Raw genomic sequence first — 144179 nt, 5'->3', positions numbered from 1 at the left:
AGAGTCAATGTACAAAGCTACATTCAACCTGTTGTTTCTTTCGCGTTGTCTCATTTAAAACAAGAAAGATGGCGGGTGAGAGCATGAAGTCCACAGAAGAACATAAAGCCCGGCTCTTATCTATCCTCTTGAGAATAGTTTTCCTCTCTGCGCCCATGTAAATCAACTTTGGCACCAACTTTGTCTGAGCGACCGGTGCCTCTGTAACGCAGCAGACATTCGCCACCAGGGAGTCATCGAGCGACGGCGACGCCTGGGGTGTCATAACGACAATATTGCACCAGCAAAGCGCTAAATGACAGTGAGCTCACAGACACACAGTGGAAGGAAGAAGTGGCGGACAGGCTCTGATCAATGAGCAGTCAATACAATCCTGCCAGGTAATCACAAACCGTGGTGATTAACGGCGGCCGATCGAACGCCATTAACCCTGCGTGTTCCAGTTAAACAGGCAATCAGTGTCACAGAGCATGATGAACACCAGAAATGATCAGAGGCTCCTTAATATCCTTCTGTCTCGGTAAATGTCACCAAGCAGAGAGTTTGGAGCTGTGTGTCACTGCGTTTAGCCCTGATATGTCATGCCATGACTTACAGCGCAGAAGGACACACACACAGCGTCCCTACGTTGAGCATGAGGCTGAAGCATTAGTCGACTTATTGATCAGTTTAGCGACAGGAATATAATCACCAACTATTTTCTACTAATCATTTCAGTTAAATATCATGCAGAAATGGCATTTTTTAGCCCCTGAAATATGGCGATGTCCTACTTTTCTACCCTTTTTATAACATTAAAGTGAATGTATTTAGGGTTGTACTGAGAAAACAACATATTTGGACTTTTTGGACGATTTTCCAACATTTAACCAACCACACGATAAATTGATCAATGAAATTTTAGTTTTTACTTTATGTAAAGTTGAACCATTGTCGACTAATTATAGTTAATAAACTGAAATGTCATCTCCTATTAGTGTTAGTATTACTATTTACCATTTTCTAATACTCTTCATTTAAGTAATTCATACAAAAATGGCAGGAATTTCAGTTTTACAGCTCAAACATATGGGAATTTCCTGCTTTTATCTGTTTTATATCAAATAGACGTGAATGATTTAGACTGCCAAAACGACACACTCACTGTGGGCTTTGAGGATCTGGGGTGAACAAGTATTCACTAATTTCTTCATTTTGGAGATTTTATTTGCTAAAAGAATGATCCGCAGACATATTAATAATACAAATAAACATTACTTTGAGTCTTGATGTGTCAAAGTCTCCCCTTTTTTAACATGTTCCTGCACATGCAATCTGACATTTTACTGTCTGTTTCAAGTGGTGACAAAAGAGATGATTGGACGGAGCTCCAACAGAAGGAAATGAGTTCATTTGAAAGAAGACATAAAGAAAGAAAATTTGATATGCTGCAGCTTCCACAGTCTCTCCTTCACACCCTCACACAGGCACACACCCACACCCGGACACACTTGATCATTCTCACACTCGTGGCTGTGACACGGCTACATGCCACACACTAACCCCATGTTTTCTCATGTAGCTCGGCAGAAGGGTGGGAAAGAAGATAAAATATTCGGTACATTTATTCAAGGAGAAGATCTTTAAGAGTCATCTGTGAAGTGTTTCCTGCAGTCATCAACAGCTCGTCTGTTTCGCTGCTGAAAGCCCAAAATTCACTGAGACAGCTGTCAGCAAGCAAAGTGATGCATGAGCGTGTTCAGACGCAAGTCATTTGTAAAAAGCTGACTTTCATTGCAACTAATGAGGAATGAAAACACTTAATAGGGCCAGTTTTATGGGTGTACTATTTTGTACCAGAAGAGGGAGCTGTGAGTGGGGCCAAGCAGCTCTAAAATAGGTCAGAGGAGTTTCTCCCTCACACCTGGCTTCCTCTTCACTTCCTTTAATTCCAGTAACACAGTAACACTTTTCCTCTCTGCGCTTTACCAAGCACTTTGTACCTGCTGCACCCCCTTCCTCCCTCCCTCACTGCATTTTCCCCTTCCTCCACCTTCTTCTCCCGCCAGCCCCTCCCCGCCTTTATTGCACGGCTCAGCACAACTCTCAAACTTCAGCCATCACCCAACTCTGACAAATATTCCACACCACGAAGCACTCCGACTCCACTGCTTACTTTGCTACTCTACGCTAACCTTGAGCTTGTGAAGGCTGCACAAGGCGGGATGGATGTGTGTGCATCTCCCTGTGTGCAAAGTGTGTGTTGCATCAAATGCAGATCAATATCACCGCAAGGTCACTTTAAAATTCAATTAGACAAAAAGAAAAGTGAACATCCCGAGAGCGTTTGGCCACCCCTGGGGGGGCAAAACCCAACATGACCCAATGTCAGGGCACATAGGTGGAGAAACAGAGGAGATATGGATGCATTCATGTGTGTATTATTAAGCACAAATCCTTGTTTGGAGATGGGTTCCTCTGGATGAATGTCTCACCAACTCCATGTTTTATTAACGGTCCCGGAGCAAGCCAGCAAAAACATATTGTGTCTTGCGCCGCCATCTGTGTGTCTTTGCATTTGTGTGAGAGCCTATTCTGTCATGCACGATGTGTGTGTGTATGTCTCATTAAGGTCAGGTGATTGCGTGTCATCCGACTGGTGCAGATCATGATAATTAAAGTTGCAGAGTGAAGTTTTTCTGTGTTTTATAACCAGCAATGTGCCGCTTCATGCATCCACACAAGGGCTGCAGTAAAATATGCATGTTGGGCCACCACTCAGTCTTAATATTTAAACCAGCCTGGAGGTGAGGCCCACTATAACACAGCCTAACAGACCGTGTGTACAAAACACTGGCTGCCTCCCCATAAAAACTCCACACACACACACACACACACACACACACACACACACACACACACACACACACACACACACACACACACACACACACACACACACACACACACACACACAAATGCAGCAGAACGGTGCTGAAGTAGCAACAAACACAAGAAAACAAACACAAGCTGGTTCAGACACAGCCATAGATTAATCTATATAATGTTTGTCCCATATGGAAGGAATGCTTTCATTAGCCAAGGCTGAGCTACAGGGAGAGGACGCTAGGTCTGCAGAGGACCCAAACAATAAACAAAAATCCATGTTGAGTTTACAGTCCATTTCAATTGACCCTAATTTGCAAAAAAACACTCACTACTTGGAGATTGCAGCATGCAGTTTGTTTAAAAATATTATCTTTTGACCAGAATTCATGCCACTAATTTTGACTTGCAGTTTGTATGGCTCCACCGTGTTTCTAAGACCACATTCACAGAGATTTAGTGACAAGAATTGTATCCCATATATTCAGCAGCAACACACAGAACACAATACACACAAGCTGGTTTAGATGCAGCCGTAGATTAATCTATATATGTGTGTATGGAAGGAATGGCTTTATTAGCCAAGGCTTGTGGTGCGTTCCAGTTGTACTGCGAAGCGGGAGTATCAAGTTCCCAGTCGGAATTTTAATTGGAATGCTCCGATGTCAGAATTCTTACTTATAAACTCGGAGATATCTCGCCACACCAGAGATCATCTGAGATCATCATCATCGTCTTTGCACTTGAATATTAAGAGAACACTTTGATAATATAAAATTTGAAGCTGTATTATTTGTGTCACATTAAATAAACTGTACACATGGTACTGCTCTTCCTCTGTGGATTGTTGCTACAATGTTTGTGTTCACAAAATACAAAAAAAAAGTGTAGTTATCAGTCGGTATTGCTAATAAAGGCTAACCTGAGTTGACTGCTAAAGCTGTAAACAAGCCAACAACTTTCCTGCGGGCGGCCATCTTTTTCTGTCAATCAATTTTAGGAAATATCACTCAGATGTTGTTTTACTAAGTGTATTATGTAAGGCAGCAGAACAATATGTCATCTTAAATCAAGACAAGGCAGAGAAGTCTATACAAAGTAATGCATTACTGTAATTAGATTACATTAGTCTGTAACGCAGTAACGAAACAGGTCACTGTTGATAACAGCAGTAATTACGTTACAGTCACTTAGCATGGAATGATCTCCTTACTGTCGTTACTTTAGGGTCTACAATGGTGGAATCGCCATCTTTCCGAAACATATTCAAGCTACCTTCACAAGTATTGTGATGGAAACCAAGCAAAAGGAATCAGAGCTGATATTCAAACAGAGTCTGTGTTCAGTGTTGTCCTTAAATATTAAGGCCTGGTTCTGATCCGGGCATTAATGAGGTTTAACTTTATATCGTTTTTTTTTCATTTGATTTATTGAGCCTCTCGGGTGATGTAACAGAGTAATCTACACGTAAAGTAACTTATAACAAATAACTTTCAGCAGGGAGTGATTTAGTAAAGTAAGGCATTATTTATTTTTTTGTCACTCATGGTGGGTAATGCAATACTTTTTGGGTAACTACCCCAGCACTGGTTACTGCCCAAGCCTGGAGAGAGCGAATGTGACCCGCAGAGACCCAGGTGATCCGAGCGTTAATTACCGTCTGCTAATTACGAGAGAGACGCCTCATTAAGCAGTGAGCCACCGGAGGCCTGGAGGACTCTCTGTCTCTCCTCCATCTCATTCTTTCTCCCTGACCCCGATCTTCTGGCCCAATTAGCACTGCCCTGCCTCCCCCCGCCTCCCTCCCCTGTGTGTTTCCATCAACACTGCTGCAGCCGCTGTCTAAACACAGGCAGCTTTGGCGGGACGCACCGAGGGCTGTGGGCCTCTCAAACAAACACACACACACACACTCACACACTCACACACACACACACACACACACACACACACACACACACACACACACACACACACACACACACACACACACACACACACACACACACACACACACACACACACACACACACAGCTATTAGAGGAGACAGCACTAAAGAGGCAGCGTATAGATACCTCTCTCTTCTTGCACAATGACTAATGTGGCGTCACAAGCTGTCATCCATGCCTCGCTGAATCTCCCTCCCTCATTGTCTTTAATTTCTATCTGTAAAATGATCTGTCTGTTTTTCAGTTTTTTTTATCCTCCTTGTACTATTCAAGTTTTCTTTTTTTCACGCAGCACTTGAGTGATAGCAAAGTGTGTGCTGGTGCTTCAAACGACTCCGGAGTGCAGGCACTTTCAAAGAAACAGATTGTTTGAGGATGAGATGTAGTAATGACAGGTTCGCTGTTACGTAATCCTCCCCCCCCCCCCTCCCCCCTGGGTCCCTCGCTGTCCTCTGCCTTCCATCTCACTGGATGTTCCCTCCCAAACCCCCGTTGGGTTGTAGGTAGGAGAGGATCAGCTGCACAGGGTCCGTTTTTAACCCACTGCCAGTCTAAGCATCACTCTGAATATATTTTGCATATATCTGCATCTACCTCTCATATCTGCGCGACTTTCCACAATACTGTATTTATTTCTTCTTCAGATTTCTGCACAGCCCTCCACTTTAAAATAGAACACACTGCAGTTTGTCATATATTCATTGTTCCAAGTTTTTTTTGTATATAGACACTTCTGTCTTTTATACTTTTTTAATTCTAAATCGTTTTCTTCTTTTCTAAAATATATTTTCTTTTTATAATCATTATATGTTTTTTCTTATGTTGTTTACGTTTGCACCACCATGCACCACAGTAAATTCCTTGTGTAAACTTACCTGGTAATGAACTTGATTCTGATTCTGAAACATCACTTAATCAAAGCACTGGGAAAGCTAAGAAACATAGGTAGAAAGTTTTAAAAAAATGCAGATGAGAGAGGAAAGCAGGGAGGAAGGAGGGGGGATAATGAAGATTAGGCAGGGAGGAAAGCGAGAGAGAAAGATGGTAATAGATGAGAAATGATGGAGATGAAGGGAAATAAGGGAGGAACGACTTCCTGTAACGACCTCGAGATTGGACTTTGTTGTGACATGAAGGAGATGGTGTCTCACTAAGCACGCTTCACTGCAAATGATTCAGTGTGAATGTTTGCAGGTGTAATTTTATGTAGATCACCATTTATGTCTCCATAATTTAGTGCTAATCTTCACAAAAGAGCAATTTAGAGGAACGGCCATATAGCTTTCAATCTGAAGTGTTAAGAGTGTGAATATAAAACCTTTAAAATAAATCCTCAACACAGAAACAAAACCTTCTCTTGAATCATTTAAGAATATTTTAAGCCAGTCAGTTCAAAGTTTTTTCTTTGTTCTTGACAGAAGTTTTACTGAATGACTCGAAACCCATAAACTTTGTCAGCAAAAATAAAGAAACACAGAAAAATACTTTATTCTTACAGTCAAAACAGATAACCGATGTAGGTAAATTGTTCCTAATTATTACTAAAATGGAAGGAGTATCTATGAACTTTAGATTTAGACAGGCGTATTGCAGTGTTGAGTGCGAGCTCTTCAGATCTAAGATACTTATTTAATAGTAGTGTGTGTACAAACTGTGTGTATTGACAGGAGACTTGATTAGCTGTTATGCTGCCAAACTGCATTTTGAAAAGAGTGATTATATCTGCACCATGTATTATACAGGTGATAAAATAAGTGTCTTTTAGCATTTTCTGTTTGTTCTACAGCCCAAAACATCACTTTTTTCAGTTCACTATTATCACTTTTACCAGTGTTGTATTCTGACGCTCTAAAGAACCATGGTATGTCAGAATACAGAGACGAATAAGTGGCCAGTTGCTAATCAGTGTTGTTGGGTGTAACGCGTTACAAAAGTAACGGAGTTACAGTAACGTATTACCTTTAGCATTAACGCATTACTTCTGAAATTTGGGTAATATAATACCCGTTCAATTCTCAGCAACGCAGTTACAACACATTTTAACCCGAAATGATGTGGTGTTTAGTTTCTAAGAATTCACAAACACCGCGAGACATTCCGACACCAGAGAAATAATTGTTCTGGTAGAATAGTAACTCAGTAAGCCTGTTTACTATTGGTTAAGAGGGCTGCAGAAACAGATTTACGATTGATAGCTGCAGGCTTGCAATGCAGAGCTGCAGGCCGAAGCAACAGAAGGTAACTTTTGGGTCTGCTGCTTGAACCCCGAGAAGTTCAGAGACTCGTGGCAGAGTGTTGAAGATCTGCAGCCTCTGTCCTCTCTGGAATCGCCGGCTTTTAGAAAGCTTGTCAGCCAAATCCCCGTTAACAGACCAATGACCAGATGAGCTAACGTTGCCATAGAGACTCGTTCATACAGCAGGTCACAGGGCCGTGCAGAGGCTCCACTAACATGTTATTAATAACACACAGCAAATGTAACTTAACCCAGTTAAACAGCGCATTAGTTTAATATCCAACATGAGTTTAATTTCTATTTCTATTTCTATTAGCTCTTTTCCTAATGTTCAGCATGTACTGACAGATAGATAGATGGCTTTAATTAATGAGCTGCAATAAATACATTTGAGCTTTTAAAGCCATACTTTTGCAGTTATTTTGGTGAAAGCAACTCAAAGTAACGCAAAAGTAGTGTAACGCATTACAGTTCAGAGACAGTAATGAAATGGAACTTATTACTTTAAAAAGACAGTAATAAGTAATATGTACTGTATTACATTTTGGAAGTAACTTGCCCAACACTGTTGCTAATCATAGTGAAGCATTTAGCAACTAGGCAGATATTTCCCTCAGGAGCTGGAGGAGACCAAAAACAAGGAGGGTTGCCAGATTAACCCTCAAAATTAGGAAAAAACAGTCATTTTGAGTTTACAGATTGTATCAACTGACTGTAAGTTGCACACACAATCAGTACATTTATTTCATTATGCAGTTTTCTCTGAAAGGTTATCCACTGACCAGCATGAGAGATAAACATACTCAGTCACACAGAATGCACTAAGTAGTATATAAGGTCCCATATGATGTTTTTATGTTGCCGTTGCCCAGAAGAATTCATGTCATGTTAACAATGGCAACCTAAATATTCATGTGAAACCAATGTAGTCAAACAACACGTAACATGTCCATTCTCCTCTCCAAGCACAGCAACACACAACTCTACTGAAGCACTTTGTGATAAAATGTCCTATCTGCAGTTTCACACATTCAAAACAACTTCAAGTAGCTAAACTGTAATTTAATAAACATTACTCATAACATCTAAGATTGTAGTTTTGACAGGTTGTCATTTATTGGCACTCACTCAAATCTTTTGGTTTTCTTGTCTGTGTAATAAAAAAAATAAAATCACCATGAGAATTGAAATGCTTCCCAGAGAGACATTACAGCACTTTGTGTGTGTGTGCAAGCTGCCATAAATAAAGATGGCCAACAGTATGAAGCTAAAATGACTTACTGCCACACAAATATAACTTGAAAACATATACAGCATAAATGAATAGTTGAAAAGTCACTCATGGACTTGTTTGGTGTCCATTTGTCACACTGAGGAGAGAAACACTGAGCGGGGAACAGAGACAGAAATAGAAGTGACCGGTGTCTCCATTACAGCTGCGACTTGAAATGAAAATGAGCCAAGGATCTCTCTCGACAGAAACTCACTGAGACAGAATCCGTTGGACATGCTATTTCCAAGAGCTTAATTCATATACTCTAGCACTTTATTTTGATGCATTGTAAGATACTTTGGTGCTCAAAGTAGAAAAAAAATATATTAATGCTACTATAATTATAACTGTAACAGCCATTTACTTTGCTGAATGCTTCCTAAATCAAATGGATCACGTCTTTATGGACCATACTTTATCCACACTTAGATGGCAGTTTCACACCTATAAATGTTAAAAATGTTGTCTCGTGTGGATAAATGCCAGAACCTGCCTACACATTCGTACTGCGGTGTCAAAAATGAATTTAGATAAATGATGATTCACTTGTTAAATGTTAGCAGGATTGTGCCTTTTTGTGTTTGGAGATGGAGGAAGATATTTCAAAAATTGACATTAAACGTAACATAGTGTTGTTTTTACACATTGCCATCATTTTTAGATTAGGCCGCTTTTCAGTGGTTGTGTCCAACAAAGAGATAATAGTTTTGGGAAACAAACTTTTTTTATCAAGAGTTAGATAGAATGATTTATATCGCCTTCATGTCTGTAAGGTATAACTCGCACAAAGACTAGAAACAGTGAGAATCAACTAAACTGTGTTCAGGTCTTGTCTTTTCTAGGTGTTTGACGCTAATTAAAACGTGATTTGTATATGAAATGTGTGCTTTTGTTGCATGTTGGTGAATATTCCATACATTTCCAAAAATAGTTACCCTTGAAAATTTGACATTGTTTAGCTTTAGATCAAGGACTAATCATTGCAAGAGCATTATAATTACACTCCTTTGTTTATCCCTGTAACATAGTGACATCCCTATGTTACACTTCTATTGGCTAGAGCTCCAACACATTGTACGTGATAGGATAAGCATTAGCGCAATCACAAAAGACCCGGCCAGCTAACCAATCAGAGCAAACTAGGCTCTGGCTTAAAACAGAGGGTTAAAAGAGATGTCACAGTACAGACACAAAGCACAACCTGAAAATTAACATTGCATGTCTTTGATGTTAAATAAAGCATACAGTCGACGGCTCACACAGTAAGGAAGGCGGATCCACATTTATTGATTTGTCTGGACGATGCCAAACTTTCAATGACAGGCGACTTTTAGTATAGGACAAAACAAACTCAGAGTTGTTTTTTTATCAGGGGACGATTGAGGGGAATGGAGCGGCATTGTTTGTGTGTGTGTGGGGGTGGAGAAGTAGCTGACCTGTTTGCCTTTTACTGCCCATGTTTTTACTTTTAAATGCATAGGCATCGTATCACAATGCCATTTACAGAACAATTGTTTATCTCGGTTCTAAGTAACGGGCAGGATGATGCAGATTTATCCTCTTATGAAACCATTTTCCTCAAGATGTATTGGACTGTGTTGACAGATGCTATGCTAATGGTTCTTCTGTAAATCGCATGCTGATGCATAAATTAGACGAGAGCTCGTGTTGATCAGGCTGAATCTGGGCTACAGAGGAGTATCTGTACCTCGTGCTGCAGAGGCTCCGTCAGCACAGGTCAGTCAAGGATGGCTCGATAGCGGGCTTAATATTGCAACAGAGAACATGAATAAAACAAACCTGATACCGACAGAACCACTCCCTCCATCCATTACTTACAACAGCAGGATCTCAGAGCAGTCCTCTGGCTTTTGGAAACCAGACACCCTCACAGTCAAATCACTCGTTAGTCTCCGGGAAAGTTAGGATGCGTGTCGTGTAAACACAATGACTTAATGTGGAGCTAAGTTAACCGGAGCTGTCAATCAGTGGCAGTCCTTGACCCCGGATGGCTGATGAGGCTCCTCCTGAGGCCGGGGGTAGCGTTTCATTCCCAGGCTGGTTGGACAGTTGGCTGTCAGAGTTATGCTCATCAACAACGCAGCTCCATTACAATCGCAGAACAGCTGGAACATCAGGAGAATGACATTAACAGATTACTGTGTGGAGGAGTACATTTATAAGTAGCCGCAATTACATCCAGATCAACTGTCAAAACAGTCAGAAGAGACAAGGAGGCTTAAGCTCTAGCAAAGCTTGATCAGTGATTTTTTGCAGTTATCATATACTCTATCTGTGTGTGGGAAGATGGCTGGGAGCGCACGCACAAGGCCTCATGATATTTAAATGTTGACAGCATGCCTGGCACTCGGGTCCTCCGTCACTCTGTCCTCGTTTCATTTCACTCCTCCAAACACGCTGCATGAAATCAACGTGCATCAAGCCTACTCATGCTAAAGGACACAAATGTGCACCAGTATTAGAATTACAGGAGGTTATGTTGTCGACTTCTGTTTGTCAGATGGATTACAGAAAAACTACTTGCCTGATTTTCATGACAATTGGTGGAAGGTTGAAGCATGGGCAAAAGAAAAACATGTAAACATTTGGAGAAGATCAAAACACTGCATTTGAACTACATTCACATGGTTTTAGAATTAGTGGAAATATTTTTTCCAAGGGTTAGGGTCAGAAAATTCAAGTTTTTAAACACTTTTCAAAATAAAAGTTATTTGTCCATCCATGTTGTTTCTACATAAAGACTCTAAGCCATTGATGTATAAAGAGAACTGGGTTGCGGTCGAATTGTCCAAAAATCACCTCCTATCGTCTTCTCCTCTATTCCTTGACCTTTGCATGAAATGTCACGGGGTTAAGGAATAGTGGCTAGGAGAATTCAAAAGGACTTAGGAAAAGAGACTGTGGTGCTTTGAGAATCCGACTGCACTTACAATATCCCACATATTTATGATGCGCCAGTTTGACAATTTGACCGTACCCATGGATACAGTTTTGGAAGTGGGTCCCAGTTAGCTCCTATTACAGTTGCTGAATGCCGCATGGAGCAAAAGGGGCCTGACTGTCCCGAACAAAAATAACCTAATCATCCTGGCATCTTTCTTCTGCATCCAAAGATGATTTGGCTTTTAACACATTTTACAACTTTTAGGAACCAATGATTTAAATAAGGGCTTTTTTACTGTGAAAATTCACCAGCCAAACATATTATCAGCTGATTCAGAGATGTCTATTTTCCAGTGTTATCTAATGGGAAAAAGTATATGATGCACAAGCTGTAGTACCACCTTTTGGCCACTTCAAAAATTACTTTCAAAGCCTGGTGCACCTCCTTGTTCTAATCTCCTGAACCAACTCAAGTAGGAAAAACAACTAGAGAAATCTCTAGAAATGTAACCATCCATTGAGCACTTGAATGCACCATTGGGGGAGTTCTGCACTCTCTAAATGCCTTTCTAGTTTGTGTAATCTAATTCTATGGCAGACGCTCTCATTTGTGTAATTACAGTGTTCATCTGAACTCTATAATCATAATTTACTGGAAAATAAAGAAGTGTAAATTAACTTATCTGTAATTTGTGGATTGGGAGCCCTATACAAAATGGACATGCTCCATTACAACCAGAATACCAGAAAGCTTTTATTCAAGACTTATGTCACAGCCTATCCCCCCGCCTGTCTGCTCACCTGACTCACTTCCTTTCAATATGCAACTCCCCTTGCCACCAATGTCCTTGTTCCTGTGTGTGTGTGTGTGTGTGTGTGTGTGTGTGTGTGTGTGTGTGTGTGTGTGAGTGAGGTGTCAGCATTTTATCAGGAATCGTTCGGCTGATGGCCTGTCACCCAACCTTAAGGACGTAGCGAGGAGAGGCGAGGCTCACCTTTGCCACGGCTGACATTTTAATTTGTCACCGTTGGCCATCCTGTTTCCGTCAATACTACATCAATGCATCAGAACAAACGCCGCAGGACACAAGGGGATTTCTGGATTCAATATTATTGATACACACTTTCTGATTAAGGCTTCAGTGCTGCAGCTGCAGAGGTATTGGTGTGTCAGGAGAAGAGAGCAGGGAGAAGAATGGCAAGAGTGAGATGACAACAGAGAGGAGATAATAGAAAGGTCAAATCCTAAAACACATATATCTCCATTAAGGTACAGGGAAGTGAGGTCATTAAGAGGCCAGCAGGAGAATTACAACTGTGTCACAAAGCAATGCTTCATTCTAGTGGAGCATTTTTACATTTCAACGTGCTCCACTCATTTCATAGATAGCCAGCACTGCATATCTTCACTGCAGTGACTCACCTGTTCAACACACCGTTTAAAAAGGTACAGTTCAGATCATTTACTCGGATGTCAGATTAAGTTCATAGATCATTTCTACCATAAAAAAAGAAACCTTAAACAGTTAAACAAGTCAAAGTTTTAATTATTTGGGCATGTGGGTCTATTTTAATATTAAGTATCTGTGTCTGCAGCTAGGTGAGCTAAATAATAACACACACAGTGCTCACAATGAGAACATGTTAATGTTAGCAGGTATACGAGTCAACAGTCTTGGTTTGGTGAAGACAATACTCAAATTCAGAAGTTACATTTTCGTGCCTGAGAAGGAAAAAAGTGTACAATAGTTGTTTTCTGGACATTCTGTTAGTGTTTTTTATACTAAAAAAGGTAAGAAGGGCCCCCCCAGTCCCACTTACAGAAAGAAAATCGTCAATCACTGTTTGTGGGGAAACATTCGACAAATCATGTAAACCCTAACTAACTGTAAACTTAAACTTAATCTTTATATCACTATAAACTGAACATATTTGCATTTGGTACCGTTTGAAATTTATAGACTTTTAAAAAAAAGAAACATAATTCGCAAAAAAGTAAGGGTTATTTGCAGCCTGAGAACCACATTTAGTGTGGCTTTAAAGGCCCAACTCTTCTCCGCACACTAATATAAACACACACACACACACACACACAGACACACACACACACACACACACACAAACACACACACACACACACACACACACACACACACACACACCTTTCTCTAGCTGGGACCGTCATTAAGCCCTCATAGTGGCGTCCGTCATGAGGCCGAGACGCCTCTCCCAGACGTCAATACAGGTTTGGCACACCTTGGCCCACAATGCCCTCTGAGACCCCAGCAGTGTCCTGCACGTGTCAGCAGAAACAGAAGCCACTGTGTCAGGCTGCTCCTGTCCCCCTCCCTTTCCCATCCTCCCTACCTCTAAAGCCCTCCATCCATCCCTCGCTCCGTCCGGTCCCAGGGGCGGCAGGTCAATCCTAATTGTATGCTAATCAGGGCATGGCGCGCCTCTCTCTAACTGCTGACAATCGATGGGTGACATCAAGGTATTGTAGCCAATGCAAAAGAGATTCTCGGGAGTAAACAAGCAGGACAGGATGTGGATGCAGAAGAAGTGCCTGTCAGTCTGCGTTCACTCAATGGCCTTCAGTGTGTGTGCTTTACTTTCATTTTTATGGCTATATGCAGGAAGATGTATGATGTTTTACCTCACTCAGAGGAAATGCTTTTGTTATGGCGTGACCGATATAATCAATCGGCAACAAAAGACACTTTTATAAATAGACTCTCATCGTGAAGACAATAGTGAAGTGCAGTGATGAAATATTTTTGTAGGCTGACCCAGCAGTTATCATCGCTAGGGTTCCCTCGACAAAAAGCAATGGGATGTTTGCATTGTATTTCAGAATATTGCGTAAAATAAACTCTGTGACAAACACAAGTTTATGATACTTCACATGTTGTGTTCAGCAGGATCATCTCCACATATTAGCACCCCTGTGTGTTTGTTGTAAAGTGAATTGTATTGGCAGAAGTAAAAAGCTAACGTTGGGCTATAAAGGAACTGAATGATGGTCACATGACTTCATGTCACCACCGCTAAGCTAAAGGCGGCTAATGTTTGGGAGGATGACGTTTAATCCTCTCATTTAGTCACTTAACAATCGCTGTTTTTATGACACAAAGATGCTTTGGACAATAACCAGTGGGGTATTTACTAATGTACTTTATGTACATTTAAATCACTTCAGCTTGTGTAATCCACAGACTTTATCACCAAAAACACGTTCGAAAACCATTGTCTGTGATACTGAAGAACCAGAAGTGCTAAATGCTAACCCCAGGTTTCAGGACTACAGTGGTTTGCTTTGTAAATGAATGATACTGCAGTTATGTCAAGCTGACACATTACTGGAACAAATACACAAATAAAGTAAGGCAAAATTGCAAAAGCACAAAGTAACTTTGTTTAGTTTACAAATTGACAACCTAAACATCATATTCATTGAGCCTTCAAGCCCTTTCTTTAACTTTTTTGTCTCGGTAAAACCAGCACATGTTCCATTTTATGGTTGTATTCAGGAAGATGTTTATGTCTTTAACTCGCTCCGAGGAAAGGTTTTTGTAACAGCATGACTGATAAAATGAGTCCACAACATTCAACCCCAGTTATTAAGAGCCACTTTTATGAAAAGACTATCTAGTACTATCCACTCATCGTGAAAAAAACATTGACTGCGGCACAAGGTTGGAATTGTGAATGAATGATGCTGCAACTGATTAAAAAAAAGACAATTCCCTAACTACTGAAAAAAATAAAAGCCAGATAAGATTAGGCAAAATGCCAAATGAAAAAAGGTTAGCACTGTAACCTTGTTGACAATAGATATGTGCCAACTGCAACCCAAAAATAGATTCATTGTGCCTTTGAGCACTTTTCTCAACATTTGTTTTTCTCAGTACACCAAATAAAACATTTTTACTTTATGACTATATTCAGCAAGATGTTTTTGATTGAACTCAGGCTACCGAAATAATGGACATCCAATACCAATTCTTTAAGAGTCACTTTTATGAATAGACTCTATCTCATGGTGAAGACAATGATGCAGGCTTGATAATGAACGATGCTGCAGACTTGAGGTCTCCATTCACTGCCATTGTAGCGTCTCTCCGTCTTCATCTCACTTTCTCCCTCTCTGTCCACACACATTAGAATAACTCACCTCCCCATCTCTGATAAATCTGTTCCGACTCCCAGTTATACCAAAACTGGCAGATCTAAATGAATGAAACATGGATAGCCAGCGATGACACAGAATATGATGAATAAATCCCTCAATATGGGATGTGGGTTTGTAATCAGCCACTCTGTATGGGCGTATGTGTTTGTGTCTGTGCATGTAAGTGTCTGTGCATGTGGCATTGCTTACTTGAGAACATGAAAGTGTGAATGTGTTTTTCCATGAGCCGGTGACGAGCACACGCACATGTTCACCGGCTCCAAAGCAACTTTTAATTTAAATTGCATTAATGTCTTATACCGTGTATAAATCCTGCAACTGTATTGCAAAACTACAACCTGTAATTTGGGGAGAAACAAACAGGGTTTGGATAAAATATTCAGTGAAAGTTGGGAACTCTCTAAACATGTTTCAAGACAATGTTGGTTTTGAAGTTTTTTGCCAAATATATAACTAGAATAGCACTGTACTCTAAAAAGGAATTGGCCTTTCGCTCCTGTGGTTGCTTCTAATTATTTCTAATCAAATACACCAGATATGCTGTTTACAGGGAGAAGGGTGGCAGATTTGCCCTGATAATTATTTGAAGAGGACATATTATGCTAATTTTTGGTTTAATATTTGTAAATGGTTTCTCTGCTGTGGCATGTTCCCATTCTTTAATGTTCAAAAAGCTAATTTTTTCCCCCTCAAACTGCCTGTCTTTTCACCCTCTGTCTGAAACCAGAGCCCAGTCTAGTCTGATTAGTTAGCTGGTTGGCTCTGTTGTGATTGGTCAACCACTAACAAATGTCCCGTCACGTACAATGTGTTGGAGCGCTAGCCAATAGAAGCGCACATGTTACATAGTGATGTCACTATGTAATTGAAGTAAACACAGTGTTTCAGGCAGGGGGGGGGAGTGTGTGGGAGAGAAACGCCCTCTAGAGGGAACACAGGTGTTTTAGCCTCTGTAGATTATTTACATGCACTAAAACCCATATATAACACGCTACAGGAAAGGGAAAAACCCCCAAAAGCATAACAGTGCCTCTTTAAAATGGGTTATTGATTTCACACAGACAGAGACAGATACAGTTTTCTGAAATGACTCATCTGTAGCTAGCTAGCTATTGAAGCCAATGTTATATGCTGTGTTGTTGAAAACTCTCCAGCTGATTATGTAACAGTAAAGGACTGAGGCAACATGTTCTCGGCAAACAGTCAACATGCTCACCAGTTGTTGCACCATGTGGAAGACATGTAATAAAGAGGTAATGAGTTTTTCTGAAGCTTCTGGAGTTTAGACTACCTGAACATCCAATAAAGAGCAGGAAAGAGAAATATTTTCCTGCAGAACATAACATGTTTTTTGTAAAATCACCTGTAACCCAACGAAACATTATATTTAGTTAATGAAAATCTAGGTAACTATAATGTTTGCAATTTACATCACAATAAGTAGGATTTCCCTAAAAGAAACAATGTATAAACATATAAAACAACCCCCGTCAATCATCACTTATGACCCACTAGAAGCCATTCGCCTGGATTTTCTTATTTCGCTGTGTTTGTGAGGTTTCTTGGTGCCAATTTGATGGAAAACAAAGCGACTAAGTGCCAGATCATAAGCATATATCCAAGAGACACATACCAAAATGACACTCACAGAGCCAGACATGCAAACATATGCCAACCTCAAAGTTTGGCATATGTTAAACAAAGTTACAAAAAAATGTAATCTGGAATTTTTTTTCTCCTGTTACCTTTGAGTTTTGTAAAAACAATTCCTACTCATTGTGCCTTTGATTAATACTTTAGCATTTTTGGTTTTGGTAAAACTGAAAGCAAAGGCACTGCATGGGAAAAGGTTTGGGTTTTTCTAAATAGGTTTGGCCAACCTGGAGATTTATTCAAAACCTGTTTGATCCCCTGACTGCACATGGTTTTCTCCCTTTCAAACTTCTTTAAGAGCTGTTAACTTGGTATGCATAATCATACAAAATGGAAGGATGGCCAAGACTATCAAAATAAAACATTTTTCTTTAACTTTGATGGTGCTACACTTTTTCTGTCCTTTCATCTACCTCCCTTTCCCTTCTCATGCCTCCAACATCTTTTCTATTCCTTGCACATCTCATGATCCCACACATTTATCTCCCAAATCCCTTTTCCATCTCCCTCTCTTCCCCTTCCAGCTCTAGTTCTCGTCATTTTATTCACCCTCGTGTACCTCGACAGGTCCCATGGTTCTCACCCTCCTCCACCTCCCTTGGCTGCACCTCTTTCCCCCTCATCCTGTCCCAGAGGCCTCGTGATATCGGGGTCAGTGTAATCCCGCCATACGTAATCTCCAATTTAATCCTCTCAATCTCCCACGATTAAACACAAAAAAGATGTCCGAACAAGAGCTGGAAAAAATTACGGCCCATTGCGCAACAGGCAGGCTCCACAGAGAAGGGTGAGGAGGAGGGGAGAGAGGGGGGGTCAATGCTCAAACCTGAACAACAGTTCATTACAACTGTATTTCATATTTTTACTTGTTTCTTCTACCATAGCATATGTCTTTATTTCTGTTGCCGCTGGTCTTTTATAAAACATTCAAACTGTTTATATTGTGTATTCTTCTTTTGAATTATGATATGTTTTTCTTTTTTAACTGTTTAAATGATTTTAATCACAAGCTATGTGTTACTCTGAGTATTACCTTTTACAAATAAAAACAAATAGTTTTGTTTTTATTTGTAAATTGTCTATGTGTTTGGTTTGTGAAGCACTTTGAGTTACCTTAGTGTATGAGAGGTGCTGTATGAATGAAGTTTGATTTGGTTTAACATCTCATCCCTGCTTGTTTCCCAATAATTGGATCTATTTGAGAGGGAGTATTTTTATCAGGGTAACAGGAGGTCAGCTGAGATAACGTGATTGAGTGGGAAGCAGCCTGTCTGTATTCCAGCGAGGAAAACAACGTGCCTTGAGGTTAACAATGCAGAGATCTTCACCATCACTCACTACTCTTTCATCTCTCTATCCTCTAACCCTCCTCCCTGCTTAAGGAGGCAGCAGGAATCAGTTCATCCCGACACCCTGTTCAACATCTTTATCATTCTTTGTTTAAAAGACCTCTGTGTTGTAAAAATAAATACCCTTGGTGCACAGACAGAATGGAAATATATCGTCCTTGAAGAATCAAAAGGGGGGGTAAACTTTTTGATGCAGACAGAGAAAGCGCCCCAATGTGAGGGCCTTCTGTCATCCCGCAGGTAAAAACAAGGTCATAAAACTGCATGAAAACACACATACTGTCACACACAGTTAGACTCAGCTGCTGTGTGTGTCATGTGTGCAGGCTTGTCTACTTGCCAGCACTGTGAACCCGGACATGTGCAATACCACAAAGTTGTATGTATAGTCGGGGTCCCCAGTACAGACACTGCCGGATGTTAACTCACATATGGACAATTTGCACAATTAACATAGTTTGCGTAAATGGCAGTTTAAACCAGAAAGTATCAATAGTTATATTCTCCGTGGGATGATTTTGACTACCATTTTGCGACAATTGGATACAGAAAGGAAACGATGAAAATGATTGACTCTACTGTGGACAATTTATTTTCATACAGATAAGAAGTCTGATCCAGAGACCCCTAAAACTTCAAAACTTTCTGGTTAAAACGGCCATTTTGAATCCTGAAAATATCAGAAATGGACTCTGCATCCTCAATAAACAGGACGGGTTCAAGCAGCTTCTCGGAAATGTCTCCAACACCAAAACAAAGTCAATGAGAAGAATTCAGTCTGCTAATCAGAACCATCTGGGAAGTTTACTGCACACCATAGGCACTAACAAAAATACACACCACCTTCTTCACGAACAAACAAACATTGCACAATGCGATGGTCCCGAATCACTGGCCGTGTTTCCAGACTCTTTAATCTGGAAAATTTGAGCCCCATCACAAAACTGTGATACTTCCGCTTCTCTTCTTTCACACACTTTCACACACTGTTTTATCTGCACAGGGCGGTGCAGATAAACAACACATTCATTGAGTAGACTAACCAAATAAATAAAGAGGGACGCATGAAGCTATTAAAATCAAATTCAAATAAGTACACATCTAAAGCCAGAAATCTGAAAAGCAGCCTCATGAAAGTTAGTGAATAAATAGAAGCATATAATAGTGCTGCTTCAGGCTGAGGTAGTGAAGTAGCCAATGCAAAAGTCCCTTATACTTTCCTCTCGTAGCAGGGGGATACTCGACTGGATTGTATAGAAGTCTAGAAGAAGCAAATGCTAGTTATACGTCTTTTATTATATGTGTGTTTAAATAATTGAGTTTGTTCAACAATAACTATTGCGCATGTTACCTTGTGACTTTTTATAGCCTAAACCGTAGGAAATTCAGCAGCCAAGTCCATTATCAGCAGTTGTATGAACATAGAATCTTCATAGTCATATATCAGTTCATACATAATCATTATCTAACTGTGGTGGTGTGGATTTAGATGACCAAATCTGCTGAAAACCACATATCAATCATGTTAAAGCAAAACTAGCTAAGACTATAGCAATATTGGGGAAATCAAGACAATCAAAAAAAGAGCAATAAGAACAATCATTAATGTTGGACATCTTAAGGACATCAATTCATTATTCTTGAAGTCTAATACTCTGAAGTTCACGTATCTGGTTAAATTGAAAACTGCACAAATCATGTACAAAGCAAGACCTAATCTACTCCCGGAATACACAGAAAATGTTCATGGAAAGATAGGATGGGTATAATTTGAGAGGAGAACTACAATTTAAACAACTTCAACGTCAGAACGACTCGGAGAAGTACGTGCATAGCAATCTGAGGGTGATTTTGTAGAATGGTTTGGAGCTGGAGTGAAAACAAAGCATAAACATAAATCAGTTTGAAAAGGATCTACAGAAACACTTTCTTGAAAAGACATAGGAATGACAATAGATCTAGGATGATACAGTGGTATGCAAAAGTTTGGGCACCCCTTAGGAAAACCACTGCATCAGTTTGTCACTTGCTGAGCTTTTGAAGCAGCAACTTCATTTTAACATATGTTATACCTTATGGTAACAGAAACATCTCAGTAGTGAAATAACTTTTATTGGTCAAACAGAAACATGTTTATGTGCATTCAAACAAAAATAGGCATGTGCATAAATTTGGGCACCCCTAAGAAATAATTCCATTAATATTTAGTATTGCCTCCTTTTGCTGCAATAACGGCCTGTAGACGCCTCCTGTAGCCACAGACAAGTCCCTTAAGCCTGGCAGGTGGTATTTTGGCCCATTCTTCCACACAAAACGTCTCCAGTTCAGTCAGGTTTCTTGGCCTCCGTGCATGGACAGCCTTCTTCAAATAAATCCATACATTTTCAATGATGTTAAGGTCTGGGGACTGGGATGGCCATTCCAGAACATTGTACCTGTGCTTCTGCATGAATTCCTTGGTGGATTTTGATCGGTGCTTAGGATCATTGTCCTGCTGAAAAATCCAACCCCGGCGTAGCTTCAACTTTGTGACTGACTCTAGAACATTCTTGTCAAGAATCTCCTGGTACTGTAAGGAATTCATGTGGCCCTCAACTTTAACAAGTTTTCCAGTACCTGTGCTAGCCACACAGCCCCATAACATGATAGATCCTCCACCAAATTTTACAGTGGGCAACAAGTTCTTTTCATTGAATGCAGTGTGTTTTTTTCGCCATGCATACCTGTTCATGTTATGACCAAATAACTCAATCTTGGTCTCATCTGACCACAGTATTTTGTTCCAAAATGCTTCTGGCTTGTCCAGATGTGCTTTTGCATACCTCATGCGACTCTTCTTGTGATTAACACTCAGGAAAGGCTTTTTGCACATCACCCTTCCAATGAGCTCTTCCTGGTGCAAAGTACGCTGGATTGTGGAACGGTGAACAACTACACCATCAGAAGCCAGATGTTGTTGTAGTTCTCTGGAGGTGGTCTGTGGCTTCTCTGTGACCATTTTCACCATCCTTCGCCTGTGCCTTTCCCCTATTTTTGTCGGCCTACCACATCTTTCCTTCACACGGACTGTTCCTGTGGCCTTCCATTTCACAACTACGTTTCTGACTGTGGAGACAGACAGTTTAAACCTGTCAGATAATTTTTTGTACCCTTCTCCTAATTTATAATGTTGGATTATCTTAGCTTTCAGGTCAGTGGAGAGTTGTTTTGAGGTCCCCATCTTGCCACTCCCTAAGAAAGAACCTAGGCCAGGCACAGCCAGCTATTACCTATGTTAAATAGCCTTTTTCATGATTGGTTCCACCTGTCTTTGTAATTGAAGGTCTAATGAGCTAATCAAAGCAATTTTGTGCAGCAACCTGTCAGCTATAAATCCGTACAGGTGTTGAAATGAATGCTATTTATAAGGGTGCCCAAACTTTTGCACATCCCATTTTTTGCATTTTATTTTATTATAATAAAACTATGTAATGCTACCCTAAGAATTTTGGTCTGGAAAACACTAAAACGTCTACATCTTTGTAGGAAAACAAATGTTGTTGCTGTGATCTTCTATTATAAAGGAAAAGCAAATTGTCATGAAATCTCAGAGGGGTGCCCAAACTTTTGCATACCACTGTATATAATTGTAAATGTATGTATGTAATATATTTCTTTTTTAATATATAGAAACATAAAAGCATTTATTTATAACCAAGAAATTATTTAAAGGACTATTAGCAGTTGAGTAAGGGGAGGGAATTAATAAACTTTAGCTTCCTCCTGCTCCTTTTCCAACACTTTTTTATAAAAAGTTCTACAAATACCGTTTTCTGCTTAACAAAGAGGGGGTTTATGGCATGCTACAACAATAATAATAATAATAATAAGAAGAAGAATTTGAATTTATATAGCGCCTTTCTAGGTACCCAAGACCACTTTCCATTTTGTGAGGACAGACAGAAAACAAATAAACAAACAAAAAACTAGGGCAGATAAAAGATTAGAAAAATAAAGTAAAATAAAATAGAAAACTAAAATGAGTTAGTGGTCAAAGGCTATGGTGAAGAGGTGAGTTTTTAATGCGGATTTGAAAATGTCCAGGGAGGCAGCATTGAGGATCTCTGCAGGGAAAGCGTTCCAGAGGGTGGGGGCCGCAACACTGAAAGCCCTTTCACCAACGGTTCGGAGGCGAGTGCAGGGAATAGAGAGAAGGCCCGTGTCCTAGGACCGCAGACTCCATGTAGGTGTGTAGGAATGGAGGAGGTCTGATAGGTACTGTGGAGCGAGGCCATGGAGAGACTTGTAGGCGAGGAAGAGGGTTTTGAAATTGATCCGGGACTTGATTGGGAGCCAGTGAAGGTGGATGAGGGTGGGGGTGATGTGCTGCCATGGCTTGGTGCGGGTGAGAACTCTGGCGGCAGAGTTTTGGACATGCTGGAGCCTCTCCAGGGTTTTGCTGGGAACCCCGGAGAGGACTCCATTGCAGTAGTATCGGGATGTGATGAAGGCATGTATGAGCGTTTCTGCCACAGAGTCGGAGAGAGAAGGCCGGAGTCGGGAGATGTTTTTAAGATTTGAGAAAGCAGATTTAGTGACCGATTTGATGTGAGCCTGGAAGGAGAAGGTTGTGTCCAGGATGACCCCCAGGTTGCAGACTTCAGGGGATGGAGAAATGGAGCAGCCGTCCACGGAGAGGAGCAGATTTCCAACCTTCCAGAGTTGTGATTTGGGAGCCACAACCATGAGCTCTGTTTTTGTGCTGTTAAGTTTGAGTAGGTTTGACAACATCCAGTTTTTGATGTCCTATAGGAAGTTGACAAGGCATTGAATGGGGGGGTTGAGTGGATGATTTTGTGCAGAGATAGAGCTGTGTGTCATCAGCATATGAATGGAAGTTCAGACCATGTTGGCGGATGATTTGACCAAGTGGGAGAATATAGATGGTGAAGAGGAGGGGTCCTAAGGGACACCTTGGTTGACAGGGGCTGATGGGGAACTGCAGTCACTGATGGTGACAAAGTGTTGTCGGTTCGAGAGTTAGTACTCGAACCAGGCAAGAGTTGTGTCACTGGTGGTCAGACAGGCGGCTGAGCAGGATAGTGTGGGATATGGTATCAAAGGCTGCGGAGAGATCCAGGAGAATGAGAATACTGATGAGGCCGGAATCAGATCCGATGAGGAGATCATTTTTGATTTTGATGAGGGAAGTCTCTGTGCTGTGGTGGGCTCTGGAGCTAGACTGAAGGGGTTCATAGAGCTCGTGGTTGGACATGTGTTGTTGGAGTTGGGCAGCAACTGCTCTTTCCAGGACTTAGATAGGCGTGCAGCGCCTTGTGGCTTTTGTGTGGTTGGAATGCGGGGTAGAGGCACCAGAAGCTGCTGGTGGATGGAATCCACTTCGGCCTGGAAGAAGTCCAGGAACTTGGAGCAGAGGTCAAGAGCACCTGGAGGATCAGGGGGATCGAGGGGGCGAAGAAGCCTGTTAATGTTGTGTTGGTTGCCAATGAGGGTGGAGTAGTATAAAGACCTAGTCTGGGAGAGAGCTTCTTTATAGGACTTCATGGTCCTGATAAGCCTCACGATGGACGGTGAGGCCAGTTCTTTTGTAGAGTCTCTTTACCCGACAACCAGAAGACCACAATGATCTGTGGATTGATTTTGACGACCATGTTGCGACAATTGGATATAGAGAGCACACGATGAAAATGATTGACTCTACTGTGGACAATTTGGTTTCAAATAGATAAGAAGTCTGTCCGATCCAAATTATCCAGAGTCCCCTAAAACTTCAAAATTGACCCCAAATTCATCAAAATCAGTCCACAGAGAGTACAAAACCACTTTCTTGTTAAAACGGCCATTTTGGATCCTGTAAATATCAGAAATGGACTCTGCATCCTCAATAAACCCCAAAACCAGTCCAATATTGTATCAAATCTGCCAAGACATTTTTTTTTTACTATAGTGAACATATAATGGTAATTATTGCAAATTACCCACCTTATTCTAAATATGCAAATCGCCCAACATATGCAGGTTAGCATCTGGCAGTTTCTATGTGCTGGGGACCCGTACTATATATCCTACGTATCCAAACATAAAACTTTGGGTTACTCACCATTTCTAGTTTCACTATATAAGTAAGAAACACCTGGATTCCCGGATGACAAGCAAGGAGGAAGCAGCTGTGAGAATGAAATGGACCCTGTGATTGGCCCATATGTGACCCCTCTGGCTCTGAATTCAAGCAGCTTCTCGGAAATGTGTCAAACACCAAAACATTTTAGTGATGAAAGCTTTACAGTATGACAAACGTCTTTATGCTTCTGAATGAATTGCTTCTGAACACGGGGTTTGTTGCGAATAAGAACATTAACACCATAGATAATGCAAGCCTTATACCTAAAAAAAAAAATTCAACAGCAACATGTGTTTCCAGAGACTGTATCCAGGTTCTTCAGGATAATCCACGCCACTGAGAGGGATCTCAGGGTCCAGTTCAAGTGACAATTGTTCACAGTGTGGCTGTCCTTGTTACTCTGGTAACAGGGACATTGTTTCTGCTGGGTTTTCTTTAAAGATGTGAGGGATTAATAAAGCCTTCAACACATGCATATTAAAACATGTAAACTGTAGCTGTTAGATAAGGTGTAAAAATCTAATTTGCCTCAGCCACACTATCAACACTAACACAAATACACACCACCTTCTTCACAAACAAACAAACATTGCACAATGCGATGGTCCTGAATCACTGGCCGTCTTTCCGGACTCTTTAATCTGGAAAATTTAAGCCGTGGGGGCTCGATGACAAAACTGTGATACTTCCGCTTCTCTTCTTTCACACACTTATGAGAATCCGATACGACTGGAGATGCACACTGGCCCCCTTCCCTTCGTCTGCTCAGCACTCCATCCATGAGGATAAGTGAGAAGAAATTGTGTGTGTGTGTGTGTGTGTGTGTATGTGTGTGTGTGTGTGTGTGTGTGTGTGTGTGTGTGTGTGTGTGTGTGTGTGTGTGTGTGTGTGTGTGTGTGTGTGTGTGTGTGTGTGTGCGCATTGCAACATCAAGATGAAGAGATGGAAAAAGGGTTGGTGGGTGCAGCAGAGAGCAGAGAAGGAGAAGCCTGAGGAGTTCGGGGGGGGGGGGACTTACATTTTTTGGAGACATGATTTACAAAAAAATATATAGGAGTGTTTGAGATGAGAAGATGAGTTTAAAAGAGTGAAAGAGAGAGTAGAGGAAAGTCAGGAGAGAAAAAAAACAGCAGGCTTAGAGGAATGCGGCGATGAAGAGGAGAAAAACCCCCTCATGTGAAGACGAAGCTGCATAATTCATGTTCTGCTCCTTTTAGAAACAGCAGCTTCATCAGGACAGGCCCGCTTCACTGTAGCAATGCAGTGTGTGAGTGTAAGAAAGTGTGTGTTGCACTGAATTCTGCTTGTAGTTGCATGTTTGTTAGTTGTGTGCGCTTTCTCCACGGTGAAACTATGCCGGTGAACAATGTGTCCAAGCACATGGATGTGGAAGTGCATGTGTGTGTGAGAGTGTGTGTTTAGAAGTGGAGCTGTGAGCCTTCACCTTGCTCTGCTCTTCACCCTCACTCTCCCTGACTGCACTCTACAAGGCCATTAGAGCTCCCTGAGGCCCGCGGAGGCTGCCCGTCTGTGTGTCTGCTTTCATGTGTCAGTGAGTGGGCTCAAATGTGTGTGTGTGTGTGTGTGTGTGTGTGTGTGTGTGTGTGTGTGTGTGTGTGTGTGTGTGTGTGTGTGTGTGTGTGTGTGTGTGTGTGTCAACCCCACAGAGTGCATGGTAAAGTTGAATGGTAGTAGGTTTTTTTCTTCTTTAAAGCCACTGTGAATGGATTCATGTGGGTGTGCGGTACCTTCATGCTCATGCTTTCAATATCAGAATTTGGACAAAGACATCTTTCTGTGGCTGTGTGAGGATTGCAATGCACAGGTGTTCAAGATCAAAGTTCAAAGGCTTTACTGTCACATGCACAGCATAGTTATATAGTACATCGAAAATCTGGGACTCCACTAACAATGCAACATAAATACATATAAGATACTTTATTTGATTAGATGTATTTTGTTTTAATATGTATATACAGTATATAGGAGTTGGTATTGAGTGTTACTGGGAAAAGGAGATAGTATTGTTTTTATGTGTAAATTGTTTATGTGTTTGGTTTGTGAAGCACTTTGAGTTACCTTTCGTAGGAAAAGTGCCATATAAACAATATTTGGTTTGATTTGATTTAATAAAATAATAAAATAAATATATAAAAAAGTGCAAGAACAAACAGAGTAGAAATAAAAGAGCTGCTAGAGAACGTTGACTGTTGTAACTGTACACGTAGAATACAATAAGATTAGATGAGCTATGTAAAATGAAATGCTGTTCAGTGAAATAAAGTACTGCTTAGTGTGTGTGTCAGCATGTGAAAGCATACAGTACAGCCTGTGCATACAGTGTGTGCAGCTGCAAACAAGCCTCGCTAGGGTTTATGAAGGGAGTGCAGCGGGAAGCGCTGGTCTGATCAAAAGATCCCCAGGCCTCTGGAACACACAAGTTGGGCTTTACCACTGTTGACTGCTAGATTAGCATGCTGAAAACAAACATCTCCGTACAAATAGACGGATAAAAAAACATTCTTAAGAAGAGTCGGCGCTCCCACCCACTCTCCTCACAACCAATATGTTAAAATGTGACAATGTTGTTGCACAGAGAGACAGAGAGGAGTGAACAGAGGGAGACACAGAGACATCTTTTCTGCTGGAGGGAACAATGTATTAGTCACAGTATTATCTCAAACACACAAAAACATGTCACCAGAGGGAATATTGGGCAATGGCTTCCAGTTTTATAAACTGATTACAGCAGCATAACCTCCAATAATCAGCATGAGAACCCATAATACACACACAGTGAAGTGTGTTTGCACTCCATAAACTGCACTGTAAATGGAAACAGATGGAAAAGAAGTGAAAAGTTGTTCAGAGGTTCTTCCTCAAAGGAAACAAATAAGAGGCTCATTACAGAGGCCCTATTCTGCATTTTAGGTTTTTCCCTTTCCCTGTAGTGTGTTCTATAGGTTTTATTGCATGTAAATGGTCCGCAAAGGCCAAAATCTCTGTGTTCCCTCCAGAGGATGTTTCCAACCCTAGCCCTAACCCTTAATCTGTAATATAAAAAATCCCAACACAGTGAATAATGACAATATGTGATCTTAGTTTGGGTATGGAGATGGAAAAATACTATACGCTTCAAATGCTTTACAGGAATTGTTAAATAATGGCTTTGTCTCTGCCTAATATAGAATTTTTCTTTTTATACAGGTACATATGAGAATACAGTATGCACTGATTTAAGAAAAAGCTGTTCTGTGACAACTGCCTGCAACCATAACCGCTCCAATCAAATATTAGTGCGGCTAAATTGTCTTTCAAAATGCTGCCTGTGGGCAGAGCCATGTGCTAAAGCTTACCCTGGGGTTATAAATATGTATTTTGAAGGTTGTTTGGGTTTTAATGTTATTCAACAGAGTGGATTGATGAGCAGAGTGTTTGTCGGATCCCTTCCTATCACTTTGGATTATGGCTGGTCGTACTGCTTTCATTAGAGTGGACCCTTCGAGTTTTGATCTGAACATGGATTATGGGATATTTACCTCTGTTGGCCTCTAACCTGTGTACCATCCACGGCTGCTTTCAAGCTGGAACGAGTGCAGCGAAGGTCATGGGAGAACACAGGGAGGCCCTCTTCTCAGCGAGTATGCAACGCCCAGAAAAACCAACATGAGCACGCCACTAAACAAGCAGCTTTTTGATTCTCACTAATTATGAAACGGTTAAACATTCTGAGCGCGTTTCCCCTCCTGCGCTCCAGTTGAGACGCCCTACAGCCGTGGTTTTGCACTGGCCCTCAGATGAGGCTCGTCAATTAGAGCTCTGGCCGAAGCGCGGCATGTTAATTTCGCGGTAAAATATTCCTCCTCCAGCGCTAATTAGGTGCTAGCCGTGGTCGAGGAGCTTCGTTCGCCGAGCGAGAGCAGTCTGTGCTGCATAGCAGTCCCCCAGTATCGTTTGGCTGACCAAAGCAGTCGCGATAACAGGGAATTATTTTAATTAACTGGTGCCGCCTTCTACAGCTAATGAGCCTAGTTAAAACGAACCCGACATCTTGCTGCAGCGTGCACGCTCCTCGCTTCAGAATCATATACTCAAAAAAATCAAATGTGCAGATAAATAAATTACAAGGGGAATAGATAAGAAGAGTACATGCATGGATAAATAAGTGCTTTGAGTTGGGCGTGCACGCCGGTCACACTGGCACTGATGCGTAAAAGACATCAGAGTCTCTTGGGAATGTCAAACAGGAGAACTGAATGTGTGAGTAGTGAGGAGGGTTCAGGGACAATGACCGTGACATGCACACTGTGCTGAACGGTGACAGTTGTGTCTCGCTCCTGCACTCTTTTAGTCCACATTCAGAAAACAGAGTGATCAGTTTCCTGTGTAAACGTGGGAGAAGGACACTTTTTTCTCTTTCCGCCTGAGTCAGAGTGAGAAAAGAGGAGGCTTTGAAACTCTGCCCAGTCTCCTGCACAGAGCAGCAGAGGAGGGAAAAAAAACACGAGTTGGCCCTCATGGCTGGTTATTACTCTTCAGTTGTGTAACAGCAATATTTGCCCCACTCTGAAGCACATTCATCTCTACCTCCAAACCACCTGCATTCTACTGCTGCTATGGATATCACATCTTCACCTACCAAAAGCTCTCCGTCACACACAGGTGACAAATGTTGTATTAGCTGTTCTGCATATGGATAGAGGAGGATGTGTATAGTACAGTAAGCAAATATGTTAACAAAGCTGACAGGAGGGTAACAAAACACATAACTCCACCGAGGGGACAACTGTTTGGGTGCAGTTAGAAACCAAATACATAACCAATATTTATTTTAATAACGGAACTTCCATACCTAACTTAACTTGCATAACAAACATCCATATTCTAGCATCCGTGTGTGACACGTTGGGTATGATAATGAGTGTTTAGTTATACACAAATATCCTGAAATACATAGAGTTGGAGAGTATTAAGCAGCCAAAGAAGATGAAGACGAAGAGGAGGCGAGAAGAAGACAGAAAGAAGAAGAAGTATGTGAGAAAGAAAGAAAAAGTAGGGGAAGGTCAGTGTAACGAACTAAAAACACTAAAAATAGGAATAACATGAGGAGGGTATTTGGTATTTCCTCGGTCGCACCCCCGATAAATCAGAAGAAGAAAAAAAATGACAGAAAACGAACTATAACAAGGTGTTAAAATAACAAAGAAAGAGTGGAAAAAAGGGAAATGTAATGTGGAGCACCTTCAGACGCAGCTGACACTTGTTTTATTAGCGGGTTGAATGTGTGTCTAGAGGACGGGGGGTAGTACAGTGAGCAGAGATGTTAGAGCTGCGGCGCTGCAGCATGGCACTGTGACAGTGTGCTTCTGTCGCTGCCTGTATTCAGGGAGGTGACAGCACAAGTGCAAGGCTGTGTCTCTTTGTGTCTCCATGCCGGTGGGACGAGGCCTGTGCATTGTGGGAGCTGACACAGGAGAGCAGGCGGTGTCACGCTGACGAGGTAATCACCATCACCATGGAGCAGGGTGAACTACAGTTACCTGCACCACCCTCCTGGCCTCTCACTGCAGACCTCAGATGTGCTAACCCTAACCCTAACCCTAGCATACTGTGCAGCTGCTCATTACCTTTACAAACCGAACCAAGCTGCTTAGATGCCTAAACATAACCAATTTGATTTGTTTCAATTCATGATACCCATGTGTTTAGATCCGCAAATGTGCTAAGTTGGGAATGATAACGTGTTTTGAGCCTAAAATACATAGGCGTGCAAACTGTCCATAAAAGTCGCATGCTACCAAAATGAATTCCAATGTGTTCACATGAAAGGGAAAATTAAGAAAAATATGAAAAGGAAAAGAAGAAAAAGAAGGAGTAGGAGAAGAAAAGGAATGCCAGAAAGAAAAGTGTGAGGAAGAAAGAAAAAGTAGAGAAAAGTTGGTTCAGTGGGATAAAAAAACAACGGTGATGACTAACTTAAAAACAGAATAGAGGTCTGTAGTATTTCCTAGATCGCACAGCCCATGAATCAGAAGAACAAATATGAAATGAAACCAAGTAATATCCAGCAATTTTTTAAAATTACATAGAAATAGTGGAGTACAGATAGAAAGAAGCGAAGAGGAAGGTCAGCGTGATCTCCGTCACATGTACCCATTTTTAAGAATGGTGTAGCCTACTGTATGTAAAGAGGAGTTGCAGTAGTACCGTAGGCAGCAAGTTAATCACCTTCACCATGGAGCCTAGTGAACTACCTGCACCACCCTCCTGTCCTCACACTGCAGACCTGGGATCAGAGTCGCCGGTCTGCTCTCGTTATACCCCTATACGTGGGAGCTGAACTTTAAATTAGTCAGCGTGGCACCTTCATTAGCCTGCTGAATTCTCCTCCTCCAAACGCGCTAATGTGCAATACCGTACTTCATCTGCACATCACACATCTTACCATCATACTTAGCCTCTCATCTAGAAACCAAGCGGTGCCGAAGGCGGCGGCAAGTCAAGGTCATTTGACGAGAGCTGGAGGTGTATGTGATGTGAATTCACTCACCGGATTGATTCCTCCTGCACGTCCTAATGATCAAACCCTGGTGGATTTAGAGGATAGTCAGGCCCCTTCACCAGAGGGTGGAGGATACTGATGCGCAGGGAAATGAGATACTGTAGGTACACACTGTTACAGTACAGAGGGCCAAATGAGAGGCGGCTCCATGGTTTGAACTGCAGATCATGTTCGCAGCGAGAGGAAAAACCCGGCTCGTCTTATTACTACGAATCTGACAAGCTTTGCAGTCCAATGCTTACAGTATATTTATTTTCTTTTTATTCTACACGTGATATAAGCACTCTCAGTATTATTATAAGATTATAAGGAATTCCTGGATATTAAAAATGACATGATAAGAAGAAAATGTCAACTGTTCAAAATCTTATGATAATAAAATAAAAGCAAAGGATAAATGTTCACCAGATTTATTAAAAAAACATACTTCATTTCACAGGTTGATGACTGTCTTTAAAGAGGCCCTATTATCGATTTAGGGTTTCCCCTTTCCTATAGTGTGTTCCATGGGTTTGTGTGCATGTAAATGGACTGCAAAGGCTAAAATCCCTGTGTTCCATCCAGAGGGATGGAAACATGTCACATGTGAATCTGAAATTAATATAATAGGGCCACTTTAATATTTCTATAGCCTCCCAGTTTTATTGGGGTTGTTTAGGACTTCAAGCAGCATCATCTCTTTTACGAAGTGTCCTGGTTACGTGTCTACTTACAGTTCGCAACTTGAAAAAAACTGATATTTTCCTAAACCTAACCAAAACGTTTTTTGGCCTTAATGTAACTTATTAGATACGTTTCCATTCCCATTTACTACCTGTTAATATCTGCCACCGTGTGTCTAAACGAGGAATGATAACTAGTGTTAACTGAAACAAAAAAGGCCTAAAACGCATAGTCATAGCATGCATCAGAAGAAGGTGAAATGAAAGAAAGTAATCCGGGAAAAAGTTGTTTAAATAACAAAGAAAAGTAGAGAATGTAAAGGCAGAGAAAGTAGAAGAAAGTCAGTGTAATGGATTAAAAAAGCCAACAACAATCGGCAAACATAAAAAATGGGGGCGTCAAGATGGAGGTCTGTGGTATTTCTCGGGTCGCACCTCCCATAAATCAGACTTTGTAGCCAGAAACTCATTTTGGATTTAAACACGTCTTTGCAGGCTATGATTGAGCAAGTGGACGCGTGTGTGTGACAGTACAACACGGCACTAATGAGATCCCAAACCAGCAGCAAGCGACGCTGGAATTAGTGCCTTTCACACCAACATCCCCCACTCCCCCCCCCCCCTTCGTCCAACAGCTCCCTAATTCTCCCTATACTTCCACTGGCTTTATTAAAACCTGGACACGAGGCAGGGTTGAAAAATGAGCTGAACTCAGCTTTGGCTCTCGACAGTGGACACGCAGAGTGTACTGTGCTCTGGAGGAGAGGAGGTAAATGACCTATGAAATACAGCCTCGCCTTTAAATACATTACAGCCCTTGCTACACACATGTAGAGTGTGAGAGTGCGCACACACACATTTGCGCTCATGCATTCCTACGCACACACATGCCAAGCATCAGAGCAATTACGTGAACACTATTTCATAAAAGAGATGGAAGCTTAATAACCAGGTCTTCACACAACGCCTGGGTTTACTGCTCCCATTCTCCAACTGGGCAAATGGTTAGCCACGCACAAAATACTAATAGAAGCATGTAAATGATACATTTTAAACAAGGCAAATCAACAAAATCCCTCTGTGTGCAGCCAACTCACACAGTGGGGCTAGCAGATGCCAGCGTTTAGAGAAGTAAAGCAAACACTGTGCTGCCTCCTATCAAAGGCCTCCTGCCACCTCCGACTGATTTTAATGAGGAATTAGCAGCAAAAGACACACTTTATTTTTGTACGATTCCCCCCCCCCTGCAGGCCATCAAACACCCAAGCAGATCTGAGTGATTTCTTCGCTCAACGCCGGGGCTGTGAAATCTTATTGGCTCCTTTCAGTATTTCTTTTTTGTTCTTTTTTCAAAAAGGGGTAACAATACTTTCCGTGTTTGATGGACCAAACTTTTTAGATGTGGCTCAAAGAACAGCAGGGAGTGTGTGTTCCTTGTCATTAAGGTGCTTTGCCGGGTCATTAGCAGTTGTAGCCGAACTATAGCACAAGGGAGAACATTGCATAAAGACACAAACACACACACACACACAAACTGAATATGCGTGGGTGGGTCACCACTGACTTCTTACCCGTGGCCTCGCTCCACAGATGATTAAAGCCAATGGTGACAGAGAGGAACATGTGTGTGTTCAAACAAACATACCAGCAAGAACACAAAAACACACACACACACAAAGAGAAAGATGAAATCTGCACTATGGCACTGCAACACACACAGGCTTTTGATCAGCTTTCAGGAGAAGACTGTTGCACAAAAAAATAAAGCAGGGACATTGCAGAACATGCAGTGTTGCTCAGTAACACAGACACATCTGGGACTGTACAACACTTTAGACAACACATTACCAGTGGAGAAACTAAGTACTAAAGTTTTGCTACTTTTACTCCACTAGATATTTGTTGTACCTTCAGTTAGTTTACAGATCTAGATTAATGATGGTAAATATAATCACCCCTTAAATCAGACTTTAGTTCACCTGCAGTAAATCCAGCAGCTACCCTGCAGTATACAAAGCCATTCAAACTAGCTGCACCTTGACCAGCTCTGAGAACACTTTAATGATCAATCATTATAAAACATATCAGAGATATTATTCTGAAATGGACCAATCAAACAATGACTACTTTTACTGTCGCTACTTTAAGTACAATTAGATGAGAGTACTTTCTACTTTTACTGGAGGAACATTTTGAATGCAGGACTTTTACTGTGACAGAGTATTCCTACACTTTGGTACTTCTACTTTTAGTCAAGAACAAGATCTGAGTACTTCTATTTTTACTCAAGTACAAGATCTGAGTACTCCTACTTGTACTGAAGCTAATCTGCTGGTTGCTTTTTCCCGCGCCCTCTCCCTGTTTTCTCCCTCTCTCATTAGTCAGGCACATTAGCTTTCCTGCAACTCTTACAGCCAAAGAAAGGAAAAGAGAGCCTGCGGCAAAGTGACCTTCTGGGGATGGAGCGAGGCCGGGGGAATTCTTTGACACCACTGATCTCCGGCAGGTTCAGTCTCGGCTCGTACAAAACTCTGATCTGATGCAGCCATCAGTGATTGACACGCGGGATGGAGTGAATTTTAAGCACGGTTTCTGTGCAACGGCAGATCATTTGACTGCAGACTGACAAGACCGGTGATGGCTGCTGGCAAATTAACCCTTGAAGAGATGTCACGAGGAGAGATCTGAGGTGAAGAAAGATCTTACGTTCGATTAAAGCGAGAGGACGCACACGGGAGAGGGTGGATCAAAAAACCCAGCTTTGAGTTCCTGCGCAGAGTTAACCTGATAAATGAACCGCTGAAAGTCTTGTTCACCAAATGATGAGATTTACTGACCTCCAGAGGGAAGTAGCCGGGGCAGCATAATTAAAGGTTGCTGTTGGTGTTTTTCCTCGTTCTCACCACTGCAGCTATATCAAATTATGTGGCCATAGCTGGAGGCGACACTTGAGAGACCTCCAGTGCCCGGGTAACAGCGCCAGACCCCGTCACTGTCAGCACACAGCTCAGCGCCACGTTACCTGCAGACGACAACTTTCACACTTCTGCAGCACAGAAACAGATAGAGAGGGGTAGAATTATTAATAGACAGAAGCTTAAAAAAAAGTCAAACAAACTGTACTTTGTACCCCCATATTACTCTTTAGTCATTGTTCTTTTTACTCCACAATTATTTAACACTTATATATAGCTACTATCAATATCAAACACATTATATGTTCATATGATAGTTTGCAGAACTGTATACCAATATTCCAAACAGGATATTGGCTGATTGGCAGTCATTGTGTGCACTCTTAAACCTTTAACAACATTAAGTTAATTGACACTATCCAGAGAATAGACACTGAGTATGAATATTGAAATGAAGGCATTGAAAGTCATATCCATCTTCTAATCCCTGCCAAAAAAGAGAATCAATATATTTTCTAAACCATCACTACCATTTTAGTCATTTTTATATATTTGACTCCTATAAAATGGAACGAAGTTCCTTGTATGTGAGAGATTATTGACACTATCACCACATCACCGATAATGAAGTTTTGTGTTTTATGTTGTGTCTGTAGTTGTAAAGTTTAAATGGCATGCAGCTAAAGCCACACGCCTCTGCAATACATCACTTTAGTGAAATGGAAAACTCTGGAGCGAGAAGTCTTAACATGATGAGAACATGGGAGAGCTCATTGGTTTATTCAAGGTTACGGCCGGAGAATTGACCTGTTCTGCAGCCACTATAACTCTTGTCCAAGGCTTAAGAATGTATGTTGAAATACGCACCCGATAAGATGGGCAACCAAATGTCCCTAGCCTGCAACCTATCTTATGTCAACCCGCGCTCGACCCTTAACAAGGAGACAGAGCTGCTTCCTCACAGAAAGTGTAGCACCCCAAGGTCGCAGGCCTGTGCCAAGGGAGGGGAGTAGAAAGTGATAAACTGGGTCAAAGTTATGGCCTATGAAAATATTTCCCTCAACACAGCCCAGTCACCAGATGCTACCAAAACTTGCCGGCCTTGCTGCACAAAGAGGCCAAAATGTGAGGGTCGGAGGTTTTTCGCAGGCAGCGCTGCAGAGGAGAAGCTGACTGAATGGGATGAGGACTTCAGGATAAGAGGACTTAAAACATCACAGCAGTGTTCCTATTCAAATACAAACAAATGAATGACATTCAAAAGAAACTGCAGTGCAAGTGTGTGTCCCCAGATCAAATACATTTTGTCATGAAAGTTCGTAACAGGAGTGATTATCAAAAGAATGGAAATCACATAACAGCCTACATATTTTGAAGATGCTTTACATGCATTTCATAAAAGACAGCAAGGTTTTATAACTTTTTCGAAGTTCTTGTAATGCATTAACCTAATGTTTTATAGGCTAAACAACACGTTTTTTAGGTTTCTGTGTTTAACAAAAGCAAAGCAAAATTGGATAATGATGCACAGGAATTTTCCCAACTTGTTTTATATTTCCTGTCTTTTTGTATCAAGATCTATGGGCATGGTCATTCCTTCACTTGTCAGGCACTCCAAAGATACAGAGGTGAATACAAGTGAACATTTTTGTGCGTAAACGTTTCCTTTGAGAAGTTTGATGTCTGCATTATATCTTCAACACAGATGGGTGCAATTGGATGGACTCCTGATCTAGAGTCTCTCTTCACTTTGACTTTTTCTAATTCCCCTTTTCAGAAAAGTCTCCTGGTCAACTCAAAAGAAAAATAAACCAAAAGATAAAAACAAGCTGCCAGTCAGCACCATGAATAACATGCTTCTAGCCCCCCCTTGCTTCCCGACTTCCCCTTCTTCTCCATCCACCTCTTTCTTTCTTTTGACATCGGTACGAAGCGCCCCTACAGGACTTCTGTGTTTTCGCTCAGCCTGTTTGGTTTGATTCAGACTTCCATTCCTTAAAACACACTGCCAGACTCTACGAGAGCAGCCACAGACTCAGACCCTGTGATCTGAAGTCTGTTCCTCCGCTCCAAGAAACATAAATCTGAATAATGGTGCATTTAAGGTCCTACAACATTTCCGCTCCAGTACAACTCAGCCAGCAGTGGGGGTCAATTTTAGTAAAGCTTCTGCAGACACAGGTCCAATAACGAGCTTGGCAGGAATTCAGCTAGAATACAGAGTTTATACATAGAGCTCAGTGTGTGTGTGTGTGTGTGTGTGTGTGTGTGTGTGTGTGTGTGTGTGTGTGTGTGTGTGTGTGTGTGTGTGTGTGTGTGTGTGTGTGTGTGTGTGTGCATTAAGGAGAAGGGGGATGGGGGGTGGGTGCACTTGATGTCTTTATTCTGTCGTCTCACTGGGGGGGAATAAAGCAGGTGCTTACACGGCTCAGCACTTCCCTACAGTACGATTGTGCCAGCGCCGGGAGCTACCACACATCCAGAGTTAATCACCATGTTCCCTGCCATTCCACACACAAGCATGCCTGCGCACACACACACACACACACACACACACACACACACACACACACACACACACACACACACACACACACACACACACACACACACACACACACACACACACACACACAATGAAATATACAGACACACTAGGGGCACCCCAAATGCCTGCAGGGATGGAGAGGGATAATCCGACAGTGATCTAGTGACTCTGGAGAGAAACCCCGCGCACAGAGCAATGATACTGGCTAACTAAGAGGGGTGAGAGTGTGTGTGTGTGTGTGTGTGTGTGTGTGTGTGTTTGTGTGTGTATGTACGTGTGTGTGTGTGTTTCTATCTCAGGCCAAAACTGGGGACACGTTTTGAGCTTGCAAGAAGCTTTCAAGATTTAAAACAAAACTGCTATCCCAAATTTAGATTCACTGCAGTTAAAACGGATCTTCATTGAGATTATTTTATGGTTCAATTACGGCTGTTTGATAGATAAATTAACAAGAAAACAACGTAAAGAGGAAATACTGTGCTCATTTTTAGGTATACATTTATGCCTCTAACTGGACAAGTTTACATGCTTTAATTTGCAAAAAGTGCTTTATGGATGAGATTTGAGGCTGTGATGGAGAGGAGGACTCTGAACAAACTGTTGTCCATCATGGATGCCCACCCTCTCCACCTGCAGCTGGACAGACAGCGGAGCTCCTTCTCCAACAGCGTTGCTCCATCTCCGCTGTCACAAGGACAGATACAATAATAATAATAGCTTAAACTTGTATAGCGCCTTTCATGGTACCCAAGGTCGCTTTACAAATAGGGAGGGGAAAAGGGGAGTGGGGGTTAGGGATCAAAAGACTTAGTGCAGAGAAATGTTTTGAGGTGCTTTTTGAACATGGGCAGGGATTGGGCAGAGCGGACGTGGAGTGGTAGACTGTTCCAGAGTGTGGAAACATTGGCAGAGAAGGCCCTGTTCCCAAAAGTTCGCAATCTGGTGCGGGGAGTGGCCAGCAGGTCCTTGTCAGAGGACCGCAGGGAATGTGACTGAGTGTAAGGGTGTAGGAGATATGTGAGGTATTGTGGTGAGAGTCCATGGAGAGATTTGTAGGTGAGCAGGAGGATCTTGTAGGTGATGCGTGACTTGACTGGCAACCAGTGGAGCTGTTGGAGGATGGGAGTGATATGCTGCCAGGGCTTTGTGTGGGTTAGAACCCAGGCAGCTGAGTTCTGGACGTACTGAAGTCTGATAAGGGCCTTGGTGGGCAGTCCAGACAGGACACCGTTGCAGTAGTCCAGACGGGAGGTGATGAAGGCATGGATGAGTGTCTCTGTGACTGAATGCGTGAGTGAAGGCCGGAGTCGTGAGACTTTTCTGAGGTGGTAGAAGGCAGACTTGGTGATGTTGTTGATGTGGGACCGGAAGGAGAGAGTTGAGTCCAGGATGACGCCCAGGTTGCGCACCTCAGGAGATGGGAAATGGAGCAGCCATCCACAACCAGGGCCAGGTCACCAACTTTCCTGAGCAGTGGTGCAGGGGCCACCACCATGAACTCTGTCTTATTGCTGTTTAGTTTGAGTAGGTTTGTGGTCATCCATGATTTGAGTTCCTGCAGGCAGTTGACAAGTTGTGTGGGTGGGAGCTGGGAGGAGGGGTTTGTGCTGATATAGAGTTGGGTATCATCGGCATAGCAGTGGAAGTTGAGTCCATGTTTACGGATGATATGACCTAGAGGTAGCATGTAAATAGTGAACAGCAGAGGACATAGCACAGAGCCGTGGGGCACGCCATGGTTGACGGGCGCTGTATGAGAGTTGGAGCCATTTAGGGTGATGAATTGTTTCCGGTCTGTGAGGTAGGACCGGAACCAGGACAGTACTGAACCACTGAGCCCGATGAGCTCAGACAGGCGTTGGAGAAGGGTGGTATCAAAGACTGTATCAAAAGCTGCAGAAAGGTCAAGCATGATGAGGATGGAGATGAGGCCATTGTCGGCAGCAAGCAGATGGTCATTAGTGATTTTGATGAGGGCTGTCTCAGTGCTATGGTGGGTTCTAAAACCAGATTGGAAGGGTTCAAAGAGCTCATGGTAGGACAGGTGATGTTGAAGCTGGGCAGTCACTGCTCTTTCCAAGATTTTGCTGAGGAAAGGGAGGTTGGAGATTGGACGGTAGTTGTTGGGGTCGGCTGGGTCAGATCCTGGCTTTTTGAGAGTGGGGATGACTGCTGCCATTTTAAAGCTTGATGGTACCACACCAGAGGCAAGAGAAGCATTTATGATGTTTTCTACTGGATGACAGAGGATGGGAAGACAGGCCTTTACCAGGGTGGTGGGCATTGGGTCAAGACTGCTGGTTGAAGACTTGGCTGAAGTGACCAGTTTTTTGACTTGGTCGGCATCCAGTGGAGAGAAGGCGGATAGGCAGCACTGAGGTGAGCGGGGCGCAGAGTGTTGAGAATCCTGTTGGGGCAGTGAGGGGCACAGGGAGAGCCCAGGAGACTGAAGCTGCCGGTGGATGTTGTCCATTTTCTGCTGGAAGAAATCCAGGAACCTGGAGCAGATATCAGCTGCATTTGAGGGTTTAGCGGCATCAGGAGGGTGAAGAAGGCGGTTGATGGTGGAGAAGAGCAATTTGGGGTGTTTTTGTTGGCTATTGATGAGTGTGGAGTAGTACCTTGTTTTTGCCTGAGCAAGGGCTTCTTTGTAGCTTGTGACGTGTTCTTTAAATGCTTCACGATGGACAGCGAGGACTGATCTTCTGTATCGTCTCTCGAGCCTACGTCCTGTGGTCTTCATCCTGTGGAGCTCAGGGGTGAACCAGGGGGCGGGAGAAAGACACGTAATGCATGCTGAGAGTGCTTCAAAGTCCAGGCTGAGAGAGAGGGCACGGTTGTAGTGTACCACCATGCCATCAATTGTTTCGTAGGGGTGGTAGGTGGCGAGGTGGGTCGCTAGGGTACCAGAAAGTGTTGACGTACACACCCGTTTGATGTTCCTGAACGTGATGGGCCGTTTGGTGCACTGCTTAGGTATAGGCACAGGGACCAAGAATAGAATGGCAAGGTGGTCAGAGACAGCCAGGTCAGTGCACTGCAGGTGGGAGGGGGTTATGCCAGTACAGCACACCAGGTCCAGAGTGTGCCCTTTGTCATGTGTGGGGCCCTGTACATGTTGTGTAAAATTAAAGCAGTCCAGCAGTGAAAGGAAATCAGTAGCAAGGGAGCAGCTACTGGAATCCACATGAATGTTAAAATCATCCAGCAGGATGGTAGACGGGGATTTCGGGCAAACAGTGGCAAGCAGATCAGTGAGCTCTGATATGAAGCAGGCAGAGGCTTTGGGGGGGCTGTAGATTAGGACAACCTGTAGCTGTGTGGACCCAGTCAACATGAAGTGAACACACTCAAAGGAGGTAGTATTCACTGGGATGTCTTTTACCAGGATCTCAGCCCGATGAATAACAGCCACTACGGCCAAGGCTGCGAGGCTTCTGGATATAGCCATACCCTGGGGGAGTGGCTTGGTTGAGAATTATAAATTCTTGTTGGTTCTACCATGTCTCAGTAAGACATAAATCTCAGTGATTTTTCAAAGATGAGGTCATGGATGAGAAGGGCTTTGTTTTTTAATGAGCGGATGTTAAGCAGCATGAATGATGTTGTCCTGGTTAGTTCAGTGTCAGGGGTGATAGTATTGTCTACACAGACCGATGATAGCATATTTGCATGTGATGGGTGTGGTTTGCATCGATGACGTCGCCAACGTGAGGCATGGTACCAAACAGCTGAGACAGACAAAGTTTCGTGAAAATAAACAAATTTATGACGGGCAGCCCTATGGACATATGGGGGTAGACGCAGGAGATGGAGAAATTTGATCACCTCAAGGCAACCCGGAGATGTGTTAGAGCTAAGACTCATGAGTTCCACTGTGGTACATTTGAAGTAAGTCGTGGCCGTTGCTAGCATCCTAGCTTGGTTTGCTAATTCCATAACGGTGACAGTAGGCCAGGAAGACCACAGCACAGCGGGGGGAAAACTTTTTTGGATAGCAGTTACAGGAACCCGCAGAGATGGACCTATCGTAGGACCCACGGTAGGTCACCCACTGCTCTTCAGTAGCAGGTGTCGTCTGATGAGTTGATGGTGTAGAAAGTTTACAGCGGCAAGCAGCGTTAGACAGCCAATAGTTGTATATTACTTACATTACTTTGTTGTGAGTTAGTTAAGTAATGTTAGTGAGTGTAGCGGAATAACCTAATCTTAGCAAACACTGCTCAACTTTACGGCTTGTTCGTCGTTGAGGCTGAGTGGGCTTTTTGCTAGTGGCTGCTGTTAGCCTAACTTAGTTAACGTTAGCTGCGCTCCACTGGCACCTATCCGTTCCCATTCCCATTGAGCTTGAAGACGACGGAGGAGTTGTTCTGCCAGGTGCTAGGCCCACCGGAGAACTGCCACTGGAGTCTTGTGGACTGAGTGCAATCGTGGTGAGTGAAGCCACTCCAAAATGAATCAAATCGATAATTTACTCAGCGTTAAATTTAGTACCTTGCCATTAGAGCAGAAATTGGAGATTAAGCGTTTGGGACCACACCAGCCAGTTCATTTTAATATTTTTTTTAGTGTGGAAAGGACAGAAACGCTCCTTTTAATTCAGAGTGGTTAAAAAAAAAGGCATGGCTAACTGCGAGTGTGGCTGGTGTCTTGTATTCAGGGGTGCGTTTCCCGAAAGAGTCGTTGAACAACTACCATCGTTATATGATAGAGAGACTATCATTTTGAACGCTCTCTCTCCACAGTTACGATGGTAGTTGATCAACGATGCTTTCGGGAAATGCAGTCCTGGCCCGCTGTGGCATTGTGGCATGGAGTTCAACACGTGTGATGTGATCTCTCTTAGTTAGTAGGTTAGCAGGTAGGTGCACTTTACACGACTTGCTTACAGCGAATATATGTGTATTACTTCAACAGTTCCCCGCGTGCGCGCGCGACCGGGCCCCGCCAGTCTTTTCGTGCCAGAGACGCCACTGAACTCACTGCTCCATAGCCTATCCGTTAACTGGACACAACATGCAAACCTTGACATTTGTATATTTCTCATTTTTATTTTTAGTCTAATTATTTGTTATGCTTCTTCTTTTTATATTTATTTTTGTATTTCGCTGCTTGCAATGAAAAACATTTCCCAGTTTGGAATTAATAAAGTATACTGATTCCGATTGTGATTCTGATTCAGGCAGAGTTTGTGGATGGAACACAGGGATATTAGCCTTTACAGACCGTTTAAATGCACTGAAAACTATATAACACACTACAGGAGACATTTTCACCAAAAGTTGATGTTTGCAAGAAGCTAGCAATCCAAGTTTTTTGTTCACTATTTTCAGTGAAAAACCAAGGAAGAAAGAAAGTGGAAATGGAGGAATTAATGGTTCAGGAGACCCAGTCAGAAAGGATTATCTATCCTTCAGAGAGAGTTGAAAGTAAGTAAGTAATTACTGTTCTCCCTGATATTTCCGTCACTCTATATCCTGCACTTTTATTGGTTTCAAATCTTAGCTGCTGTCATCTCTGGTAAAACAAATGTGCACACAAATGGATTTCCAATTCGCCTTTTGCTAAGCCACACCCTAGAATGCAGACTGGCCAATCACATCGGAGCCAACAACAGACTCCGACAAAGCTCCGACACTTTCATGTCAGCGATCTATTGACTGTCTCAGACTTTCGTACTTTTAACACTGTCGTTTGTGGACTATAAGAAAGACATGGTTGAACGTTGTGCCTGGGGCACTTGTAAGACTGATAGTCGTTACCTGACTGATACGTTTATTAGGGGTGTGTGCGATTTTTCCCCTTCCCCAAACCAAAATACTTTGGTGTTTTCTAATGTAAAACTTTTGTCTTTAACCCTACAGTTAAGTTAAACTATTTGGTATTCTGTGATTTCAATCTATACATTTGGTTGTTGTATTGGCAGAAGATGGGTCGCCTTTTTCGGTCTGTCTTGGCCCTGGCCACAACCATTGCTGTCACGGGCTGTGGGGTTACTTTGACACCTCTGGGTTTATGCCACTGTTGTGGTAAGCTTGTGGAGGACTGTAGTTCTAGGCCTACAGACATGTTGGCGTTTTGTGTCTTACAGAGGTCCAGGGTATGGATAAGCCCAATGATGTGGGCGCAGAACCCTGAGGAGCTAACGAAAGATCACCTCGTTAATTACAGCTCGCCTGCTAACGTTGCCTATTATGGTTATGATACGCTAGCATATAAGGCTATACAATGTTATACGTGCTTATGCTTTATAATAACGACGATAATAGTGAATATAGACTAGGGCTGAACGATTTAGGAAAATAATCGAATTGCGATTTTTTTCCTCAATATTGCAATTGCGATTTAATATGCGATTATTTTTTCAAGGTCCTCTTCTTATGTATTTTTCAACAAACACAAGCAATAAATCAATCGTGATTGCAATCGTGAACCTTGTGAGGTAGCAACAGTAGCGAGGCACGTTCTGCACAATACCTGACGTTGCGCAGCATCTTCCTTTTTAAAGCCAAAATAATTCCACACAACTGACGTGCCGCCCCTCTTTGGTACCAAACTTCCAGCCGTGCACTCTTCTGACGAGCCTGAGGCCATTGTGCAACAGGTTCAAGCGCAGCGTTGACTTCTTTCCCTGCCTGCTTGGCTTCGCTCGGCTCGGCTCGGCTCGCTCGCAAGTCACGTGACCAGATCACATGACCAGTCAAATCGCAGCCTTTGCGGTTGGAAAATCTCGTTTTGTCATATCGCGATATTATCGCAAATGCAATTAATCGTTCAGCCCTAATATAGACCTACCCAGCTTTACAGGAACAGTGTTGCTCGTTGACATCATTTGTGCCAGCCTCCGTCTGGACCATCAGCTGATGTGGCAACTCACTTTTTGATTGTGATCTATAGCTTTTACCTCTATTTTGATTGCATTATGCTCATGTTTTGTTACCTTGATGTATGTAACCCTCAAAGGCATACTGTAAACCTCTCTGTCTACTTCGGTCAGAAACAGCATTTGCTACTTTGTAAAAGCCAGACAGAAGTTCAGCTGGAAGAGCCGTCAAAAATGCCATGTTGAAAGTATGTTTGTCGGACTTAAGGCGGGGGGCTAAGCGAAAGGTCAATTGCAGACAGGTCCAGATATTTAACCTGCAATGTATTTCTTGACATCTGCTATGCATCTCTCAGATCATATCTTAAAAAATGCTCTAATTGATCGTTGCTGACAGGAAAAACTAACAATTTGCCTTTTATCGTGAGGTTTTGTCTGCCATCATCAAAGTTTGTCAGCAATTGGAAAGTTGTAAGTTAAACACCGGAGTATACAGTTACACTAGGAGTTCTGTGTTGTACTGTGTTGTGCTTTTGCGCTTAATGCTAACATCTTCATGCTAACATGTTACAACAGTAATATGCTGAAGGTCGTGCTTATCCAATGGATGTCAAACTTTTTCACTGAATAAATAAAAATGTTAACCTGCTGGTGGCGCTATAAGAAGCAAGAGGATCATCAGTCATAAGGATGCATTATATGAGGACCAAATTGAATGGCAATCCATACGATTTTGACAGTTTTTAATATATTTCAGTCTGTAACATAGCAGTTAATGGACCAACCAACAAACCTATCCTTAGACACTGCAAACCTGGTTTAATATGATTCAAGTCTCAGATTTTCCAGCTTCATGCAAGTTAAAGGCAGGCATGTAATAACACATATTTCCACACTTCTTCATAGAAGCATCTCTTTGTGATGCTCCAGTATGTCCGTGCTCATTATTTTGCTGGTGTGGGTGTTCCTGTACGTGCTCCACTCACATGATCACACGCAAACAAAACTGTAATAACAGGAGGTAGAAGGAGAGAGCGAAAAAAAAACAACCAAAATCAAACAGAATACAAATAGACAAAGATTATAGTTGTTCTTACCAGAAACAGAAAAATAAGAAGGTTGGCAAGAAAGAGACAATGATGGCAGGAAAGATGAAGATAGAGGGAGAGAGTTGAAGCAGTCTGGACTCTCCTGGGAAGGATCTGATCATCCCACACATATCGAGGGATGAAGGAGAACAAATGTTCCCAGGCCCACAAGTCACATAACAAAGATCGGACTGTGCCGCAGATCGTCAGATTCCTCTGAGCTGCTATTGTTAGAGCACAATCCCCACCAGACGCCATGAGAGCCAGCGTGGATAAACAGACCAACCTTTGCAAAATATGTCATCTTTTTCTCAGACTAACACTAGAGGTTGTGGTGGGAAGTGTGGTGCACACTGAGGGGGAGATCTGACTGCAGTCCAGAGCTAGGGTTAAGTGATAGGACATATTATATATCAATACAAATCAGAATCAGGTTTATTGCCAAAACACACACAGGGGCCCTATTCTGCTAATTCTCAGGTTCATATCAGTATGTTGAGCCTCTACTCTCTGATTGGCTAGCTGGCCAGCTCTGTTGTGATTGGTCAACCACTTAAAGATTTACAGCCGCTTAGCCAATCACGTACAATTTGTTGATCGCTAGCTAATAGAGGCCCGATAATTACATAGTGATTTCATTATGTAAACATAATAAGTAAACATACTTCCCTCTCTGGAGGGAACACAGGGATTTTAGCCTTTTACATGCACAGAAAATTGTATATCACACGACAGGAAAGGAAAGACCCCCCCAAAAAACATATACATTTTTTTACAAGAAGGTCAAATGACACACACTGTTGATAGCACACCCAAGGAGGGGGTTGTTTCTAGAAAATGTTGTGCACACAGGCACATTTTTCCAGATGTTCCTTTTTCACTATAGTCTCTAATATGCAGCAGCAGGAGACAACAGGTAGCACATGTCAGGGAACAGATCAGGCAGCGTGGAAGTAACAAGAGCACTGGTATTAGATGATGAGCAGATGTGCAGAAGGGGGTGAAGATCACAGATGATTAGAGACTACACACAGGTGAGAGGGACAGGGGAGGACAGGGAGGGCATTTGGTGGACAGGTAAGGAACGATCGGAACAGAAATGTGCAGGAAGTGAACCCACGAGAGAAGAAAGACAGCTGTGAGCGTAACAATCATACAGAAGCCTCAGACTCACAGTACTGACTCCACTCTGTTAATATGTAAACAACAACTGTCATTGAAAACAGAAAAGATGATGAATTGTCAGAAAATGTGTCAGCTTTTTTCAGTTTTTGATAAAAGAGGGAATATTAAAAACGGCACACTGGATGAATAATAACCAGCCTAACCTTGCTGAGATTTTATAGGTAAAAAAAAAACACCTAACCTTCAAAAGCACATTTGTCTCTCTGTGTAAAAAACCCTGTGAACTTGAGCGCAGAGCCACAGAAGTGACACAACAATGAAACCGTATCAAATATGGATCGTGGTATCCCTTAGCGACCAAAAAAGAAATCTGTGTGAGAGGACAGTGGTGATTTTGTACTGTATACAGCTGCGGAAAGAATTTAGAGACCACTTCAGCATTATCCTTTTCTTATTTATAAACAAGTCTTTGAGTTAAATTATATTTACATTTTTTGTATTGTATTCTATAAACTAAAACAACTGACAACATTTCTCTGTGTTGGAATTTAACAGACACTGGAATGGTTGCCATACATGTACAGATATAGATTTAAGAACAATTTGGAGTGGTCTTTAATTTTTTCCAGAGTTGTATGTCTGATGTTGGACCGAGATGTTAAGACAGTAGGGATTACAGCTAAGAAGTAGTAAAATACTTATGGCAAAAACTGGATTAGAGTGGAACCAAATTGAGATTACAAACATACTATGGTGCTCTAAAGTAGTGATTTAAAATGTGAATTTTCATCAAAATAGCCTTTAGGGGAACTGGACTTTGTGCACACTTTAAATAGCTTTACAATGAAACTGTATTAGTTACACCTTGGGAGACTTCAAGGTGTTTAAATTGAATAGTGTATACTTCCAAATGACACAATATAGTGGTATTTTTAAGAGGACATTGAAAAGTGATGGATTAAATAGAAACTCAGAAAGAATAGCGTAAGATTTGACTTTCATTCACTCCTTTAAGCTGTGCAGGTCTGACAACAAAAAAATTGATCGTGTTTACATGAATTTGAACGTATAGAGCTGCATTAAAATTCAACATGTGTTTAGTATTTGCTCAACAAATGTACACTATGTGTTCTGGTGATGTACTGATTAACTTAAAGAGGACATATAATGCACATCTTCAGGTTGATTTTTATATGTAGTGTCTCTACTGGGACATGTCTCCATGATTTAATGTTCAGAAAGCTCTTTATTTTTCTCATACTGTCTGTGCTGCAGCACCTCTTTTCACCCTCTGTCTGAAACCAGAGCCCAGTCTGCTCTGATTGGTTAGCTGGCCGACTCTGTTGTGATTGGTCAACCACTCCAGATGTCCAGCCCCTTAGACTACCAAGTACAATGTGTTGGAGCACTAGCAAATAGAAGCGTGAGTCTAACGTAGTGATGTCACTATGTTACAGATGTAAACAAAGGAGTCCATAGATGATAGCAGCGCGATGTCACTTCCCAAAAAGCTGTGTGGGAGAGAAACTCCCTCTGGGGGGAATACAGGGATTTAGACTCTGCAGACCATTTACATGCACACAAACCAGAACAGACGACTACAAAGGGCTTCTTTTACATTGCATGACTGAGCTTTGTTTCCCTCAACAAACTCTCTCAAACTGCTTAAGAGTTTTTCTTCTTTAACTAAAGTCTCCAGACTTTCATCAGACAAGCATCTAGTAGCCGTTAATGATGAGCTGACTTTGCATGTCTTTATCATCCAGCTGTATATGGTTGGTGCTTGGGAGCTAGGCAAACACTCTAAAGAGTTTACATTAAACAATTTAGACACTCAAAGTAAACAATACAGCAATATGTTGAATAGGAAAAGGACATGTAGAGGTGATGGATTATATGGAAACTCAGAGGGAATGGGCTGAGATTTCAGCTAATGGTTCTGTGCTTTCATTCTCTCCTCTTAGTTGTGTAGGTCTCACAACAAACATATTGATCGTGTTTACATTAATGTGTGTGTAAGGAGCCTCTGCTGCAGTCCTGGGATCACTCACAGGGGGGGGGGGGGGGGGCTAATCTCAGGGTCAGACCTCCACCCACTAACTGTTCCATTCCCACCCTGAGAGGGCAGAAAGTCTTCATATCTCCCACCACCTCTGCCCCCTTGCCGCTCGCCTTCATGCTGTGTTTTGTTTATTGCACTATGTATGTTAAGTTTATTGTATGCTGCATTGTTGGAGGAACATGGGACTTCAGATCTTCATCTGCAACAATTATGCTGTAGTATTGTTTTTTTTGCATATGCCTTTAAATCTTTAGACTATTTGATATGGGCTTTTCAAAGACATATGCAGATAACAAGATAGCAGGAAAAAATATATAGTATATTGTTGCTGATTTTATTGCATCTAGTAAAAAAATGCAACAATGTTATAATAACAAATGAGACACTCAAATAAATATGTATTTACTGTTAATAGCTGCATTGTCGGCACTGCAGTGCACAACATCTTTTATAGCTCATAGAAATGTCCATAGGTAATGAAAAAAACGAAACTTTGAAAAAGAAAAAACTATGAATGGAAAATAAATAAAGCGTTAGCGCAGTTAACTGTATTTACAGCAGATAGCAAAAAGGATCAAAACTAATTTGGATAAATAATATAAGATAGTGAAGAGGTTTGGGAGGAGGAGGAGGAGGAGGAGGAGGAGGAGGAGGAGGAGGAGAAGGAGAACACACAGTCTGACGGGCCGTGACCCCGTCAGACGGACCTAAAAGCCATGAAGGGAATCATCCAATTGTGGTGGAGCAGAAAAAATAATTGCATGAGAATCAATGCTCTTTGTCTGGCTCTAATAAGGGAGATATCAGAGAGTGGCAGCAGCAGAAGAGCTTTTTAATCCTGCAGCCTCCGTCTGTACTGAAGCCACACTGAACACAGCAGCGTCTGTGCTGGTCCCATGGTGATTGGCAGAGACCGGTCCTGCATGGTGAGCCGCTGCTGATGTTCACTGGGATGACAAACACTGCCCTGATGTTTAGAGGCGTCCAATTTAACAATCTGTGTTTAAAAACAAAGGGGAAGTCGAACCGGGCATTACTTTTTGTTGTGTCAGTATTTTTTACTCAGTATTTTATTTATTACTAAAAAGTACGACATTTTAAAAATACATGAATTATTACCAATTAGGACCTACTTGGCTTGCATTAATCTAAATCAGAAAGGCAGTGCAATAGAGTATTTTTAAATAAATGTAACAAAGTAGTAACATAAAGGTCAAAATGTAAGTAAAAATATGCAATAAAAGTAATGTATTAAAGTATTTATATAATCGAGAGAGCTTAAGTAAAAATCTGAATGTGAATATTTAAATAAACTTAAGGATTAGAGTAAAAATGTGCACACACTACTTCAACATATCACAAATAGCAATATATCAAATGTGTATATGCTGTAGCGTATAAGTGTAAAGAAAGATATTAATGATGAATTGCAGTGAAGAGGGTTTTAGCTGCTGATGGTGACCTGTTATCTCTGGCATTAAACTCATTTAATTTAAATATGTTCAAAAAGAAAGTTCTTACTTCATTTCATGTATATTGTTTGGAGTTTGTGTAAAATATTAAAACTTATGAACAAAACTTGTACATTCCTTAGGGATACATATACTGTATGTCATATTTTGAGTTGTGTTAACATTTGTTCTGTTTCTAGTATGAAGTGTTGTTTTGTGCACTCATGATGATAACAATGTGCTTGGAAACTATGACATAATGTGCAAACACACACACACACACACACACACACACACACACACACACACACACACACACACACACAGAAAGATAACAATATAAATAGATTTCTCCAATTTCATATCCATTTCCCTCGTATTGCCGGACTTGACCCCTGACCTGTTGGATGTAGAGCTTCCAAAGACACAAGCGTCATTAGCCAGAAACCTCTCTGTCAGAGCGGGGTCTCATTTACCCCCGAGGAAGGACAGAAATAAACAAAGACCACCGCTGATGGAGCGATGGAAACAAAACACCGCTGTAGTGAAAGGTCAGCGCGGCCGTCTTCCTGTTCAGAGCTTACTGGCTTTCAATCAGAAAAACTCATCGTCTGAACTGACAAAAATATTAGCATTTACTCATGTCAAGAATATCCCAACTACACTACAGTATACTGCAACTATATTCCAGGTCTTTAAAAATACTTGTAATGGACCAGATAAAGCTTGTCATGTACTGCATCACCCTGCAACGTCTGAAATTGGGTGTATGAAACCGGTTTCTGACCATCCTCCAAAGAAAAAACCACAGTGGTCAGCAAAATAAACACATGAAGACACAAAGTCTAAAGAGGGAGGTAAGGTCACCAAAATGTTTGACATTTTAACAATGGATAACCCCTGTTTGTTGACTATTTTCTTACAAACACTTAAAGGGGCCCTATCATGCTCATTTTCAGGTTAATATCAGCATTTGTGCCACTACTGGGACATGTCTCCCTGTTTTATTGTTCAGAAAGCTCTTTATGTTTCTCATACTGCCTGTGCTGCAGCACCTCTATTCACCCTCTGTCTGAAACCAGAGCCCAGCCTGCTCTGATTGGTTAGCTAGCCCGCTCTGTTATGATATGACAACCGCTTATATATGTATTGCACCATAGCCTATCACATTCAATGTGTTAGAGCGCTAGCCAATAGAAGTGCAGATGTTATGTCACTATGTTCCATAACATGCATTAAAGATATACCAGGTAAATAAACTTCAACAGTCCCTTTTGACTAAGTCATATTAAAGCACAACATCATAAGACCTCTGCTCTTATTGAACCACACCCCCGCCCCCAGCCTGTCAAATGGATTGGCTGTATATGTAGATGGATGAAGGAACGGCATCCACAGGTGCCGGGGAGGGGTCAGCGTGAAGGAATAACCTCAGGGTGGGACGAAGGCGAATCAATGAGACGAAAAGCTGCTATTGATCCTGTTGGATTTATTCCCCCCAATGTCAACAGTCTAAAGAAGAGACTGTGCCCTGTTTGCCCCGAGAGCGGCAGGATGAATCTTATTCTGTCCTCCATGGCTCGTTTATTGAAGGATATAATGGCGTGAGTAGGCTGAGCGACTGTTAGCAGACCATTCTGGAGAATAGACGGTAAATCTTTCCTCCTCTACACTTTAATTAGCTGCTAAGCCCGAGTTATAAATCTGAAATGGCATATAAGTGGCACATAATGTCTTTGGTTACATGCACTTTTGAGATTTAATATTACAAATGTTGAATAGAAACTAATGTTGGAGCAAAAGCACTTTATTTAATGTTGATGTAATGACTGTTAAGATAAATCAATGGACTCCATGGTAAAAAAGGAAGGAGTCAATAAAAGTTGAAAGTGTTAAATCAGGATTTCTTTAACCCTTTCTTGTGTGAAATCCCATTTTAGGTCATTGACAGAGGTAATTATAAAATGCATTAAATACTAAATACAACAAATAATAATAATACAAAATAAATAATACCAATAATTAATGAATAAACTTTACATAATCAAGTAAATGAATCATCATAAAAAATAGTAAATAAATAAACAAAATCATTAATTAATGACTTTATCAAAAATAAAATATAACAATTTTAACATAATAAATGAATGAACAAATGTCAATAGTTAATGCAATTTAAAAGTTGGTGACCCGATGAATGAGTGAGTGAGGAGAAATAGGGAAGTGAACGACTTATTGATCACTCCATTGAGTAAGAGTGCGAGCGAGAGGCCAGGTTTGTTACCGTAACCTTCAGTGGCGACAGACACTGTTCAGGGTGAGTGTGTGTGTGTGTGTGTGTGTGTATGTGTGTGTGTGTGTGTGTGTGTGTGTGTGTGTGTGTGTGTGTGTGTGTGTGTGTGTGTGTGTGTGTGTGTGTGTGTGTGTGTGTGTGTGTGTGTGTGTGTGCAGGTGAAAGGCACCTCCAGAGGTTTGCATCGATCACTGGATCACACGGGGACACTGAGCAGGTTCAGTCATGCCGCTGCCGACAAGCAGAAATAAAAAGGACACACATAAAAACACACATACTGTACACCACCTGCACACACGCACACACACACACACACACACACACACACACACACACACACACACACACACACACACACACACACACACACACACACACACACACACACACACACACACACACACACACACCTGGTAGATTAGTGTTTCTGCAGCTGGCTCAGTGTGGGACAGGACACCAACTGGGCCCTCCTCAGATGCTGCTAAATCTCAGAGTCGACGGCTTGTCATCCCTCCTTATAGAGCGACTGCTATGTGATGTAGAGGGATGAGCCCTCAGGTGTTACTCCTGCTCGTTAAAGAGCTCTTCTTCTGAGTCTCTAACCACTGCATAGTGTTTTGGAAATCAAATATCCTAATATTATTGACAAAATGTATTGAATGTAACGAAAATGTAGGGTTGACTGTTGGTGCAATGAGACTTTGGATAATCATCAGTAATGTGGATATAAAGACGAAGTTGGTAAGAACTGTTGGATAAAGTCGGGTAAACTCATAAAATGATAAACCTTTACTGTAATGCAGCAAACACAAACAAGGTGCTTTACATAGTAGCAGTTAAAATACTTGTTGTAAATCTCAACTTAAACATTAACATTAATCAAATGTAAAATCAAAGCTATTTGCCACTGCCAGGGCATTGACATTTTATCTAGTGTGTTTTAGAAAAAGAAATTCCCCTCAGAGTCAAGTGATAAGAAAATTCAACTTTGCCGTGGCTACAACTAACTAGTTCTATCTACTCCGCCGTCTGGTAGAAATTGAAAATGTCACCATACTAAAATGTCACTTCAAGTGAACTCTTTCTCCTCAAAGTTGATGTGTTGGAAGCAGGAAAAATGGGAAAGCGTAAGGATGTGAGCGACTTTGACTTGGGCCAAATTGTGATGGCTAGACGACTGGGTCAGAGCATCTCCAAAACTGCGGCTGTTGTGGGGGGAGGGGGGGGGGGGGTGAAGAACTGGTGAACTGGCAAAAGGGTCATGGGAGGCCAAGGATCATTGACACATGTGGGGAGCAAAGGCTGGTCCGTGTGAAGAGCTGCTGTAGCTCAAACTGCTGATAATGCAGTTAATGCTGGTTCTGTCAGAAGCTGTCAGAACACACAGAGCATCGCAGCTTGTTGCGTATGGGGCTGTGTAGCCGCAGAGCGGTCAGGGTGCTCATGCTGACCCCTGTCCACCCCCAAAAGTGCCTACAATGAGCGCGTGAGCATCAGAACTGGACCACGGGGCCATGTGAGAAGGTGGCCTTGGTCTGATGGATCAGGTTTTCTTTTACATCATGTGGATGGCCGGGTGCGTATGCCGCTTACCTGGGGAAGACATGGCACCAGGAAGAATTATTGGAGAGGGTGAGAGGGCAGAGGGTGGTGAAAACTGCCCAGCACATCACCAGGACGGAGCTGCCATCCATGGAGGACCTCTACTCCCAGCGGCTCAGGAAGAAAGCCCACAGGATTATAAAAGACCCCCATCACCCCAGCAACAAACTGTTCTGTCTGCTGCCGTCTGGCAGGCGGTACCACAGCATCAGGACCAAAACCACCAGACTCAGGGACAGTTTCATTCCACAGGAAAGTGCCTCCATAGGCATTCATCTGTTGTTATCTTGCAAAGTATCTACTTATATATCATATTCTATTTACATGTATATAGACTCCTTTTGCACTGTTTTTATTTCAATTCTGTTATTTCTTTCACTATTTTCATTGGTTTTATGTTTTAAATATATTGTTGTATGTTGCATTCTTGAAGGAGCTCGGTACTTCAGCTTTTCATTGCCATACCTGCAATGTAGCGGCTGAGCACAGGACAATAAAGCCTTGAACCTTGGGAAGAAGCTGGTGGAGGCAGTGTGAGGCTCTGGGCAATATTCTGCTGGGAAACCATGGGTCCTGCCATTCATGAGGAGGTTACTACATACCACCTACCTAAACATTGCAGACCAAACAGTAGGGGCTGTTTTGGCCGCAAAAGGGGGACCTACACAATATTAAGCAGGTGGTCATAATGTTATGACTGATCGATGTATGTGTGTATTGAGAGCTTGCCAAGCTCCTATATATATATATATATATACACTGCCTGGCCAAAAAAAAGGTCACATCAATCGATTTTTTCTTCCTTAATGCCAGGATCCATCGGGCTCAAATTGTGAAGGAGTTGTTCAGGGAGCATGAGACATCATTTTTACACATGGATTGGCCACCACAGAGTCCAGACCTGAACCCGATTGACAATCTTTGGGATGTGCTGGAGAAGACTTTGCGAAAATGGTCATTATACAAGATTGTGGCGAAAAATGTATGCAAGACAGAAATAAATGTTGTGACATTGCAGAAACTTGTGGAAACGATGCCACAGCGAATGCGTGCAATAATCAAAGCTAAAGGCAGTCCAACGAATATTACAGTGTGTGACCTTTTTTTGGCCAGGCAGTGTATATACTTTATACTTCATATATATATATATATATACAGTATATATATACAGAAGAAAAACTGCTGACGGGCTTGACTGGATAGAAATGGTTGGATATTCGTCGATGAAGTGAAGTGTGTGTGTGTGGGGGGTGTGTGTGTGTGTGTGTGTGTGTGTGTGTGTGTGTGTGTGTGTGTGTGTGTGTGTGTGTGTGTGTGTGTGCTTGTTTCAGGTTCACTCCAAGGTTATTTCTGGTTTCCCTGGTGGGCAAACACCTAATGTTGGTGAAAAGAGCATCACTCCCAAGGTAGGACCACTAACTAGGAGTTGCTATGGAGACCGTGATTAGTGTATGTGTGTGTGTGTGTGTGTGTGTGTGTGTGTGTGTGTGTGTGTGTGTGTGTGTGTGTGTGTGTGTGTGTGTGTGTGTGTGTGTGTGTGTGTGTGTGTGTGTGTGTGTGTGTGTGTGTGTGTGTGTCTATTCATTCTGGAGGACCCATCTGGTTGTATAAAGAACATCATATGTTTACAGTGACAGGTGTTCTGAAGTCTGGGAGGCACACAGAAGGGCTTCTGGGGAGGAAAATGAATTGTTGGAAATTAAAACACACTGAACTTTTATAGAAATACATGTAAAGACCTGCAAATATAGGAACACACACACACACACACACACACACACACACACACACACACACACACACACACACACACACACACACACACACACACACACACACACACACACAGACACAGTTTGATTGTTCCTTCAACAAATGAACTCAAGCTAAAAAGAGATCCTAATTTACTCAACTGAATCTCCAAGGAAATGAAGGCGTGGTTGAGGAAACCAAACTAGAGATTGATTTATCTTAAAAGTGTGCTACGCTAATTGCAATACTATAACATTATCGGACTCCAGATGGACAGTTGTTTATAGAAAAAAGGATAAAAATTAATGCAGCAGAATACTTTATTAATATAAATAATATGTCATTATCTGGTGCCTATATTACCCACAATACAACTTAACACAAACAGTGCTTTCAAAGCCATTGCTTACTTCCGTAACATAATGACATCACTATGGAACAGTCAAGTTCCTATTGTCTAGAGCTCCTACACATTATACTTGATAGGCTAATGGGGCGGGACATCTTTAAGCGGTTGACAAATCACAAGAGCCAGCTAACCAATCAGAGCAGACTGGGCTCTGGTTTCAGACAGAGGGGGAAAAGAGGTGCTGCAGCTCAGGCAGTATGAGAAAAATAAGAGCTTTTTGAACATTAAAGCATGGAGACATGTCCCAGGAGAGGCAAGATAATAATATGAACCTGAAATGAGCAGAATATGTCCTCTGTAACTCATAATATAAATATTGGTGTCTTGTCAAGGAAATAGTAGACGCGTGCATTTGTTTGCAACATTTTTATATTTAGAGGAATGTTGAATAAACCAAGCAGCTCATACACCTAGAAACGAAAATAGGTTTGACTTTTTACATTTTATTATGATCATTATTTACCAATTTAAAAAAGCTAAAGATGCTCAAGGTGGAGTTCTAAAGACATCAGCCTGTGTGTGCAAACAGAATGCTTATACTGTACAGTGTGTGTATGTGTGTGTGAGCCTGGCCATCTGGTCAAAGCATTTCATGATGGATAGATAAATTATTTCTGGGGAATCTTCCCAAAGTTCCAAACTGATTTATGTGGTAGCGTGACTCCCGCACAAGTTGACTTCTGCGTCATCCTTTCGTCAAAAAGAGAGAAAGAGAGAGATTTTGCTTGTCCTGAACCGTGTCCAAACTCTGCAGGCTGCCACGATGAAGGGTATATTTTTCATCAAGGTCTGCCAAACAGGCTACTCTGACAGTTCTATCTTCTGCCAAAACACAAAAACTGGGAGAGTGTAGGAGATGGAGAGTATAGAAAAAGATGGAGAGTGACAAAAAAAGAAAAAACGTGAGTCTTGTCATCTGATTTTTGCCACTTACTGACACAGCGTTTGACACAACTTTTCAGATTTATCGAGCGCACCACAGGGAGTCGGATGATTCACAGAACAGATTTCTATATAAACTGTCAATAAATCCCAGAAATTACATAACACTCTCATGCAGCCGGTGAACAATTTGGTCCGCCTTCAAACGAATGATGCCTGATTTTGCTTTGAACACAGCATGGTCAGTTACATTTCCGCAGGAAATGAATACAGACAAGTCCTGTTGTGCTACACGGTGTAGTGTGTACAGGCCTATTAGCCAGGACAGCCTGTTCTATTGTTATTGATGCTCTTATTTAGTTAGACATAATTGAATTCCAAAATACAATATCACTCATTCATCATGTTGAGGGTTGACATTTCTATCAGGTTATTGATGCACATTCAAGTGAATTCAGTAAAGTGTAAAATGTATATATAGATGTAGAAAGGGCGTAAATGCAAGCATGATTTTAGTTCAGAGCACAGGGGAGGCTGCACTCTGCAATCAGCTTCATGTAATCCATTTGTGAAATAAAGGTTTTGAGCTTATTCATGCTAAGTCATGTTTTAAGCAAGACCCCCACTCTGAGCATCAGAGGAGCATTAACGATTAACCTGCTTTAAAAGGTCCCTATTGTGTTTTAGGGGGGTCTTTCCTTTCCTGTAGTGTGATATACAGTTTTCTGTGCATGTAAATGGTCTTCAAAGGCTAAAATCTCTGTGTGCCCTCCAGAGGGAGTATATGTCACACACATTCCCCCCTGCCTGAAAAACCTCCATTGGACTCCTTTGTTTACTTCCGTAATTTTGACATCACTATATAACTATCGCGCTTCTATTAGCTAGCGCTCTAACACATTGTATGTGATATGCTAATGAGCGGAAATCAAACGGTTGAACAATGACAACAGAGCCGGCCAGCTAACCAATCAGAGCAGAGCGGGCTCTGGTTTCAGAGGGTGAAAAGAGCTGCTGCAGCACAGGAAAGTATGAGAAAAATAAAGAGCTTTTTGAACATTAAAGCATGGAGACATGTCCCAATAGGTTTCAAGGTTTCAAGGTTTCAAGGTTTTATTTGTTATATGCACAGCAGATACAGCGTATATGTTGGCAATGAAAATCTTATGTCGCGTGCTCCTCCAACAACTCAACATACATGGTGCAAAAGATAAATAAAGTAGTGCAAAAAGAGAGAAGAATATTTACAATATTAACAATAAAGATTTGAGGATGTGAAATATATACATATGTGGAATACATTGAAAGTATTTAAATACTTTACACTGTTGAATGAGGAGGTATGGACAGATGCATATATTATGTATAGCAGATGTATATGGCAGATGATGGTGATGGGGGTCCTTTAATATCCTACCGGCCTTCTTCCTACACCGCTGGGTGTAGAGGTCCTCCATGGATGGCAGCTCCGTCCTGGTGATGTGCTGAGCAGTTTTCACCTCCCTCTGTAGAGTCTTACAGTTGAGAGCGGTGCAACTGCCATACCAGGCGGTGATGCAGCCAGTCAGGATACTCTCGATGGTGCACCTGTAGAAGTTGCAGAGTATCCTGGAGTCCATGTTGAACTTCCGCAGCCTGCGGAGGAAGAAGAGCCGCTGTCGAGCCGTCTTGGATATGACCCTGGTGTGATGTGTCCATGTCAGGTCCTCACTGATGTTAACCCCGAGGAACCTGAAGCTGCTGACTCTCTCCACAGGAGTCCCGTCGATGGTGATGGGTGTGTGTGCCTCTCTCTGCCTCTTCCTGTAGTCCACAATCAGCTCCTTTGTTTTGCTGACGTTGAGATGGAGGTTGTTGTCCTGGCACCAAGATGTCAGGGCTCTGACCTCCTCTCTGTACGCCGTCTCGTCACCGTCTGTGATCAGGCCGATGACGGTCGTGTCGTCAGCAAACTTGATGATGGTGTTGGAGCTGTGTGTGGCCACGCAGTCGTGCGTGAACAGGGAGTAGAGGAGAGGGCTGAGCACACAACCCTGAGGGGCTCCGGTGTTGAGGGTCAAGGTGGAGGATGTGATGTTCCCCATCCGCACTGCCTGGGATCTGCCCGTCAGGAAGCTCATGATCCAGTCACAGAGGGCGCTGTTGAGCCCAAGGTCCCTGAGCTTAATGATGAGCTTGGAGGGCACAATGGTGTTGAATGCTGAACTGTAGTCAATGAACAGCATTCTCACATAAGTGTTCCTCTGGTCCAGGTGGGAGAGGGCAGTGTGGAGGGTGAGGGAGATGGCATCATCCGTGGACCTGTTTGCTCTGTAGGCAAACTGCAGGGGGTCCAGTGAGTCAGGGAGGGAGGAGTACAATAGAGACACTACATACTGATATACACCTGAAAATGACTACAAGGGATAATCACTCACACCCAGTAAGTTAGATAAAGAAAAAAAAGTTTGAAGTTTTTCTCTACCTTTAACAAATGCCATATAGTTGGTGACTCAGGTTGTTTGACAAATCCAGCAGACCTCTCTTTTCGTTTTGCGTTGGTGCAATGTCGATTAAAGGCTGGTGTTATTCAGAATCAAGAGCCTGTTATAGCAGCAAGGGCCATATTTGTGCTGCTCTACTGATCCCGCAGGGGGGAATTTGTCTTTGAGTCTTGCCCTGTTCACAGAGCAGTGGAGAGGGGGTCCCCTAAAAACATCCAGCGGTACAAACTGGCTCCTCTCAAAAGATGTGAAAAAGAGAGTGAAGGCCCCGCAAGGACAAACTATTGATCCTCTCCTGGGTGTGCTGCCAGCATTCAGAGGTTCATAATTTCCATTCAATCATACATCTCTTTTCTCTCTGCTGCACTCGTCTTTTGGTTTCTGTTGCCCTCAAATGTGAGGAAAAGTGTAGATTATGTAAACCCAAATGTCCTTCACCAGCATCTTGGTTTTGCGGTGGAAGAAGTCCTGCATTCACAATGTTAGTTAAGTAAGTACAACAATATTTCAAACTGAATGTACTTATGTACCAAATCTGAAACCGAAGTTGCCATTTCTGGAAAATATATTGTATATTATATCACTGGATGGTAATTAGTGATGCATTCATGAGTTTAGCATTTTTATTTTGCAGCTTTTAAATTATAAGATAAATTTAATTAGTTGTTCTACAGCCAGGTATCTCCATCCATAATAGTACATCTTATTTAATCAGTTTCATCAAGTACAGTACTTGAGTAAATGTATTTAGTTACTTTCCATCACTGCCTAGGTCACTATGATCCGATAAAGCACATCCTGCATTGGCAGTACTACAGTGGTCCTTCAATAGTTTCCAAAGTGAGCGGGAACTTTGGGGTCCTCAAGGAGGTTGCAGCAGGTCCTGGGAAGAATATGAGGTTGTTCATATGAACTTTTTGTCATTATATTTGAGTTGCCATTACATTGCATTATATGGTTTTTGGTGATGACACTTTTATATAAACCGACTTACATACACTTCAATACTGTAGACATATCTATGGGAGCATTGCTGGGGGTGAGGATTTTGCCCAAGGACATTTTGACATGTCATTGGCAGAGGGTGGGATTGAACAGGTAACTCCCTGATTTGCAGAACAGCCGCTATATAAAAGGGGGTCTGATAACTGTTGAAGTATTCACTAACTACCACAGCGGTTCCCCCCCACCCTGTGAACATAGAAAGGTCTACTTATGACCTTACTGCAACCTCCAATGAAGAGGAATGAAGCCATATGAGTGCCAAAACTGCAATGGCTTGAATGGCCACTTAAGTCTGCTTTAATATCCCCATACGCCCCCATGTTTACTTTTGAGTAAAGAATATGGGTTGTGATTTTTATATATTACTCACTATTGAATTATAATGACGCATACAGACGGTGCTGCTAGCTGTCTGCGCTAACCATCCACCTCTTAGACAGCTTTTAAATTAAGGTGGTGTCCTCATTGCCATGATGGCAACTGCCTGAGCCACCCAATTTTGTCATGATCCTTGTTTTGTGTTAGTTGTTTCCTGTTTTATTTTGAAATGTTTTCCCCTCTTGTGTCATGTTTAGTTCACTTCCTGTCTGAATCCTTATCATGGCGGCCAATGAAGTACTTCCGGTCATTTCGCTCCGTTAGGAACCTTTTTAAGCTAAACAGACTATTCAACAGTACTTTTGGTTCCCCTTTTGTCTCTTGTCCGGTTGTCGTCATTGTTCCCTACCCAGTCTCATTGAGGTTTAGTGGTGTTCCTGTCCCTGTCCGTCTTTTGCTCCGTACCTCGTGTCCCCTGGTTAGTAGTTTGTTGTTTTTCCTATTTGTTATCAGCTTTAGTTTAAATAAAGCCCGCTTTTAGTTTAAACACCATACCTGCCTTTTCAATTCGTTCTGCGCTTGGGTCCCTTTCCCCCACACCATAATCAATTTAAGCTTCACAACAAATGTTGAGGAACCTATGGGTGACATTATGATGACTAGCATGTCCAATTTTCCTCATAGAAACTGCTGTTAAGGCCAAGGTTAGACCTATTCTAACTTACGCAGTGTACCTAACTTGCATACGTCACTTAATTTACCTACATATTCAAACCCAAACTATGATATTTTTCTAAACATAACAAAGTAGTTTTGTTGCCAAAGGTATAACTCAGTCAGCTGAGTAATATCTCAGCTGACTTTATGTACATAATGTTATCATGTCTATCACACTACTTTTTATATTTGTATTATATATTTATATAATGCTTAAGGGACATGTTTAAAAAAGTGACACAAACGGGTCACTCCCAGAATCTTTATGTCATTATCTGTCAGTTTGTATGAATGGATTTCCAGTAGGCAACACCAGGGTCATATTTCAAACTTTTTGAAGAGTCTACTGAACTACACATGTAAAATCAGCGAAGTGTCCCTTTAAAGGAACATAAAGACACACATAACCCTGTAGCTGCACTGCTGGGTTAGACATCACTGAATAAGAATGGAGAACAACAACCAACTACAACAACAAAGAGCTGGATCTGATCTGGTCATTGTCAGCTATGTGTGTGTGTGGGAGAGGGGAGATTAATGTGTGTTACTGTACGAGGCATCCTCTGTTTGAGCGCTAAAGGCCCTTCTTCAGCACTGCACCTTAACCTAGGTACTACTGTAAGTATATTTACCCTATAGATCATTAATATTACATGTCCTGCAGGGTGAAGGAACCACAGCACATGTTCATATCTGGAAGATGTTATGGATGATGTTATGTTGCAGTTTTAGTGGCAGCATTACAGGAGATAAATAATACAAAAGATAAGGTCACTGAGGATAGGTCCCGTAAGGAGTGCCAGAGATATGCCATTTTTAGGGCAGGGACATCTGTGAGTTCACCCTCCAAGAAAACACTGTGTACAGTACTTTCTTTTTTTATGTTTTTCTTACACAGCTGGAGTACAATAACCGCTGGTGCTTAAAGCCAATGGATGTGCACTGGTCCTGGGTAACAGTTTAGAGCGGAGAGTGGAAGTAGCACTGCCCTGGTTCAGGCAGCAGGACTGGAGCAGATATAAGCTCAGATAGTGATTGAGAGTGATGGTAAAAGGATTTAGCCTGGGCATTAACAGAGGGTGAGAGAGTGAGAGAGATAGAGAGATAGAAAGATAGAGAGGAAGAGGGAGGGGAGAGAGAGGAGGAGGAGGAGAAGGGAGGGTGATATTTTCCATAAAGCCTTTTTTTTCTCCTCTCTTTCTGCCCTTGAGCATCCCGGGTAAACCCGAGCTTGTAAAGTGGGAAGAGGAGGAGGAGAGGGGGGGAAGAAGGGCGGGCACAAGCCTTTCCTCAAAGTCAATATTTTATACTTTTGATACTCCTTCACGCTGGATTTCAGTCCTCTTTTTCCCAGCCGTTCCCAGATCTAGGACACCAATTTGCCGGGCGCATCCTTTCACGGTGCGATAAAAAGTATCCAGCAAACAAACAGCGAGCCGGGGCAGCAGGAAACCCGGAGTACAGTGAGCACCGCGGCGGGGACAGAACACTGGATCATCGGGGCATCTCTTTTTTTTACCCAAAGAAGGGAGGACGTGCAAGTGCAAAGTGCTGACCTGTTTCGCGGATGCATTTTATAAGTAAGTGCTTTATCTGATATAATAAAAAACATCGATGCATTTTGATTAAGCTCTCTGAAGTGTGCACCGAGGAGCTGCTCTGAGGTATATCCATCCGGGCCACTCCAGGATAACCGGAGTGGTGAGGGGACTTTAATCTCAATGTAGCCTACACTCTTTTACTCACACGGATAACACGCTTTAATGTGGGGTAGCCTATACAATAGGTGCGTAGTCTGAGGGGATGCTGCACTACTGGAGGGTCTGACACACCCCTACACCACTGACAGTGCCGGAAAATAGCTTTGGCGACTTCAGTTGACAACTGAACTAAGTGAGAGTGCACTGGGTTGTTGGGATAGCTTGTGATTATTTATTATCAACGAGGGCTCGCTGTAAAACATGTCAACCATGTGTATGTAGTCATGTATTGAATTAGATAAAGTGGCCACATTCGGCAACAATTAGATACTTCTGGTGCAGTTTATTTATCTTGCAGTTAATTATTTAATCATAAACTGTAGATTTAAGTGACACAGAATACTGACTAGGATCTCAAATCAATATTTTCCCCCCAAAATAGCAGCTGAACCAAGAAAATAAAGTTGTACGTATAATTGTCCTACCTTTTTGCAAATCTTCACACATTTTAAGTACATTGGTGGCTTTGAGGTATCTCTTTCAGGTTGATATTTCTTTATAAATAAACACATCTGACAGTTCATCTCCAGCATTGTGGAGGTGTGAGTAATTACAACTGTGGCACGCGCAGGCGGCACCCGGCAGCAGCACGTGTTTTTACGCACAAGGTTATCCTCAAAATACGGAGGTTTTTAGTGTATTTTTACTGTCCAAATCTTTATTTTTAATATGCCAAATGCACCGCAGTAAATAGGTGGGTTTAACCAAACTTTAGCCACACATTCACTTAAAAGTTCCCCTCTTGTAATCTGTTTTTTCTTTCACTGTCCAAGCTAAATACCACACATAGCAGGAATTATACTAGCCTACTAAATGACATTGCATCCCACCCATCCGCATGTATATTTCAAAGACATGTCATTAAACTTTTATTCATGCAAAAGAGAAAAGCCATGCATGATACATTTCATCTCCAGCTGAGCTATGAACAATATATCCTTGCATTTACAGTAGGACTCCGGAAGTGCTGAATTGATGAAACTACACCCCTCATACTAACTTTTTCTCACATTTTCACCCCAGGACAATCAAAGGAGCACGGCAGGTGCAAAACCTCGAATGGATATACCTGAAGACGCAGCAACACCCACCCGGAGCAGCGTCACTGTTTCCCCGCAGGACTCCGCTCCCTGAGGGCATGGACCCGCGTTAACAACTCCCACCCAACGTCCCTGCAACACTATGGTTAAAGTGTATGCCAAGATTAAGCTCTGTAACATTATCCGTCTCTCCACCCATCAGAAACAAGGAAGCGTCCCTCCCTCGGCAGTTTGGGGACCGTCAATATCTGAGAAGAGACACTGAGTTTCAGTCACAGAATCAGTGTCCTCCTGACATTTAGGGGAATTTAAAAATCGTGGAGGCGAGGTGTGTGCATTTACATCCAGCTTCTCACTCAGCAGCATGGCGATGGGGATGTCCATTATTTCCTTATGATCTCCGCTCCATGCGCGTCACCTCTCCTCTGAGCTCCGTGGCCCCCTCACCCTGCGCCGGACCCGGCTCCAATCACCACCCCTCCCCCCCTGACCTGCCATGCTCCTCCAGGCCGTGTTTCTGCTGCTTCTGCACTGCTTGGCCTCCACGCTGGGCCAGTACGAACTGTGCAAGTCCCTGGTGAGCACGGATGAGGGCTCGGTGTGGGAGCAGTACGCGTGCCAGCCGAAAACCGCGTCCATGAAAGACCACATGCGGATCAAAGTGGATCCGCCCGGAATAACTTGTGGAAACCCGCCCGAGAGGTTCTGCACTCTGGTGAGTTTAAAATCTGGACTTTTACTGCATTTAACAACTTTTTGATTACGGTGAAGTGTAGAGAAATAGAGATTGTAAATAGTAGAAATGTTTCTTTAGATTTCCAGAGATACATTGGTTGCTGTTCACCAACAATCTTACTGTAAAAAGTTAAAAATATCAACTTTATTAATGACGAAAGCACATCTTTGAAAGTGTATAAAGGGGCTCCATAATTCCAGACAAACATTGCTTGGTCTTCATTAGAAATATAAGAGTTTAAAATTAAAAGCACTTTTAAAGTGTAAAAGGTTTCAGAGTTAAAATATCAGAGCAAAAAGTCAAAAACTATCACCTGAATTAAGGTTGTGCACTCTTGTGAGTTCTAAATTAGGCCTGCATCTTTAAAGAGAGAAATACATATCTGAAAGTCTAAAGATGTGCTCCACAATGTCAGACAGACATTGGTCTTTATTACAAATCTAATAGTAAAAAGTCAACAAGTATCAACTTTATTAATGAATACAATCGATATAGATACATATTTGAAAGTGTATAAAGGGGCTTAACACTTTCAGATAACCACTGGTTGGTTTTCATTTACAATCTTACAGTAAAAAACATATTTATAAACAACTAAAATTTCAAGAAATACAGATTTGAGGTTTACTTTCAGAAAACAATGGCTGGTCTTCCTTAGAAATATAAGAGTTTTAGAGTAAAAAATAACTATCATTTTGCAAGGTCACACAGGCTTATGCAATAAAGCTGTTAAAAGTAACGACAGAAAAAGGGTCTAATAAAAGTCAGAGCAGGATTCACACTATAAAAGCTATAGGGAGCTAAAAGGGATGACATAAGTGCAATGACTTGGCAGGAGGTGCGGAGGTGTTGTTTACATTAGTATGGACCTGGCAGCCTGGGATCCGGTTTGATTTGGGCTTCTGGAGGACCGAGCATTAACTCTGGTAAAATGCATATATAGCAGGACCTTTTTAGTTCCAAGGACAGTGAAGGGTGAGCTGCAGGAAAAGTCGTTAAAATGTCTGCTACAGCAATATAACACACTTTAGCCTGCGGGCTTGTTCCCATCCCGGATAATGTAAGTGTAATAATTTGAAACAAGGGTTATAAAATCATTGTAATCCTAAAAAGACTGCAGTTAAATGTCCCCCTGCCTCTCCAGAGGAACAGTTTTATATCTGAGGTTTGTGTGTGTGTGTGTGTGTGTGTGTGTGTGTGTGTGTGTGTGTGTGTGTGTGTGTGTGTGTGTGTGTGTGTGTGTGTGTGTGTGTGTATGTGTATGTTTGTGTGTGAGACAGCAAGTTTCTCCTCTTGATAATCGCTGACTATCCACTCACCCAGTTGGACCGTGTTTGAGGTGTCAGACCAACAGCCATGACTCAAGATCTCACAACAAGTGTTTGTGCAGAGTGTTTAAAGCCTCACATTATACACACAGTGTCATGCTGTTAATTAGCAGTTTGTATTCTGTGTGACTGGAGTTTTGTTACCTTAAATCAGCTTTACAAACCCTCCCTTCCTCTCCCTGACTGGTGTTTGCCGTTTGACAGCGGCAGGAAGGGATATTGTGCTCTTGGATACCTAATGGTTAATGATTTGTTTAATGTAGAGGTAGCGGAAACCACTGACGTTTTGAGAGAGCCTCTCCGGTGACTTTCTCTTGAGAAGGGAGACGGACAAGGGGGTTGAAGAGAGATGCTCGCTGCCATAACGTATTGACGTCTGCCCCCTAATGGCCCTGGCCTGGAAACTTCTATAACTATGTTTCTGAGTGAGCAATGATGAAATATTGATGGGTTTCTTAATGGGCTTCCTTACAAGGGTCGGCCAGCTCCATACCAAGGATCCAGAGTGGGCTGATGGGAGGGAGGGAGATGGGACAGGAAGGAGGCTGATCTTAGTCAGCACTTTTAATTCAGACGGGGTCCATACAGCGGAAAGTTCTGGTTCTTCTCAGGTCATTCGTGGCTCTGGGGATTGCGGCAGGCCCCCTAGTGCGCCAGCAGGGGATTAAGAGAGTAAAGAAGCTGCGAGATGGAAGTTTACTCAAGAAGGGAGGGGTGTCAAACTCAAATTCCTACATAATGAGAGAGATGTGCAGGTTTAATACTGTCACTAGATCATTATTTGACTATGATTCTGCTATTTAATGTCCTATTGAGCAAAAATCAGCTTTTTAGACAGGTAATAATACAGATTTTAGCATATATCTACAAAATATTTTATTTTAGGTTAGTAATTACCATAGGTGGAAGAAGTACTCAGATATTTTATTCAAGTAAAAGTCGAAACCAGTTTATAAATACTCTGCTACAAGTATAAATACTGCATTGATGTTTTTACTAAAGTACAAAAGTATAAGCGTGCTTATATATACTGAAATGACTGAAATCTAAAAGTACTGGTCATGTTGAATGGCCATATTTCAAAAGAAAATATATATTTTATGTCACCGGATATGATTAATCATCCAGCAATGTTTTCATCATTTGGATTTTGCTGCTATTTAATATGTCGCTAACTTTAATGACTTTTTATAATATCTTTATCCATTACAGTAAATCAGATTTCATTATCCTGATTTTATTTTGGATAAAAATATGAAAGTCTCAAGTAACTAATGATGTCAAATAAATGTAAAGGGGTTAAAAGTAAAACATTTGCATCCAAATTGTAGCGGAGTAGAAGTTTAAGGTAGCAGAAAAAAATTGGAAACACTCAGGTAAAACAAAGGTACTTGAGTTAGTACTTGAATGAACTTACTGTCTTTCCACCATTTGAAATCACTATATCTTATCCCCTGCTAACAGAGGACACTTAAGCAGTGAATGAAGGCCGCTACATCTCCACTGCCTTCCTTTGGACCCGCACGGATTATTAGTGGAGAGTTATTGGTATACAGATCATTTATTTTCAGGAAAGCAGCATTTTATCTCCTCTTCTTCTTGCCCCCGGATTTGGCAGCTTTACAGGAAAGCCTGTTTCTTTTCTAATTGGTGTACATTTACATTCACTCATTCAGCAATCCCACAAGTCAAGGGAAAGTCGGGGCACTGGAATAAAAAATAAAAAGACAGAGAAACACTGCATCACCCAATGCGCAGAGCTGCTCATCCTTAATAAGACTTGAGACATACTGCGGAAGATGCAAAATATTTCCCCCCCGTTCTTCCAGTGTGTTTCCAAAAAACTATTCACTTTTTGTGGGTTTTGAAGTCGAGGCATACTGTAGCGTTCCCTGCTTGCAGGTGTACAGTAGTTTTTGGTCCCTCCATCTCCACGGGGATGCGTTTTTTCCCACTATTTTCTCTCTTGTTCCCTGGGAATGCAGCATCCTTCCTCCTCAGCCAAAAGGGCCAGCATGTTGGCTCCTTTCAACATGACGGGCTCCCGGCTCTATGACAAAGATGCTACTGTAACTAGCGTGGAGTTAGGAGCTTCAGTGGCGTCTTTGTAGTTTCTCTGTATGATACTAGTCCCGGCTTGCAGTTGAGGATGATGGAGTAAGGAGGTGTGAAGGGGGTGAGGCGGTGCGTTGCAGAGGGGGATAGCTAATGATGAGGGAGAGGTGAGGAAGATCCAAGCTTAGCTAAGCAGAAAGATGAAAATCACACCACAGTTCCCACAAAAGTACACACAGTGTGTCGATATAGGAAATGCTGAATTCAAAAAGGTCTCGAAGTGCTGTTTGTTATTTTCGCTTTTTGGTTTTGAAATGAAACCTTCAATCAACCGTCTCCCCTGAGTCCCAAGAACAGAGAGCAGCCGAATGCAAATGTGATGCGTTGCATGTGTACGGGAATGTACAGTACTTTGACGTGATAGCGCGGACCAGCAGGGTTGTGTGTGTGGGAAACATTTTGAACAAATTGGCCCACTGCGCCAATTGTATATCGAAGAAAGACACAAAAAAAAACACACACACCTTCCTGTTCCACAACACATATGCTCGTTTTAGAAGGTAGAAATCAGCCAGCTCTAAAAATAGACATGAAGAGAGAGGAGCCGCGCAGCAGCGGAAGAGGAGCGCGCAGGAAGGGGAGGAAGATGGCAGCTGGTAGCCTGGATCAGTGCTTCCCAGACTGGGCCTATGGCCACTCTTCATCCTCCCTGCCCAGTGTCAGCCTGCCTGCCCTCCCCAGCAGTGGGTCATCAAGGCCGTCAAAATGTGTGCCACACACATCCAGCAATCCCTTCCCTGATGCACTTCCCTGGGGTTACAGCCAGCCGAGGAGGCCAGTTTCCTAATAAAAGACCCTCGGAGGGGAATTTGGGGCTCAGCAGGAGCAGGGTTGACAGTGCAGGGCATAATTAAAGCAGGGAACTGAGAGAGTGACTGTACGAACAGAGGGAGGTAGGGGAGGGTGTAGTGATGTAATGGCATGGCTTGCTTCCCCATTAGGACACAGTTGAAAGTGATCAGAGAGTGTTTAGATGTGTTGGCAGAACGGGAGGATGGGTATAAGTGAGATTTATCCCTGGCTGAGGTGATACTAAGAGGGATTGGCCGCACAGACTTAAGACAGCCTGAGGTGAACTTAACAAACCGCCTGAGAGGAGAGAGCTAAGTTACAGGAGCTACACACAGTTGTACATGTGTCAAAATGGATATTTGCTTGTTTTCCATTTTGTGTCCTTTATTCATTCTTGGTGAAACTTCCTCCACTGTAGAGGTTTTTGGGAAAGTGTAAAGAAGCCTCTTAGATTTCTAACAAATTTCTATTTAACAGCATCCATCTCAAATATACAGACAGATAGACGTCCCCTAGAAATGCCTGAAGACATTCATGTGATTTCTGTTGATTTAATACCTACTGGAAATCTTTGAGAGACAATTACACTCTGTTTGACACTGTTTTTTCTTTTGTCCCCGAAACTCTGCACAGTAGAAGTAAAATGTTATAATAACAAAGAGATATGATAAAATCCAGGTTAACAAATAGCAGAATATCCTTTTTAAATCTAGAAAACAGCTCGTCATATAAAGATGAGATATTTTGCACTTAAAGGTCTTAGAAGTACAAATGCATTTGTGAAGAAGTTGCATTAAAACCCTTTGTTCCTGCAAGAGGAGGTGTGGGAAGTTGCCTTTCCGTAATGTCCCAGAAGTTTGTGATGATTCGGACTGAAGACTTCAAGGTGTACAAATTTGGCGTATGGAGGAAAAAAGTGAGCATTATTCGTGTTCTATGGCCTGCTTCTCAACCTCTGAGGCAATTAGCTTATGGCTACATTAGCATAACTCACCTGCAGCTCAACATTGAACTGTTGGTGGTTGAGCTGCTTTGTGGGTAATGTAGGAGTTGTGACAAGGATAGTGAAGCTTAAAATAATAAACTGGTTCTGCTACATGATTTTGATCCTTTACGAAGAGATAATGAGTTCACAAATGTAATAGAAGTTCCATGCTAAATCAATCGAGTACTCTTTAAGAAACACAACAATTATATAATAAGATTTTTGTTGCACAACCCACGTCATTTTCTCTCAAAGCTTCAGTAAAATCCTTTTTCTAGCCAGTCTGCCTGTCTTTATCTACATCTCCTCCTCTCTGATTGGATTAGATTAAATAGCAGACATCAATAAAGGATAATAGCCTTTACCTGAATTCACCTCATCAGGCCACTCAAAAAAGAAAAAGGCAGCTCTAGATATTTTATTATTTCCCTGCACTCTCTCTGCTGTAAGGGTTACCTGAATTATAAGATAAGATATTAATATAACTGGTCCTGGTCCGACAAACTCTGCTGCTGCTTCTGCACAGCATGCTCTGTCCTTTTTACAACCTCCTGCAGCACACACACACACACACACACACACACACACACACACACACACACACACACACACACACACACACACACACACACACACACACACACACACACACACACACACACACACACAAACACACACATTTAATTCCACGTGCACACTTCTAAAACAAACGTACACATGTAGACCAGCTTTTTAAAAGCCATATGATAATCCCTGTTTAAGGTAAACCTTAAACCTGTAGTGTGTTATATAGGTTTGTGTGCATGTAAATGGTCTGCAAAGGCAAAAATCCCTTTGTTTCCTCCAGAGGGAGTTTCTCTCCCAACCACTCCCCCCCACTCCTCCATTAAACTCCTTTGTTAACTTCTGGAACAGTGACATCACTATGTTATACTCGTGCTTCTATTGGCTATCGCTCCAACACATTGTACGAGATTGGCTAAGGGTTTTCCTAGCCAATTGTCACCAGGACATGTTTACTCACCAATTAAAAAATCTCCCATAAAGGTTTATTTGCACATAAATAAAACTTCATGTAAAAACAGCAAAAAAATATGTGCATTATAGTCAACAAAAAAAAGAAAATCCCCTCTGACCTCAAACTGATCCCCTCTGTAAGGTTGTTTAAAGTCTATGTTAAAGAGCATGTACAAATATTCTGACCCCATATGTCCCCATCACTTTTCAACACAATGTTACTCCCTAAAATACACACACACACACACACACACACACACACACACACTCATGTGTGTACACTTTTTCCAGACCACACAAACAGACATCCCACCTTCACTCAGGGTAACAAGAATCTCCTGTATGATGGAAAAACCTCCAACAAAATAAAAGATTAACGTTATAAGTGAAAAAGCAATATCCCTCTCCCGTCCCCTCTGTGGCCCTTTTAATGGGGAGGGTCATTTCATTCGATGTTTCACCAAAACAAAATAAATTGTATTCTCTGAGTGTGTCCCTTCCCTTATTCCCCTTGCTGGCAATATAACTTAGAAACTTCTATAAGCGGAGGAGGAAAAAAAGAGGAGGGCAAGAAGCTGACAGAAAATATTTTTTTGGAGGGGGGTCATAAAAGCGATTAAACGAGACAAGGAAAGGGAAACGGAGCATTTTGTTATGCAATATTTCTATGATCCTGAAAATGAGCATAATAGGGCCCCTTTAATATGTTTTCAATGAAAATGAGAATTACGATTAAAAAATGATTATTCCATCCAATATCATCCATCAAATCACAATTGCATTATCAGTCTAAAACAAACACAATAAGGTATTTTATTCCAAATCGTGCACAGATCAATACAATATTGGTATTGACATATTACCGAGCCTTAATGAGCAGTATAGGCAAACTTCCTCTATTGAAGAGTTTCGAATGTCTGTTCAAAGCACAGTGTTATCCCACGAGGGAAAACAAAGAAGTCACTTTAATCGCAGACGCATCATGGCGGCTGTTGTCGTCGTGGAGACAGGATCCCAGCGAGTATATTGCTAGCGGGGCTTAGCGGTGCAGGCCACCTGCCGCAGCAGTTGGCCAGGATCTGTGTGTGTGTATTTAAGCGTGTGTGTTTGTGTGAGAGTGTGTTTGAGGATGCATCATGGCATATATTATATATATATATATATATATATATATATATATAAATATATATAAATATATATAGTGGACGGGTAGAGTGATATAAGGAACACAGGGCACACAAAGGGCTTAAACATAACCCTGAGCGTAAGTCTCACACGGGGGATTAAAAAGTCTCCAGCCTATCGTATATTACTGTATATACGTATCACCTCTGCTGTAGATAATCCTACGGGCTCCGGGAGGTCAGAGGAGACTGATGAACAAGCAGCTTTTGACCTCAAGAGAAAAAAAGATGCAAAAAATATATATTGCATTGATCTTTGTTTTTATAATATGATATGCTACATGGCTGGATTCCAACTATTGATGCATGAATGTGTTTATCACAGCTGGTAAAGGTGGAGCTAATTAATAAATACATCCTATTTTATATAATAATTGATTTATATTCATATTATTTTATAATTCAAGTATGCAAAGTAACTGGTAAGTAACTCTTTATGTTAAATAAATGTAGAAGTAAAATATTGACTACCAAAATGTAGTGGAGGAGTACAGAGTACCCCGAAATGGTACTTAAGTACAGTCCTTGAGTAACTGTACTTCAGAACAGCACTTATTAATTCATATTAAACAAAGAACATGCATAAAAACACATTCATCTCAAAAAGAAATGAGATTATTTACGGTAGATTTGGTGTTTGGCTCATTTCCATTTGCATTACAGCATATTTATCTGTACAACTATAATATTAAGGCAGTTTAACTTAAAAATAAAATAAGTTCAAGTTATTGTTGACAAGACTGGTTATACAATAAAGCATGTCTGTGCACGTTTTAAACTCCGCTAAAAGCATATTCCAATGCTAGATAACATAAAGATAAAGAAGCAGATTGGGCAAAGATCCACATGCACACAAACATACACTTCCTCTGTCACAAACACACTAACCTGTACAGAGTGTGTGTTGTATCTGGGACAGTGACAGCGCGATCATTTTCAATAGGATTTGTAGGTCAAGGGTCATCCCCGGAACAACAGCCTACTAATCCAGTCCCGTGTGTGTGAACGTGTGTCTCGACTAAGGTCGGGGGGATGCACTAATGGAGGGAACCAATGCTACATTACTGTCAGCTCTCCACTAAGCATAGTAAAAGTACCCTTCATCTAATCTTTATTAGCTTTTCCGGCTGCAGTTGTTTATGAGCGTTGTAGATTATCATCCTAAGTGAGTTTGCGCAGACAGTGATCTCTATCGGAGGGAGATAATTGGGTTATCAGATAGAGGACAATGCCATGTTGTTCCAGCGAGGAGGGACACAGATTATCCGTAGTTTTCAGTGCAGGGATACTGCAGTTTAAGCGTTTTCTTCACAAAGAGATGGCAAACTACACATATCCTTTCGCTTAAGTACAGATACTCTTATTAAAAAATACTCCTGTCCAATCACTGACCGAACATGGTTTCTGTAGGAAATGAGGTTGAAATAGGCAAGCAATGACCATAAATAATAATGATCACACTACCAAACGTAGATTAAAACGAAAGTGACTAGCCTGTTTTGAAAATGTAAGAAGTACAAATCTGAGATATTTGTGTTAAAAATGTAAGGAGTAAGAGTAAAAAGTTGTCAGAAAACTAAATAGTGGAATAAAGTACTGATAAAAAATTCAGTTGAGTACAGTAATGAAGTATTTTTACTTCACTACTTCTACTTCTTCTCCCCATGCATTACAGCATCCTCTGCACAGCCTCCCTCAGCACCGGCTCAGCGTTTGCTTATGTTTGGACTTTTCCCACTCCGCGTTGTCACCATAAATCAGATGATTTATATTCTCGGCCTCGCAGGATTGTAACTTTTGCTTTTGTTAGCAGACCGCTAGAGTGCGTTTGACTGACTGCTCGTCTCCCTCCACCGTGGTACTGTCTGATGGCTTTATACAAAAGGCAGCGCTTGTCTGCCGCTTCCTGGCAATAAGTCGTGATAAAAGTGAGCATCTGAAAAGAGGCTGTGACATATGATCTGTGCTTGCACTGCATATCGATATTATGCAGTATTGCTTTCACGTTAGCTCTTACATCATACTGGAGAAACTGCTGTTTAGAGTGATACTCCATCCAGCATCTTTGAGAATTGGACAATCAGCCTTTGTAGGTTACTGTAGGAGCCTGAATTCATGTTAGCAACAATAGAAAAGTATTAAAACATCTATAGAAACTTCTCAAAACATCCAGTCTCTCTCAGACTTCATACTCCTCTCATATTTCCTCCTAAACATGGCTGAATACACACAACTATCCTGACAATGACTGTCAAACTTTTCCAAATACCTCACTTACTTAAAGTAACTTAAGGGGCAATTTTGAGGTACCAGAAGGATATCTTTTTGAGAGAATATCACTTAAACAGTCATTATGCAATGTCATTCTGCTGTGCCGATCTTAAATCAGCATTATATTAAATCATACATTACATCAATTTGTGTAAATCATATTCTCAGTGCAATGTCAGTATCCCTAGTCATAGCAATTATTTGATAAATGGCTATGTAGGCGAATTAGTATTATGTATCAGTCTTATCAGAATGAGGATGAATCATAAAACATTAAAAAAAGATATTGCCAGTTTTTTCGCCCACTAAGACTTTCTTTGGTGAATCTTGTGGAGTTTAATGTTAGATATTGTTAAGAAGTCTCTAGACATTATCAGGGAAAAAGCACATTAATCAAGTGTAATATCATCAGGGCCTGCATTTATCTTCAACTGCTTAATATCAAACTTGATCATTAAGAGGAATATAAAGTACATTTTATTAACCTTTAAACTAAAAGCCTTTAATTTAACTTCTTAGGGATTCAAAATGCTTGTATATCGCAAAGGTGCTCAAGACAGAAGTTACTGCAACAGCTAAATGTATTACGTAAAACCATTTTAAGTGTGTGCTCTATTTTCAATATTTTAAGCACCTTGTCCTCAGACAGCCTTTTGCAATTGGAAGCTAGAACTTACTTATGGTCTCTTCAACACCACCAGACTCCATTCACAAAACCAGCAATTTAACATGCAGAGCACAGGGGTTGCATGTCCACCTCTGCACTGATTGGTTCGTTTTTTGGTGTTATTGTGTGGCTTTGCTGTTTTAAATGGTTATTTAAGATTCACCAAAGTCACTAACAAAAACAGATGAACAAATCTTGACAGCGCCGCACTATGTCCTGCTTTAGTTAAAATGAGCATCTTTGTCAATGGAGTCTGGGGACTTAAACAGATCCTAACTGATATAGTATTGGCAGTATTTCAAGTGATGATGTTGACTTCATGTGTCATCTAAGTTTCCCTTTTTCATGCATCTCAACTGTATGTACCTGACAATGTGATAAAGCTAATTGTTTCTACTATTAGTTTCCAATTCAGCAAAAGAGCCATTATTTAATCATATTAATTTCTCACCATTTTCCATTTCGGAAAAACATTATATTGTTAATTGTTACCTCAGATATTAAGGATTTCACAGAATTTCATAGATTATAATTCTGTAGTTAAATGCAAAGGATAAAAAGCATATAAAGTGTATCCTTGTTTTGGATTGGCTGTTAATGCTATACTATTATCGATCAATGCCTCAGAGCTGCTCGTAAATTAGGAGTTTCTTTAAAAACATAATTTTTCACAGTTTTAATATTTTCTAAGTTTAATGTTTTAACGTTTGATAAATATAGGCTAGTACTCAAAGTCAGCAACACACCAAACTGGATTTCTTTTAAACAGAATAATGTATAATATTTATTCAGGTGAATGCTTTTTTGTGTAGTTATTTTTAATGTTGTTTCCATTACTTTACCAAATAGCATTTCCGGATGAGCTAGTCGCAGTCTTAAACATTACAAACAGAAGCAGTAATATCACCAACATCAAAACAATAAAAGGAACAAAACAGAGAAGAAAGGGGAGGAAGAAGGAGGTGGAGGTGCAAGAAGAAATGAGGATATTTTAAGACACACTCTGCACTACATCAGGAGCTTGTTAAGAATGCAGTAACATTTAGAAAGACTATTGGATTCCTAATAAATAAAAGAAGAAGGATAACAGCTATGAAATGTAATCAGTTAGGTGTAAAAAACAAACAAAAAAGCGTTACAGGCATCAGCAGCTAATAAGCAACCTTAACTGAATTGATCAATTGTATTTAGAGTAGAAAACTGCCTGGAAAATTAAATATATCGATCTATAACTGAACCTTTTAAGGCCAAAATAGCAGTTTGGTCTGCCGCAAATGAAATAAGCCGGTGGCTTTACTTGACAAAGTACACAAATAATAACCCCTTTGATACAATGAATGAGTCACTGATTATCAGACAAAATAATGACTCCTTATCAGTTAATTAGTACATCCTGAGGGCACCACGAGCCTTCTGAATGTGATACAATCCAAACAGCGTCTGGGCTGGTTTTTGCCAATGAAGCACCAGGAGAGATGGCTGTGAGGATCTCGGGGATTTCTTTCTGTAAATATTGAACTTCTGTGGTGTGATCAAGATGTCAGACAACCGGATTACAACAGTAAGCTCCATCAAACTGACTGAAATGTCTGCAAATGTCTCAATATGATGGGCCAGAATTAGGGATGCTGGGAAAGTTATCCGAGGGGAAGTATTTTATTTTAAAGTTCAAAAACTCTCAATTAAAAGTCATGGGAGGTGCGAGCTGATAATGAATTAGTCTCCTTGTTAGGAAAGGGAGATGCTAAGAGGCATTCCTTAGTGCAGGTGGAAAGATTGTGTGTGTGTGTGTGTGTGTGTGTGTGTGTGTGTGTGTGTGTGTGTGTGTGTGTGTGTGTGTGTGTGTGTGTGTGTGTGTGTGTGTGTGTGTGTGTGTGTGTGTGTGTGTGTGTGTGTGTGTGTGTGTGTGTGTGTGTGAATAATCCTGTTGACTTCAGAGATCTGTAGAGGGGGTTGAAAGTCTTGGCATCACTTTTAGAGGCGGATCAATTCTCTGGAGTTAAAAGTGCAGCAGCACTCTGCTGTCTATGCAAAGACAGTGATGATGCACAATCCTCTTGACCTTCACACTTCCTGTTGTGCTGTTTGGCAAGTTTACTTTTAAGCTCTCTGTCCCTCGGTGCATTGGTGGCCAGAGGAAAGCACTCATTAGATCCACGACTTCCTTTGTGGGTTTATTGAATGACATGATGAAATGAAGATGTACATCCACACTACACAAAAGATTAGCAGGAAGGAATTGTGATTCCTCTGCTTAAGATAGCTTATACTTCCCTTATCAGAGGCTGCATCTACAAATCCACTCTAGAGCTAAACGTTTTGCTGCAAGACATTTAGTTCTCCCAGGAATTGAGACATTTTAATTACATTTAGACAAAGTGACTGCGTGAGGCTGGATTATCAAATGTGTAAAGCAGGTAAGTGCCGCAGGGACACATGTTCACTGTCTGGCAATTACTTTGTACTAATTTGATTAATTGCCATTTTTTACAGGGAAATATGAACGATCAAAAGATTTTATACACTCCAATATTAACCCTGACCATCATTATATCAGTTTATATGATGATTATATAATGTTTGCCAAAAACACCAATAACTCACAACAAGAAAGTGCAGCAGCTTTTGGTTTGCAGTGCAAAATATAGTGTGTGGTCTGCTGTGGGCTCTGAACCTGATGGGTACTCACAAAAAATGTGACGGACACAACGCACAAAGAGTGTTGGAAGCTGGGTATAGATTTATTTTGTCCCCTTGTCTGTCTTTGAGTTTGCAGCTTGTTTAGTTATTGAACTAGTTAGCAACACTTGCTAGCATTTACTAAATATGTGTTTTTTCTGCTTCAAAAGCTTGGTTGTCAGACTGCTGAGAGGACTTCATATGTTTTGTTCATTGAGAAAGATACTATGTTCATGGCTTCACAAAGGGTGTCAATGTGAAGGGCAGAAAGAGACAAAGCTGCCTTTTAGCACCAGTTTAACGAGAAGAAATCGCATAGATTTGGCAAGAGAAAGTTATACAGATTTAAATAGAAGCAGCTTCCTGTCCCAGTGTCAAGTGCACAATGATGCCTTTTATTCAAATTCCCAAATAAAAACTGTTCATTTTAGGGTCAGCAGTATTGGATAGAGAGCATTAGCTTGAAATGCTACGGACTAACAAATCACAGTTTATATCTCTTCACTCTAACCAGTGAGTAGATGGCAGAGGGTCCAAAGAAAAACATAAATATAAAACTATGCTATATTTTGTGTCTGAATTATACTTTTATCTGTTGTAAATATAGCAGGTGATTCCAAACTTTTGAACAGTATAAATGTATACGTTTACATTATTTAAGTTCAGTGAACACACTGAGAAATAGACTCACTTATCTCAAAATAGGTATTATCATTAAGAAGCCTTACTGATGCAATATTGCTCTGCTTTCACCTCTCTCCTGTAGGAGAACCCATATCTGTGCAGTGATGAGTGCGATGCCTCTAACCCGGACTTGGCCCACCCCCCTCAGCTGATGCAGGACAAAGAGCGCACCGGCCTGCTCACATACTGGCAGACGGTCACATGGAGACGCCACCCCGAGCCCCTGCTGGCAAACATCAGCATGTCCTGGAACAAGAGCCTGGAGCTCTCCGATGACGTCCAGATCACCTTCGAGTACGGCCGCCCCACCATCATGGTTCTGGATAAGTCCATGGACCATGGCCGCTCCTGGCAGCCCTACCAGTACTACGCCGACGATTGCATGGACGCCTTCAACATGCCGCCCAAACGCGTGCACGACCTCTCTCCCGCCAACATCACGCGGGTCATCTGCACTGAGCAGTACTCACGCTGGGTCGGCTCCAAGAACGACAAGAACGTGAAGTTCGAGGTGCGGGCTCGTTTCGCCGTGTTCGCAGGGTCGCGGCTGCAGAACATGGACAGCCTGTACACCCGCATGGAAAGTATGAAGGGTTTGAGAGACTTCTTCACCTTCACCAACCTGAGGATGAGGCTGCTCAGGCCCGCCCTCGGAGGCACCTACGTCCAGAGAGACAACCTGCTTAAGTACTTCTATGCCATCTCCAACATCGAAGTACCTGCAAGGTGAGGGTCAAAGTCAACTTGCTTGCTGTATGTTCACTAGTTCTACCTCAGGTGTATTTCACTTGGAACTTGAACCACGCAATGTTATCTATAACTGTGAAAGAATGTACAGGAAGAAGAAATCAGCACAAAATGATTCAGTTAAATTATAATGTGTGAATAATGTTGTGTGATATTCCGGTTGTAGCTTTAAAATGCTTGGCAACCAAAGTCGCTTGTCACAAATTTCAGATCCAAGAACTTAAGTAACACATTTTCACAATGGGAATGCCAGTATTTCCAAAGTCTACAAACAAATAAATCAAAATACGTCTTTAGATTATGCAAAATACACTAGCTGGCAAATGCAGGCACCCTTTTTTAATTACAGTCTAGGAAAAGCACACACAGACAAAAGTGAAACAATCTGTGGGAATGTGGAAGCTGCATTGGATTATATGGGACGATATGAGCCTCTACTCGTTTACTTTTATTCCAATTACATCGTAGAGCTAGGATTCACCACGCATTCATCACACCTTTATTCTCTAACATGCCTAGAATTGATTTCCTACAATCTGACACAGATTGCAACCAATATCTTTTTACACCTATCGCACATATTGTGACATACAATACACAAAGGTGTCAGGAAAGAAAACCATCCGGGACAATTTCTTCAGTAGGAAGTACACAGCTAAAAGTATTTACAGAGTTATGTTGTTTTAAAGTTTTCAGAAACATGAACAAAGAAAGCAGCAAAAATGTTACAGATTAAAAATGAATAGATGAAACTGTCTTCATGGCTACAGCAGGTACCACTACTGCAGGTGTTAGTGGAATACTTGTCTTTTTACAGATTAAGTAGACTAATTTTTTTTAAATATCCCCTAAAATAATGGATATTGTCACATAAAAGACAAAAAACTGTTCAAATTACCAAAATCAGTCATGGAATTAATTGACACCATCCAAAACTAATCTCTATTAAACGATACATTTAGCAGAATTTACTTTAAACAAAAGCAGCCATATGTTGTAGAATGTATTCTCAAACATAACATGCAAAGTAAACCCACCTGACGTTGAACACACACACACACACACACACACACACACACACACACACACACACACACACACACACACACACACACACACACACACACACACACACACACACACACACACACACTCAGAAACACTCCCTGTCTCTGATCTAGGGGCGTTAAAGTGACCCTCCCTCTCTCTCTGAACATGAATCCTGCCCGTCCTGTCTCTCGGCCCGTGAGGACAATGATTAATGACAGAAACACACAGCCTCGGTGGTCTAACGTAAACCACGATCCGCTCTCTGCCAGCGGGGCCGGGAACCCTTACATGGCAACTTTGTGACAGTGAAGGATGTTCAGGGCCGTCACGCGCCCTGCTTAGCATCAACAAGCCATCTCTCCTACCTTTCAGAATTATCATTCCAATCAATACGGGAGGCTGACATTTGAATGGTATTTAACATCCGTGTTGGGATGGCCTGGAATGCGCGTGTGTGTGTGTGTAAGGGATGGTGTGTGTGAGAAGGATGGAAAGTGAAAATGAGCGACTGTGGGTGTGTATGTGTGTGTGTGGATTCGAAGTATGGGGGGTTGTTTGATGAAGTCCTGAGTGAATGCTGACACAGCACACACACACACACACACACACACACACACACACACACACACACACACACACACACACACACACACACACACACACACACACACACACACACAAATGGCCCTCTGGCACTGTGGAAAGGGCCTGCAGGTATTGATCATAGACACTTTTCAGGCTCAGCACAGAATCAGAGAGAGAGGCAGCGTACTCCGGGGGTGAAACAGTCCATCGCCACGCCACAACCTCCACAGAACCAGCTAATTTAATCATCAACCAAACCTGTTTTGAAATATTTGTGCTTATTTTATTTATTTAGCAGTCTGCGAGTGCACCACATCTAAGACTTGATCAATCGTCTCAGATTCCCTGCTGTGCCGCTTTGCTTGAAACCCTCCCAAAAAATGTCTCCTCACTTTCCTAATTTCCTCTCCTCACCCAAAGAGAGGGCTGGTGGTTAGTGGCACCTGCAGAGAGTGTCAGTGTGTGCTGGATCGAGCTGCGGCATTAAAGGTCGGGCAACCCAAGTCAGTGGTGGCAAAATCAGATACAATGATTTAAAGATCCAATCTCACAATGGGAATTTCGGTATAACCAACAAACATGACGATAAGCATACAACATGGAATGATGCAAAATACACTAGCTGGCCAATCATCATGCCAGCAGCATTTTTTTTTGATAAAAAGTCTAGGAAAAACAAAATTTAAACTATGGAGACAAAAATGTGTGGGAATGTCGAAATAAAAAAAGAATAATTTCTATTTACATCTTAGCACTACAATTCATCACGCATTAATCAGAGTGAGAGGCAGCGATACCTTGGGGGTCAACCTCCACCTCCACCTGAAGCAGCTAATTTAATCATCAACCATACCAATGTTTTGAAATATTTGTGCTTATTTCATGTATTTAGCAGTCCACAAGTGCACCACATCTAAGATTTGATCATGTGTCTCAGATTCCCTGCTGTGCTGCTTTGCTTGAAACACTCCATGAAAAAAAGCATCTCGGCTGGTGGTTAGTGGCAGCTGCAGATAGTGTCAGTGTGTGCTGGATCTGGTAACAGAGGAACCCAAATTTAGCTCCTGTGGAGATGACCGAGGCCAGTCCGTCTTCCGCCCCCGGCCACCCACACCTCCCGTAACATAATCACTAATCAATAAGTTATTCTGGGCGGCCTGCAGGAGTATTAGGTGATAGTGGGTGGGGGGTCTTCAACAGTACAGTACAATCAAGAGTGTCTGATGCTTACGGCTGGGAAATTGATTTTGGGGGAGCGAGACGATTAGTCAATGTTCCCTGGACAAAAGGCTAAGCTATTTCATCTCATCTCATCTGGCCTTAGTAACATATTGGGATTTCCAATGCTTAAAATTTGAATAATGAATATTCTTCTCAGCTGCTGCTCCAACGGGGATACAGCACTGAAATGGGTTTTATATGATCAAGACCGAATGGCAGTGTACCTAAGGTCGCGGCAGTAATGAGATATGCTGGTGTTATCGATGGAGAGAGGGTTGTAGTCACTTCCTGGCCGTATTGTGTGTCCTCGGGCCTCAAGCTGTGGCTCTCTGGCTGAACCTAGAGAAAGTAATTATTATTAGTTAAGTCTCCTTAATGACCTGAGTTGAGCCTGGACGGACATGCCAAAAAAAGGCCCTTTTTTATCATCATGTTACTGCTATGGGCAGTGTCTCTTCTTTTATATGCATTGTCAGAGTCTCTAAAGAGCTGGCGCAGGTACGCAGTAATGCAGGTACTCAGGGATAAATAGTGCTGCTTTATCAATAAATACGTAACCTGATAGCCCATTAAGTGCAAACACAGGGTTTGATAGGAGGGAGGTTGTACATTTAGATTTGTGGACGCGATGAAAACACTTGTGAGAGGGCGTTTAAGGTAGAGGGTAGCCAGAGGGGCAGCAAGGATTTTGAAGAGGAGAAGGTCAAACAGAGGCAAAGTAAAACTGTATTCGATTTATTAGATTATTGTATGATTCAGCATTGCTCACTCTGTGTTGCAAAGTTCTGCCAAGGTGAACTGTAATGAGCTACATTACTGACTACAATGCAAACTCCGAGCCAAGGTGTTCTGGGTTTTGAAAAGCCTCTGGCTTCATGCTCATTTTACAGGCTCTATTCAAACCCTTTAGATGTGGACATTTCCATATCACTGATGGGCCTTGTGAAAGCCATCTCCAGCCATCAAAGATAGAGTGGCAAAGCCTCAACTCTATCATCATTTACATCAGGGAAATCATATTCACCGGGAAGCTTAACTCATAAGCGCAGCTCTCAAATTCCCCTTCATTCATTGGACCTCCATTTCTGTCCCCTCTGTCCCATCTGTCAGCCGGACTGTGGCGTTGACTGCAGGCCAGCCTGTAGTCTGCATTATGGATTAGACGTGGGGTCATGGATTGGGCCCTTTTTAATGGAATAAGCAGCAGGTCGTACGGTGGGTCTTTATAATGGAATAAAGGAAAGGCTGTAAGCTCAGGAAGAACCAACTAAGTGGATTAGGGCCAAGACGGGGAGCAGGAGACGGAGCAGCATGAGGGGGAAGTTTTCCTCTCCCGGCTGGTAATCGCTGCAGCATCAGGTCTCTTTCTCCCCGACCTCTCTGTTTGATTTGATTGGCTGACGGGGGAAGAATGACATTTAAGAGAAGCCAAGTATGAGTGAGTCTTACTCCCCCGACATCAGTCTGCTGAGTGAAGAAGCGCTCGGCACATGGGCAACATTACAGCACTGGTGTGGGTGATGTCAGCATCACTGAATCTTTTTGCTAAATTAGTCATTGAAATTCACATTTGAACGTATTGTGAACAAGAAATGTACATTTTTATTAAATCATGTTAATAGTTTATAAAAAATGAGCCCTCGTTTGAGGCCGTAAATCGTCATTATTAGTGCTGTATTTCTTATTTATTTTCTTTGTGGACTGTAAAACTACCGAGCAAACCGTAAAAAATGTAACATTGTATTCCAGTCAAACCACAATTAGAATAAAAGAAACACACCAGCAAAGCACCAACGGAAAGTTGCGTAGCCAATGTTAATTCTGAGCAAACTGGAGTGAATTTATTTCACTTCTTTACTGATAATAGCTCTATTTCTTTAGAGTTTACGAAAACACATGGAATATTCACCTTTTACAACTTCTACTGTAAATTGTACATTCTACACCAGTAAATGAACGCTCTGAATAGGCTGTAGGTTGTTTGTACAGTGGTGTTTTAACCTAAAGGCTAACATTCATATCCTTTGCAGGCAGAACCTTTACCATGTTCACCTTCTTAGTATAGAAAGTTATTATTTGCCTAGAAAATGTGCTTCCTGTATGCTAAACTTAATGCTAATGCTAATATCTAGCAGGTAGAACGTTAACCATGTTCCCCATCTTTGTCTGGTTTAAAAGCTAATAGTTGCTAATTCAAAAAGCTAATAACAAATTGTTAATACTTCCTGCAGGATACGAGTATAAATGCTAGAATCTGAAATTGCGAAACATCTTTAAAACTGCCAATGCATCACAGTGCACTGCTAGAAAACATTCAGAAATGAATTGTTAAACTCTCCATACTGGCACAACAAAAATGTAAACTAAGGCTTTTGATTATTATCTTTTTCAGTCATTACTCTTGCAGGTATTTGGTCATAAACCACAGTATCAGAACATGAAAATGACAAGTTAATGAATGACCAGAGTTCTATCACTGCCTTCTAAAATAAACATAAATATCTCAAACAATGCGTCCAATTAATTTTAGGACATTAACAAACCTACAAATGTCAGCTTCATGCTTCAATTTGAAAAAATAAAAAATCATCTGAAAAAATATGAGCGTCTGAAACCACATTTTGTGCCACTACATGTCCAAGATATTTCAGTCCAGACCAAAGTGGAGGTCCTACTAACGATCAACATTTTCACCCCTACAGCAGACTGACCTGCAGACCTGGCTAAATATGAGGACAAATGATTACATATATGAATACAACAATAGCTGTATGAAACAATAACGTGATTTAGTTCTGTGTGCTTTAACCCTTGACGACATTTGTTCCAGATATAGTGCCGGTCTTGTCTAAATCTTTTATCAACAACTTTTTCTTTTCCAGTAATGAACATAAATTAGAGGCAGATCAGGCAGAAAAACAAGCCGTATGAATGCTAATGATATTCAGTGTGTCTTTACATGGTCATGTTGTTTCATGCCTGCTTGACTCATTTATCCGCCTTGTGTCTGTACAAAATGTACATAATATGTCATATGTCATTGCCTGCAAACTCCTTGAAATAGGGCTTTATTTATGTGGTGTTGGTCTAACTAGAAAACTAATTTAAACCATCATTTTGTTGTAAGAGAAAAATACTCAATGAAACTTGTAACCACAAGCCTTCAGTAACCCTGATATGTGCCTTAGCAGTCATGCTGTTTTCTGAAGGATGGACTAATTAGACTGAATGGTGACCTGTTCCAAAGGATTATTGTTTTACTGGAGGCCTGAGTGAGGATGACAGGCCGATATTGAGGACGCTCTGTTGCCTGCAGGCTTGTCCATCATCTCAACCGGAGAACAGATGCTTCATCTCTGCTCCATTTTTGGAGCCTCCAGTCTTTTTGTGTCTTAGTGACTTTGGAGACTGTCACCACTATTTTTTGAATTACACCAAAGTTTTCTTTTGTGTCCTTGGCAGAGTGAAGGTGAGAGGATGCTAGGTGTAAGCCTGGATCAGGGGGAGAGGGAGAGAAAGGAAAGAGGGAGGCAGATGATGGATTAACTCCAAGTTTCATGGGACTAGCTGGGGTGTGTGATTTTGTGATGAATGATGTGAGGTGTGTTGCTCTGTAAATATTATTCTCAGGTTCACACGGCCACCACAGAGCAGAGGAACAGTCCCCCCACAGAAGCTCTGCATTTTCACCCTGGTCTATTCTGTTTCATGAGGAAACCGCTTTGCAGTTGAATGCTGCCACCTTTTCCCTCATGAATGAAATATACCATCCATGCTTGATGTGTGATAACGTGCGTGTTCTCGCAGGAAACCCCCCCCCCCACTCTTCCCCCCCACACCGTTCAGACTCCTCCTCTCCCATCTCCTCTTCCTCAGAGGTTCGGAAACAGATCACTTTTTAAATCATTCATGAGCACTTCCCCAGAAAAGAAAGGCATGCAGAAAGCTGAGGGACCGCAATGAGGAAAGTGTCATTGTTCCGCTCATATGAGATGATTTATGACACAATGGTTGTAACTGATTTGATAATCACAGTTTATTTCCCCTCAGAAGGGAAAGAAAGTTAAAGTCAGCGATTTTGCTTGTTTTCCTTTCAGTCCTCGTCTTTTGTTTCACAGATGAACGTCTCTTTTTTCATCCCCTGCCTCTTCGATAGATTTCTTCCTCCACCTTCCCACCCCTCCTCTTACTCATCCCATAAATATCCTTTTAAATTCACAAATACAATGAGGAAATCTGCTCTGTGCCTTACCCAGCATCTGGTGAGAGGGGAATCTCTTGATACCGCAAGCGTGCTTTAAAGCTGAAAAGCATGCTGGGAATTGTAAGTGGGAGAACATGAGGTAGAGGGAGGGTGTCCTTGGAAAGATGGTTTGTTCTCAGTCAGCCACATTAATTAGCATAGCATTATTACAGTCATAGTGTGTTCAAAAACACACCGAGAGACTCTACAGTCGCTGTCATCAGAGGCATGGATGGAAACCGATAAACAACTCATCAGTGTGAGACACGGACAATCAGTCCATGTGTGAGAACAACAAACAAACTGTGTCTGTGATCAGTCAGTTTTTGATGTCAGAGATGTTCACTTTTACCACAGTGTCCCACAGTGGGCCGAGGAGGAGTCTGGAAGTTTTTAGTCCAACTAAACAAGACAGCAGGTGATGTCGTGTTGGGCGTTGTAAAGTTTGAAAACATTTTGAAATAAAACACAAAACTGTTGTAATAATGAGTGAGGAACAAAACACCAAGGAGCCAATTAATGAAATCTTCAAAGCAGACATGGGTCATCTGGTGAAAGTCTGAAGTCAATTTTTCCTTGGCAAGTTGAGTCATTAGTTAGAGAGGAACTATTGTGCTATTCTTCAGGTTCATATCAGTATTTAGTTCCTCTACTGGGACATGTCTCCATGCTTTAATGTTCAAAAAGCTCTTTATTTTTCTCATACTGCCTGTGCTGCATAACTCTTTTCACCCTCTGTCTGAAAGCAGAGCCAAGTCTGCTCTGATTGGTTAGCTGGTTGACTCTGTTGTAATTAGTCAACCACTTAAAGATGTAGAATGTGTTGGAGCGCTTTCCAATACAAGCAAATGTGTTACATAGTGATGTCACTGTGTTGTGGAAGTAAACAAATGAGTCCATTGGAGGTGTTTCAGGCAGTTGGGTGAGTTTTTTGGAGAGATACTCCCTCTGGACTTTGGGAATAAAGCCCTATAAAAACACACTACAGGAAAGGGTAACTCCCCAAAAGCATAATAGGGCCCCTTCAGGTCAAGACCAAACAAACTGTTTTACTGCAGTTTAATGTTTGTCCACCGATTCCTTCAAAGAGGGCATTTGTGCTGCATTCATGTGGTGTTTTATAATTCCTGTGAACAAACTCTCAAGTCAAAACAACATTTGGGAAACATAGGCATTTCCAGCAATATGCTATGCTAAAAACTAGTCTTACTGTTGCAGGCTACATTTTGGCCTTTGACGTAGCTCAAAATCTGACATCCTAGCAAAGATTTATTATCTGCTATCATTCCTTACTTTGGTGGATCATAGTATATGTTTAAAATGACATCCAACTTTTCCCAGGAAGTCAGTTTTTGAGCTACATCAAAAGCCAAACAGTTGAGACTTTTTTTTTATCTTAGCATGTTTCACATTTTCCCAAGTCATTTTCCAATCATTCCCACAGAGGTGCAGCACATCTCATCAGGGTGAGACATTATCTTGGACCAGAGAAGGACAATTGAGTCAGATTCAACACCTGCTGAAGATCTGCACTCGACAGATTGAACTTTCCTAGCTGATCATTGAATTGCTCTTGGGAATAACTCTACTCTGGGACCTAAATGGCACACGTCTGAAGAGCTGTGCTTTATTACCCATCCATTCATTTGCTTGCCACTAAGCATATTCACAGAAAACTATGAAGTCCTTCATTCGCTACAGCTTCAAATTAAATCTTCACAAACCAGATGTCATTTCAATAATTACTAAAAAAATGTGGGGCTCTAGCTACACAAGAGTATCATTATGTGTTCAGTTCATATATTAATGTAATCTCTAAACACTTTCACCACAACTAATTCACTTATATTGAGCAAAATATCATAATTAGTGAGCATGCAAGGCGTTCTCTGCTGCAGCTCAGGGCACGGGTAAACACTGTCCTCCCTGGGTTTTTTCACACAAAGACCCCCAAGTTTTAGTCCTTGTGCTAATTGTCTTGCTAACTGCACTGGTGTGTTTTTGAAGCTTTCCTTCTCCTCCTCTGGCCGGCGGCTCGGGCAATTCTCCCCTCTCTATGACTAATGATGTTCTTTCAGTCTCAAGGTTTTAGCAGGATAATTATATTAACCCCTGTCCTCTGGTTGATCCCAGCTCGGCTCCTGTTCCCGGGGCATCTCCCCCTTCCACTGTGTCTCACTGGAATCAGACACTAATACACACAGGATAGTTCAGGAAACACACATAATGGAAGTGTGTTTTGTATGAGCTTGACTTTGGGGGGGGCTTTCTACAAATGAGGTTATCTTTCAAATGAGAGGACAAGCAGCTAAGAGCGATAGAAAGTATGTAATGTTGTGTTGGTGTGAAAAGCAGGGTCCATGGACAAAGGAATGTGTGTGTGTGTGTGTGTGTGTGTGTGTGTGTGTGTGTGTGTGTGTGTGTGTGTGTGTGTGTGTGTGTGTGTGTGTGTGTGTGTGTGTGTGTGTGTGTGTGTGTGTGTGTGTGTGTGTGTTTGTGTGTGTGTTGATGTGCTAATTACCTCTGGCAAGAAGGAGGTCATGTTTCTGTTATGTTTGTCTGTTGGTTTGTAAGACTATCTGGAAAATACTGGCCCAATTTTTATGGAAGTTGTTGTTAGGGTGTAGCATATAAAGGAAGAACCCATAACGTGTTGAACAGATCAGGATTACGGCATGGAAACAAGCATTTTGTTTCACTTTCATTTACTTTGTATGATAAGGTGTAGGAAATTTGGGAAGAGTACTTACAGTAAGTGGGAAAATTAACTTAAACTTCCCCTCAAATTCAGAAACAGCAATCAACATTTAGTTTCAGAATGAGCATGTTGTATTCATGTTGCTACAAATTACAACTATTCTGCTAATTTTCATATTTCATCAGTATGTAGTGTCTCTCCTGGGACATGTCTCCATGCTTTAATGTTCAGAAAGCTCTTTATGTTTCTCATACTGCCTGTGCTGCAGCACCTCTTTTCACCCTCTGTCTGAAACCAGAGCCCAGTCTGCTCCGATTGGTTAGCTGGCTGGCTCTGTTGTGATAGGACATCCCCTTAGCCATGTCCCGCTCGTTAGCATATCACGTACAATGTGTTGGAGCGCTAGCCAATAGAAGTGTTACATAGTGATGTCACTATGTCCCAGAAGTAGACAAAGGAGTCCATTGAAGGCATTTGAAGAAGGGAGGGGATAAACTCCCTCTGTAGGGACAACAGGGATTTTAGCCTTTGCAGACCATTTACATTCACTAAAACCTACTTTCCCACTCTACAGGAGGGAAAACTGGAAAAACCTATGAGGTCCTCTTTAAAGCTCATGAACACACCAAAAAGTCTTTAAATAATGTGACCTTTTGACAAGCATGTGAATGCAGCAGTGTCCTTATGGGAAGTATGAGGTTCCAACGTGCCTTTATAGTTTATGATAAGACTTCACACATTAAAGGTTCAAAAGTGTGTGTCTAAAGCTCTCGTGGCGGGCATATTGTCCCCTGAGTGTGTTCTGTTTCCCCACTTCCAAAGTTTCATTTTGATATAAACATGCACACACACAGACACACAAAAGACAAAGATCCTACAAAGATATCCGTATTGCCCCCAGGGGTCCGAGCACTCTGTGGGGGTCTGCACAACAGGAAGAACCTCCCACAAACCCCCTGTCGCCACAGAGTTTCTGTCTCTTAATCACTTTTTCATTTCTCCCACCTCTCTTTTACTTCTCCTTGTGGTCATATCTTAAATATAGAATGATGTATAATAATGGCACCTCCCCCCTCCCCAGGTTTTACTCCTTGCTGTAGTGTTCATTAAAACACATGGAGCAGCAGTAAGAGCTCTGCAGGGAGGTTTCACTCTAATATCCAGCTCTGTAGCACAGTGATCTCAGGCCAGGTGCAGCAAAGTCTCTTTAGTGCAAGCCCTCAGATGAAATTGCTGCTTCTTAGGTTATGAGTGCCAATACTGCTAAAACATATCAGATTTTTTGTCAATTCATAACTGAAAGCAAATTGATTGATATCACCATATTTGTTTTTCTTTTAGTTGTCCAAGCTACTTTCAAAGTTGAACATCTCCATTTAATACATTTAATTCAACATGACAAGCAGCACCTATACTCTATGACTCCATCTTTCGACAACTTGCGTAACAAGTCTATAATGGCCACCCATGAGGTGCCAAATGCCATTACAATGTCCTAATGTAGGTGGACGAATTAATAAGGTTCACACACAATAGCGTTCAGTAAATTCAATGTTTGATTAAAAGTGCATTGATTTATAGGTGATAACATTCACTATAGGATATTTATAGGAAGTGTTTAATTGCAATGTAATTAAAAGCATAGAAAACTGGGGAAAATGTGTTGCATTTGCAACTTTTTGAAAGCACTATTTCTATTTACACATTTTTCTGAAGTTGAATAAAAAGGAAATGCATTTAACTTTCAGCTTCTCATCAACATAGAACAGTTCTTGCCCAATCAGAAATAACAAATAAAAAGTGACATAGACAAAAGAGAGAAAAACTGTCGGGAAAAAATGCTTTAGATGCAAACACACAACTCTCTAATATTCTACAATTACAATAATACAAACTACGGAAATCAGATTAACGTGCCACTTCTTAAAATGTCACATATTAAACTAATCACCAGGTTCATACCAGTTTATACCTTAGGTTTTTGAAATGTCTGTATACAACCTCATGCGCCCTTTTAGCACGGTTCAAATAATTAGTTAGGGAATATGCTCCCAGCAACCGGAAATAAACTGAGACGTTTTTATTAATGCTTAAAACTGTGAAATAGTAAATATATTGATATTGTTGAGCATTTCTACACTGATCAAGCATTTGAATACTATCACAGCATTTTATAAGCAATTACTTTCAACAATATAGGACCCAGAAAACAAAGTTACACCCACTGTTCCAGAGAGAGAGAAAGTCATTACAATTTGTTTCCATTTCTCATATGCAGAGTATCACAGAAAACAGCGAGGGTGATCAAATCCTCTGAAAGCTGCGTATTAATTACAGCTGAAGTTTGAAGACCAGCTGAAGCAATGCATTTTTACACAGCTGGCATGTAACACACACACACACACACACACACACACACACACACACACACACACACACACACACACACACACACACACACACACACACACACACACAGAGATCCTCTGAGGTCTGAACTGGAGAACAGGATGTGCTCGGGCTCCATTATTTAGTTATTTGGTCCTGTGCATTCGGTGCATACTTCAGAGAGCAGGTAGCTCAAAGTGCTGCTGCACAGCTCTTTACAAGATGAAACTGACCAATCAGAGAGAAACTCTCACGACTGCACGCAACAGTCATTTACTGTATCCTGTTTAAATAATTTACCTGTACGTTTATTCTAACACACAGTATCTGTCTCTATCTCCATCCACTTGGTTAAACTCAGTCCAAATTGTGCTAATATAATGAATCAGCCCACATACACACCAGGGAGGTCACACACCCCCTACACTGCATAGTAGACACACACACAGGCACACCAGAAACACACAGGGTGTAGATTGCAAAGACGATCAAGGTCATTGCAAAGCTTTGCATAATTTAAGATGTATTTTTCTGGACAGTTTCATTCCCCCAGTGAACTTTCAACATTGAACATGTTTTATGTGTTTATTTTTCACTATTGCTTTTACAGCAATCTGTCCGCAGGATTACGGAAAACTACTATCCCACATTTTGAGGAAGTAGTACAAGTATGGTGTAGCTTAAGAAACAGAATAAAAGAAAATTTGAATTTGTCACGGAGGGGGAAAATTAGTAACCAAATGCAGCACAAGGAGATGGAATACCAATTTCAACAAAAAACATGTTTTTATTATAAAAAAAAAAGCTGTTAACGAAAAATACTAAACTAGGAGAATACAGGACATGAAAAAATACTTAGCTTGAAACATGAAGGATGACGACTGGACAGGAGACAAAAGGGGAACAAAAATTAAATACACATGGGTAATCACAAGACAAGACACAGCTGGAGAGGGGAGGAGAAACACAGGGGCAACAGGTGATCATAATGACACAATCAGGCACAGGAGGGAAACACAGACAGGAAGTGAAACTAAACATGACACAAGAGAGGAAAACATTTCAAAATAAAAGCAGGAAACAACAGACAAAAAAGAAGGATCATGACAGAATTTAGTTTTATAGCTCTTTGTAGAGTCCATGTTGAATATACAAATTACGACTTAAAGCTCACAAACAAAGTCAGGTAACCCACTTTGCATTCAGTGACGTCCTACTATTGAACATATATGAGTGTGTGTTGTGGAGAGCCCTAACACACAGTCCCTTTGGGTGCCATGATGTTCGAGCTGAAAGTGCTTTCAGAAGACGTTTTTGATAAGCCCCCCCCAAAAAAACTGATAGAAAATTGAAAAAATAAAAAGAGATCCGAGAGCTAAACAACATAAAAGGTTTGAAACATTTATTTCAAATTTGTATTCTAAAGTCAACAGTCAGATTTTGTGATTTTTTTAGACCGAAAACTGTCACATTGAAAGAGGCCTTATTCTGCTTTTTAGGGTTTTCCCTTCCCTGTGGTGTGTTCTATAGGTTATTGTGCATGTTAATGGTCTGCAAAAGTTCTTACTCATCAATGTTGAAAAAAGCCAGGTGCAGTCCTACAGTTGCATACGAGTAAAAGCCTTCTGGTGTCAAACTATGCACAAACATACATCATCCTGTACACTGAACGTCAAGCATCTAAGAGAAGTAAGCATAATCAAAAACACATTTATTAGAAGAGGGAGGGTCTCAATCTGTAGATACAACAGTGTCACCCACAAAACCAAGTCAAATGACGTCCTCTGTCCATCACACATTACTTAGATCGCAGTTGACACACGTTACTGTAAAGCTCTGCATTGTTTCCTGTTCAAGAGAAGTACGTTTTAGTTTTGGATACAAAAACACGCATGAATGAAACTAAAACAGTAGTGTCAACAAGAGTCTTTTGGATAAATCAAGTCAACTTTGATCAGATAATGACATCATAAACTGGAGTGGAATGATGAGTTTAAAACATGTTTGAGTTCAAGTGACGTGAGAACAAACCACGGTATAATCTCTGCTCAGGACATGATTTCAGGGGGAGGTCAGTTATAGATTACCTGTTTAGCCTGGAGGGAGGAGACGGGGGACACACATGTGGGAGAAAGGGAATGGATTGAGGGGAGGGAGGAAAAACAAGGTAAGGGTTCAACATTTGAAGAGACTCACACTGCCGCCCCGCTATACAGAGGAGGCTGCACTCGAGGAAAATCGATCCTCTCCCTTCAGAGAAAGAAATTTATGAAGCTGGAACATAAACGCAGTCATGTCCAATTAGCCGCTGTGAATTTACGAGGCGAGGCGAGGGAGGAAGTGGGAGGGTACGCGGTGATAAAGACTTCAGCAGAAGCCAATAAGGCGTGCTACTGATCAATGATCCGGCTTCACGCTACACACACACACACTCCTCGCTGGGGCGCTTCCCACTGCGCTTATGACACACACACTCCTGCAGGCCGCCTCCACCAATCAGATTAGAATTAATGGACGTACTTAAATATCACCTCCAGACGTGTTTTATGACTGATATGGTTCTCCCACAAAAAATTGAATTGCCTAGTTAAAAGGACATCTCCTCCTACTCCCTCTTTGAGGAATCCAGAAAAAGGATATATTGTTCCTTTCTGTTTTTTCAGGGCACATGATGTCTCATTTATCCTGTTAGGTCCAATTCTTAATGTCTGTTAATGGTTTTAAGTTTCCTCGTCATATTTGTGTAAGCTGCAGTTGCTATAAAAAGTCCACTGATCAATCCATAGATCAATATTTGATGTTTAAACTCATTTTTCATGCAAAAGTTGAGGTACATGCCATTTTTATCCTCTCAAATATGCCCTTTTCCGGCCTTCTTTCTTTTATTTTATATTAAAAAATATATATTTTGAGGTTATGGACCAACATAACAAGACATTTAAATACATTTACTGCAATGTGATGTCCATTGTGTGTATGTCCACTGATGGTTATCAGTATTTATATCATATTAAACTGAATTTCCTTGGGTTTAGGACCGAGAAAACAAGACATTTAAAGACATCACCTTGGACTTTAAGTAACTGGGATTGAAATGTTTCACTACTTTCTGACATTTTATAAATCAAATGATTCATCGAGCTGCAATGATAAGTCAACTAATCAATAAAAAATATCAATATTTTGATAACCAATTAATTGTTCAAGTAATTTCTCATGCTCTTGACATTCTAAAATATAGAGCGTTTCTGTACCAGCCTTTTCTGTTTGATATGTCATATTAAAGTCAATGTGATTTTATGTTTTCTACTGAAAAAAGAAGGCATTTAAAGAATGAAATGAACACAACCTTCTTTCAAACGAGATGTGATATCACAAAATCCTGCTTGTACGTCCACATCTTGAATTCAGATTTAAGGCGAGGACAGATACATTTCTCCCCCTTCAGCAGATTAATGAGTAAAAAGCCTTCTGGTGTCAAACTGTGCACGGACATACATCATCCTGCACAGTGAAGGTCAAACATCTAAGAGAAGTAAGAATAATCAAAAACACATTTATTAAAACAGGGAGGATCTCAATCTGTAGATACAAAAGTGTCACCCACAAACCAAGTTAAATGACATCCTCTGTCCAACACAAATCACTTTGATTGCACTTCACACACGTGTAAAGCTTACTGTAAAGTGTTGCATTGCTCCTGTTCAGTTCATTCATCCCCTGCATTTGCACATGGCTCACAGTCATCAGTCAGCCCTGGTCGGGTGTTAAGTCTCTACCTGACAAAAGCACTGACACTCATTGCCCATTAGGCTCTCACTCCACTATTACTCCATCAGGTTGTGTGTGTGTGTGTGTGTGTGTGTGTGTGTGTGTGTGTGTGTGTGTGTGTGTGTGTGTGTGTGTGTGTGTGTGTGTGTGTGTGTGTGTGTGTGTGTGTGTGTGTGTGTGTGTGTGTGTGTGGCTGCCGGTTGTGTATCTTGTGGCATCGGGGATGGGGAGCTGTTACGAATAGCGAGTGGGCCTTCTCAGTGACGGCTGATCGAACACAGAGAATAAGAAGAAGAAGAAGAAGAAGAAGAAGAAGAAGAAGAAGAAGAAGAAGAAGAAGAAGAAGAAGAAGAAGAAGAAGAAGAAGAAGAAGAAGAAGAAGAAGAAGAAGAAGAAGAAGAAGAAGAAGAAGAAAAAGAAGAGGGGGATCTCCTGCTGGGTTAGAGCCGCATCGATGCGGTCTGTCATCGCAGGTCAGAGCACGTCAATGCGGACCTTCCTCCTCCTGTTCCTCCTCTGAGTTTCACAGCTGTACTCCGGGAGGCAGGCAGACTGTCAGGGCTTTGACACAACTGCCCTACTCCCTGCTGAACTGACTGCTCAGACCCCCCATCGCCTACATCCAGTGTTAGGGGGAAACGCATTACAGTAATCAGATTGCAGATGTCTGTAACGCAGTAATGTAACGCATTACCAGCATTAATTACATTAGGAGAGAGAACATCTGATCATTGGAAACACTATATTATGTTTTTTATTGATTAGTTACATTCTAATCATGCTAGTTATCCCCAGTTTTAGAAAAAGTAGCAGTAGTATGATAACATCTTCACCTTTGTTTTGTATCCTGATTACGTTATCCCATTACAAGTAATCCGTTATTGCCCAAGCCTGAACACAACCCAATCTACCCTCCTCAGTGAGCTCTGGTGCAACGGGCAGTAGCAAAAGAGCTAAAGGCGGTATCAGACAGAAAGAGATGGAGGATCAAATGTGAAATCAAAAATGCCAGAGAAAAAGGACAGACTGGAATGAGCGGTCACAGCAGATTAAATTGGGGCGCAAAATGGGAAAATACAGCAGATAGAGGAAAATGCATTGTCTAAAGTAAAGAAGAGAGATCAATATTCATAATTCAAGTCATCTTAATGCAAAAATGCTGTTTTTAGCATCTCAAATATGGACATTTCCGACTTCCCGACATTTTAAGACTACCCTGTAATGTCCTTCTGAGTGTGTACACTGATGGTTTTGTGTCACTTTTTTTTTGCGCAGTAGCAAAAGAGCAAAAAGGGGTACGGACAGACAGAGATGGAGGATCAAATGTGATATCAAAAAACAAAGAGCAAAAGGAAAAGACTGGAACGAGCGGTCACAGCGGATCAAATTAGGGAGCAAAAGTTGAAAAATACAGTAGGAGTATGAAGAAAATAAGGGAGGGGGACTGATAGCTGCGTCTCCGGAGAGGAATAGAGGAATAGGCGTCGACTACAGTAAAGAGACAGATAAAGCCCCATTAACTGCTGCTTCCAGCTGCTTTCTCAGGCTCCGCCACCACATGACTCCCCCTTGATGTTTGTTTATCTTTCTTATTATTTATTCCCCTAATTGCTGCGTCTCTGCCGTCTGAAAACTGAAACAGGCAGCGCTCACATCATTAAATACAGAGGGCCGACATGACTTCACAGAGACAGACTGAGAGGAGAATGGACAGAGAAACACACACAGGCTGGATGCTGATGTACACTGCATACCTTTTAGATCATGATCAGAGATCATTGAGTTCATACAGGAAAATACATAGGAAGCATGTCTACAAAGGTTTGCGTTTTTATCCTACTAGTTTTATTTTGTATGTTTTGGAAGATATTGCTGGTTGGATAATGTTCATAGTCAATATTTTTTCTGTCAACAAAGTGCAAATTCTTGAAACGTCACAGGAAGCCGGTCAATACCTAGTTCTTTGACACCAGAGGCATTCACATCCTGCACAAGGGCGGGTTTAGGTTATAAAAACACTTTGAGAGGACAAATCATGGTCTGGTCAAATATTTTAAAAGTACACATCCGAGTGCTATTGATTTTTATATCACTACACTGTTTCAGTAGCATTACTTGCTTTGTGTTGCCCTAACACAACCACTAAACCGTCAACTATATACCACTGATGAATATTGTTTTACAAGAGATAACAAGTAAGATGAAGTTCTGCAGTGACATATGTACTGATTTAAACTCTTACCAAAAATCCAATATTTGTCCAAATTGGCGATATATTATTGTATTTTATATTGATGCAAAACTGAAGCAATGGTTGAGTAATATACTATTAAACTATACTATAAAATTATATTTTTCTGTCCCTTCAGGTTACCATCCTCCGTATGTTGGAGGATGGTAACCTGAAGGGGCAGAAAAATAGTAAGTTACAATCAAACTGAAAAACGACAAGATGCCATTTAGCAGCTGAGATGATTCATTAATGACTTGGTAAGCACAACATCATTTGTTAATTATTAGTATCATAAAGTGTATCTTGGATTTCTTGGATTAACATTTTGTGTTGGTGCCATTTTTTTTCATCACACCACAAAAGATTGGTCACCCTGATTGTCGATACACGTGCAATTTATTTATTTATTTGTTTATTCCACACTTGGCAGTTATTTTAAAACAAAACATGTACACTTTACAAAACAAAACATGTACACCTAACACACATTTTATAGCACATGGTGGAAAGGAGAAGGGAGAAGAAAACCTTATTTTACCTGCCCCTTCTTAAAAAAAATAACAAAGAAAAATGAATTACCATAAAAAAAGCAATGTTCTGTCAGTCACAGTAGCGCACACCTACCTACAGAAACACAACACCGGAACACAATCAAAAGTCTACTTCATATTGTCTGATTACTTTTTCTTTATACATTTTCTTAAATTTAAAAATGTTCATACAGCGCTTTAAATCGTTTTTTTCCTTCACCAGCAATTCAAGGTGTATGCCAATCAACGAGGATTGATCTCCTGGGGTTTTTAACTTTAAGCTAACAGTTAAACAAATACTTATAGGATTAGAACTGCATGTATATAGTGTATTTATTTTTCGACAACTCAAAACTATTACTCAGACACACAAAAATACAGCAATATAATCCCCAAGGTCACTTCAACATATAGACTAAAGGTGACAAGGATCAAACTACCAACTGATCAATATTCCTGAACATCAGGACAACATGCAATGTTGGTCCATGCCTTACCGAAGAAAACAGAAGCAATTTTAAATCCAGTGATGGCATGTTATAAATATAATAAAACAAATGTATGATTTTATCTTATACTACTATGTCTAAGGTTTTGCAAGGTCTTCAGTACCAAAGCAACATGAGTAGCATTTGGGATAAATCATGTTTGAGGTTATTATACTGTATTTTGCGTGAAGATGCTCGGTAGGAACCTGGGAACAAACAGCAGTATTAATGTGCAGTGTGTATGGACACCCCCCATCCTTCTTCTCTGCACTTTGTGTCTCTCTAATGTTCATGACTTCCTGCTTTGTTCCCAACAACAAGAGTCGTAGTTCTTATGAATGCACAGAGCTTTTGTTGCTTAAGCGTGAATACAAGTCGTTTTTGCCCATTTGCCGAGACGGATGATGCTCTTATTTTTCCTGGGTCCCCAACAGACGGTTAAACAGAAGTATTGACCCATAATTACACCACCTAATTAAAACACCACCTTGTGTGTGTGGTTTCTAATGTAGACTGGAATACATTTGAATCACTTACTTCCCTCTCTTCTTAGTTTCTCTTTCTCCCCCAGCTCTTGCCCTTCTTTGTCTTTTCCTCCCCTAACCTTCTCTCATTTCTTCCCTCTTGCTCTCTGAGTAAATAGACAGGGTTATGATGGATCCAGCTGTCCCGTCTTAACTTCCTTCAGCTCAGAGCTGCTACTCCCACTTTGATGACTTTGCAGTGAAGGCAGACATCTTGCACATTAACATATGATTGTGCCCATGTATTATTTGTGTGTGGAGGGACCGAAGAAGGGGGATCGGGAGAAATCCCAGTGCAAGCTGTCATCCGAAAGAGAGGGAGCTTAAGAGACATGGCACTTGAAAACTTGCAGTGTCATATCATTCATGCGGAAGGAGTGCAAGGCAAGAAGTACTTTAGGTCTTCCTGGTGCTGTACTGTTTGGCAGGGGTCACAAAAAGCAGGTCAAGTTTCCTCAAATTTTAGTCAGTTTGTACATGAATATTTTACAAAACCTATGCAACACTACAGAAAATTGGAAACCCCAAAAAGCAGAATAGGTCCCCTTCAACAATTGAAATACATATTTCGTCACAGTAAATGAATGGTTACAAATTACTGCACGCTTTACCCCAACTATGTCACCTGTCTGGATGATTGACATACATTTCGGCTGCATCATTTAAGCCTGCAAGAACCAAAACTGCACGATATCACTCGCAGACAATCGCTATTCTTAAGTATTGATTTTAAACTACATCTTCTAGATCCTGCACTCAGGTGTGCTTCCACTTTTAAGATGAGACGGATGAAATTTATCAGCACAGATGCAAGAGATGAGAAGCAGTGATATGTTTCGGTGCTGTCAGTCACTCAATCCAGGCATTAGTCACCGCGCCTCTACTTCCCTGATCTGTTGTCTGGCTTCGTCGCTCTCAGATAAATGCATCACACACACACACACACACGCACACACACACACACACACACACACACACACACACACACACACACACACACACACACACACACACACACACACACACACACACACACACACACACACACACACACACACACACACACACACACCTGTCTTATTTCACACACATTCGCTTCAGTCTCTATTCTCTCCATGAAAAAAAGATGTTCAATTTCCCTCCCCGCTAAGTGGACAGCTCGTGTCCTTCAGAAAGCATGCAGGAAACAAGGCCTTGTCGGAGGATGGATTCTCCCTGGCGCATGCTGTCAGCTTGTCCAGGTGATCAGAGGGAAACGTGGGTAATTTATAGGAAGGCACCGTGATGTGAGACACAGCTCCCCATGATCGACTGTCTCCATTTGTTTCCCCTTTGAGGCTTACTGTGTGTTTCTAAGTTTACGTCATACTGTATGGGAAGAAATGTTGGGTTGCGGTTGCTAACATAAACCAACAAAAAAAAAAGGAGAGAAAAAGCAGATTAGTTGTGAGGAAGGAAGATTGAAGTAGTCATCTCGCCAGAATACAGCAGCCATTCTTTGAATATTTGATGCAGACGGATAGCTGTTCACTCCAGTGGAACAAACTGGATTGGAGTCCAGTCGCTCATCTGGAAAAGGCTGTAATTTAAAGTTGTAGCCGCCGAATGTCCTTAAGATCCTCATTTCCTTCCAAGAAGAACTTCAACCTCTGGATCATCCCACCTGGGCCCAGCCCTCTGAGGTCGTGCCACGCACACACATACAGAAATGATGTTTATGCACTTGCGCACACTTGTACACACACACACACACACACACTCAAGATACTTGAATTTCCGGGCAGTAATTGAAAACAACAATGGTAGTATGGGATAGAGAGAGGGTAAATAGATTACCAACAATCTCAGACTTCAAGCTTTTGTGTCGTCCATCAACAAAGCTAAGATATGTATATTTAAATATCATCTGATCTGATGAAATAAAGCAGCCAATTACCACATTTGAGTACTGTTTCCTGCAGAAGTCTGGCATATGTGGTTTAAAAAGTATTATTAACATTAACTTATCTATTTCATAAAGCAATTAAAGGTTTCAAATCTATGTTCAGTGAATCAGGACCCTCGAGTTTCTATTTTGCTGCCTATTTTGTCGAACAGTTTGATTCCTTGTTAACGCTTTATTCAGGGTGTAAATAAAGCTGCTGTGGAAATGAAATCAGATTGTCTGGCCACAGAACAAACGGCACTAACCAGCAACAAATAGAAATGAGTGATTTGCCAGTGTGTCGTGGGAGAAAACTGAAGTTGAGACCAACATAATAACATTTAAAAGGAATAGCTGTGATCTTTTCTTAGTAATACACCTTTCTGCAATAATCTTGATGTCATTGCATATTAGGATTTAAGGTTTTATTGGTCATATGCACAGCATATACAACGTATATGTTGGCAATGAAAATCTTATGTCCCATGCTCCTCCAACAACTCAACATACATGGTGCAAATAAGATAAATAAAATAGTGCAAAAAGAGAGAAGAATATTTACAATAACAACAATAAAGATTTGTGGATGTGAAATATATACATATGTGGAATACATTGAGAGTATTTAAATACTTTACACTGTTGAATGAGGAGGTATGGACTGATGCATATATTACGTATAACAGATGTATATGGCAGATATGTATAATATATAGATATGTGTATGTGTATATATGTGTACTATAAACAGATGTGAGTAGATATTCACAGAGCTCAGGAGTTCAGCAGTCTTATAGCCTGTGGTATAAAACTGTCCCTGAGTCTGGTGGTCTTGGTCCGGATGCTGCGGTACCGTCTGCCAGACGGCAGCAGACAGAACAGATTGTTGCTGGGGTGATTGGGGTCCTTTAATATCCTACCGGCCTTCTTCCTACACCGCTGGGTGTAGAGGTCCTCCATGGATGGCAGCTCCGTCCTGGTGATGTGCTGAGCAGTTTTCACCTCCCTCTGTAGAGTCTTACGGTTGAGGGCGGTGCAACTGCCATACCAGGCGGTGATGCAGCCAGTCAGGATACTCTCGATGGTGCACCTGTAGAAGTTGCAGAGTATCCTGGAGTCCATGTTGAACTTCCGCAGCCTGCGGAGGAAGAAGAGCCGCTGTCGAGCTGTCTTGGATATGACCCTGGTGTGATGTGTCCATGTCAGGTCCTCACTGATGTTTACCCCGAGGAACCTGAAGCTGCTGACTCTCTCCACAGGAGTCCCGTCGATGGTGATGGGTGTGTGTGCCTCTCTCTGCCTCTTCCTGTAGTCCACAATCAGCTCCTTTGTTTTGCTGACGTTGAGATGGAGGTTGTTGTCCTGGCACCAAGATGTCGGGGCTCTGACCTCCTCTCTGTACGCCGTTTCGTCGCCGTCTGTGATCAGGCCGATGACGGTCGTATCGTCAGCAAACTTGATGATGGTGTTGGAGCTGTGTGTGGCCACACAGTCGTGCGTGAACAGGGAGTAGAGGAGAAGGCTGAGCACACAACCCTGAGGGGCTCCGGTGTTGAGGGTCAAGGTGGAGGATGTGATGTTCCCTATCCGCACTGCCTGGGATCTGCCCGTCAGGAAGCTCAGGATCCAGTCACAGAGGGCGCTTTTGAGTCCAAGGTCGCTGAGCTTAATGATGAGCTTGGAGGGCACAATGGTGTTGAATGCTGAACTGTAGCCAATGAACAGCATTCTCACATAAGTGTTCCTCTGGTCCAGGTGGGAGAGGGCAGTGAAGAGGGTGAGGGAGATGGCATCATCCGAAAACCTGTTTGCTCTGTAGGCAAACTGCAGGGGGTCCAGTGAGTCAGGGAGGGAGGAGGTGATACAAGTTTTGACTAACCGCTCAAAGCACTTCATGATGATGAAGGTGAGTGCAAATGGGCGGTAGTCATTGAGGCAGATGGGTTTTGTCTTTTTGGGGACAGGGACAATGATGGACTCTTTAAAACATGTGGGGACTACAGACTGGAGCAGTGACCTATTGAAAATGTCTGTGAACACATCTGCCAGCTGAACTGCACACACCTTGAGAGCCCGGCCAGGGATGCCATCAGGTCCTGGAGCCCTGTGTGTGTTGATCCTTTTCAGAGATCTACACACATCTGCACTGGTTAAAACCAGTGAGCAGGGATCCTGGGCCTTCTGTGCCTCCACAGCCGGGGGCTCTCAAAGCGTGCATAAAATGTATTCAGTTCATCATATTAATAGTGTGTTTAACTATTTTCTGGGTTCTGCTACATTGTACAATGCATGCAAAGGTACACACACCCCTAACACAACCCCCACATACAAAACCAAAGATATTACTTTGTATACTAAGTTCTTACTTTTGGTCTCTCTTTGTCACCTGTACATTGTGATTTACGTTAACTGCTTAGTACACAACAAATTACGTGCAACCCTGCTTACCTTAATCTTACTCTCCTAATCTTGTGTAATCCTGTTTTACAATAATTACCATAATGCAATTCACCCACAATAGATCTGTTGTCCATCTCTGCTCAGACCTTAAACATGCACTACTTGCATTTTTTTTCCCTCTTAATGTGAAAACCCTGTATAACCTAGCATCATTAACACTTACAGCCAGTGTGTGATTACAGGTTTCACTTTCTGCCTTATGTCATCACCTCTCACCTTTGTGTTCTCCTCTCTTTTAAAAGGTGTAAGTGTAACCTCCATGCCTCCCAGTGCCTGCTGCTGGATGGGAACCTCCAGTGCCAGTGTGAACACAACACCACGGGCCAGGACTGCCAGCGCTGCAGGAAGGGGTTCAAAGCCAAGTCCTGGAAGGCAGGATCCTACCTGCCGACACCCAACGGGACGCCAAACTCCTGTACGTACCTAAAACAACTTTATCCGTTCATTCTGGGATGATCCAATTCATCATTCTGATTCTTAAATAGTGCTGACTTGCCTAGCTGAATGTCTGTCAGCTCGCTATACCGTGTTGTACGTGGAAATTACTACTGATTATTCTAAATTGCACGACTCAAATATGATGCAATCGTATACTGCAGACAGGGAATGTTTCCTAGGAAAGGCCTGGACACTGCTGCATTTAGGATAGTTTGTTCTGCGTTCAAACTACCAGTAAAAGAAAGCTAAAGCTATAGCAGCTGATTAGGTTAGTTCAACACAAAGACTGGAGGGAAACAGCTAGCCTGGTGCAATGAAAAATAACAAAGTCCTTGCTAAATAATTAACATATTATATCTAATATATCCCTGGAAGTCTAGCACACCACAGTATAAAAAGGCAAATTGTCACCTTTACACTTTTTTTGTATGGTTTTTCTAGTCTTTTTGCTAATTTCAGCTAATGCTAGCTCTGTATCCTGTTAGCTATGTCATTTAATACATATTATACATTTTTAGTGACAAGATGAAGTCTGCAAACTAGACAGTGACAAGAGTATTTATATTTTTTATTTAGTTATTTGATTATTTTTATTTATTTATTCCACTAGCATTTTTGCTCTTGTAACAATCCCAGCTTCTCCTGAAGCATCAATGCAATCAGAATTCATGATGACATTTTTTTTTCTTTCAAAACTAATGTACATGCAGTTTTCTGCATTTTCTTTTCTTGATGGGTATATACGTTTATAATCACTGAGATCCTGAAAGAAAAGCAGAATCAAAGGAACAAGTTCAAACGAAAGGAGAAGTTGAGAGATGATGACGGAGGGACTGAGTTCGGCAAGTTGTCGTCACCTCGTTGCAGAGAGCAGATCAGAGCGGTGTAACAGTGCAGGAGTGCGTGGGGGGAAATCCTCTCTGCGAGTGTAGCCAGCTACTGTAGAAAGCTATGATAAAATAATAATCTGGGGCAGCTCCTCCCTAGTTTTTTTCCTTCAAACCAACCTAGACACACTCACATGCGCAGAGATGGTGAAACACAGTCAGACACACCTGTACCTGCACCCACACTGCAGGAAATGGCTCTATTGTCAGCATTTTAAAATCATAAAAATCATGTTGTTATTTCTAACCCAGTTCTATAGCAACACAAGCCTTCAGAGCTTCATCACCGTGCTTTCAAACCACTGAATCCCATTAACAGGATTTAAAAATTCAAATGTTTGCAGCTTGCTCTGTTGAAAATGCAAAAAATTCTCACGAAACAGTTTGGTCTCTACAGAGTGCATTATGCATGCCAAGCTAGGCTAACTATAAATACAATCTCGGGAAAAACATGCAAGAATGGCACAAAGTTTTGACTCAAGTAGCAGCTCTCTCTTAAAACATGCATATATGATGAGGGGCCTCTGATTTTCTAGAAATATAAAAGGTTAACTCAAGGACTAAAGGAGCAGGCGTTGGAGGCCCAGTAATTACTTGAAGACGAGGGGTCGTCTACAACAAACCTTATTTAGCAGAACGGCTCTTAAGCTCTCTCTGCCTCCTCAGTCTGATGAACGAGGCAGTCAAGTATTTAGGCAAATTGAATGCATAAATAAACAAGTTCTCATCTCCTCTCCTTTTTTCTTATTCTCTTTCAGGTACAATTGCTGGTTCCCCCTCCGGTTCTAGTAAGTAATAATGCAAAGCAAAAGAAGAGGGGGTGGTCTTCCACTCTCTCTCACTTCCTGTATTGTCTCTCCCCCTTTTTGTTGCATTTGAAATGTCATTTTTGAACCCCACTCTCTGTATGTCTGCTAAACTCCCGCTCCCCACTGTGATGTTCAGCTGGCTCTCTAGTCAGTCACTTCTCTTTCCCTGCGTCTCCTCTCTCAGTGCTGCAGCTCGGGCTCTCTGCTTCATTATTAATAGGCCTCTCTGTCGCCATGTCCTTTCATCACAGCACATCACACTAACCTGCAGGAACTCTTCCACAGCTCTGCTTATTCTTACTTCGACTAAAACACAGTGCTGCAGAGGGATTGAAGGAAGCGAGACAGGGAGAGAAATGGTGGAGAAGGAGGATGTGGGCATATGTTAGTGAGTTGTAATGCAGTGTGATTCCGGGTGAGGAGCTCGGAGAGGCAGGAATAAAAGGGAATTTGATTAGGGATTCTCTCTGTGGAGAGGCTCTCAGCCTCCGAGCTGTTAGACAGAAACGATCGGCAAAGTGGCAACATCAACCCTGACAGCACGGGGCTGTTCTCCACATGGCCGGACAGTAAAAGGCTGATGCATGGATAGACTCAGCAATTGGACCGCACTGCAGAAGTTTTTAAAAGGTCTCCTCTCTGAGTTAGATACAAAATAATGCGTATAGGTTATAAAAGAGTGCACCTGCTTGGTAGTGGGCTTAAAATATGTTGAGTGGTTCAGTTACTGTTTGTTAAAGAGGCCTTATTATGTTTTTTGGGGATTTCTCTTTCCTGTGTATAGGTTGTTGTGCATGTAAATGGTCTTCAAAGGCTAAAATCCACAAGGTTCAGGGAGGTTCTCTCCCACAGACTCCCCCCTCCCCCACCCCACCCCCTGCCTGATAGAGGCACTAAATACTTATACCTAAAAATTAGCATGCATGTCGTTTTTAATCATCGTTTTTACCTATGTTCAACTTCATATAAGACATTACTGCTCCTGAACATGAGACAGGGTCTGAAGCTGGGGGTATTTCTCAAGGTGAAGTTGTAGGTGAAACGCAGTGAACATGAGTGTGAGGGTGGTCCCAAGGGTGAAGCAGAGAGCTCCGCAATAATCCTAGAAGCTGAACTATATACCCGGCTTTTACCCACGAATCTTTGGAGCCCCCTGGGAAGGTGGAAGACAGTACATTAGCCATAGCTGGAGGTATTTGACAGCTGAAGTTACTTTTTGTATAAACATGATCCATAATGCACACCCTGCAGAAATCTCCATCTTTTGTCTTTGTCTTTATCTTCAATTAAAAATGACTCAATAACTTTCTTTTTCGGAAGATCTGTTTTTGAATATCAAAATATAATATGATTATAAAGTGGTATAGAAACTCCTCTGACAAAAAAAGGCTGTTTATTGGTCAATGCATTTAAGGGCACTCGAAGGGTCCTCCATCAATGCTGTTTCTATAAAGGAAAAATAATGTATAATTCTTCCTTTGAAATCGATCCACTCCTTATTCTAGAGTTTTTTTCCTTTGCTTATGCTTCTCCATTGTAGAATGGAAACTGGGTCATTATTTCTTTAGTAATCATGCTGACAGCCAACAAACCTAACACCCAAACTGAAACCAACTTCTTTGGCAGAGCTATTAATAATAATCCCAATGTAAGTGATTTTAAAACACAATGAAAAGGTACATTTTAGTTACAATACTCGCCAGCTTGTATTAAAGTTTCATCGTTCCTGGAGTATTTGTACAGTGCCAGCATTTTCACTTTTTCTCTTACAAGGTTTAGGATCTAGATAGTTCAACTCCTGGCCACAGCTGGTCAGATGGCCCAGCAGCAGTGAAGTGGAAACTTACAGAGCACAAGTGAATGTTTGTGCCTTTGGTTATGCTTATAGATGCTAAAGAGCAGCGGGTTTGTGTCTGTGTATATATCATGCATAATTCATCCTTAGTGGAAGTCTTAGATGTACATCGGCTGATCCCCGGTCGTATATCTCTGACGCTAATGCCAGACGTCGGTCGTCCTGCCCTGAGAGCGCTGGCGTCAAACTGTTTGGACATTTTGACTTTATTTGTTCTGACTGACTGATCTTAAGCAGCCCAGGATGGATGCAAACATTAACTGTCAGACGCTTGAATGTACAGTAAAGTGGACCTCAAAGCCCGGCTCTGCTTCATGCTAAATTTAAACCTGCCATCTTGGTAGGCGGTCCTCTCGTGTTCCTGCAGGAAAGCACTTAGGACGTGGGAGGAGCTGCAATGTCGTCACACTTTCTTCCTTTCTTTTTTTTTGTCTGAAGGAAATCCATTAAGAGTGTTTGTTGAACAGCACAGCACTTTTGTTGTTTGGCTGACATCGTGGAGGGAAGTCAAAGAACTCGGTGATTAGCTGTGATTTAGGAGGGGCTGACAGAAGCTTCAATGTTGTAGAAACAGAGTCACAGTGCTGTGAAAGCTTTTTAAATCCCGTATGAAGGATGCGGCACATCAGACCCTTTTTTTTGGTTTACAATGACGTCATTTGGACTATATTTTACCAGCATAACGTTTGGTGAATGCAGAATCTCAGGAAATGTCCATCATACGTTTTTGTTTTATCTGAACAACAGTCCCAAGGTATACAAATAAGAAAAAATCCTACTAAACCTAAAACTAGTTTTTCATTGCCATATTTGCATTAAAACCAGTATCAAATATGTTGACCATTAATTTACTGTCAATCAACTAATGTATACATTTTAACTTAGTAACTACATGAATTCATCTCCATATAAAAATGCACCAAATACATACTACATATTCAGATATATCAAGTTTAAAAATCTGTACAAACATAACTCCTCACACAGTTGCACTTGACACCAGGACGATCATCGTAGAGTATTCCTGCCTTTTTTTTCTGCCATCCCAGATTTAGCGAGGTGTATTTGGCTTGAACCTGACCCTGACGTGAGTAAACCTTTGTTATCTGTGTGTGTATGTGCACGTGTGTGTGTGTGTGTGTGTGTGTGTGTGTGTGTGTGTGTGTGTGTGTGTGTGTGTGTGTGTGTGTGTGTGTGTGTGTGTGTGTGTGTGTGTGTGTGTGTGTGTGTGTGTGTGTGTGTGTGTGTGTGTGTGTGTGTGTGTGTGTGTGTGTGTGTGTGTGTGTGTGTTCACACGTTGTGGGGTTATGGCGGCATATGGTGCAGTTCAGTGAAACCAATAAATCATCTTCTTCCCCGCCTTTTCCTCCCGGGGATCTGAGGGTCTTAGGTTCTATTCTCACAGAGTGGCTGCCACTACTGTTTGTACACACACACACACACACACACACACACACACACAATCACTGACACACACCCACTGATACACACACACACACACACACACACACACACACACACGCTGATACACGTGTAGCTGAAGGTCCTGTGACATTCATAACTAGATCACATTACAACATAATCCATCTTGAATGACATCATCTCTAATCTCAGTTATTTTCTCTTGCTCACAGTTGCATTTAAATATGCATCAAAAGAAGCGTGTTTATTATTTGAAAATATTAATAAATATATCAAATACACATAATGTTTTAAGAAACAGCTGGGATTTTTTCTCCCATTTCCATCCACTTAAATGTTGGTTGTACAAAAAATATTTTACCTCCATAATACAGCTGCAAATATTGTTCTTGTCAATGAAGGAGATACAGATTGCAATTTCTTTCTTTTTTTATTGGTTTAATTTGTTAATTGGTGAGTGCAAATGTCATAAAATGCCCATAATACAATTTACCAAGATATACAAAATAAAAATCATGGAAAACCTGGAAAAACAGGGGGTTAAAAGAAAATCACAATTGAGAAGCCCAAACGGCGGATTTATGGCCATTTTAGCTAATGCACAGGTTTGATGATAACGTGTGGCTGAAAGTCCTGTAGCATCTGTAGCTACATCACATTACAACATAGGCATTTTTGAATGACATCATGTTTAATCTCTGGCTCTTAGCTGCATTTATTTACACATGCATTCAAAGCTTGTTTGTTAGAGAAATACCTGTGCAGGAAACTACATTTGCTAACAATGGCTATACAAACCATAATTACATGACCTTCAATTTGATAAAGCAAATCCCATATTAAGTATCTGATGTAGGATTTTTTTAAAGGATAAATGGTTGGATCTGGACTGTAGTGTGTGCTGCAGAGCATGCATCCTCATACACATGAGCAGCATGTCATCGTAGTTTCACCCTTTGTCCCTGTCCCAGTTAAGTCACGGAGCATGCTCAGATGAGGATTAGCGATCTATTGGCAAGAGAGTCTGATCCACAGCGGAGGCAGCCCATTGGTCTGCTGCACAGATGGGCGTTCGGTGAAGGGGGGAGGGGAGGTCAGACAAAATCCTAAAACCCAGTTGCACATCTACCTATATATCCAACCGTGACCTCAAATGGCTTCCCAGAGCTGCAGAATAACCTGAATACAGAACATGAGTGTTTGCAAACCCACACCAGATCAAACACAATCCTCTCTGTCTATCTTCCCTGCATTTTTATTAAGCTTGAACTTGCCCTCAGACTGGGAGAGATTGGATCATGTCTGGAAAATCATGTGACATATTAAAAACATCCATGCAGTCACTCCGACCGCCACCATTAGGTGTTCTGGAAAAAAAACCTTAACTGGTGCTGAATCACAATGTCTTCATTAGCACGGAGTTAAATCAATGTTTATCACTGCGCTAATAAACGATGAGAATGCTGAGACTGACAGGTGGCATTAAACATTATTGTTATCATTCTCCGGCTCCATTAATACACGGGACAAATGATCTCATTATATGCATATGCATCGGTGTGGAGGACACCTAAAGTTGTGTCCGAGCAGGGACTGCACACTGTATGCTTGCTGAGGTGTGTGTGTGTGTGTGTGTGTGTGTGTGTGTGTGTGTGTGTGTGTGTGTGTGTGTGTGTGTGTGTGTGTGTGTGTGTGTGTGTGTGTGTGTCAGTGCATGAGTCCATCCACACAAACCGACAGGCCCACGTCACAGATTATGTAATGAGTCAGTTTAGATTATTGCTGTGAGAGAGTGATGGCGCTGTTGCACGGCTGAAAATGATGAGCTTTTTACTTCTACATGCAGATGCCTTATCCTCGAGCGGCTCCGTTTATGGGGTTGGAAACTCACATTTCAGCTCGCTAAACCTTTATCATTCTGATCTAAGTGAAGGTAGGCTCTTGCAAAATAGGTAGCATAAAAATAAATCATTATAGTAGTGTATTACACTAGAATAGTTAGAAGAGATGGTTAAAGTTTGACTAACTCCTGCTTATATTGATTACTTAGAGATTACAACTCTTTTCTTGTGCCCGTGGCATGCTTTCTCTATATCTGCTTTCAACGTTTTGATAAAAAAGGTATAGAATTTACAATGGAGGTGGACTACTAACTCTCCTAAAGGGAACATATATATTAGAACTACATATGTTTAGGTAGTGATTTGGATGTGGATCTGTTCACATCATAAACTTTTAAGGGGCCTTATTATGTTTTGGGGGGTTTTCCCTTTTATGGGTTGTGTAATATATATACAGTATATGTATATATTTGTTTATTATTTCTTTTTTACTTTTTCTGAATCAGAAGAATCAGAATCCCTTTATTCGTCCCACAGAGGGAACATTTTCATTCGTTACAGCAAAAGAGCTAAAGACAGCTTAATGTTACACCAAGATACAAAAATATATACAGAAATTACACAATTTTACAAAAGACACAAAAATAGACCTTGGAAACCGTTCGGAGGTATAGCAGCCATCTAAACACGTCCAATAGGGCATCAATTACAAATATGAAATATGAAAATTAGCATTTTAGGGCCCCTTTAAAAAAAAGAGGACTGCTGCCACAAGCCTGAATGTCTACGGTCAGAATTATGCTACTTTCTCTAACCGTAAAAATCAGGTAACCAAACCATGTTAGATAACATAACATTTCATTTAGGTTTTATCCAACTCAACTTACAATTAGTGCAATAAAACATAAATATACAAACTCAGACGAACATAAAACATCCAGGTCTATTCACTTCAGGTTAGCTAGCCGGGGACACTAACTCTATACCAGCATGTGGTATTGTACAGAATTATTCATTGCAGATGTGAAAGTGACGCATCAAAACGTCCATTATCTCTCAAATTTGTCAGATGACAAAAACACATATGCACACATAACCAAACAGCATTTTAAGTGTAAAACCGAGCAACACACTTTGACAAACACTGTGAGATTTCATTTTACAACCACGATAACAATAGTCACACCTTTAACAGTCACTGTGTTTTACAGAACACAAAAAAAAACTGTTCTCCAGCAGTGAAAGGGTTGTGGAACAGCTTTTGAGTTTAGCCTATCTCAGCAGTGTGAAATCACACCATCACTGTGTGTTCTCACTCCTGTGTGTGTGTGTGTGTGTGTGTGTGTGTGTGTGTGTGTGTGTGTGTGTGTGTGTGTGTGTGTGTGTGTGTGTGTGTGTGTGTGTGTGTGTGTGTGTGTGTGTGTGTGTGTGTTGGTGTGTGTGCGCACATTGGGAGAAAAAAAGGGATAGCAAGGCTTTCTTTGGATAAACAATCTGAGGCTGCATCTCTTATGCTAATGTCTTAGCGTGCTCGTTTCTCATTGCATTTACATTATCTGTCCTCGTGAAACTAATGCAACACGAGGGCTACACCAGCAGAAACCCAAGTTACAGACGGCTCCACCCAACTATCAGACACTGGTCAGAGTGGTAGAATTGTCAAAAAATTCAGCTCCCATCATCTTTTCCTAAACAATATATTCAAACATATTCTTTAACCTCACTGAGAAACATCACAGGGTTAAGGAAAGATGTGAAGGAGAATTCATCAGGAAATGGCTAGGAGAATCTGACTGCCCTTTTAATGGCCGACGTAGTTATGTTGCGCAGACGAACTACATTCCGTACTGCTCATTAGGGCATCCAGACACTTCGCCCTGTGCACTCTTAAGGTGTAGCATATGGGGGCTTCATAAACGTGGACAAAGGAGAATCATATATTGTTTATAACCAATGTGAGAATGTAAATGAGAAATAAAACTGTAACGTAATGGTAAACAATCCACACTTTTTAATTCACATGAATCCCAATTAGTGTTATTGTATGAAAGTATTTAGACAAATAAAATGTTATGCAATACATGCATAATTTGTTCTGATCTATCATTAAAATAGGTTTAGAAAAGTTTAAGAAACCCCAACCAATTTAATAAATACTTTGAAAATGTATTTGATGATTTGACGGTAATAAACTTAGATATTTCGCCTTTTGATTTAACAGAGTTGAACGTTCAAACAAAAAGTCAATCAAATTACTGCATAAGTTGTAAAATGCTGAATAAGCATTGTAACTTACGTGATCTGCATTTTCACGACCGGTTGTTTGTGTGAGCGGCCGATCTAGTTAAATGTTGAGCCCGCAAGGTATTGTGGGACAGCATTATCTCCTTTTATTTCCTACAGGAAGGCCAGTGTTTCCTAAGTTTAAGGAGATATAAGGGACGTATTGAAGCTCCTTTCCTATCATCTCGAGAGCCCAGCCCTTATCATGGCGGCCCCTTAAAAGATTCAGGGTCATTTCAGTCCGTTAGGAACCTTCCTAAGCAAAATTGACAATTCAATCACAACCAAGCCCTTTGTATGAGCCCCCACTACATACAGGATAATCTGACACACTTCCTGTTCCTGCAGAGGTTCCTCCTCCTTCAGCAGAGGAGCTCACACCTTCAGAGACAACCCCTGAACCCACACATCTGTCTGTACCAGTCCCAAAGGAGTCCACTCATCATCCAGTTGTTGATCAACATAACCAACACCATTACCATCCAGTCACACTGCAGTCTGTCCTGACCCGTCTTTACCATCACAAGAGCCTGCACGATACTGAGGGAAAACACACAGAGCCGAGGCATAGTGAGAGAGGAGGTAAGGCACACCCATAGATGACAGTAGATATAAAGTAGAAGCTGCCCAGAATATAGTATAATCTGATTTAGTAGCAGCTTGATGGTTTTTATGGGGTGGAACCTCTCTGAAATGGACAATGTTCAGGCGGTGAAAGTGATGTTAACGGGCTCGTAAGCTCTTATAATCTTATGTTGTTCAGCATGGTATCACATGTCAGGGACGCTTATTCAATTTAGGTTCGTGGCAGTGAAATGGAGTTAATGTGGGTGAGTGAGTGAGAGGGAGGATGAGCTCTGGCAGGTTTGAGAACTGTCTGAGCTCCGAAGACATTGCCTTTGCATCATTCAGAGACAGTGAGAGGATTGTGGAGCAGCAGCCACATGATCAGAGTGACGGAAAGATGTGAAGACCTAACAGCAGAGACAGAATCAGATCTAATCCCAAAACATCCCCCTTAACATTAGCAGAATACTCCAAATGATCTTTTTTATATCAAACACTCACCTCGAGTTACCTTGAATTGTTAAGACAATTGTCAGGCTTGCCTCAACAGGGAACAACGTATGACAGAAATTTAGAAAATCTTTGGATGAAGTGAAGTAAATGTGGGCTGTGTTTAGCAAAAGTATGTCAAATTACCTTACAAACTCTCACAGAACTCATCCATTATAATTCAAGTGTTGTTTATCCAATTGTAAGCTCACTACTTCACAAACGTATGCATTTTCACAAAAAAACAAATTGAACATTTCTGCAAAAAACAGTACTCAAACAAATGCATGCACAAGCGTGAAAATGTTTATGCAGAAGGGTTTCAAATAGTCAAGTTAAAGTGAAAATGCATTTGTGCATTTGGGAAGTAGTGACCATATATTTAACTGAAGTTGTGATGAATGGCTGTTGTTAAACAGCAAAACAGCCCAAATTAACTAGAAATCATCTAGTCTATTAAAAAGGTTTTGGATTTTGAGAGTTTTCACAAAGATTCAAGGTAGCGCTGGGTGGGTAATTGATATACAAATGGTCTTTTGGGGTCAAAATTTGGGGGGAAATGAACATATACTTTATCTTATTGCCATACATTGAAAAATATTATGTCATAGAGGGGCAAAAATATATGAAGTGTCAAGATTTAAATAATTGATCACATGATCTTTGAGGTTCGTCTTATGTGTCCGTGTACCCAAGCAGGAACTCTGAACGCTGCTTCAGACAGTTCGAGCTGAGCTGATTGAGATTAATGCCAAGAACAGTTCAAATCACTCCTACCCCCAAGGCGGCACCTGTACTGAGATTAAATGCATTTATGCTCACTGCTGTGCTACATCAGCCTTTTGAAACAACTGTGATTCAGACTCCTGCTCTCCCACAAGAGAGTTTTTGATCTCCTGTGTATGTGTGTGTGTGTGTGTGTGTGTGTGTGTGTGTGTGTGTGTGTGTGTGTGTGTGTGTGTGTGTGTGTGTGTGTGTGTGTGTGTGTGTGTGTGTGTGTGTGTGTGTGTGTGTGTGTGTGTGTGCAGCGGTGACAGATGTGTGAGAGAGGAGGTCCAGTGGGGCCAGAGTCGGACATGAGTAGAGGGAGGCAGGGGTTACTTTGATGAGATGTAATGATGGCATGATGCCAGTTGTGTGAAATGGTCCAGGGTGCTGTGAGAACAGCTGCTGGCGGCCTGTCTCACTGGAGCCCCAGGGAGGGGGAGGGAGGGATGAAGGGGGAGTGAGTGGGCGGTTGATCGCCTGAAGGGGGACACTCTGCAGGGGAGCAGGATGCTTGCAGGATGCCCCCCTCTGAAGAAGAACTGGAGATGTACATCGCCGGTGGAAAAACACCTCAAGGGGAAACCCAGATGGATGCACGATGCATTGTATTCTCTGGTGGAGTGGTGATCATTAGTACCTCAATGACGTGCATGTTGTGGTCGCTTCATGTGATTGGCTATTTATACTTTTAGTCTGAATCGACTACCCATGTTGCAGTAATCGGAAAAGGTAAAAGGAAGAAGAAGCTTGATCCATAAACTGAACCAGTTTCACATCTCTGTTATGTTATTCATGGCCCTATAAACACAAAGCAAAGGATGCTGGGAAAGGCATAAAGCCCTCTGGGAAAGTGGAACTTACAGAGAAAAGAGAAAGAAAAAGCGAAACTTGAGCAAGCAACAATTAAAAATGCAGTAAAAGCGGGCTGTGTGAGCGAGTGTTGATTTGAGATTTTTTGTGTGAGCGCACCGCAGAGAACATTAAATCTCAATCTAAGGAGAAGTAATATAATACATGATATACCATCCTATGAATATTCATTTTTGGGGTAAATACACTGCCACCAGATATAGGATAAGAGACTCTTCTATTATAGAAAGGAACAAAGATAAAGCAGCTCAAACACGGAATTTCAGGACATACAGATAAAAGGAAGTGCATGTCATTTCTTTCACACGCAGGAATGAAAGTGCAGTGATGAACGAGTTTCTCAAGCCTCTCTGACTCTTGCAGCTTTTTCCCAAAACAAAACCCAGGGCTAAGGCCCCTGATGATCCACTATCTGACAGAGGGTGAAGGGAAAAGAGAAAAGGAAAACAAGGTCCCCGAGGAAAAGGGAGAGGAAGGCAGAATATATCAGTAATCTTTACCCACTGCAGTATGAGCCTAATTATAAAGTTCTTATTGTTCAGCCTGTAAAACACCTCACGCGTTCTTGTGTAAAATGTGATTATTTTGGCCTCAAAACAGAAAAGGAGAAGGATCATAAAGCTAGAGAAACTGAAAAGAGAGGCATTATTATTTTATACTTTGTCGTGCCGTTGTTCTTGTAGATTTATATAGAGTAGTTTACTTTTGGCACAGTAAATATGCAGTAGATAAACTTTTACTATGAGTATAACTTGACAGCACACAGAAAAAGGGGACCCTAAAAACCTGATAGTCACTCAGCATAAGCGATGGAGCTAGATCAAATTGGCACCAATAGGGTTCTCATCATTTAACCTGACCGGGAGTAGGATGAAGGTGAAATGGATAAAGAATGTATCTATCTACAGTCAGTTGCTGATAAAAGAAAATATAAAGTAGATCAACTATTACAACTTAGCGAAAGTAGAGCAATCAGTTTTGTGACAAATGTTTTCTATCACATTTAATATCATTCTGGTGTGTCAGTCTTCTATATGTATCAAGTATATAAATCTAATACCATACAATATTTGGTTTATACAACCTGGTACAAAAAAAAAAAGATGTGCATTAGACTAAAATGAAATGTTGAAACTCACAAAACATGGCCCCTAAAAGTAATTGGAAACCATAGTTGTATATATCAATGTATTCTTGTTATTCTAATGAACATTGTGGTGTTTTAGTCCCCGATATATCTGAAGGACAGGTTCATGAGACCCATGGTCACAAGACAACTTCACCCGGACATAGGCAAGGTATATTTTTACTACGTAACGTAGTGATTGTAGCCAAATGTAATTTATTGTAGTGGTGATCATTAAAGTATAGCATTTTCCATCGTGTTAAACTTGGCAACTTAAAGCAAAACTGTCTCTTATCAAACTTATGTTTCGATTACGGTGTTTCAGTCTCCCACATGTTTGAGGGACCCTTTCATGAGACTCAAGGCCACAAAACAGCAACCTTACCTGGACACGGGAAGGATAGGAAGGAGGATGGTGAAGAAAAAACTACTAAAGAGATAGGTATATCTTGTGTAGAGAGGTAGAGAATATCCACTACAATAGAGTTCATGTAGATGTATATACTGTAGTATAACTTATACAACATGTCAAGTATACTAGAATGCAACTCTCAAACATGGTTCCCTAAAACAATGGAAATAGCAGATATATTTGTAGACTTTTGTTTGTTATTTCAATGGCAAGTGTTGTGTTTCAGTTCCCCTCGAATATGAGGAACTTGTACACAAGGCACATGAACACAAAACACCCTTATCCGGGCACGGTGCGGAGAGCGAGCGTGAGGAGCATAACGAAAGAAAAGGTATCTCTTTTATATCAAGTGAAGGCAAAGTTCTCCAAGATTTCCATACTTTACTTCCGGTGGAGAACATTTGCAAAACTTTCCTTACAAGCTGACGTTGGCAACTCATGTCCTGCGGCTGGGTAATGCAGAAATGTATCAACATGTTTGCTTTTTAATGTAAATAATATTTGTGATGTTTCAGTCCCCAACAAGTCTGAGGAGCATGAACTTGAGACTCATGGCCACAAAACAACAGTCTCATCTGAACATGGGGAAGGTACTTTTATTGTATGTAGTGGTAGCAATAATCTTGTAGTTCTATGTACTGTAGTCAACCTGTAGTGATGAAAATATCCAAAAACCTAGCCAGTAAGCAAAAATACCCCCTGTAGAATAGAAAATGTCTTGCTTTGTGCACATTATATTTAAAGCAACTTTGATGTTTCAGTTTCCCACAATTCTGAGGGACATGGACAAGAGACTCATGGCAATGAAAAAGAATCTCATGGTCACCTACAAGATACGTATGGCCATGTACAAGAAAAGCAAGACTACATAGTGGGGACTGAAGTCGACAACCAAGAGTCCCATGGCCATTTCCAAAAGACTCATAGTCACGTACAAGAAACTCATGGACACATAGAAGAGACTTATGTCAACGTTCAAGATGCTCTTGGCATGGTACAACCAACGCATGGCCATGTTGAAAAGACTCATGGTCACCAATCAGAGCTTCATGGCCAAATACAAGAATCACATGGCATAGTAAAGGAGACTCGTGGCCACGTAAAAGAAACCCAAGGCCATGTGCAAGAAATTAATGGGCACAAATCAGAGAATTATGGACAAGTAAACGACAATCAAGGCCATGTACAAGAAACTCATGGCCATGTAAAAGACAATCATGGCCATGTTGAAGAGGCTGTTGGCCAAAACACAGAGATTCATGACCACATACAAGAGACTCATGACCATGTCAAACAGACTCGTGTCCATTTAAAAGAGTCACATGTCCATATACGACCAACGCATGACCATGTCAAAGAGACTAATGGCCACAGATTAGAGACTCATGGCCACAGATTAGAGATTCATGGTCAGCTAAAAGAGACAAAAGGCCACATACCAGACACGCATGGGCATATAAAACAGACACATGGCCACACACAAGAGAATCATGGTCATGTACAAGAGCCTCATGGTCATGTACAAGAGACTCATAGTCCTGTACAAGAGCCTCATGGTCATGTACAAGAGACACATGGCCACACACAAGAGAATCATGGTCATGTACACGAGAATCATGGTCATGTACAAGAGCCTCATGGTCATGTACAAGAGCCTCATGGTCATGTACAAGAGACTCATGGTCATGTACAAGAGACTCATGGTCATGTAAAAGAGACACATGGCCACACACAAGAGAATCATGGTCATGTACAAGAGACTCATGGTCATGTACAACACAGTCATGGTCATGTACAAGGCGGATATGGCCACGTACAACCAACGCATGGCCACGTTGAAGCAGCTCATGGCCACGTTGAGGTAGTTCATGACCACAAATCAGAGATTCATGGTAAGCTAAAAGAGACAAAAGGCCACATACCAGACATGCATGGTAACGTAAAAGAGACACATGGCCACACACAAGAGAATCATGGTCATGTACAAGAGACTCATGGTCATGTACAAGAGACTCATGGTCATGTACAAGAGACTCATGGTCATGTACAAGAGACTCATGGTCATGTACAAGAGACTCATGGTCATGTACAAGACAGACATGGCCACGTGCAACCAACGCATGGCCACGTTGAAGTAGCTCATGGACAAGTTGAAGTAGCTCATGGACAAGTTGAAGTAGCTCATGACCACAAATCAGAGATTCATGATCACCTAAGAGAGACAAAAGACCACATACGAGACACACATGGCCTTGTGCAAGAGAGTCATGGCCACAAACAAAACACTCATGGCCATGTACAAGACAGGCATGGCCATGTACAAGACACACATGGCCATGTACAAGAAATGCATGGCCACCTTGTCGGGACTCATAACCATGCACAAGAGACTCAAGGCCTCGTTGAAGGGACTCGTGGTCACAGGTCAGAGATTAATGGTCATGTAACAGAGACTCATGGCCACATACGTGATACTCATGGCCACACACAAGAGACTCATGACTACATAAAAGAGAGTCATGGCCACAAAGAAGAGACTTACAGCCACAAAGGAGAGACTCATGGCCATGTACAGGAGATGCATGGCCACGAAAAAGAACTACATGGCCAGGTACAACCGAATCACGGCCAAGTTGGAGAGACTCTTGGCCACAAACAGCAGACTCATGGACATGTTCAACACACTTTTGGCATTGAAAAACCGATGCATGGCCACGTAGAAGAGTCTCATGGTTCCAAAACAACCACTTCATCTGGGCACAGTGTAAATACTGATGAGCACAAAGGTATATCTTAGTAGTTTATATAGTGAAGTTAATCTGGTGTTCTGTGAATTTGACGTAGATACATTTTTACAACAAGCTAAACTTGGCAAATTCTAACCCAAACTAAATGAATCATAGCAAAAATGTATAAAAGTTGTTGCTTGCTATGTTATTTGTGTGTGTCAGTCTCCCACAAGCCTGAAGGACACAAACAAAAGACTCATGGATACGAACATCACATTGATGGTCACAAAACGACAACCTCACCTAAGCATGGAAAGGAAAGAAAAGCTGAGAGTAAAGGTACATGTAGTGGTGACGAAGTTCCTGTAGTTTTATCTGTAGTTTACCCGTAGAGCAGAGCTACATAGAGCGTTATACTTTAGCAAAATGGATCTTTGTTTTTGCTTCCTGCTGTATGTTGACAATTGCGGGCAGTCTCCCACAAGCCTGAAGGACATATACTGATCACAAGCTAAACTTGGCAATTCCAATGGCTAAAATGGGTCACTATGAAGAACATAATTTGATCTTAATTCATGTATTTGTGTCAAATAAGTAGCTCGGTTGTAGGCAATCCTAATTTGGCACCAACATGAGCAAATTATTTGTAACTCAGTTTCAAAATAAAACAACACTGATAAACATTGTTTGATTATTAAGATTGTTGAGAATAAAAACACATTCAATACCACACATATGTTGCTTTTGCTTGTTGTGGTTATGATTAATGTGTTTGTGACAGTTTCCAACAAAAGTTAGGAGCACCAATATAAGACTCATGTCGACGAAATAACATTTCTTATTGGTGGTAGAAATCTCATTAATTTGACCTCCTATTTTGGTTTACGTCAATTACAGTTCTGGTTTCTCAGATTCTCATTCGCCCATGAATTTAAAGAACACCTTCATGAGACTCAAAACGCAACAATGTCATCTTTGAGAGAAAAGCAGCATAAAGAAAGAAAAGATGAAAATAGAGATGTGGCATTGTTTTTGCTGAGTTATTATTAGAAGTGAACCTGAAAACATGCTGTAGATAAACTGTCACTATGAGTTAAACCTGGCAGCTCATAGTGATTAAACTGGAAACGTATCTAAATGTATCTAAAACTACCTGATAACCTGTCAGTCAACATTCGCCATAAGGAAAAATCTTAATTTGGTACCAACTGTCGCGCCATATTTTTATATGAGACAATGATTGACACTCTAGGGCAGGATATAAAAAGCAAGCAGGAGGTGGGAAATATAGATAGACTAGAAAATGAATATAAATTTGACATTAAGCAACAAGAACCCTTTCTGCCATCAAAATCATTTGTTGAGTTTTTTAAACATCCTCATTTCTTGTCTGATCAAGGGATTATAGAAAGTGAGAACATTTGGATGTGAACAGATATTTAATATTTTAAACAGGTTTGATTATCCAACCCTATTTATTTGGCCAATTATGGATGTAGATAGGATCTATACTAGCAAAGGTTTCTCACAAGTCATTGGCTGTTGTTGTCTTGTCAGTAGCCGCTGTCTTGTCTAGTTTGGTGAAACAGCCTGAGATAATCTGGGCTACGTCAATACGGATTGATTTGCAAGTTGTTGATCCTTTGTAGTGCACCACAAACCTGAGTGGGAAAGTGGGAGTCATGAGACCTCAAAACACTCTGCTGGGAGAGGGGATGAAGACAGAGAAGAGACAGAGAGACAGAAACAGAAAGGTAGAATTTAAAATTGTGTAATAGATGAGTGATTCATGACTGGTTGCGCATTGGGACCCAACATTTATCATGATGAGGTTAATAAGGGACAAAGTATTGCTCTTACAGCTGCATTTAATGAATCATTTCAGCTCAGAGTTGATCATTTTAATCTCTAAACTGACATTTTGTATTCATCTCATACACCTTTGGCAGCAGAGTTTAATGGGTCTATAAGCTTTTTTGACTATTTTCAAGAAAAACATGCCAAATGTCTCCCAGGTTTCTCTTGTATCACACACACTCACTTACCAGTTTGCCCAGTCCTTATTGTGTAGACGATGTTAACACAATTTCCATTTTAAAAAGCACGGTAGGCCAGTAGGAGTATCTTCAGGGCTGCCCTTGGCCAACTTGTTTAAATGTGCAAATGGACATTATCAACTGAAAAATGCATACATTGCATACATACAGTATTTCCAGTGTCTCTTTGACTCCATTTCTTCACCTGCACTAGTGCCCGCCTTTGATTGTCAATCGTTGCAACGATGCGTGCGATGGTATCAGATAAGAGATGTCCTTGTTCTTACATAATTGCGCCGCATATGCGCACAACATGAGTGCAATATGAGGCCCTACGCACTGCGCGTGTGCTGTGTATAGGGAGTGGCGGCCCTGAGTGTCTTGAAATCAAAAGCTCCAGGTCTGTCCCTTTTCTAACCACAAAGTCTGATGCTGTGACTTTCCAAGGTCAAAAGTGATCTTTAATGTTAGTTTCTTTTTAATGATTTGCTTTAAATCCTTAGGACACCCATACACAATCGTTTTCAGTTATTCTGGCGGATTAGACCTAACCAAAAGATTGATAAAGGTGTAATTCTTCCAGGCCTAACAGCAGGCGCAAGGAATCTAAAAGGGAGACTCAGGAAAATGTCAATCAATTACCTACCCACACAGTCTGAGAAGTTGTCTAATCAGCCAGATTAACTAAAACACCAGTGTGGGTGTTCAGAGACAACAAGCTACAAGCTACACTACTCTCCATGTCTACACAGATATTAAACTCAAATGCGAAGCTGTGAAACCTGCTTGAAAACTCTGAGTCATGTGCAGCACTACAGTTGCTCCTTGCTTACAGACTCTCACAAAATCTGACTTTTGGGATCTGTCCAACCAGTTAAGAAACACTGCACTAGGTGAAGATTATGTCAGCTTTATAGAAGAAAGCAACCCTCCTCTTTAATGTAGAATCTAGTGGGAATCCCCTCCACCCAGGACGTCTCTGTAGTACTGATGCAAACTCATACCTGCTCCTGCTGTGTGAAGGTATAGTGCTTTAGCTGATTGTGGCGCAGTGAATGATATGGAGACAAATCTTGAACTAAGATACCTTCATCCCTCAAGGGCTCCTGAAACTCTTGATCTCAGGAGAGCCCCAGGACAGACAGTTGTTTGGGATCATATACGATGATTTCAGAGGTAAGAGAGCGACACGGGGCCTGAGGAAACGTAGGCTTGGTTAAATCCTCTGGACTCTTTTGGTTCGGATCAGTAAACTCTTTTGCTTTAAGTCTGGACGCAGTTTTCAAGCAGAAAACCTGTGGAAAAATTCCTTTCACTGCCTGCTTTATGTTTTGCATTTGCTCATTCCCTCTTGGTTGCTTTATGTGCACGATCAAGGTAAGTGTTTCATATTGAACCATCAAGCCGTTGCTGTCCCTGTTTATGGATTTTTTTTTTTAAAGGGATGCTTGTTAGCAAAGTAAAACATTTTTCCTTCAACCTCAGAGAGTCTTTGATGCAGGCAGCTCTATCACACTCCGTCTTTCACCGTTAACAGCTCACAATTGATAAACACCGATAAAGCAGCATCTTGACTCGTAACGGTAATTTGTGAAACAATGTCCCATTGCCTCTCTAGTCTGGAGTAATCGGCCATTTATATTTAATTAGGCAGTTCTTCCCCCACCGTCGGCGTGGCTTCCTCAATGCTGAGAGAGGCACTTTATGGCGCTGCTCTCACTGGCTTCCTTTAAACCAGCTCATTAATATTTCAGCTGGCATCATCAACCAAACAATAATAAAATAATAATGTGACGGCTGATTAAACAGCTAAACTCCGACTTTTTAATGTGCATTTAAATGTGTATTTGCATAAACATGCCTGGTAAACGCCTCTTTAGAGGACAGTGATGCCTTGCAGCACACTATTGCAGCCAACTTCTAAAGCTTAATAAAACCTTAATTAGGTACCAGCCGCGGCCTACATAATCAGAGAGAAAATGTGGAGCAACACTTGCTGCACTCCTCTGCACAATGCGGATCCTACAGTAAATGATATCAGGCTGTTAATGCTCCCTCTAGTATACAGAAGGTCTATTTTTTACCTTTGGTTTCAGGGTGTAAAATATAAAATAAGTCTTAATTTATCAAGCATTTATCCCGGAATAGAATATAACATGCAATGAAATCCTCCCAGATAATTCACGAATTCTAAAGTGGAAATGTTATGAAGAGCTCTAATTGTGCAGTCCGTTTTGAAAGAGAAGTGACGAACAACAGTGAATAGAGAGCAGAGTGTGTGGAGGTTAAGTGATGTCAGACTGATTGTTCTCAGGTGCAGTAAACAACTACTGCATCCCTCACCTCAAACCCCCTCAGTTATGATTCTGGGTATAATCTACTCATCCGGTAATGCAATTAAATTCCCAGACACAATTAACATGCTTGTACTCACATTTACACAAACAGGCTTGCAGACACTTGCACACACAAACATACACAAACACACACACACACACACACACACACACACACACACACACACACACACACACACACAGATGAGGAATTCCCATCAGTAATCAGTGCAGCCCAGTGAAGCACACTCAGCAAACCTGCGAGTAGTAATGGAGAGGGAGTGGTCTGTCTTTATTGAACCAATATAGAGTCATAAAACACACTCAGAGTCATCTGCTCAGTGACGTCTAAAACCATCAGACTTATCTGTTAGTTCCTACGGTCCCTGAAGAATCCCAGGAGAATGCTTAAAAAATAGAAGCCACCCTTTCCAAAGTACTGACTTAAAATTTAAAACATGTCCTCCAAGAACAGACCACCAGACTCAGGGACAGTTTTAGCCCACAGACTGTTAATTGATCTCTGTAAGTACATCTGTTTACACTCCACAAACTGTATATATTTCATAACAGTGCGTTTTATTTCACTGCAAGTGGAAATTAGAACATTTTGGCATAAATCAGCTAATGTCTTTCTGGGATATGTGTGTTTTATGGTCCTTATTTTAATAGAGACGTAATAATATTACAAATAATAATTCAAACATAGAAAAACATATGAATCATAATCATAATAATAACAATTAAGATAAAACATTAATATAAATAATTAAAGAATATTAAAGCTTTACAGTATTTAATTGAACATTTACATGTTCTATTTTACAAGTACATAGTTTATTTATTGCTCCATATTACTTGCACAATTGTGTTATGTGTAAGGAGGGTTTTTTTTTCTCTTCTTTTTATGTATATTTATGTTTTTTTTCAAGTATATTTTATATTGTATTGTTGGAGGAGACTGGGACAACAACTACTCTGTAACTATTGTTCATCTGACAATAAAGCCTTGATATCCTTTTGATCACCTGGTAAAATGAATGTGTCTCCTTTCTTTCAGACTGTGAGTGCTACGGCCACTCCAACCGCTGCAGCTACATCGACTACCTGAACATCGTCACGTGCGTCAGCTGCAAGCACAACACCCGAGGCCAGAACTGCCAACACTGCAGACTTGGATACTTCCGCAACGCCTCTGCCGAACTGGATGATGAGAACGTGTGCATCGGTCAGTCTGCAGGGGGACACGGAGTGTGTGTGTGTGTGTGTGTGTGTGTGTGTGTGTGTGTGTGTGTGTGTGTGTGTGTGTGTGTGTGTGTGTGTGTGTGTGTGTGTGTGTGTGTGTGTGTGTGTGTGTGTGTGTGTGTGATTGACAGAAAGGGCGTGTTACTTCTTTTTAAAATTCAAGCAACAACTCAGATGTTTCAGCCACAGAAAGGTCATTTAGAAGTAACATTTTAAAGAGATGCACACATTAAAACATCCTATTTCAAAAAGTGGTGCCAAATACACAGCTGCTTTTTCTGACACTTTTATAGACCACATTTAATGAAAGGTTAACGGTTATTGTTCTTTGAATATTTAAAAAAGGTGCCCTGTGGCATTTTCTCGCTTTCCAAACCAAGTTATATTTACATTCAGTGTTTGTTGCTCACAATTTTTTTTTACTTTTAACTTACACAATGTTCAATTCGATTTGTCTAGGTTAAATGAATAGTTTTGACTAATCAATAATCAGTAACATGGTCGATAGATTCATTGATGATAAAAAGTCATAGGGGCCCTTGAGTTCACTCTCATCATCTTTTGAGATGCAGCAGGCAGCTTTTATTTTGAAAAACCTTCCCAAACGCAGAGGAGAATCTATTAACCAGATATTAAAGAGTCAGGTATTAAAAGATGTTGGAGACCAAACTTGAGGTAAAATAAGATAATTTTGTCATCAGATGCCAAAAAAACAAAATGTTTAAATAGGCAACAGCAAAGTTCTGAGATGATATAGCTTGACTCTCACTGCTATAAAATGGCCAAAAAAAATGTAGATTTCAATAAAGTTATCAAAGGTACTATTCTGTAACAAATCTTTAATGGTCATATGAGTTGAAATGTGTGATACCCAGAGTTGGGTGTAACGCGTTACAAAAGTAACGGAGTTACAGTAATGTATTACTTTTTGCTGTAACGCAGTAATGTAACGCATTACTTCTGAAATTTGGGTAATATAATACCCGCTACAATTCTCAGTAACGCAGTTACAACACATTTTATCCCGAAATGATGTGGTGTTTAGTTTCTAAGAATTCACAAACATTGCGAGACATTCCGACACCAGAGAAATAATTGTTCTGGTAGAATATTAACTCAGTAAGCCTGTTTACTATTGGTTAAGAGGGCTGCAGAACTACATGACTACATGTTGGCATTTAAAGCCCTACTTTTTGTGAAAGTAACTCAAAGTAACACAAAAGTAGTGTAACGCATTACAGTTCAAAGACAGTAATAATGTAACGTAACTTATTACTTTAAAAAGACAGTAATAAGTAATATGTACTGTATTACATTTTGGAAGTAACTTGCCCAACACTGGTGATACCATAGCAAGGAAGTTCCCCAAAGAAGCTCTTCCAGATCTTCACTTGACTTGAACACTTGTTTTTACATAAAAAAAACATGTGATGTGTACTCCTGAATCTGGGGGTACTACTGCAAGTATAAAAAGGTTTAGAAGTCCAACAATGTTTGACTAATACCAATGCAAACACCCTTAATGCTCAAATTCCACACTAAACATTTCAAATTCAATGTGCTGGGGTGCAAGCGAGCCAAACAAATAAAAATAAAATAACTGATCATCTTATTATCTGACTGTAGATAAACACTCTTACATCTCTATGGCCACTGTTTGAATGCTTTCACATACTATTCACTGTTTTTAAACTCAATCTAATTGAGGGGCATGTCCTAAAAAGAGGTCAGTGTGTTTGCATAGCTGTGGAGCTCAAATCTGCTGTTGATTTGGATCCATCTGTAGGTGGACTGCAGGGGGTTGGAGGGTAAAGTCGTGGTGTTCGAGGCGCACAGGTCCAGGCCTTGGAGTCAGCACAAATAAGTCCCCATTAGCTCATCTGCCAGCTCATTGGCACACACCAAGCATGGCAGCAGAAATCAGTTCACACGGCGCGTCTCTAGAGCGAGAAAGCATGGCCTCCCAAACACTAATGCATTTGTAAACAGCTACGCATTCACTCAAAGGCTCACATGCAATCCCAATAATAATTCTCATGACCCACAAACACACGGATCCCATCTGCATTGCTGTGGTTGCATAATCTGTTTCAGTTATATTAATATTTGATATCAAACTTGATTATGAATGAGGTAATTTGACAGTGAAAGACAAGCTATGGGCTAACATCAGACCATGCGATAAACTCTTGATTCATCACAAACTGACAGATGCAATGCAAATGTGCAGCTCTGCAGTTTTCCACCACCTCTGATCTGGATATCAGTCAGCATCTATTAATATATGTATAATGATGCATAACTTGCACGAAATACAAATGATGCTTTAAAATTCAATGTCATCTTGTGTTAAAGGGAGAATTGCATTAAGCAGTTAGCATTTATATGCAAGAAAAATATTTGTACCAATTTGTAATTGGTAGAAAAAGAGAGTTCAAAGCACTTCTGAGATGAAATATGAGTACCTTTTTAAAGATATTAAACATCATATGAATGTCAACAGAGGGAACCTTAAGGTGGTTTAATTATGCAGCGCAACAAAAAAAGACGTCAGCATCTCCCTAAACTATTCAAAACACCACCATGTTCCCTACACGTATTCTACCTGCCTTTGAAAGCAGATATCCTGCGATCAAAAGAACCTGCAGTTCTGTTTGGATGGGATAAGTTTCCCAAACAACCGATATATGTGACAGAAAACCCTCTGTCATTTCATTTTTGGTTTAGCTGGGGGAGGAAGGACTTTAGTCTCTTTTCAAGCAGTATTTGACAGTCTGGCAGATCAAATAACAGCTATAAATATGCTCTAAATTACAGTAGTTTATCTCTCCAGACACCATATCACATTATCTGGGAGTTCTATGGAAGAACACAGATGCATGGTTGGAAAAAAGCAAAACAAATCTTGCTAAAAAGAGCCTTCATATCTGAATCTGTGCAGAAGTCTGTCTTTGTACGGTCTATGAACATCCACCTTACACAGAGTACTGCAGCTCTGAGAGGCATCAATACCGAGACAAATCTGTGGTCTGAATACAAATGCACACATTTAGGCAGAACTAAATTCAACTCTAGGTCAAATCTGAATTTCAAATCTCTCTTTCAAATCTCTCTTTATCCCTCCTTCAGAGTGCAACTGCAACCAGATGGGTTCCGTTCATGACCGGTGTAACGGCACAGGCTACTGCCAGTGTAAAGACGGAGCCACGGGGGCCAAGTGTGACGACTGTGTGCCCGGGTACTACTGGAAACAAGGCTGTTACTGTGAGTATGAGGGGGAGGGTCTCTGTCACATCTATCCTGTGATTTTATTGAAAAAAATGTATCCGATCAACTTCAAAATTGGTAGTTCCATTTCTAAAAACCTAAAAGTGCAGAGTTGAGTGAAAGCTCTTTAGATCTAGAGGACATTTGTCAGTAGTGCGGTGTACACACTTAAGGATAGGAATCAACAAGTTGGTTTATGATCCAAAACACTTCTATTAAGTTTCCAAAATGCGTAACCAAGTTTTACGCCATAACTTAAAGATGTGGATACACAATGACTATAATCAATCATTTAGCAATGACAAGCAAAGTATAAGCATATGCAAATGAGACAGTCGTTTGCACTGATTATGTGTACAAAGAGTAAGAATGAAAAACACACAAAAGCAGAAAGAAAAGAAGGCAATAACAACGACTAAGGTAACCCCCCTGCATTCACTGCCAGTAAGCCTCACACACACAAAATACACCATGAATTTAATGAACTTAATTAATATATATATATATATATATATATATATACTCAAACAGGAAATTTCAGGAACTCTGTTACAGCTTATCTGCAGCATATATATATATATGCTGCAGATAAGCTGTAACAGAGTTTTTTTTACAGCTTATTGAATGCATTTAAGAAAGGTCCCCAGGCTTCCTGAAATTTCCTGTTTGAGTATAGAAGTGATTATCTGATTTTTAATTTTGGCATGTCTTTTGACAGATTAGCTTTGCATAAACTAATGTATCATGGTGTCAAACTCTGCATCTACCCTGCTGGAAATGTGCAACAAGAAACTGCAGTGTTTCCCATGAACTACCTAGACATAGGGCCGCCTCAGTTTCATAATCAAACACTTGTTAGTCCTGGCTGGACTCCGAGTGCTTTATGCCCCCTGCTCCCTTTATTTTTACATGTTATATGCAGTCACTCTAAACTGTGTTCAGACTCAAATAATAAATCCTGTGCAGGATATTTTTTTCCACAGAGAAAATTGATCTTAAATTCATAAGGCAGTCCATAAAGAATCAGACCGATAAACGGAATCGTTAGTAGCATTGGTATCAATAAAAACGTATCATCCCTTAAATGTATTGAGAGGGGCTATTTCAAGGCTGAACAGCATGCTGGGTAAAGCTCTTACTACAGATTGTTGAAGAACAGAGGAAGACCGAGACCGGAGACGTACAGGACGTATTGATTAGTCATTTTCCTCAACAACGGCTCAGCCGATCGACAGCACCGGCAGATGTTTGGCTCAGGACTCTAGGAGGTGCAGTGTGGAGAGTATTTGGATACTGTGTTCTCGAGCAGTAACTCAAGATACCAACAAACAACCTTTTCCAAATAGGCATGAATTTATTGGGCACTTCACAAGTCTATAAAAAGGAGGAGGAGAACACTTAATGTAGTAGCCTCACAGGAAGTCGCTGTGCCACAGGCTGCAGCTGTGCATCCTCCCATGTTTTCTTTACTCCTGGGGGGATAGATCGTGTAGCTCATTAGCTGCATCAGCTGCTCCTTTAATTGATGACCCTGTCACTCCTTAACCCCATTACAGGGAATGGCCTTCCTCTATCATCCACCATCTCGCACAGACCCTCCCCTCCCACACACACACACACACACACACACACACACACACACACACACACACACACACACACACACACACACACACACACACACACACACACACACACACACACACACACACACACACACATTAAAACACCACAGGCATGCAAGCGTGTGGACTGTGTGTTTATTTATTACAGTAAGGTAAATGTAGTACCACAGTATGTTTTAGATTTGACATGTTACTCCAAAAAGATAATTACCTTAGCGATAAGATGTTTGCTCATGTCATTTGTTCTTGTCATGAAAGCCTGATCCTCTCTCCTTTGTCTCAGAACATTTTTAAGTTAATTATCTCTTGTAGCACCTCTGTGTTTCTCCCTAATGCCTTTTATAGAATTGTAACGATGCTATTCCTTTCTCCAATCATTACTTAGCAAATAAAGCATGCACAGTGTATTTTCTGCTGGCTTTGAGACAAGGATTTTTTTCTTGACCCTGAGAAAGTGCAGGCTCAAGAAAAACAGACAGACTAAAGGGCTGCAAAAACAAAAAAAGGCAGGTGTTACCTGTTGTTGTCCCTGAGGCAAAGACTGGGGAATTCATCTTGCCTCTTTCCTTCCTCCCGCTTTATTTTCTGCTTTGTTCTTTTTGCCCTGGATTCCTCCCCTCCCCATGTATCTCTGTTTCCCATCATGCTCTTTCTAACGTTACCCCTCCTTATCTCCCCTCACCTGTCTTTCTCTTTGCCATACATCTTTCTTTTGTGCTCTTTACGCCCCCGCTATCGTTTCACCGCCTGTCACTCTTTGTCTCTTTGCCGTGCCCTCTTTATTCCCCACTCCTATCTCTAATTCGCATTACGTCTGCAAATCCTTAACTACGATAATACCTTATTGTCAGATCAGGCCTGAAATTGTTCTTGCATCATACAGCTCCATTTGCAGAAACATTAAGAAACGATGCAAGGAAAAAAGACATATAACATAACATTTTAAATATTATGTTAATTCCCTAATAAAACACTATTAGAAATTATTCTAATAGTGTTTTCTTTTTTGTCTCCATCTTCACTTTAGTCTTAACAATGTAAATGTGCCCTATGTGGGATGAATAAAGGTATTCTGATTCTGATGCTCTCTCTGTCTGCTCTCGCTTAGCTAACATTTGTGACGAGGAGATGCTCCTGTGCCAGAATGGAGGAACATGCTACCAGAACCAGAAGTGCATCTGTCCTCCGGAGTTTAAGGGGATACTGTGCCAACAGTCCCGCTGCGAGGCGGGCAAAGACTGCAACGCCGCCTCTTCACTGCACCTTAGCACGGCCGCCCTGCTGCTCTGCACTCTGCTAGCAAACCTGCTGAACACTTTAGCTCCCCACTGAGCCACCAAAACCCCCTCGGACCAGGGAGTGTGTGTTTATGTGTGTGCACGCAAGGCCAGGGGTAGTCTGAAGGGCCGCCCTGACGCGATGAACACACACTGCAGCACTCGCAAAAAGCTCACTCACACAACACGAACAAGCCCTTTTCAAACACATAATACACACACACACACACACACACACACACACACACACACACACACACACACACACACACACACACACACACACACACACACACACACCTCACTGGACTGTTATAATATCTAGTGTGTGCTCAGGTGTGAGAAAAAAAGAGGAGCGACCTCAGAGAAAAAAAAAGGGGGGGGGGATCGTACCAACCACTGTTCCCTTTATTCCTGAGCTGGAGCAATGTGCATCAAACCAAAAAGCATAAACACTCAAGTCACCAATGTTTCACTTCTAAGGGAATGGCTGTTACACACACATGGACCTTTTCTTTTTTCCTTTTTTCTTGGTTGGATGTCACCTTCGTTTGACTGACGAACTCGACGACGTTCGATCCCGCTGCTGAGGCCTACATAGTATATTAACCAGGTTTCATTTACTCTCAGAAGATGAGACTTGATTTTACATTTATTCTATTTCTGCTGCATTTCTTTAAAAAAAATGACATCTTCAGTCATTGTATCTAATGTGCCCACTAACAGTCGCTGAGATTATACATATTATATACTATCCAGGGGGTTACAAATTATAAAAAAAGAATTTAGTCACTATTATGGTTGTTATAGGAATGAGTGATTGTTGCCACACTTAGCGAGATTTAATCTTCACACAGTATTCAGGAAGCAGAATTTAACAGATTTAACTCATCAGAAGTATAAAAGAGAGAGAAAAAGATATCGACCACGTATCAATATTATATGACATTATTTGAATATTTTTTGTAGAAATTATTTTTGTTTGGAGTTACAATAAATGATAAAAAATGACATTTACAACTATTCTAAATGAGCATTTTATTACACTGAGTGTAAGCCTTGCAGTAAATATGACTGTTATTTGCCTTCTTGCTTGTACTTTTCTTATTCCATCATCATTTTAACATTTTTTCCAGTGGGATGAAAAGAAAATAGAACAAGTCATCTATATATCATATTACACAATCACAAAGAACTGCTGTCCTGTCAAGAGAATATCAATTATTTTATTCTGATAAAAGTTGCAAAGCGCTGTTATATCTATCTAAATGAGACTTGCAAACACAGCGTCAGTGATTATTTCCATTGTTGGATTAATGGATATATTGACAGATACTATTGAATGAGGATTTTCTCATTTTTAAGAGGACATATTCTGCTCATTTTCAGGTTCATATCAGTATGTAGTGTCTCTACTGGGACATGTCTCCATGCTTTAATGTTCAGAAAGCTCTTTATTTTTCTCATACTGCCTGTGCTGCAGCACCTCTTTTCACCCTCTGTCTGAAACCAGAGCCCAGTCTGCTCTGACTGGTTAGATAGTTGGCTCTGTTGTGATTGGTCAACTGATTAAAGATGTCCCGCCCCTTAGCCTATTGCATACAATGTGTCTACTAGCCAATAGCAGCATTTGTGTAACATAGTGATTTCACTATGTTCCAGAAGTAAATAAAGGCATCCAATGGATGCGTTTCCGAGAAACTCCCTCTGGAGGGAACACAGGGATTTTAGCCTTTGCAGACCATTTACATGCACACAAACCTATATAACAAAAGTCCCCAAAAGCATAATAGTACTCCTCTACCTCTCCTTTGTACAGCGACACTGTTTAGTAAAAAACATATTTTTCCTGAGCATTACTACAATATTACTTCACAGAGAGATAGCTGAGTCAGCGCAGGTACACAGTGGATAAAGAGATGTGAGCGGTGCATTACAGCGGGATACTGTGCACATCTAACAGATGAAAGGGAGCCTAAGCCAGAGAGAAATGGAAAGACATGGGTTCCTGTATTACTCAGGTGTTTCTGAGCTGCTGGTTCCTGCGTTAGTTATTCTGTGTGAGGGCTCATCCTCTGAGCCCGAACGGTGTCAAGAACTGAGGCTCGGGAGAGAATAGTTTATGGATGTAGAACATGGAGAAAATGATGTAAAGAAACGTGGTTCGTTGTGGATCAAAGAGCAGGTAGAGCTCATTGTGTTGCAGCATCATGTTTGCGTTAGTGGCTCGCTGTATTACCATGTTCAGACACGGCACAAACATCACAGCTGCAGCCATTAGGAAACTCATTTCTTTATCAATCGACAGAATAACCACGATAAATTGATTAATACACTTTTTTATTTTGTGAGAAATACTGTTTTCAGCAGCTTAAATATGGAAATTCTCATTGTGTGATTTATGACTTTGGATATATATTTTTTTAAATGTCCCATTTCATTTATATATATAACATATCATTTAATAATTATATTAATAATGACAAAGAATACCCTTAAGGTTGCACTGGACTCCTTTGTTTACTTCTGCAACATAATGACATCACTATGGAGCACTCACACTCCTATTGGGTAGTCCTAAGGCACAAACTACGTGATAGGCAAACGGGCAGGACATCTCTAAGCGGTTGACTGATCACAACAGAGCCGGCCAGCTAACCAATCAGAGCAGACTGGGCTCTGGTTTCAGACAGAGGGTGAAAAGAGGTGCTGCGGCACAGGCAGTATGAGAAACATAACGAGCTTTGGAGACATGTCATAGTGGAGACACTATATACTGATATGAACCTGAACCAAAAAAAGAGATATGACAGCTGACATCGGGTGTCAATATATGATGCTTGTGAGAGGTCTTTACAGACATCAAGGGAATTGTTCAACCTGTAACACTGACATTGTTCCGTTCAGTGGCTTCATGTACGAATTAATCTGAGTTGACGTTTAACAAAGTAGGCCAATTCATACAATGCATGGTTAATCAAGATAAAACAGAGCAGTTCATTTCTTTCATCAATGGAAGACGTGAGAGACTGAAGTGCCAAACGATGCCTCTATTAAAGACAAAACTGTGAATAATTCTATCATTTATTGGGGATTATAATGCTAATAAATGAATATTCAGATGAAGCTAAGTAATTCAATTAAAATGGAGCATCGCTGTGCTGCTTTGAGATGAACCCGGAGACACATCAAAATGAATGAGAGTACACTCAACAGAGATCCTCTTTTATTTCACCTCTGAAACATCTGAATAATGAATGCAAAAGAAGCTAAATCATTTTGCAATTTATGTATTAATCACTTTCACAGAGAGTGAGAGGGTTTCATAAGTATGATATAAAGCCGTCAGGTAGAGCTGCTCAATTAATCGAATAATTATCACGATATTGCCTTTCCACAATTAAAAAAACGCCTGAGGGATTGACGTTTAAAATGTGTCCTCCTCTGTACATCAAATCAAGCACTTCCTAAACGTACATCTATACAATCAATAACTTCATGTTTTAATGGTTAACTTCAACACAAAGTTTTTCATCCACACTCTTAATTCTGTTCTTAAAGTGCTCCAGATGATGCATTCAATAAGAAAATGTAGCCCACAGAAATAAGGCTGTTCGTCATACATAACAATGCCTGAAGAAAGGAATATTGCAATATTATTTTTGCAATATCTTGCAGCCCTAACTTGTTCATTAGCAGGAATCAAGCACAACATCAAAGTTAAACTCGGTTTTTCGTGTGAATACTCTTCATAAATTGCCATGATCCAATAGTAATTAGTAATAGTGGTTAAATCATGACTGATTAATCAGAATGTTTGTGATTTCATGCCATAATCTTGCAGCCCTATTGTAGGCTACATAAACTACCAGTTTGTGTCGTTTCTGTTTTCCCAGCTGCACCCCCGCCTCCTGTTCGGAGTATTCCCAGCTATGGATTTCACATGCATCCTTAAGCATCCTATAACCTTGATTGCCCAAAAACGTCCTTTTGTTTCGAGGAGCCAAGTCACCTTCCCCACACTGAGCCCACGGGTGTCTGCCACTCAGACTTTGTGCAGCCTTACGTTTCTTTTACATGACCTGATTTGTCTTCCAGGGCTTTCCCTGGGGTTGAACTGATTACATCTTTTGTGAAAACTAGGTAAGGTTAAAGGTACAGAACGGGAGGAGTGTTTTATCTGGGAGATTTGTGCTCAATAACTTTCTGTTTTACATCTAAAAGCCCTCTTTTTGTACACTGACATCCAATCATCAAGATCAGCTCCTGACTGACTCTCTTAAGAATGTAAGAGACTTATAAGACAAAAATACTTTTTCTCTCCTAATACATAAACTTGGATCATTACTGTGATCTTTCTTATGTAAGCTAAGTGTAAAACCACATAAACGCTTAGGCGTATGCATATTATATTTTCTCCACAGTTTATGGGATTAAAATGCAAAAAAGCGGCAAACTTTTTGACCTGAGGGAAGATACAGCATTTAGCTCATTTTAGACTTTCCTCACAAGAAGAAACAATATTCTGAAAAACGACATCTGTTTACATTCACTGTCAAATTATTATGTAATTATGCCGAGAGCAGAAAGGAGAAGTCGGTTGACGTTGTTTCAGAACAACAAACAGGGTTGCATGCTGCACATGCGATTTTTTCAAATCAAAAGCTTTTGAGGACATTAAAGGACAAAATGTAATCCTCTTCCACAGAAACAATGCAAATTAAGTGTGAGGTTTATGTTTGAAATCAAATAAAGAATAGAATAGAATTACTTTATTGATCCCAATTTGGGAAAACAAGGCAATATAGTTACAATACAATAAAATAAAAAATATACAATTGTGACAAAAAATGTGCAGAAAACATAAACAAAACAAAAATATAAAGCAGAATATAATATGTTCAATCAGTGTGAAGGTGTGGAATATTAAATAGAATACATATAGAATGAACAGTATGGTTTAAGTCCAGTGATCACAGAGAGGCTATGGAGCAGAGTTATCTGCAGCCAGAGGTGAGTTGTTATACAGGGTTATAGGCAGGAATGTTCTCCTGTACCTGTCCTTGTGACAGCGGAGCTGGAGCAGTGTGTTGGAGAAGGAGCTCCGCTGTCCTTCCAGCTGCAGGTGGAGAGGGTGGGTGGGGTTATCCATGATGGATAACAGTCTGTTGAATGTCCTCCTCTCCACCACAGCTTCAAAATTGTCCAGTTTGATGCCGATGACAGAGCCAGCTTTCCTGATCAGTTTATTCAGTCTGCTGGATAGGGACAGGTTTATGGTTATTTTTATATCTACCTTAAACAATCCATTGGACGAACTGTCCCACTGTACCCTGAACGTCAGATAAAACTGTGTTAAAATACATTTTACAACACTTAATCTTAAAACAAAGACCAGACCATTGCCAAAATGTATTTTTGGGGGGGAAAGTAAATGTTTTCTCTTCTGTTCAGCTGTACTTCAGCATCCTGGCACAGCGATGTGATAAATGACTTTTTCATTGTGAAAGAAAGAGCCCGATGACAGGAGAAATATCCTGGAGAAGACAGCGCTAAGAGGTGGAGACTGTACTGTCCGCTAATCACTGAAGAAATCCTTAACACTCAGTCAAAATTTGTAAATTTATCAAGGATTACAACCACAAACAATAAAACCCCTAGCATAGACTCGACCTAGCTCCTTCTTTGATGTTTGTCTTCACAAGAAAACAAGTTTGGTGCAGAGATATGAAAGGTAAAGTTGGTATAACTGTGCTTCTGTTAAACTTTAAAACTCCACCTGTTAGCACCAAGATGGCGAGGCAGAAGTGTTGTTCCCGTGAAAATCACTGAATAAAATGTGCAATAATATATGCATGAAAAATAAATCCATCACCATGCCAACAACTAGTATGTGGATGCAACAGTTGGCCTAAAGGAACGCTTCTGCACACACAAACACACAAAGATCCGATAATAAGGCGGTCCTCATAAGGACTTGCAATAACAAAAATGTCATTGAAAAAAGTCCATATTTTGATGTATTTAAACTTGCTTTAAGCAGCAGTTTACAGTCCCGCTTTGCTCCCCGTTAGTTGGTCTAATTCTCGTCATTCATTTCTGTGAGGTGTGTAGCCTGAGGCTGAGCTAAAGAAACATGTTTAGACACCCAGAGGCACTGCTAGACATTAAAAAAAAGCTAAGGTACAAGAAGCCAGCACACACTTTCCTAAAGAGTGAGCTTAAATCCATGTAAAGTGAACGTAAGACAGCATCTTTGTCATGAATGCAAATAACTGCAAGTTCATTTGATATAAAAATGTATATTGCTGGACACAAGCATCCCTGCAGGACACCTAACAACAAAGATACGCAAAGAAAATAAGGCATAATTGACAAAAAATAAGCATGACTCTTATAAACGAAGCATGAATTCAAAATGTCTTCATATAAAAACTCAAAGACATGAAGTAGGCAGAAATGGGCTGAGCTTTTAAAAGACAAACATCTGCCCTCTAGTTGTTTTCTCAGTTCGATTAATGCAGTATATTAAACATGCTGTTAATGTGGGCTCTACTTCACTCACATTATTGCATGTTTTATTGTGTATGTCAGCCAGGGCCACCAGGCTCCGCTCTGCAGTGAAGTCCAAACGTCGTCACTGATAAGCCACTCAATTACACTGGATAACTTCTTTTCATTATCTGTCTCTCTGTATCGCCGACTCATCCATCACACTTTCCCCTTCCCTTTTCCTGTTTCTCTGACTTTAAAACAACTTTCATTTAATTAAATTTACAAAAAATGTACATATATATGACAGTTTTGATTAATAACCATCAGTGATGTACTTCTATCAGAAATCTAGGACGATATCAGACTCACTTCATGATATCAATAAAATATAGATATATACTGCTAAGCGCTTATTAGCGCCTGAATTTCATTTTTCTATTATTTTTCTCAAATCACCTCCTATGTGAAAGATTTATAAAAAATATATATTATTTATTCATGTTAAATTGTCCAAAAAACATGAACTTCTGTGCATCTCCCAGTTCACTACATTACGTTTCATTGTTAATTCAATCAGGTCAAAAATGACTGTTGATTTCTATAAATACGTGTTTGGAGAAGATTACTTCTGATATTCTCTCCAGCCTCACGTTAGATCTAATACTGTGTCATGTTGATTCTGCTGTGCCTGCACAGTGTCCTTTACCACAACATGCACTCAGTGTGTCATATTTTAAACATGTCTGAGAAACGACTGCCGCTGCGCAGTATGTAATCCTCAAAACGCCGTGCTTCAGGCTAAAAATACAAATCTTTGTGAATCCACTGAGCTGTCAGGCTCATCGCAATAGAGGGGCTGACATCAGAGCTCGAACAGCCAGGATGTAAAGCTAAGTCCTGGGATGTCTGCAGTGTCAAGATGTGAGATGAGACATCTATCCTCAGAGATCATGAATCAAACTTTAATAATGTTTAAACTCTTGTTGATGGAAAGATCTGTAATGCTTTTCGTGGGTTTTTCTATAATGCACCTTTGATCCCATGAGTCTCAGTCAGATTTCTTTGCATTTTAAAGACTTCTGTCACAGATGAGTTTGTGTGCTGAGAAGAGGAAGTTTTTCTTAGTCTAACTTTATATTTGTGGGTACATTTTGCAGTGCTTTTAAAGGATGTCAGCATGCTTTCAGGTGCACATCACCTATCAGCAGCATAACAAACTTGAAGAGTTGACACGAGGACAAAAGCCCCGCCCTATCAGACATTATTGCATTTTTAATTTTAATACAACAGCAGAGAATGCACCAATGGGGGTCTTGAGTAACTTCACAGCAGCCCTTCCTTCCATGGAAATTTGACAGGACTCAAAACAAAGTGGCATAACAAACAGCTGGCCTCATCAAACTTTTATCAAATGAGTTGCAGACACACATACAGAGTAGAGTTGTGGACAAGTGTCTCACTCTACAGGTATCAGGGAGCTTGTTGCATACAAAGGATCTGAAATCCCCACCTGTGCCTTTCTGACTGTTTTCAAAACTTGACAATCCAGCATCCACATCACGTTGCCATCTGAAATGTGCAAACTTCTCCCCTAATCTCTCTTTTCCACTGTTCAAACAACTACGTTTGCCGCTTATGATGTGGAAATACTGCTTCATGCCTTTTAGTAGGATTCATCCCATCCTATTACTCCTTATGGTGGCAGGCTTTGGCTGTGAAGTCACAATCAATCCATCACGCATGCACAAACTGCACAAACTGCACAAACTGTACAAACTGTGCAATTATGGACTGATGTACATTTATGAAAACACAGTGAAGGGTTTGCAAACTAACCAGATTTATAAAATAAATAGGATTTCAGGTGTGCAAAGAAGTGTTACTGTATGCAGTATATACATAGTAGCTTGTAAAATAGTAAATACAGTACAAAATATAAAGGTGAAGTGACGGGACAGTAGCTTTAGGTGAAAAAGCGTTGGAAAATGGTTGGGTAATTCTTGCAACTCTCATATTGGCTGATGTTAATCTCAGCAAGTTTAAAATAATTGTTGCCAAATAAAGCATTCACCAAGAAAAACATTTTCAGAGATTTCAGGATTAAAAACCCCACCAGATTATAGTTTGTGGATTTCATACCTTAACTTTTGTTAAATAATGCATCAACATTGTAACTTTATTCCCAGGGATTGATAAATACATTTCTATTATCATCACATAATTTGGCAATTTATCATAACTAACATTGCAATCCAAAAAGACCACCGAAGAGTTCAACCTCACTTTAAAACCAACTTTTACTGTTTTTATGCTGTCGTGCTCTGGTTCCTTATTTTATTTTCTTGGGTTAGGGTGTTTGACGTATTATCTGTATTGCAGAATAAAGTTAAACAGTGTGACATTTCACAAAGAAAATCATCAGAAATGTTGATTAAAATGAATGACAGTTATGGATATTTTGAACACTGAGCAATTCCAAGCATGCCTAGAAAACAGATTAGATTTAGAGGGGTGACACAAGAGGGTCTTGTTGCAAAAGGGATCATAGGCCAGAACCACCAGAGCATGAAACAGATCGAGTGACATTCACACAGCCAGTACTCACTGCCGGTTTTATTTTGCAGCAGTTACACTTCCAGATCCTTGCTGTGCCTCTTCCCACTGCACCGCGCCGGAGGGGCTTCAGCGACTACGGGCTCAGACTCCCAGTTAAGATTGTTGTCAGAGCTCCTCTTCATTAGCCTCGAGCACTCCAACATCAAACAGTTCACCTCTCCGTCACACGTTGGGAACAGCAATGTTCATAATACTTTCCCATAAATCCTTTTCACCTCATTATGTTACTTCCACAGAAAATCCAGGAATCAAACCCTCATTTGCAGTTATTTTGTGACTGCATAATGAACTGTTTTTATGCAGTTCATTAAAAAAGTGTTTATTTCTAAGATTCAAGAGATTCTTATTTGGTATCTCAGTTATACAAGAACAGGAAAGTAAAATAATAGGGTTCTGGGTTATTGAATGGCAGAAACAACGTTAAAACAATACAATGAAATGCAATAATAAATAATCCGCGCTGCCACACACAGCTCCACCACCATCGTGAAGTGTACTGACAGCACGACGGTCATCGGCCTGATCACCGACGGCGCCAAGACTGTGTACAGAGAGGAGGTCAGAACCCTGACATCTTGGTGCCGGGATAACAACCTTCATCTCAACATCAGTAAAACCAAGGAGCTGATTGTGGATTACAGGAAGCAGCAGAGAGAGGGACACGCCCCCATCGCCATCAACGGGACTACTGTGAGAAGCTTCAGGTTCCTCGGTGTCCACATCACTGAGGAACCTGACATGGATCACACAACAACCATCACCAGAACAGCTCCACAGCAGCTCTTCTTCCTCCGCAGGCTGCAGAGGTTCAACATGGACTCCAGGATACTCTGCAACTTCTACAGGTGCACCATAGAGAGCATCCTGACCCTCTACAGGTGCACCATAGAGAGCATCCTAACCTTCTACAGGTGCACCATAGAGAGCATCCCGACCCTCTACAGGTGCACCATAGAGAGGATCCTGACCTTCTACAGGTGCACTATAGAGAGCTTCCTGACCTTCTACAGGTGCACTATAGAGAGGATCTGGACCTTCTACAGGTGCACCATAGAGAGGGTCTGGACCCTCTACAGGTGCACCATAGAGAGCATCCTGACCCTCTACAGGTGCACTATAGAGGGCATCCTGACCTTCTACAGGTGCACTATAGAGAGGATCTGGACCTTCTACAGGTGCACTATAGAGAGGATCCTGACCCTCTACAGGTGTACCATAGAGAGGGTCTGGACCTTCTACAGGTGCACTATACAGGGCATCCTGACCTTCTACAGGTGCACCATAGCGAGGGTCTGGACCCTCTACAGGTGCACTATAGAGGGCATCCTGACCTTCTACAGGTGCACCATAGAGAGCATCCTGACATTCTACAGGTGCACTATAGAGAGCTTCCTGACCTTCTACAGGTGCGCTATAGAGGGCATCCTGACCTTCTACAGGTGCACCATAGAGAGGGTCTGGACCTTCTACAGGTGCACTATACAGGGCATCCTGACCTTCTACAGGTGCACCATAGAGAGGGTCTGGACCTTCTACAGGTGCACTATAGAGAGCATCCTGACCCTCTACAGGTGCACCATAGAGAGGATCTGGACCTTCTACAGGTGCACCATAGAGAGGATCCTGACCCTCTACAGGTGCACCATAGAGAGGGTCTGGACCTTCTACAGGTGCACTATAGAGGGCATCCTGACCTTCTACAGGTGCACCATAGAGAGGATCCTGACCTTCTACAGGTGCACCATAGAGAGGATCCTGACCTTCTACAGGTGCACCATAGAGAGCATCCCGTCCTTCTACAGGTGCACCATAGAGAGCATCCTGACCTTCTACAGGTGCACCATAGAGAGGATCCTGACCTTCTACAGGTGCACCATAGAGAGGATCCTGACCTTCTACAGGTGCACCATAGAGAGCATCCTGACCGGCTGCATCACGGCCTGGTACGGTAGTTGCACCGCCCTCAGCCGTAAGGCTCTCCAGAGGTTGGTGAAAACTGCACAGCACATCACCAGGAAGGAGCTGCCATCCATGGAGGACCTCTACTCCCAGCGGCTCAGGAAGAAAGCCCACAGGATTATCAAAGACCCCCATCACCCCAGCAACAAACTGGTCCGTCTGCTCCTGTCTGGCTCAGGGACAGATGGCAGCAGACAGACCAGGGACAGTTCCAGGGCCAGTTTTAGACCAGGGACCGTTTCATTCCACAGGCCATAAGACTATAAAGCACCTTGCAGCTTGAACTGTTTTTATTTATTTTCATTTTTTGGACTACTTTATTTTTATAAAAATGTACGTCTTGTAATTTGACTGTTGAGGAACCTGTGGCCTAAGTGTTTCATTCACTGCATAACTTCACTGTAGTTGTGCATATGTTAAGCACACAATAAATCTTTGAATCTTGAAACATGAATCTACATGAAATGCGTGTAAATACAGTTTGCAAGGTTTCACAGACATACATTGTTGTCATGTTGTATTTTCATATTTTTGCTGCTGAGCAAATGTAATTGTAAGTATACAAAATAAGCATAAACAATAAGGAAAATAAAGAAACATCTATGAGAAATCTGTGATGATAATGCATCAGCACTGGCAAGTCTTTGATTATGCTGAACCACCACTACAATTGGACAGATTTATCATAGAACAAGATTAATTTTTGCCAAATAAGATAATAGGTAGTAAGCAGTGTGTTTTTTTGAGCTCCACGGAGTCCTGACATTATAAATCCTTCAAATTAAATTCATAAATATTGTTCTTTGTGGGGAAGTTGCATATTTTTGCATGCTCATCATTGATACATCTGGTGTGTGTTTTTTGGCAATGATAGGCCAAAACCACAGGTGACACTGGTGCATTCATCTGCAGTGTGGACACTTTTATTCATATTAACAAACTTTAGCCATTAAGGACACCAGGGACATGACCGCCATCCCTCACAGTCACAGGAAGCAGCAGAGTCCATGCACATCCAGATGGCTTCGTCTAACAACAAATTTGGGTGTAAAGTAGTGCCTGTCACAGAGACAGACTGAAAGAAGCACTTGAAGAAGAGGAGAAGACTTTTTCCTTTTTTTAAAGAGCCACCTTAGCAGTGAATATTATGTCCTTTGTATAAAATTCTCCCAATACGTGGCACCATAATGACAGGAATTTGGGTAAACACAGTGACAGCTATTCGATTCAAGCAGCAGGAGGGAATTCACAAACCCACTTCTCTGATTTCAGCCTGTCCAACTGAGCTGATTAAAAAACGAGATCTGAGAGAAACACACCACTCAGCAACATGGAGGTCAAAAGAAAGTGGAGCAAGAGAAATAGTCTGAAAAACGAAAAATCAGACTCAAAAGAAACGCTTGGCAATTAACTGACATGAGGGAAGGAAGCTGCGTTCATCAACAGAAGAAGAAGTGACATTTAAAG

The 144179-nt window shown here is 41.2% G+C and overlaps 1 protein-coding gene across 7 annotated transcripts; it reads left to right on the top strand.

Annotated features, from left to right (window-relative positions):
• The first annotated feature begins 62472 nt into the window (after window positions 1-62472).
• ntng2b (netrin g2b) lies at window positions 62473-132730 on the top strand. 7 transcript variants are annotated; one of them, XM_063888779.1, is made up of 17 exons: window positions 62473-62820; window positions 64024-64755; window positions 78581-79224; window positions 103603-103775; window positions 105444-105473; window positions 113244-113477; window positions 116816-116887; window positions 117041-117157; window positions 117354-117458; window positions 117643-117717; window positions 117889-119913; window positions 120079-120195; window positions 121506-121610; window positions 122994-123068; window positions 125289-125456; window positions 128603-128737; window positions 131474-132730. In XM_063888779.1, exons 2-17 carry the CDS (start codon window positions 64537-64539, stop codon window positions 131695-131697), a joined length of 4518 nt encoding a protein of 1505 aa, XP_063744849.1. In that variant the 5' UTR covers window positions 62473-62820; window positions 64024-64536; the 3' UTR covers window positions 131698-132730. The 7 variants fall into 7 exon arrangements, with proteins under 7 accessions (XP_063744849.1, XP_063744852.1, XP_063744851.1 ...); XM_063888782.1 differs by lacking the exon at window positions 117354-117458; XM_063888781.1 differs by lacking the exon at window positions 121506-121610.
• The last annotated feature ends 11449 nt before the right edge of the window (window positions 132731-144179 follow it).

The sequence above is a fragment of the Eleginops maclovinus genome, chromosome 8, assembly GCF_036324505.1.
Source record: "Eleginops maclovinus isolate JMC-PN-2008 ecotype Puerto Natales chromosome 8, JC_Emac_rtc_rv5, whole genome shotgun sequence".
In the NCBI taxonomy this organism is placed as follows: Eukaryota; Metazoa; Chordata; class Actinopteri; order Perciformes; family Eleginopidae; genus Eleginops; species Eleginops maclovinus.
Note: the sequence above shows the minus strand (reverse complement) of the source record. Positions and strands in the feature narration are given on the sequence as shown.

Bases quoted from the DNA above. Each gene is read 5' to 3' on its own strand.
- ntng2b (XM_063888779.1), top strand. From the start codon at position 64,537: ATGCTCCTCCAGGCCGTGTTTCTGCTGCTTCTGCACTGCTTGGCCTCC. The intron at 64,756-78,580 runs GTGAGTTTAAAA...TCTCTCCTGTAG, and splicing joins CCGAGAGGTTCTGCACTCTG to GAGAACCCATATCTGTGCAG. The intron at 128,738-131,473 runs GTGAGTATGAGG...GCTCTCGCTTAG, and splicing joins CTGGAAACAAGGCTGTTACT to CTAACATTTGTGACGAGGAG.